The sequence below is a fragment of the Heptranchias perlo genome, chromosome 4 (genome assembly GCF_035084215.1).
Source record: "Heptranchias perlo isolate sHepPer1 chromosome 4, sHepPer1.hap1, whole genome shotgun sequence".
Classification (NCBI taxonomy): Eukaryota; Metazoa; Chordata; class Chondrichthyes; order Hexanchiformes; family Hexanchidae; genus Heptranchias; species Heptranchias perlo.
In genome coordinates this window covers 46,789,654-46,933,832 of record NC_090328.1, presented here as the reverse complement: position 1 = coordinate 46,933,832, position 144,179 = coordinate 46,789,654, and the positions used below count along the sequence as shown (strand labels likewise).

General features: G+C 43.5%; 1 protein-coding gene across 1 annotated transcript; it reads left to right on the top strand.

Annotated features, from left to right (window-relative positions):
- Positions 1-28,598: 28,598 nt before the first annotated feature.
- Positions 28,599-105,487, top strand: pcsk1 (proprotein convertase subtilisin/kexin type 1). The gene is made up of 14 exons (XM_067982180.1): positions 28,599-28,787; positions 46,442-46,546; positions 47,502-47,624; positions 49,504-49,650; positions 59,372-59,448; positions 62,843-62,931; positions 68,648-68,820; positions 69,640-69,852; positions 72,401-72,501; positions 81,915-82,148; positions 96,939-97,096; positions 99,228-99,361; positions 101,444-101,605; positions 105,086-105,487. The coding sequence occupies exons 1-14, from the start codon at positions 28,605-28,607 to the stop codon at positions 105,455-105,457; spliced, it is 2,271 nt and encodes a 756-aa protein (XP_067838281.1). The 5' UTR covers positions 28,599-28,604; the 3' UTR covers positions 105,458-105,487.
- The last annotated feature ends 38,692 nt before the right edge of the window (positions 105,488-144,179 follow it).

Sequence of the window (144,179 nt, the reverse complement as noted above, 5' to 3'; positions counted from 1 at the left end):
CAATTGATCACCCTCTGATTGACTTCTTGATCCGTCTGCCACCATGCAACACAATGTCACAGATGCCCGTCTTCAGCCAATTCGATTTCCTCAACTCAGCTGAGTGCACTGGACCCAGCAACAGCTACAGGCCTCGACCACATGTCAGCTGTAGTGCTGATGCCCCTAGCTAAGCTGTTGCAGTACAGTTACAACACTAGCATCTACCCAACAACATGGAAAATTGCACAGGCATGTCCTATTCACAAAAAGCTGGACAAATCTCACCCGGTCAATTAATGTCCCATTAGCCTACTCCCAATCATCAGCAAAGTGATGGAAGGAGTCATAAAAAGTGCTATCAAGTGACACCAATATCCTGACCGCCAATGCTCAGTTTGTGCTACGCCAGGCCCACTTGCTCCAAACCTCATTATCGCATTATTGCCTTGGTCCAAACATGGACGTGAGCTGAATTCCATAGGTGAGGTGAAAGTGACTGCCCTTGACATCTTGGCAGCATTCGACAGCATGTGGCACCAAGGAGCCCTAGTAATACAGAAATCAATGGGGATTGGGCTGGGGGGGAGAGGGGAGGATGGGAAACGCTCCAGTAGCTGGAGTCATACCTGGCACGAAGGAAAATGGTGTGATTGTTGGAGGCCAATCATCTCAGCACCATAACATACCAGCAGGAATTCCACAGGACAGTGTCCTAGGCCCACCTATCTTTAGCTACTTCATCAATGATCTTCCCTCCATGATAAGGTCTGAAATGGAGCTATTCGCTAATGATTGCAAAGTGTTAGGCTCCATTCACAACCCCTCAGATAATGATGCAGTCCATGCCCTCATGCAGTAAGAACCGGACAACATCCAGGCTTGGGCTGATAAGTGGCAAGTAACATTTGTGCCACACAAGTGTCAGGCAATGACCATCTCCAACAAGAGAGAATCTAACCACCTCCCCTTGACATTCAATGGCATTACCATGACTGAGTGCCCCACCATCAACATCCTGGGGGGTCACCATTGATCAGCCACATAAATGCCGTGGCTACTAAAGCAGTTCATAGGTTGGGTATTCTGTGACGAGTGACTCACCTCTTGATCCCTAAAGCCTCTTCACCACCTACAAGGCACAAGTCAGGAGTATGATGGAATACTCTCCACTTGCCTTGATGGGCGCAGCTGCAACAACACTCTTGAAGTGTGACACTATCCAGGACAAAGCAGTCCACTTGATGGGCACTTCATCCAGTATCCTAAACATCCATCCTGTTCACCACCGGCATACTGTGGCTGTGGTGTGTACTATCTACAGGATGCAACCATCAGTGGGAATGCCTAGCTTCCTCTCCCTTTTTCCCCCTCATAACTGGGCATGAGACAGATAAAGAACTCAGGGTATTGAATAGTATGAGATGATACAGTAGCATAACATAGCACATATTTACCAATGCTGCAGCATTGGAGATCATTTTGGTATCTGGTCATAATCCTTGCCTTAAGGAGAAAAAAATACTTTTGTCAGCAATGACCAGAGATAAACATTTAAATAGTAAAATAAAATTCCGGCTACCAAATAACTGAAGTTAAGGACGTACCATACTCAAGGGGCTGGTAAAATACTGTCTTCAGCAGATTGCCTGCAGTAAATGAGTTTAATCTAGCAAGATCGTTATGCATGTGGCTGTCAATAAACCAGCTTAAGTGCTTAATCCTTTGAGTACTGAATGCTTTTTGCAGCTTGTTAAAATGTGCGTATTTGTTGTTGCATAACAAAAATAATTTTTTTTGTGCTAGTTTCGCAGTTAGATTTCTTCACATGAAGAGACATCTCAGCCTCTGTAACAGGGCATGACATTTAGTCAAGGCTACATAATTTCCTCCTGGCAGTGGGAGTGAAGGAATAGAGGAAGCCTAAAGACAAGTCAGTGCTGCTCACTCTTGCTCTCCTCCTTCTGACTTTCAAAGTGACAGATTTGGGAGCAATTCGCCTGCCACCAAATGGTCCATGAGGGAACCTAAGAGGGGTGAGAAATTAATTAAAAATGCTAATGGGAAAAATAACTTCATTTTTTTAAATAACACATATGCCTAAAATGTTTCTTGTAGAATCTTCAGATATAAACTTTTCTTTAACAACTCGTTATCTCAACAATTGTTTTCACTCAAATACCAATTTAAAACTAAAGCTCCATGTTATGCGTCCTGTCAAAGAAAACTTCGTATACATTGGGGGAAAAATTAGTTAAGGGTCGTTTTCGGGAGGGGGTAGCATGATGCGCTAGTACCCCACGCCTGATGAACCCTACGCAGGCAGCACGTGAACTTCGTGCTGCCTGCTAATTATCATGATATGTCCGTACAGCCAGCGCAACCCTTGCTGCTGAGAGGCTGCACGGAGAATGAGGAAGTTGGAAATGGGGCGTGCACAGCGCACGTCATCAGCAGCCTGCACCTCTTAAAGATGCAGGTGCACATTTCAAACGGCAGGTACACAGTTTACTTGGAGGAGGGAAACATGGCCACGAGGATAGCAGGACCGGCACGAGAGAGGGCTCCACGCTTCTCTGATGATGTTCTGGAGGCCCTGGTGGAAGGCGTGGTCGAAAGGAGGGCCAACATGTACCCTCAGGGTGACCGGAGACCCTCCAGACTGCAGCTCGCCGGCATTGGCAGGCTGTGGCACAGGAAGCATTGCACCACGCATGTGGGTGCCGAAAGAAGTTCAATGATTTGACACAAGTGGTCAAGGTGAGTGAATGCAAGTGTCAAGTGGCACATCCTAACAACTGCCCCACTGATCCACGCATCACAATCCCCATCACCCACCCACCAACAAACATTGCCCATCCATATGCAATGCTGCACTCGGCACATAGTACCACACTTGCAGGCCACACAACCACCACTTACAAGTCACACAAACTGGCAGCTATTTGACCACGACAGGCACATCACCAACACACCTTGCAGGACACTCACTGACACACTGTCCTCTGTCTTGCAGGAGAAGGTGGCGCATAACAGCCTACAGCAGGAAGGACCTGAGGGTGGACGGGCACATTTACACGTCCCCACCCCCCCAGAGGTGACAGTGCTTAGGATCATTGGGTGAGCCATCGCTGCAGCCGTCACAACATACTGCGCTGGAGGTCCCGATGAAGGGGGTCACTGCATATCTAATGCTCCTTCTCCTTTTCCACATCTCCCTCCTCCCATAATCTTTTCTGACTCATGTGCTGCAGATTCTGTCAGCACGCACGTCTTACTTGCTCCTCTCCCCACTCCACAACTCAACCTATTTCCCTTTGTCATTGCAGATACCCAAGAACACGTGGTGGCACCGTCCGAGGTGGAGGAGGAGGAGGAGGAGGAGGAGGAGGACTCTGAAGCCACACCGTCACTCGACCTGACACTTGCTGCCACCAGTTCAGAGACTGACACTGCGCATCCTTTAGAGGCTAGGTTAGAGGAGGGATCTGCACGTGGTGAGACACCGAGCACAAGTGCGCAGGAGCCGGCATGGGGGGAACGGATACCACAGGTGCCAGCTCGCTGGAGGACGAGGTTGCTCACTAGTTCTGCTGCAGAGGAGTCAGATGAGGACTTCGATGGGCCAGGCTACAGGAGACGGCTGATGGGCATACATCACCAAGTGTTTGGGGCACTGAAAGCCTGCCAGAAAGCCTTCGCACAATGAGAAGGGGCATGGAGGAGTCCAGCTCCAACTTGGCACAGAGCTTGGAGCCAATCATTTCCAACATGGAATGGGTGGTCACCTCCATCAGCGCACCTGTGGAACCCACCATGATGACTGATGTCACAGCATACATTGCAGCATGAACATCTGCCATCCAAGGTCTAACTGCTGCATTTGAAGCTCAGACTGCTGCTATCATGGGTCTGGGGACTACTGTGGAACTGGGCTTCCAGGGCATCACTGCACTCCAGCAATCCGTTCTCCAGCCAATCACCAGGATTCCTGAGGCGCCGCCCTGGAAGAGTGGCAGTGGCGCCATGGCAGTCGGACCTGCTGTCCTCTCTCAGGACGACAGCCTTCCTGCTCCCACCCCTGCCACTCTGCCAGTGCCCCTGTTATTGCCTATCGGCCAGCCAGGCCAGACTGCTGCAGCCCATGCTGCGATGGTGCAGTCTGAAGCCGTGCCTTCCCGGCTCAGAGCTGCTCGAGGTCGTCCTCCAAGGCCATCTGCACGCTCCTCCATTGAAGGCCAGTAGCCTCCCACCACCTATGCTCCAGCCACTGGGGAAGCACCTTGTAGGAGCACTAGGATAGGTAAAGGCATATGAACAAAAGGCACTAAGGGAATGCACAAGGGTGAATAGTTCTGTCATGTTTGCATAATTTTATTTATTCATTGATAAATGAGACGTTGATTTTGTATTTGGTGGTGGTTTTTATTTATGCAATGGGGAGAGGGACACCAATGTGTAATCAGATGAAGGGCAATTTGATTGTCTTGTGGGAGCGGAAAGGTGGGGAATGTAGGACTGATGGTGAGTTGGGGAATGTAGTACAAATTATTGATAGCGGGCACGGATGAGGTGAGCACACAGAGCCCTTGCAGACAAGGCATGTGGTTCCTGCTGCACTCTTGCGTCTTCCTCCACTTCCTCTTCCGGCTCCACCCCTGCTCCTCCTCCTCCTGAGCCTCTTCCTCCTCAGCCTCCTCCTCCTCCACCTCTGGTTCAGGGTCTTCTCCAATCATTGGTGGCAAAGGCTGGTCCCTCATGATGGCGAGGTTGTGCAGCATGCAGCATACCACCACGAATCTGCCCACCCGCTCAGGGGAGTACTGCTGGGCTCCTCCAGACCAGTCCAGGCAGCGGAAGTGTTGTTTGAGGAGGCCTATGGTGTGCTCCACGATGCTGTGTGTGGCAGCGTGGCTCTCAATATAGGCCTTCTGTGCACGTGTGCATGGGTTCCTGGCCAGTGTCGTGAGCCGCGGCGTGAGGGGATAGCCTGTGTCGCCCAGTAACCAGCCTTTGACTTGCCGACTCGGGTGAAAGATAGCTGGCACGTTGGACTGCCACATGACGAAGGCGTCGTGACTGCTCCCAGGGTAGCGGGCATTGACCTCCATGATTCGATGCATGTGGTCGCACACCAGCTGCATGTTGAGGGAGTGGAAGCCCTTTCAGTTGACGAAGACAGCCGAGTTGATGTGAGGGTGGGGGGGGCATGCAGGGCAATATGTGTGCAGTCAATGGCACCCTGCACCATGGGGAAGCCAGCAATGCGGGCGAACCCCCGTGCTCACTCGTTCTGCTTGTCTCTGTGGAGAGGAAAGGTGATGAACCTGTTCCTCATCTGGTACAGTGCATTTGTGACCTCCCTTATGCAGCAGTGCACTGCATACTGTGAGATGTTGCACATGTCGCCAGCAGAGGCCTGAAATGCTCCTGAGCCGTAGAAATTCAGCGCCACGGTGACCTTTACAACCACAGGCAATGCTGTCCTTGCCCTGCTCTGAGGCTGTAGTTGTGGCCGCACCAGTTGACAGATCTCGGTCACAGCTTCCTTGGTGAACCTCAGGCGTCGGATGCAATCCTTCTCGGTCATGTTGAGGTAAGAGAATTGGTCCCAGAAGGCCCTCATTAGGTTGGGCCTCCTGCGCCACCTTGTCCTCCATCTCCTCGCAGCTTGACCTGCTATGCGTGGCCTCTCTGCATGCTCCCAGTCATGCTCAATGCCCAGTGGGAGCCCTAGCAGACCGCCCATGGTTGGCAGGAATGTTGTTCAACCACGGTTGTAACTTTCCAACCCATAAGGCAGTACCTGCCAAACCAGTCTCAAATGTAGTCTAGGAACTCTCAGCAAGAATAGGGATGGGCAATAAATGCCGGCCTTGCCAGCGACGCCCACATCCCGTGAATGAATAAAAAAAAAACTTCCTACTCCTCCAGGAGCCAGAAGCAAAAATCCAGCAACTAACCTGCAACACCTGCATGGCCCCTTTAAATAGCGCTGGTGGGGGGTCCTTCAGGCACTGTAAGACACGTTCAGATGGTTGGGGTTAAGACTGTGTGTTGAGTTGAGCGTTAAGGTCGAAAATGGTGTCTATCACTTTAAATCAGCGTTGCACACTGATTGCATGCATTTTCTTCCTACTTTACATGCTTCTAGCGTTCGGGATTTGCGCATGCGCAAACTCCTATACCAAGATATTGTCTGGCGCCATATTGGATGTCAGAGAGGCCGTGTAGCGCCGAAACAACAGGCGCTATGCAGCCCGATTTAGGGCCGATTATCTTTACTAAACCCTTGTGCGTATATAAATCAACCCAATGTTAAAACTTGTTTAGTACACTCAGTCCCACTTGCCTCTGAGTCATGTATTCAAACATGAATATTGCCATTCCCTCTTTCCTGCCTGTGAGCTCACTGTGGGTTAGTAATATGGTCTCTATGACTACTGAGCTAAAAACAGTGCTATGCTTACATCAGCAGCAAGAACAGCATCACATTTATTATTTCAATTTCAAAGGTATGGTGCAAAATGAATTTTTAAAATGTTACACATTCTAATGTTTCTTTTTCTGTCAGTACCACATTGGATGTAGTGCAATTAAAAAGACAGGCCTTTAGAGCCCTTTTTTCTTCTGGGATTATATCCTCCCACAAACACATGTCTTTTCCCCCTCCATTCCTGCCCCCCCGAAAAAAAAAACAATTTTCTCCCATTGCTGTTCCCTATTAGACTGTGCACTTCATCTGAGAAGATTCAGCAGCAGTCTTCCCCCAGGATACCACGAATGCTGCGTCAGTCTAGCTGCCAAAACACAGGTGCTGGTGTGGTTCAATGGAGTCTCTTGATCTGATTCCCCATTTCCTCCCCGTGCAATGGCTGGCCTCCACTGAACACCTCCCTCCAGCTGCACAACTGAAGTCATAAAGATTGCAGAGTGGGAGAAATAAACCTTACCTCCCTCCACTAAGCTGCATGACGCACTCGTGCTTCGCTATGTTACACCACCATAATTCCTTGGTTTGGGAGGGGGGCGATGAGTATTTTATACCCATTGGTGATCAGCTAAAGAATTATAGGTTTTTTTATTCTGTGACAATGCCATACACGAACAGGTCATTCTTACACTGCTTGGATATGTAGTGAAGCTGCCTCTATTCTGCCTCTGAAATCAGCAATACGGAGCTCAATTTTAAAATCAAATTGCGGGTGCGTTGGGGGTGGGGGGAGGGGGGCTGCGAAAATGGCGAAAATCCCGAGCTGTTTTGGAAGCCGGCTCCAACCTGCTATCTTCCGGGTTCCCCACAGACGCGTCTGTGTGCACGCACGCTTCCCGAATGTGGAAGTCCCGCTGGCAATTAAAGCCAGTGGGATGATAGTTAAAGAACCAAATGTACCTCACTGAGGTACTTAAGGTACTTTATTTCTGATGTGGTAGATAGTTGAAACGATTTTAAACTTACCTGGGCGGCTTTCCCACAGCTTCCGATTCACGCCTGGTGAAACCAGGTGCGAAAGGCCGGATCAGGCAAAAAGAAACAAAATAAATTAAATAAAAAACCATTGCACAAAGTTAAAAAACAAAATATAAACCTACCTTTCCACCCTGCTCCGATGTCCAATGTCTCCCTCTCCGAGGTCCCTCTCTCCCCCCCGATGTCTCCCTCTCCGAGGTCCCTCCCAGCCTCCGATGTCTCCCTCTGCGATGTCCCTCTCCTCCCCCACAATGTCCCTCTCCGTTCTCCCCCTCTCCCCACCGATTTCCCTCTCTCCCCCCCGACCTCCCCTTTTCCCCCCGATCTTCCCCTCTCCCCCGATCTCCCCCTCTCTCCCCAATCTCCACCTCTCCCCCCAATCTTTCCCTCTCCCCCGATCTCCCCCCCAATCTTTCCCTCTCCCCTCGATCTCCCCCTCACCCCCCAATCTTCCCCTCTCCCCCTGATCTTCCACTCTCCCCTCCGATCTCCCCCTCTCCCCCCAATCTTCCCCTCTCCTCCTGATCTTCCACTCTCCCCTCCGATCTTCCCCTCTCCCCCTGATCTTCCACTCTCCCCTCCAATCTTCCCCTCTCCCCCGGATCTTCCCCTCTCCCCCCAATCTTCCCTTCTCCCCCTGATCTTCCACTCTCCCCTCCGATCTCCCCCTCTCCCCCCAATCTTCCCCTCTCCCCCTGATCTTCCACTCTCCCCTCCGATCTTCCCCTCTCCCCCTGATCTTCCCCTCTCCCCCCAATCTTCCCCTCTCCCCTCGATCTCCCCCGCTCCCCCCGATCTTTCCCTCACCCCCAATCTTCCCCTCTCCCCCCGATCTTCCCCTCGCACCCCTCGATCTTCCCCTCTCCCCCCAAACTCCCCCTCTCCCCCCCAATCTTCCCCTCTCCCCCTCGATCTTCCACTCTCGTCCCCCCCAACCCCGATCTTCAATCAGGTTGGCTGCCGGGCTCGAAACCCAGAAACAATTTTAATCTCCATCAATTACATCGTGATTGCGTAGGAAAAGTTATGTTTTTTTTATTCGAGTTTGCCACGAGCACCTTCCCCCCACCCCCACCCCCTGCTGCCAACCCGTCACCATTTCAAAATTGAGCCCATGATGTGGAATTGTGCCTACTGACAATCGACTGAGGTTGTCCGAACACATTTCATTTTAAGACCTTTACAGCTGGCAGTCACATAAGACTGTCATCCTTCCAGTCTGAAATAGACAGATCTCTAATACAAAATGACAGATCCTATGTTTTCTAAAATACATAGGCTCCAAAATTATGCTGCTTGATGCTATCCTATCATCTGAAATTCCTCTCTCTCCTGCCTCAGCAGTAATGTTAACCCATTCATTTTAAAAGACTTAACACTTCTGCTAAGATACCGGAGGGAGGAATTTAAGATGAAGACATAAAGTGGTTGTGCACTACTGTGATTTAAGAGTTGTTGTAAATAAATTTATTTTCCAAGTACTAGAAGGCTAGTAAACAACAGGCTTTTTCAATTAATAAAATAAATTGCTGCAAGGTTTCCCATTCCTTTGACAGAGACCTTCATAAATCAAATTCAATATGCCAAAGATGCAATTCATCTGGAGCAGGAAAGATACACAAATATTGATTACAAAAATAAACATTTAATGCTGATTTCTACCACAAACTATAGCTAGAGGGTTAATGAATACAATATTTTAGTGTAGTTACACCCGTGCTAAAGACACCTAAAAGTATACCTCATCAATTTCACCTCCACTTATCAAGAGAGGAAATGTAATATGGATTCGGCCACTGCGAGATGAAGCAGCCCGAGCCCGCATGCAGCAAGACCTGGACAACATCCAGGCCTGGGCTCATAAGTGGTAAGTAACATTCGCGCCAGATAAGTGCTAGGCAATGACCATCTCCAACTCCAGAGAGAGTCTAACCACCTCCCCTTGACATTCAACGGCATTACCATCGCCGAATCCCCCACCATCAACATCCTAGGGGTCACCATTGACCAGAAACTTAACTAGACCAGCCAGATAAATACTGTGGCTACAAGAGAGGTCAGAGGCTGGGTACTCTGCGGCGAGTGACTCACCTCCTGACTCCCCAAAGCCTTTCCACCATCTACAAGGCACAAGTCAGGAGTGTGATGGAATACTCTCCACTTGCCTGGATGAGTGCAGCTCCAACAACACTCAAGAAGCTCGACACCATCCAGAACAAAGCAGCCCGCTTGATTGGCACCCCATCCACCACTCTAAACATTCACTCCCTTCACCACCGGCGCACTGTGGCTGCAGTGTGTACCATCCACAGGATGCACTGCAGCAACTCGCCAAGGCTTCTTCGACAGCACCTCCCAAACCCACGACCTCTACCACCTAGAAGGACAAGAGCAGCAGGTACATGGGAACAACACCACCTGCACATTCCCCTCCAAGTCACACACCATCCCGACTTGGAAATATATCGCCGTTCCTTCATTGTCGCTGAGTCAAAATCCTGGAACTCCCTTCCTAACAGCACTGTGGGAGAACCTTCAACACATGGACTGCAGCGGTTCAAGAAGGCGGCTCACCACCACCTTCTCAAGGGCAATTAGGGATGGGCAATATATGCCGGCCTCGCCAGCAACGCCCACATCCCATGAACGAATTAAAAATAATAATAATTCTGGATTGAAAATATGATCCAAATTCACCGACACCTGGTGGGATTTGATCTCACACTGCTCTTTTAAGCTGGCAATTTGTGAGCTGGCATCAGAAAAATGACCATGTAAAAACCCAAGGGACACTGACACCCCAACCCGATCTGGCCTGGTGCTCTCAGGACCAATATTTATCCCTCAACTAACATGACTAAAACAGATTATCTGGTCATTTATCTCATTGCTGTTTGTGGGACCATGTAATGTTCACATTGGCTGCTGTATTTCTCTACATTACAACAGGGAGTAAACTTCAAAAGCATTTTATCGGCTGTAAAATGCTTTTGGACATCCTGATGGGATGACAGGCACTATATAATTGCAAATTCTTTCTTCTTAGCTTGTCTGGCTCAAAGGTACCAACTTTACTTCTAGGACATTGGTTAGCTGGTTTTAATGGAGAATTTAACCAACCAATTGAACATAAACACACTGAGATCAACAATAAAAAGTAAAGGTGGATCAGAACTGGGAATTAACTCTAAATTATATGGATGATTCTAATGTTATTGCTGGCATTGAGAATTGGAAACTGTCATTGGAAAGGAAACAACATAAATGATGGTGTTGAGAGTCTGAAGTCAAGCTACCAGTCGATGAAATTTTAAAATGTAAATAATTTATGGATCCAGAAATCATGGCTCCATATCAGATGAACATTGTACTGTCTGGACAGAAATTTCAATAATGATTAATGACATTTGTAATATAGAAATGAATTGGAAATGGCTATTCTGAATGGCTGAATAAAGGAAGAAGGTTATCCATAGAGAACATTATGTAGGTAAAAGAATCCTGAACTGAAACTAAAGGGGGAATCATAATTCAAATTTTATTTATCCTCTGGAGTGAGGAATGTGGTATAAAAATGTAGTGTAGAATCTACAGACAGCTGAATAGCCCATTGATAGCATACCAGGTTCTAATGATTCAGAGGAACTTACTGGGGCCGATTTTCAGATGGCCGAGCGGGTGCATTGGGGGTGGGGGGTCTCCTAAAATGACGGAATCCCGGAGCGGGTTCGGAGCCCGGCTCCAACCTGCTGACTTCCGGGTTCCCCGGTGACACGTTAGGGTGTGCGCGCAGCTCCCGCATGCGGAACTCCCACCGGCAATTAAAGCCGGCGGGATGCTACTTCACATTGTTATTTAGATACTTGAGGTACTTGACAGACCTCATTGAGTGGAGATTTTGGCAGGGGTGCAATTTTGAAGGATCCTCAGTATGTTTCCCATGCTGTGGGAACCACTCCCTTTGGAGCAAACGTGTTTCAGCCAGCAGCCAGTGGGAGATGCAAAGGATTATTTGACAGGTGGGGGGCATACCTCATTTATTGCAGCAGGGCACTCTGTCACTTCAGACAAAGTTTTGGCTGCAAAACTTTTGTCTTTTCACTCAAAATTCTTAATTTATGCCCAAAACTCTGCAGTGCAAACGCATTTACCTACTTTGTGAACCCCCTCAAACTCACACCGTCAGGATGGGGGGGTGCCATGGCTGCATTCATCACTTCATCCAAGGACGAGCAACATCACCAGTCTCGCCAGGCATGCCATCCACCTCCACCACGTGGAGCTCCGCAACACAGTGCTGCGTCACAGGCACCTGCACAAAACAGTCATGCAACTATACATACATCCATGATAGAGTGACCCAATGGGTGGCATCAAGTGTGGGTGTTCATGGTGAACCTCATGAAAGGGACATATTACACAAGCCAGTCAAGAATGGCCAAGACGTGGCAGTAGTGGTGACAATAATAATATTTAATGTGTCATTAACAAAAATCAAATATAAATAAATAACATGAAAAACCGTCAAGCACACTGGTGCATCCCCTTAGTGCTCACAAAACCTTTGCCTTACGCTTACGAGCACTCCTATGTGGTGCTTCCCCTGTGGCTGCAACAGAGGTAGTGGCAGGTTGCTTTTGTTCATGCCCTGACTGATTAGATGCTTTGGGCCTACGCCCTCTGGGTTTCGGTGCCCATGAGGGCCCCTCCAAAGACTGCTTCACCTGCACCTGTGCAGGGGCAGACTCGGCCACTTGGAGTGGAGGCAGCATTGCGGGTACTGGTTTAGAGGGGGGCAATGGGTGAGACATGGGAGCGCTTTGAGTGGCGTCCCCACTCCCATGTCCCCTTTCGCCATTATCCCTCTCCTGGGCCGGGTCCACATCACTCCTACCACCCTGCTGGACGACAGTTTGGAGGACATGTGTGAAGCCTTGTAAGGCCAGTGCCAGATTATCTGCCTGCCTGTTTAAGGCGGCAGAACGTTGCTCACCCTGAGTCCGAGGGGCCACTGTCAGGGCCTCAATGGACTCATTGGTGAACCGTGCTTGAAAATCCATGGAGTCTAGCCTTCCCTCCATCGCAGACATTCCCGCACTTACCCGCGACACTATCTCAGAGATGCCCTCATGTCCATGTGACAGTATCTTAGAGATTCCCTCCTGTACCTGTGCCACCATTCCACTCATGCAGGAGTTGGATTCCTCCATCCTCTGCGCGATTGTGGAGAGTGCGTGTGGCACCTGTTCCAGCACCTCGCAAATGTGCTGCTGCCCCTCGATCATTCTCCTTTTAAAGGATGGCCCCCAGGGTTCAGCATCTGTGTCCAGCTGAGTAGAGCCTGGAGAAGAGTGCTTCCACTGACCCGGACTCTCCACAACTGCCACTGCCACCAGTGTCTGCTCGTGCTCACATGTGCGTGGTAACTCACCATGTGTGACTCCAACTAAGTGAGGACGGGGACCCACCGAGGTGTGTGTATCTGCGCTGGTGGATGGCTCGCTCAGATGTGATGGTGCCCCCTCAGAGGCTGGCTGGTCCTCTGAGGAATCGCCCTCCGCCGTCATGGCGGTCGCTGAAGGCCTTGTAGGAGAACAGAAGGCAATATTAAGCATGATGACAGATGTTGAGGTGCTGAAGATGGCAAGGCATGCTAACATCATTTGATATTATGAGCGCTGAATGTTAAAGTTCTGTCACCAGCCGTTTGTCGGGTGGCAGTCTTGGCGTCTCCGACGGATAGGCACTCGAGGGTGCAGCTTAGTTCAAGAGCCTCCTGCTCCATGTCCGTGAGGATGACCTGATGTTGCCGGTCTTCGCCCTCTCCCGTGCATTCTGGGCTCTCTTCTCCTATAAGGGGAGAAAGTAGAGAGGCGTGAGTGAGGGATGGTGACATGGCCAACTGCTGAATGCATTGGTTTGGGTGAGGCTGACCGTGAAAGAGATGCATCAGTAGGTGAGTATGAGACAGAGCCATGACATTGTATGAGGATTGGGTTGAGTGGTAGTGGTGGGATGAGTACTGGGGAGGTGAGTAAGTGCAGGTAAGTTGAGGATGAGGTTTGAGTGGGTGTGGGGAGTGATGTGATAGAGTAGTGTTGTCAGCGTAGAAGGAGTTGTGGTCGGGGGCGGTGATGTGGAAGACGGAGTGTAAGAGAATGAGTAAGTGTACTCACTTTGGCTGACCTAGTTAGGTCACTGAAGCGCTTCCTGCACTGGATCCATGTGCGGGAGACGTTGCTGCTGCTGGTGACCTCCTCTGCCGCCTCGAACCAGGCCTTCTTGGTGGCAGAGGCAGGCCACTTCCTCCCGTCGGCTGGGTAGAAAGTATCCCTCCTCCTCCTCACCCCATCCAGTAGGACCTGGAATGAGGCATTGGTAAATCTGGGAGCAGCCTTTCCCCTGGTCTGCTCCATTCTGTACTTTTGGTTGTTTGCTGCAGGAGCAGCATTGGAGGACTGCCCCTTTAAATAGGGCTCCTCCAGCTGACAGCCTGTGATGCGGGTGCGCAGACCGCCCGCTGCGCAGGTTGACGACGGGAAACCCGGAAGCCACGGTAAGTGCCTTCAATTTACCCGTGATTGCGTGGGGAACGAACGGATTTTACTGGGCAGTTTACCCATGTGCCCAGTCGCCCCCCTGCTGCCATCCTGCCTCCCAGGTAATATCAGGACTCCTAAGTCTTAATATTTAAATCACTTGCATAGTACATTTTTACCTAAATATAGATCTCAACTACAACACTAATCTATGTAAAGTATTGCCTTATACACTAATACATAATTTATCTTCACAATCTTCTTCTAATCTAACTATATTAATTGTTTCAAAAAATAGGAAACTTAATTATCATAGAGTTTCACAGTTGATAATCACACTCCATACAGATTATACTGGAATATCTGGTACATACACATCACATAACATGAACACCCTGCCATTGTGATGAAGAAGGAAAATCTACCACCATTTCTGAACATTGCCTCAGGATAAAACAGCTGCTGAATGAGATGTCAATCACCCAACAAGAGGAGGCATCAGGACTGGGATCCTCCATAGGGTAAACTTAATGTAAACATACAACTTGCAACTAGGAAGAAACTTTACAAAAAAGCTCTGCCACAGTAGGCAGCATTTAAACCTACATTTTCTAAATATTTACTGAAGTTGCGAGATCCAGGAAGCTTGCAGGACAAAGTTGCCATAGAACGGTGAGTTGATATTTCGACTGGGATAGCAAACATTCAGTGATCTAGCAATTCTCCCCTTTTCCAGATGAATACCACCCTGTTATAATTGCATCTCAGTGTCCAAAGCAGCTTGAGGCTGGTGACTAAGCAGGTTGGCTCACTAGTCAACTGATGGCTCAACTCATCTCAAATGTAAGCGATGTTGGTTGTTAGATTTCCAATGAAACTTGATAATCTAGTTGCATGGAATGCAGAAGCAGTCCCAAACATCTATTCAGCTGAAATACCCCAAGTCTGAGGCAGACCTTGTACATATTCCCAGTTCTGATCTGCCTTTATTTTTCATTATAGTTTTTCAGGGTATTTGTAAGGATTTCTCTATTTGATGGGAATTCTGATTTCATTCAAGAGACCCTAGTACTGTGATATGATTTTTAGTATGTTTAGAATCTTCATACTGAAGTAAATTAGTGATTACTAATTATAGGTTTGCTTTGCTGAATGGGTACAAGGTATATTTTCTATAGCACGGATTTTGCAGTTTGGTGGAATGTTTTTGGACTAAATTCTCACTCATTGTTCTGTCTGCAGCTGCGTCTTGGCCTGGATCAATAGATTAATAAAATTATTTATTCTCCATGCTTAAACACACTCCCTGCTCTTGAAAATCAACTATTATTCCACAAAATCTGCACAGGTCTTTTGATTAAATTGTATCAGCTTAAAAGTATATTCTGTTATGGTAGATATAGTGTATTTAGACTTCCAGAAGGCATTCGACAAGGTGCCACGTAAAAGATTATTGCTTAAGATAAAGAATCACTGGATTGGGGGTAATATTCTGGCATGGGTGGAGGATTGGTTATCTAACAGGAAGCAGAGAGTTGGGATAAATGGTTCATTCTCGGACTGGCAACCAGTAGCCAGTGGTGTTCCGCAGGGGTCGGTGCTGGGTCCCCAACTCTTTACAATCTATATTAACGATTTGGAGGAGGGGACCGAGTGTAACATATCAAAGTTTGCAGATGATACAAAGATGGGAGGGAAAGTAGAGAGTGAGGAGGACATAAAAAACCTACAAGGGGATATAGACAGGCTGGGTGAGTGGGCGGAGATTTGGCAGATGCAATACAATATTGGAAAATGTGAGGTTATGCGCTTTGGCAGGAAAAATCAGAGAGCAAGTTATTATCTTAATGGCGAGAAACTGGAAAGTACTGCAGTACAAAGGGATCTGGGGGTCCTAGTGCAAGAAAATCAAAAAGTTAGTATGCAGGTGCAGCAGGTGATCAAGAAGGCCAACGGAATGTTGGCTTTTATTGCTAGGGGGATAGAATATAAAAACAGGGAGGTATTGCTGCAGTTATATAAGGTATTGGTGAGACCGCACCTGGAATACTGCATACAGTTTTGGTGTCCATACTTAAGAAAAGACATACTTGCTCTCGAGGCAGTACAAAGAAGGTTCACTCGGTTAATCCCGGGGATGAGGGGGTGGACATATGAGGAGAGGTTGAGTAGATTGGGACTCTACTCATTGGAGTTCAGAAGAATGAGAGGCGATCTTATTGAAACATATAAGATTGTGGAGGGGCTTGATCGGGTGGATGCGGTAAGGATGTTCCCAAGGATGGGTGAAACTAGAACTAGGGGGCATAATCTTAGAATAAGGGGCTGCTCTTTCAAAACTGAGATGAGGAGAAACTTCTTCACTCAGAGGGTAGTAGGTCTGTGGAATTTGCTACCCCAGGAAGCTGTGGAAGCTACATCATTAAATAAATGTAAAACAGAAATAGACAGTTTCCTAGAAGTAAAGGGAATTAGGGGTTACGGGGAGTGGGCAGGAAATTGGACATGAATTTAGATTTGAGGTTAGGATCAGATCAGCCATGATCTTATTGAATGGCGGAGCAGGCTCAAGGGGCCGATTGGCCTACTCCTGCTCCTATTTCTTATGTTCTCATATACACCTGGTCATAATTCGCCCATGCAGAGTTGATAGAATTCCTTAAGATAGTCATCACTATTATCCTGCAACACAAACCAAACCTGAAGTCTTTGAGTTGTATCTGTAGAGGCCGTGTATCTGATGAGGGTTTATATCTGAGGAGGGTTTGTATCTGTAGAGGCCGTGTATCTGAGGAGGGTTTGTATCTGTGGAGGTCAAGTATCTGAGGAGGGTTTGTATCTGAGGAGGGTTTGTATCTGTAGAGGCCGTGTATCTGAGGAGGGTTTGTATCTGTGGAGGTCGTTTATCTGAGGAGGGTTTGTATCTGAGGAGGGTTTGTAGAACCATAGAACCATAGAACCATAGAAAAGATATAGCACAGAAGGGGGCCATTCGGCCCATCGTGTCCGCGCCAGCTCAAAGAACAACCAGGTGCCCATTCTAATCCCACCTTCCAGCATCGGTCAGTAACCCTGCAGCTTACAGCACTTTAGGTGCAGGTCCAGGTACTTTTTAAAAGAGTTGAGGGTCCTTGCCTCTACCCCAATTCAGGCAGCGAATTCCATACACCCACCACCCTCTGGGTAAAAAGGTTTTTCCTCATGTCCCCTCTACTCCTTCCGCCAATCAGCTTAAATCTATGTCCTTTAGTTCTTGAACTCTCCGCTAGGGGAAACGGGTACTTCCTGTCTACTCTATCTGGGCCCCTCATAGTTTTGTACATCTCAATCAAGTCACCCCTCAGCCTCCTCTGCTTCAAGGAAAACAACCCCAGCTTATCCAATCTCTCCTCTTGGCTGCAATTTTCAAGCCCTGGCAATATTCTTATAAATCTTCTCTGCACTCTCTCTCGTGCAATTACGTCCTTCCTGTAATGTGGTGACCAGAACTACGCACAATACTCCAGCTGTGGCCTTACCAGAGTTTTATACAGTTCCATCATTACATCCTTGCTTTTGTATTCTATACCTCGGCTAATAACGGAGAGCATTCCGTATGCCTTCTTCACAATCTTATCTACCTGTACTGTCACCTTCAGGGACCTGTGCACATGCACTCCAAGGTCTCTCACTTCCTCTACCCCTCTCAATATATTCCTGTTTACTGCGTATTCCCTTTTACTGTTTTTACTCCATAAGTGCATTACCTCACACTCCTCCGGGTTGAACTCCATTTGCCACTTTTCCGCCCACTCCATCAACCCATTGATATCTTCTTGGAGTCTACAGCTATCCTCTTCACTATCAACTATGCAGCCAGTTTTTGTGTAGTCTGCAAATTTGCTAATCATGCCCCCTACGTTTCAGTCCAAATCATTAATACATACCACAAACAGCAAGGGACCACTGAGCCCTGTGGCACACCGCTGGAAATGGATTTCCATTCGCAAAGACATCCATCGACTTTTACCCTTTGTTTCTTGTTACTGAGCCAATTTTGGATTCAATTCGCCACATTTCCCTGTATCCCATGGACTTTTACCTTTCTGACCAGTCTGCCATGTGGGACCTTGTCAAATACCTTACTAAAATCCATGTAGACAACATCCACTGCACTACCCTCATCAATCCTTCTTGTCACTTCCTCAAAGAATTTAATCAGATTTATAAGGCATGACCTTCCCTGAAAAAATTCATGCTGACTATCCCTGATTAAACCATGCCTTTCCAAGTGACAGTTTATCCTATCTCTCAGTATTGATTCTAATAGTTTTCCCACCACTGAGGTAAGACTGACCGGCCTATAGTTGTTCGGCCTTTCCCTCGTACCCTTTGTATCTGAGGAGGTTGTTTATCTGAGGATGCCGTGTTTCTGAGGAAGGTTTGTATCTGAGGAGGGTTTGTATCTGAGGAAGGTTTGTATCTGAGGAGGGTTTGTATCTGAGGAGGGTTTGTATCTGAGGAGGGTTTGTATCAGGAGGGTTTGTATCTGAGGATGCTGTGTTTCTGAGGAGGGTTTGTATCTGAGGAGGGTTTGTATCTGAGGATGCTGTGTTTCTGAGGAGGGTTTGTATCTGAGGATGCTGTGTATCTGAGGAGGGTTTGTATCTGAGGAGGGTTTGTATCTGAGGAGGGTTTGTATCTGAGGATGCCGTGTATCTGAGGAGGGTTTGTATCTGAGGAGGGTTTGTATCTGAGGAAGGTTTGTATCTGAGGAGGGTTTGTATCTGAGGAGGGTTTGTATCTGAGGATGCTGTGTTTCTGAGGAGGGTTTGTATCTGAGGAGGGTTTGTATCTGAGGATGCTGTGTTTCTGAGGAGGGTTTGTATCTGAGGAGGGTTTGTATCTGAGGAGGGTTTGTATCTGAGGAGGGTTTGTATCTGAGGAGGGTTTGTATCTGAGGATGCCGTGTATCTGAGGAGGGTTTGTATCTGAGGAGGGTTTGAATCTGAGGAGGGTTTGTATCTGAGGAGGGTTTGTATCTGAGGATGCTGTGTATCTGAGGAGGGTTTGTATCTGAGGAGGGTTTGAATCTGAGGATACTGTGTATCTGAGGAGGGTTTGTATCTGAGGAGGGTTTGTATCTGAGGATACTGTGTATCTGAGGAGGGTTTGTATCAGAGAATGCCGTGTTTCTGAGGAGGGTTTGTATCTGAGGATGCTGTGTATCTGAGGAGTCCATATATCTGAGGAGGGTTTGTATCTGAGGAGGGTTTGAATCTGAGGATACTGTGTATCTGAGGAGGGTTTGTATCTGAGGATACTGTGTATCTGAGGAGGGTTTGTATCTGAGGATGCTGTGTATCTGAGGAGTCCATATATCTGAGGAGGGTTTGTATCTGAGGAGGGTTTGTATCTGAGGAGGGTTTGTATCTGAGGAGGGTTTGTATCTGAGGAGGGTTTGTATCTGAGGAGGATTTATATTTATCTCAACCTGTTTTGGAAATGGGAAATTTGACCCTGGAAAACTTAAAGACGTTTTTTGACTATATTTATATCATGCATTACTCAGATATTCATCAAATGAAATCCTTTTCTATTTAAATATGTAATAGCAAGTGCAAAGACACATTATGTCATTTTGTTTGTAATCAATCACATCTAGTTCAGTTGTGGCATAAAAGTGTTGCTGAGTTTCCAGCTGCTCAATTCTATGAAATGTTATGTAAAGATGTGCCCAACTGACCAGTACAGGTGTGAATTACTCTATGTAATTTGACAAGTTGACTAACTGATTCATAATACATTGATTGGAGGGACTAAGTAGTATGGAGGTTGTTGTTAACGCAATTGAAATTACAAAAAAGAAATTTCGACTTGCTGCCCATTTCCTGTCATCTGTCAATCAGAGCTTAAATGGCTGCATCTATTTACACCACTGTAGTGCAAATACCTCATTTACTTATTCTCACTGAGAGGAAGTGGGAGGACAATACTCACCCAACACTTTGTCTGGAATAATTAATTTGATCCAGTCTGCTGTAGAGTCATTCAAGTTCTCTGCAATATGCAACTTGATCCAGTCATTGTCAGGCAGGCTACAGAGTTCAGACAAGGCACAGTGCTAACACTACTGATTTCAGAGAATAGACAGTGCTAATTCAGAGGACGTAAAGTCAGAGAGTGAACCTCTAACGGAGTGAAGTGCTAACAGAGTGAGGACTTTTAACTGAGAATTTGGTGAGTGTGGGAATTAGGTGCTAAGTGATTTAAACCAAAGATCTATAGACCAAGACTGAGCGAAGTATAAAAGGAGCCGGACGAGGAATCAAGAAAAAATAAAAAATGACGTCACAAGACAAGGAAGAGCACCGAGGTGTTAGTAAGTATTTAGTTAATTGGTTAATGTCTTTAGTGATTATTGTTCTTAGTGATTAGTGTGTTCAGTGGTTGGTTATTGTTTTTTAGTGATTAGTGTTTTAGTGTCAGATAAACAGTAAAGTGCCTTAAAACTAAACAAACAGTTTAAATTACTGTTAGCGAACATGGCAGGATAGCTGGGGCCTGTCACATGCACATCCTGTGCCATGCAGGAACTCCAGAACACTGTGTGTCCTGGAAAACCATGTGTGCAGGAAGTGCGACTAACTGCTTGAGCTCGAGCTCAGAGTTTCTGAGCTTGAGGGGCAGCTGGCATCACTACTGTGCACATGGGTAGCTGAGAGTTTCGTGGATAGCACGTTTCAGGAGATGGTCACCCTGCAGTGATAGAGAGTTCAGGCGGAGAGGGAGTGGGTGGCCATCAGACAGACGAAAAGAACAGGCAGGCAGTGCAGGAGTCCCCTGGGAGAGTGGCACTCACAAACCTGTATTCAGTATTGAATACCAGTGAGAGTGTTGACACGTTGGGGGAGTGCAGTCAAGAGCAAATGCACAGTACCATGGGAGACTTGGCTGCACAAGGGGGCAAAGGATATGCAGTTGTTATAGGGGATTCAATAGTCAGAGAACAGCGTCCACGACACCACACAACCCTGCCACGGCAACCTCTGCAAGACATGCCAGATCATCGACACAGATACCACCATCACACGAGAGGACACCACCCACCAGGTACATGGTTCATACTCCTGTGACTCGGCCAATGCTGTCTACCTCATACGTTGCAGGAAAGGATGTCCCGGAGCATGGTACATTGGCGAGACCATGCAGACACTGCGACAACGGATGAATGGACACCGCGCAACAATCGCCAGACAGGAGGGTTCCCTCCCAGTCGGGGAACACTTCAGCAGTCAAGGACATTCAGCCACCGATCTTCGGGTAAGCGTTCTCCAAGGCGGCCTTCGAGACACACAACAACGCAAAATCGTCGAGCAGAAATTGATAGCCAAGTTCCGCACCCATGAGGACGGCCTTAACCAGGATCTTGGGTTCATGTCACGCTACACGTAACCCCACCAGCGAAAAAAGAGTTATCTGATTTTAATACAACTGGTCATTCTCTCTCTTTTCCTTTCGGATGTTTCTCTCTCTCTCTCTCTCTCTCTCTGTCTTTGGGTTCAGACCGTTTGTATATTCAGTAGTCCTGTATGTAATGTCTCTCTGTCTGATTGCCTTGACAATGGGCAGTTGGAAAGATTATCTGTAATCACCAGGCATTGTTCTCTGACTATATATGCGGTAACCTTCATGGAATCCCACACTCACCTGACGAAGGAGAAAACGTCCGAAAGCTTGTGATTTTCAAATAAAATTGTTGGACTATAACCTGGTGTTGTAAGATTCCTTACATTTGTCCACCCCAGTCCATCACCGGCATCTCCACATCATGGTTCTTATGAATGACAGCGAAGAGGGACCAGCGCGATGCGCATGCTCCATTAATGAGAGATGGGTTTAGACCAAGTTCAAACAGGGCTTAACACTGCAGGAGTATAAATATGCTCATGGAAACACAACCTGTAATGGATAAAGTTCCAACTATTCTGCTGGACAGCAGAAGCAACTGCATGAGAACATGATAAACTTGGGTAGTAAGCATCCAATGAAATTTACAGTGAGGCAATATCTCGTTTGAATTTGCTGTGAATAGTGACAGGGAATGAGAACTTCCTGAAGTGCATCCGCGGGACTCCGATCTTGCCTTGCATGCGCATCGGTGGCACCATCTCATTAGAGTTTTAATAGATTCATAAGCGTGGTGTCAGTATGAATTGCTGCTGGTATATATTGCACAGTAGAAAGTGTCCACTGGCATAATTATTGGAAAATGTCAATGAACATGTTATTGTTGTTGATGACACCAGCAATTTGCTAATAGCCACTGGAAAATGCAGCCAAAGTGTTAAATATACATCCTGAACTGAGCTTTCATCTTGCCTCATGAAAGGAAATTTAATTGCTGTATTTTCAAAGAGCAGTAGAAGATTTGTTTTCCTGCCTAATCCCACTTCAAAATCGTCAATATTACTTATTCACTGAATCCTGTGATTCTCTTCTTTATAGTTGGTGAACAATATTTTTGAACATTTCGGTGCTGGTAGAAACAATGGGATGAACAACGATTTGCCGTTCTTATTGTGTTCAAAAAATTAAAGTTAAAAGATGAAAATATGCTGTCCTCCAAAGGCTCAATTACTTTGTCCAGTAATACAGCTGAGGAAACAAATGAGGAAGGACCCAGTTTCAATTCCTCATGTGTGCTGAGTTAGGTGAGCTCAGTCAGGGTGGCACTTGGGAGTCTGACAATTAGCTTTAGTGCCCTGGGTTAGAAAGAGTTCAGGGTCCTAGTCCTCATGTATATTCAATAAAATTGGATGAAAATCTACATGTGTGAACTTCTGGGTCTGTTGTAGATTAATTGATAGAAATTAATTTCTATGATTAGTCAACAACTCCATTATCATTGTATCATGCGACTACCAGGATGGTAGAAGGCAAACTAGATGGATTTTGGTCTTTTATCATCTAGCAATTCGTATATTCCTAGGACAGAATTGGGTTGGTGATAGATTCTGTTGTTGAATAATGTTGACAAATGTGCAAAAGAAACTCCCAAAAATTGTTGCAATTTGTTTTCAATCATCTGATCATTTTTTCCAACAACACAGTCAAGCCATCAGTGTTTTCAACTGTGGCAGGAACTTTGCTGTTTTCACAAACAATTCTCAAATGAAAGAATAATGCAACCATCCACACCTCACCACCTAAACAAAATATTTTCCATTTGGATAGGATGTGTGAGCTCCAAATATCCAACCTGATAAGTACCTAGAATGGCTTGAGCTGGAAAGTATAATTTCATAATTGTTAGAATTAGTTTCAACATATGAACCTACTTATATTTGCAGAGACTTACAATACACTGAACTGGTACATATATTAGAAAATAAACACAGTCCCAGTTTAAATAATTTCAGAAAAATAATGGAATTAATATGGTTCCTTTGATCGACCTTTTATCCATTTAAATTCCAATTGAGCATTTCCTAAACTAATCAACATCCGCATTGTTCACCAATAATACTGTTGGAATACTGTGTCCAATTTTGGTCTCCTCACATGATGGGTGATATTGAGGCTTTGGAAAGGGTGCAGAGGAGGACCACAAATTTAATTCCTAGTTTAAAGCATCTTTGTTACCAAGATAGGTTCAAACAGCTGGGAGTCTACACTTTAGAGAAGTGTAGACTTAGGGGAGGTTTAATGAAGGTTTACAAGATGATGAAGTTACTAGATTGTGTTTGTGTAGGCATTTGGTTTCAATTAATTATGTTAGGGATGACCAGGGGCCACAATCTTAAATTCTGTAAAGGCAGAGCTAGGTCAAATGTTAGGAGGTGCTTCTGTTCCCAGAGAACAGTGGACCTGTGGACTAGATTGCCGGCTGATTCACTGAATTCCTTCCAGTGAGAGCTGGACCTGTTTCTGGCTTGGGTGGCGATCTCCTCGTATAAAAGTTAGGTACTGTATGACATTAATCAGGGCTAGAGTGGTCTTAGCACTAGTTTCGATTGCCTAAGTTGGGGGGGGAGGGGCGGAGAGGAATTTTCCAGATTTTTTTCTCCTAATTGGCCTGGGTTTATATCTGGTTTTTCACCTCTTCCAGGAGATTACATGGCTTTCAGGTGGGGTGGGGAATGTATGTATTGTGAAGCACGTGCCATCGCAGTTGTGTGGGACAGGCTGGACGGACCAATGGGTCTTTTCCTGTCCATCATTGTTTGTATATTCACACATTCATAATCTGGATTTAGCTCCATTGATGTTTCCATATAGTGCCTCAGCTAGGTAATACCATTTTAGGAAGGTGTTGTCTGATAGGCTATAGGTGCTTTGTAGGATCAGAATTTTTGATTAAAAAAATTAGTAATTTTGCTGTAAAATATTGAAATACATTAGATTAATATTTTACACAACCATTGACAGCTATCACACTAAATAAAATTAATGAGATGAGGCTTTTCATAGAATCATAGAATGGTTACAACACAGTAGAAGGCCATTCGGCCCATCGAGCCCGTGCTGGCTTTTTGTAAGCGCTATCCAGTTAGTCCCATTCCCCTGCTCTTTCCCCGTAGCCCGATAATTTTTTTCCCTTCAAGTATTTATCCAATTCCTTTTTGAAAGCCATGATTGAATCTTCTTCCACCACCCTTTCAGGCAACGCATTCCATATCATAACTACTCGCTGCATAAAAAAGATTTTCCTCATGTCGCCTTTGGTTCTTTTGCCGATCACCTTAAATTTGTGTCCTTTGGTTCTCGACTCTTCCGCCAATGGGAACAGTTTCTCTTTATTTTCTATAAATCAGATAGACATTTGGTTCAGATTGCCTTAAAATATTTCTAACTATATATGGTAATGTTCAATTAAATGTTTTCATAAGATAAAAATAACAGTGGAAATACAATTCTGCTCAAAAAGGATAGTTTCAATAAGAAATGCTGAAAGTACTTTTAATCTGTACATTCACATTGGCTAAAATGTGCCCCGTTTTTTAAACAAATCACGTCATTATATTTTAAATATGAGGTTAGATGTGCTTCATTGGTAAATGATTTCATCATTTGCCTTCTACATACCATTTAGGTACTTGCTATATATAGTTTCAAATGAACAAAATTTCTGTTTATAACAAAAATTTCTGTTTAAAACCTAGTTTTGGATTTAGTTTTAGGAAATGAAGCTGGGCAGGTGGAAAGAGTATCATTGGGAGAGCATTTTGGTGGTAGTGATCATAACTCAGTTAGATTTAGCGTAGTTATGGAAAAGACAAAGATAGAACAGGAGTAAATGTTCTCAAGCTAAGAAGTGATTTAGCAAAAATGGACTTGAAACAGCTACCTGAAGGTAAATCAATGTCAGAGCAATAGGAGGCATACAAGGGGGAGATTCTAGGGGTTCAGAGTAAACATGTTCCTACAAGGAAAAAGAGTGGGATTGCCAAATTTAGAGCTCCCTGGATGCCAAGGAGCATATAGGGTAAGATAAGGCAAAAAAGGAAAACTTATGTCAGACACCGAGAGCTCACTACTACAGAAAGCCTAGAGGAGTATGGAAAGTGCAGGGGTGAAATTAAAAAGGAAATTAGGAAAGCAAAAAGATATTGGCAATTAAAATAAAGGAAAACCCAAAGATGTTTTATAAATACATTAAGAACAAGAGGACACAAAGGAAAGAGTAGGGCCTATTAGAGACCAAAAAGGTAACCTATGCGTGGAGGCAGAAGATGTTGGTATGGTTCTTAATGAAAACATTGCGTCTGTCTTCACAAAAGAGAGGGAAGATACAGATATTGTAGTTGAGGAAGAATGTGAAATATTGGATGCGATAAACATAGTGAGAGAGGAAGTATTAAGGGGATTAGCATCTTTGAAAGTAGATAAATCACCAGGCCCAGATGAAATGTATCTCAGGCTGTTAAAAGAAGCTAAGGAGGAGATAGTGGAGGCTCTGACCATCATTTTCAATTCTCCCTGGATACAGGCGTGGTGCCGGAGGATTGGAGGACTGCTAACGTTGTACCGCTGTTTAAAAAGGGAGAGAGGGATAGACCGAGTAATTACAGGCCAGTCAGGCCAGACAAATTATTAGAATCAATTCTGAGGGACAGGATAAACCGTCATTTAGAAAGACACAGATTAATCAAGGACAGTCAGCATGGATTGTTTAAGGGAAGGTTGTGTCTGACTAACTTGATTGATTTTTTTGAGGAGGTAACAAGGAGGTCGATGACGGTAGTGCATTGATGTAGTCTACATGGATTTTAGCAAGGCTTTTGACAAGGTCCCACACGGCAGACTGGTCAAAAAAGTACAAGCCCATGGGATCCAAGGGAAAGTGGCAAGTTGCATCCAAAATTGACTCAGTGGCAGGGAGCAAAGGGTAATGGTGTTTTTGTGACAGGAAGGCTGTTTCCAATGGGGTTCCGCAGGGCTTGCTTTTTGTGATTATATATCAATGATTTGGACTTAAATGTAGGGGGCATGATTAAGAAGTTTGCAAATGATACTAAAATTGGCCATGTGGTTGATAGCGAGGAGGAAAGCTGTAGACTGCTGGAAGATATGAATGGACTGGTCAGGTGGGCAGAAAAGTGACAAATGGAATTCAATCCAGAGAAGTGTGAGGTAATGCATTTGGGGAGGGCAAACAAGGCAAGGGAATACATAATAAATGGGACGATACTGAGAGGTGTAGAGGAATTTAGGGACCTTGGAGTGCATATCCACAGATCTCCGAAGGTAGCAGGACAAGTAGATAAGGTGGTTAAGAAGGGATAGAGATACTCTCCTTTATTAGCCGAGGCATAGAATATAAGAGCAGGGAGGTTATGCTGGAACTGTATAAAATACTAGTTAGGCCACAGCTTGAGTACTGCGCACAGTTCTGGTCACCACATTACAGGAAAGATGTGATTGCACTAGAGAGGGCACAGAGGAGATTTACGAGGATGTTGCCAGGACTGAAGAACTTTAGCTATGAGGAAAGATTGGATAGGCTGGGGTTGTTTTCTTTGGAACAGAGGAGGCTGAGGGGTGGCTTAATTGAGGAGTAGAAAATTCTGAGGGGCCTAGATAGAGTGGATAGGGAGGATCTATTTCCCTCAGCAGGGAGGTCAATAGCCAGGGGGCATAGAATTAAAGTGTTTGGTAGAAAGGTGAGAGGGCAGCTGAGGAAAAATGTTTTCACCCAAAAGGGTGGTGGGCATCTAGAACTCACTGCCTGAAACAGTGATAGAGGCAGAAACCCTCATCATATTTAAAAAGTTCTTGGATATGCACCTAAAATGCCTTAACCTTCAAGGCTATGGACCAAGTGTTGGGAAGTGGGATTAGGCTAGGTGGCTCATTTTCGGCCGGCACGGACAGAATGTGTCGAATGGCCACTTTCTGTGCCATAAATTTTCTATGATTCTATGATTCCAGTGTGCCCTGGTAGAGTTTTGATTGTGTTTTTTTCACATTATATGGGAAGAAGAATGATGTGACAGTGAGTGGTATCACATACGTCTGAAGTCTAGGTTACAACCTTGAAGATAAGCTTTTGAAGAATGTAACAAAAATATTTAAATTTTATCTGTTCATTGTACTCAATTTTCTGCCGAATTTCTCTCTCTTGCACAAACACACACAAAGACGAATCCGATTCACGAAACATGCGCACAGCTGCAGATGTTCTTAAATCCCTGGTATTGTTCGTGATTTTGATATTGTTGAGAGTGAGAATTGATTATCCAAATTCAGCCCCAGGATAGGATTCACTGTGCAAAGTTGCTTACTGTTGCATTTCCCCATAACATGTGAAACTATTCCAACCCCAGGAATAGACTCACTTGACTCTGTAGTTTACAGTCAGGTACTAATGTTTCTATCGTTTTTCTGCTGTCTAATTTGTATCCATTAGCGGCTCATCTTGGGGGCAGTGAAATCCGATTTGTTCCAAGGCCGGAGCTTTTGCAATTTCGATCTTTATCTAACACTCCATCTCCCTATCTAATCGGATGAAGAGCTGCAATATGTTGCTTGCTGTCAGAAAACTACAAAAACTAACCGCAGATACTGCTTTCTGGAAAACAATCTCTCTCCTCTAAATGGTGATGAAAAGTCAGTTCTTACGGTATTTTATTTGCCAACTAAACCTGCTCTGAGTATCACATCTTCCCCGAACATCGATGGGAACTAGATTTCTACAAACTGGTGCTAAATGTCATTTTATTGGCGGTGTTTGTGTAGCTAAATGCAGTGTTAGGGTGTGCTGATTCTAAATGGCTGTCGAGCTATGTGGGTTTCAGCAATGGACAGCTCCCGTTAGAGATGTGTCACAGCTTTTGCACAATGAATTCCTCAGATTGGCTTTTAACAATTCCCCCATGGGAGCATTAGATCGATATTGCAGAAGGTACACTGGATTTGACGTCAATGCGATGCTTTACGTAGCATTTGGTGCGTAAACACTGTTTTCCATTCAAGCTCAGAGGTTACCACTTTCATTTCGTCTGATAGCTTCCATCTCATTAGAAGCGCAGTTTGCTGCCTTCCCACTTATTACAGCAGCAACCCGAGTCCAGGCAGTGTTTGCGGCCATTCTGCGGCTTTTATTTCTCTAAACCTCTTCCATCAAAATAATAATGAAACAGAAATGTTGCCTTTCGCTGCGATTTGTAGCTCTAGCGGTGTTTACAATTTCCTCTACTCTGGATATTTCCAATGCAGACAAACAGTACGTTAATGAATGGGCAGTGGAAGTGGTTGGAGGACCCGAGGTGGCGAGAGGTATTGCCGAAGAACTGGAATACGATTTTGTGGGCCAGGTAAATATTCATTCTTTTGAACCTATACCAACGTATGTATCGGGAAACCCAATTCCTTAAATAAGGAGAGTCACAGGTGAGGTTGGTTTACAAGACGATCACTCGGTAAGTCTGCTAACCGATAGTACTTGTGTTCAAAATTCACCAGTAGAGATGACTGATGTTATGGCATCATATGCACCTACAGTGTATGTGGAGCGGAAGACAGTGAGAGATGCTATTCTAAATTGCTTTCTTAGACATTTACTGTCACGTTTTACTATAGAAACAGCAAGCGACCAGCTCATATTTAATTCCCTATTTCCTTCTGAGTTACGGGGCATCATTCACACCAGCCGTTCGGTATCTTTGTAGCTCAGGGACCGACAATGTTGTACAGGAGATGCTCACATCAGATTAATCTAAGAACTTTAAAAGGCAGCAATTCTGGATAACAAGGGTGATCGCTTTATGCACTTGATCAATAGTAGGATTGAATGGTTTTATAGCCGTGTAGTTACGCAAATCATATATCTTAGTGTATCATATATGCACGTGTATATTTATGTGGACGCATCCATATCTTATGTATGTTCCCCTTCATCTAAAACGGGATTTTCTATGTGCTACTCAATCCGTTCGTGAGTTTATGTTCGTAACTATTCTTGTAATCTGGTTCTAGTACTTGATATGACAATTTCAGTAACATAGCCCACGGTAGTCCAAATATGTGTTTATGAGATATATGTGAATATGAATAAATAAACCAACTAGAGTGTCGATGAAACGCGGATAGGACGCAGTCTATGATAGTAAAGGGGAAAAAAACAGTAAAGGGAAAGAGGCTAAAGGAAAAGACAGTTGAATATCGCCATTATTCTATAAAAGGTGCTTTTAGAAGTATATTGAAGAGATTTTTATAATTTTTCGTCTCTTATGTTCAGTTATTATCTCAGTTATATAGAACGATGGAGCCCAGCTAAATTCATATATAGGATAGATAGAACGGACGAAGGTAGATACATACTGATTAGTTTTTTTATAGCATAAAGAGATTACAAGGTTCCAGATCTAATTTGGGACTTGGAATCAATAAATAACAACGCTTCAAGTTGAACGGCAGATGCAGAGGAGACTTTAATTGAAGATATATGATAGGAAATACCAAGCGAAGCCTACATGGCATATAATGTATAATTTTCCAAAGTGTGATCATTCTCCACGGGAATTCAATCGCTTTAATGAATGCGAGTTAGAATTTATTTTTATATATTTAGATAACGGTGACTTGAATGTGATGATTCTCAGCACATGTGTGTATGAAATGTCACCCACTGATCTAACATGTGAGATGAATTTTAGAAATGTCCAACGTTAAGCAATTAGAAAGAGGAATAAAAAATTACTGGGAATGTACAGCCGGTTAGTCAGCATCTGAAAGAGAAAAGACAGATGATGGAGGTTTCGGATATGTACCCTTCGTCAGAAAGAGGAATCGTTATATTAAACCAAATAAAGTAGGAGTTCAATATATACTCTGTGTAAGTATTCTTTCTTTAAATTGTCGATGGGAAGCAGCGTAACTGGCGCATCAAATGTAAGAAATGTTACCAAATGTGCATACAGTTGGTCGGGACCAAAACGATTCCAAGTCCCAAATTAGATCTGGAACCTTATAATCTCTTTATGCTATAAAAAAACTAATCAATAAATAACAACGCTTCAAGTTGAACGGCAAACTGATTTTTTAATTGACTTTAGAAAATAACTCTATAACATAGTGCTCTGGCATTTGGATTCCTGAGCTATCCAATCAGATCGCTGGATGTTTAGTTCTGACTCTATTGGCCGGATATTAAAACATAAACCTAATTTGGTTATTGGATGTCTCACCTTTCTACTATTACGTTACTGTGTAGGTAGAAACTTGACTATCTGTAAACCTGTCCCCTCTCTCAGTACCCCAGTAGAGGAATGGTGTGGGGTACAAGAAATTCAAAGGAAAGGAGATTTTTTAAAAAGTGACACCAAAATGTTTTGTGTGTGTGTGTAAAGTTAGACCGGCTAAAAGGGATCATTCGGTTCTTCATTTACTTGTTAAGCTTTACTTGTTGAGCTTTATCGTAATAGTTCATTGATGCCATTAAATACTCTCTGTACTAAGTTTTAAAAGTTTTTTGGATTCTTTACATGAATCGTTCTTTACTTACTGGGACCAAAAGATGCAGTGGTACAATAACAATCTTTAGGGACTTTCAAATGCCAACTTTGTACTGATAGCTATATCTGTTCATCAAAATTATGAAGTGTGAGCCATCTAAGCACAGGTGTTAAAATGTGTTACAACACCTATTAAAAAAGGTACGTTGACCAGAAGTGAGCACAAAGCTCTAGTGTGCTCTGACCAGTCTATTATAGAGTACCAGCATAAGGACTTTGCACTACTGTTCTAACCATAAATCGCAATATGCCATTTGATTTTTTAAAACTGCTTTCCTATGTTGTCCAGAGTACCATCAATCTCAGATCCCTTTCTAAGCCTTTCTTTCAATTCAAACCCATTCATTGTATACTTACGATGCACATTTTGTTGATCAATGTGCAATACTTCACATATATCAGTCTGAAAATATGACAAGCTTACATGTGATTTTGATATCAGGTCGTTAATGTAAATTAATTACTTGCATATCAAAACCATGAAATATCTGACATTGACATGATGTGGGATAAACCAATACCGCAAATCAAAACCCAGGTATACAACTTTAACAAGGCATCTTCAAGGGACTGAGCTTAAAAAATTTGATGAATGGGGGTGGGGAAGGAATAGGGATAGAACTCAAGAAAAGCTCAGCTGAGGAAAAATTAAATACTTTATAGAAATCTCAAGAGCTAGTACGTGGAGACTAAACAAACATGACCCTAAATGGACTAACAGAAAAACACCCACTTGAAATTAGTATGAAAAGCAAACTGGACAAAGCTTGTAGGGAAATCATTGGGAAGAATTCAGGAACCTTCACAAACATGTAAAAATGACAAAAAGGGATCTATAAGTAAGAACAGGTGTAGAAGCAAAGAGTAAGAAATTCATACAGTATTTTAACAATAGGACTGTTAGTAATGAAGATCTGAGATACTTTAAAGATACAACTGAGAATGGATTCAATATAGTTTACATTCTGTTCTCAGGGTGTGGGTAATACTGTTAAGGCTGCATTTATAGCTCTACTACTGAGTGACTTGCTATGCCACCTCACAGGGCATTAAGAGTCAACTGGATGGGGGTGGAACTCAAGAAATCTTCAGTCACATATAGGGCAGACCAGATTCCCTTCCTTGAAGGATACTAGAGACCCAGTTGGACTTTTACAATAATTCAATAGCTTTTATGGCCATTTATTTGGTGTTAAGCCACAAATTGCCAGATTTATGCCAGGAAGTATTCACTAAAGAAACCAATAGTAGCTTGGCACCCAACATAGAAGGTTCTACATCTAAACTTAAGTTACTTTGACATTGTTTAGATGGGCATCTTAGACAGACTCAAAGGGCTCAAAACTAATATATTCCCAGAGACGGATAGTATATACCTGAAATTAGAGACAAAATCTATGAAGCGCTAATGCTGATGAGGAGGGAGTCAGGAATAAAATGAAGGTTTTACTGGATTTGAAACAAACCAACATAGTACTTATTTTCAAAAAAGCGGACAAAAGAAACCTAGGTTACTGTAGACCCATTCGTTTTACATCGATAATTGGCAACATAATAGAATTCATCAATAGGAACAAGTAAACTACACCGAAAATGGATTCAGAAGGGGGGATCCTGCTTCCCAATCTCCTTGGTTTTTTTGAGAAAGTGATGTCCCAAATGAACATTAGAAAGTCCTCCAATGTAGTGTACTTAGATTTCCAGAAAGTATTTGCTAAAAATCAACATGAAAGACTGCTATACAAGTTGAATGCAATGGGTATCCCAAGTTAAATTTGGAAGAGAATAAAGATTTGGCTGAAAGTGAGGGAAGCAGCATGTACCAGCTGGAAGGTGATGTTGGGGCAAGCGGGTGGGGGTAAACTGAATGGAACGTTCCAGGGATTGGTGCTGAATACTTTAGTATTTCTAATAAGATGACGGACCTGAATTTAGAAACACAATCCCAGCTGGTCTAATTTACAGATGAAACTAAACTGCAGAAGGAGAGGGGGAGGAAACTTAGAACATAAGAACATAAAAAATAGGAGCAGGAGTAGCCCATCCGTCCCCTCGAGCCTGCTCCGTTATTCAATCAGATCATGGCTGATTGACCTCAACTCCACTTTCCTGCCCAATCCCCATATCCCTTGATTCCCATAGAGTCCAAAAATTTATCTATCTCAGCCTTGAATATACTCAACGACTCAGCATCCACAGCCCTCTGGGGTAGAGAATTCCAAAGATTCACAACCCTCTGAGTGAAGAAATGCCTCCTCATCTCAGTCTTAAATGACTGACCCCTTATCCTGCAATTATGCCCTCTAGTTCTAGACTCTCCAGCCAGGGGAAACAACTTCTCAGCCTCCACCCTGTCAAGCCCCCTAGAATGTTATATGTTTCAATGAGATCCCCTCTCATTCTTCTAAACACCAGAGAGTATAGGCCCATTCTACTCAACCTCTCCTCATAGGACAACCCTCTCATCCCAAGAATTAATCTAGTGAACCTTCGTTGCACCGCCTCTAAGGCAAGCATATCCTTCCTTAGATAAGGAGACCAAAACTGTATGCTGTACTCCAGGTGAGGTCTCACCAAAGCCCTATATAATTGTAGTAAGACTTCCTTACTCTTGTACACCAACCCCCTTGCAGTAAAGACCAACATGCCATTTGCTTTCCTAACTGCTTGCTGTATCTGCATGCTAACTTTTTGTGTTTCTTGTACCAGGACACCCAAGTTGCTCTGGACACCAACATTTAATAGTTTCTCACCATTTAAAAAATATTCTGTTTTCCTATTTTCCTATCAAATTGAATAACCTCACATTCCCCACTTTATACTCCATCTGCCACCTTCTTGCCCACTCACTTAACCTGTCTATATCCCTTTGCAGAATCTTTGTGTCCTCCTCACAGCTTGCTTTCCCACCTAGCTTTGTATCATCAACAAACTTGGATACACTACAAGTCATTAATATAGATTGTAAATAGCTGAGGCCCAAGCACCGATCCTTGCGATACCCCACTAGTTACAGCCTGCCAACCTGAAAATGACTCCTTTATCCCTACTCTCTTTTCTGTCCATTAACCAATCCTCTATCCATGCTAATATACTACCCCCAACCTCATGAGCCCTTATCTTGCATAATAACTTTTTATGTGGCACCTTATCGAATGCCTTTTGAAAATCCAAATATACTACATCCACTGGTTCCCCTTTATTTATCCTGCTAGTTGTATCCTCAAAAAACTCTAATAAATTTGTCAAACATGATTTCCTTTTCATAAAACCATGTTGACTCTACCTAATCATATTATGATGTTCTAAGTGTTCAGTTACCACTTCCTTAATAATGGATTCCAGTGTTTTCCTGATGGCTAATGTCAGGCTAACTGGCCTGTAGTTCCCTGATTTCTCTCTCCTTCCTTTCTTGGATAGGAGGATTACATTTGCTACCGTCCAATCCACTGGGACCGTTTTAGAATCTAGGGAATTTTGGAAGATCATAACCAATGCATCCACTATCTCTGCAGTCACCTCTTTTAGAACCCTCGGATGTAGGCCATCAGGTCCAGGGGATTTATTGGCTTTTAGTCCCATTAGTTTCTCAAGTACTTTTTCTCTACTGATAATAATTACTTTAAGTTCCTCAGAAAGGGTTATCACTCCATCAACGCTCAGCTTGTTTGTGACCACTGCAAAAGATTTCTGCACGTGTGTGCGAGATTCTCTGGCAGCTGCCATGATTCATTCATTCTGAGGGTATCTAACTTCCTGGACCTCTTCCACACACCAAACAGCCTCAAGGGCTGGCTCCTCGGGGACAAGGGATACTCCCTGCACATGTGGCTGATGACACTCTAAGGAATCCCTTCAGCGAGCAACAGCGTCGATACAATGACAGCCACATCGCCACCAGGTCTGCAATTGAACATGCGATAGGATTGCTGAAGATGTGATTTCGGTGCCTCGATCGTTCTGGGGGAGCACTTCAGTATGCACTAGCGAGAGTGGGTTGCATTATAGTAGTGTGTTGTGTCCTGCACAACATGGCGCAACAGAGAGGGGTACCGTTTGATGAGGCCCCATGCCCTCATCCAGCATCCACATCTGCAATGAACATTGAGGAGGAGCAGCAGCAGGAGGAGGAGGAGGATGATGAACCCATGAGCAGAGCAGTGGCACACCTGGCTGCTCATGAGGCCAGGGAGTCACTCATATGTGAACGGTTCTCATAAGATCACAAAGTGAGAATAGTCCACTCCTCACACAACCTGGAAAAACCAACGCCAACACCAGCCACCACCGCCCCCCTCATCTGCACAAAACAGTCCCGCAACTACACATACACCCACTGTAAAGTCACCCACTGGATGGCATAAGTGTTGCCTTTCATGATGAGGCACATGAAAAGGCACTATCACAAAAGCCAGTCAAGAATGGGCAAAAAGTGGCAATAGTGGTGAGAATGATAACATTTAATGTGACTTTAACAAAAAACAAATATAAATGAAAAACATGACAGTCTTTCAGACAAACTTGTGCATTCTATTCATGATCACAAATCCTTAGAATCATAGAAATCATAGAATCGTAGAAAATTTACGGCACAGAAGAGGCCATTCGGCCCATCATGTCTGCGCCAGCCAAAAATAAGCCACTCAGCCTAATCCCACTTTCCAGCACTTGGTCCGTAGCCTTGTAGGTTACGGCACTTCAGGTGCACATTCAGGTACTTTTTAAATGAGTTGAGGGTTTCTGCCTCTATCACCCTTTCAGGCAGTGAGTTCCAGACCCCACCACCCTCTGGGTGAAAAAAATTTCTTCAACTCTCCTCTAATCCTTCTACCAATCACTTTAAATCTATGCCCCCTGGTTATTGACCTCTCCGCTAAGGGAAATAGTTCCTTCCTATCCACTCTATCTAGGCCCCTCAGAATTTTATACACCTCAATTAAATCTCCCCTCAGTCTCCTCTGTTCCAAAGGGAACAACTCCAGCCTATCCAATCTTTCCTCAGCTAAAATTCTCCAGTCCTGGCAAAATCCTCGTAAATCTCCTCTGTACCCTCTCTAGTACAATTACATCCTTCCTGTAATGTGGTGACCAGAACTGTACATAGTACTCAAGCTGTGGCCTAACCAATGTTTTATACAGTTCCAGCATAACCTCCCTGCTCTTATATTCTATGCCTCGGCTAATGAACTACCTTTGTCAATTTGATTTGCCCAGTCTATACGAAGATTAAAGTCCCCCATAATTATCTTTGTTTCAAGCTCCTATTATTTCATGATTAATACTCTGTCCAACAGTATAGCTATTATTAGGGGGCCTATAAACTACTCCCACCAGTGTTTTCTGCCCCTTGTTAGTTCTTATTTCCATCCATACTGATTCTACTTCCTGATCTTCCGAGCCAGTTGAGTCTGATGAGGCATCCAAGGAATTACAATAGAACCTGGATAAAATTTAAAAGTGATTGGAACTATGGTAGGTGAAATTCAATACAGATAAGTGCAAAGTATTGCATACTGGAAAAACATAGGAAGCATATTTACTCGATGAATTGTGTTGGACTAGCTCAGGGAGATGCTAAATGAAACCTGGGACTGATAGTAGGCTCAACATAGGAACATAGAAACAGGAGTAGGCCATTCAGACCCGCGAGCCTGCTCTGCCATTCAAATATGTCATGGCTGATCTGTATCTCAACTCCATTTATCTGCCTTTGCTCCATAACCCTCCAAACATCTATCGATCTTGATCTTGCGAGTTGCTGGAATGCATCTTGTGGATAGTACACACTGCAGCCAGGGTAGCCTGTGGTGGATGTTTAGACCAGTGGATGAAGTGCCGTTCAAGCGGACTGCTTTGTCCTGAATGATGTCGAGCTTCTTGAGTGTTGTTGCAACTGCACCCATCTAGGCAAGTGGTTAATCGGAACTCTAGTGTAAAATGAAGGATAATACTGTCTGATTAGATAGAACACATCAGTAACCTTGGCTGGTATGAGTGATGTAGAGAATACAGTTATTTACCTTCAGTGGCATGAACCTTGAATAAGTTGATTTCTGCTCTGACTGGGTTCTGTGGTGTGGCCAATCATATTTTGATGGTTATTTTCATGGCTAAATAAGAACTGTAGGTGGCAGAGAGAATGCACTTAGGTTCATACTGTTAATCATTTCCTCAATGCAGAACTCAATTGCAGCAGAAACCCATTCTTATTTCTGATTAGAATCTATAATTATAACCACAACACATAATAATAAAAATCAGTCATAGCTGTGACTCAGAATCTAGCTTCTGGGGTGAGATCCTAGAAATACTTACTCACATTTGTCTCTAGTTATTTTGTAACTGTGTTTCATGCTATCACATTGTAAAACATTTCTGTTGTTAGTGTTGAGATTTTTCTGACAGCCTCTTTATTATTCATTATAGATGATGATGTCATGGGTCCAGATAGCCAGAAGCAAGATTTCCAGATTAGTTATTAGAGTTTGGATCAGTATATTTCAGTGAACAGTCCAGGAATCTAACATAAATAGCATAGTCGTGAGAATGCAGAAGAGAGTTGGAAAGCCCAGGCCAGTGAAGGAAAGAAATGAATACATACATGTCAGTAGATAAATAGTGCAGCTTACTACTGAAGTCATACATTCGGACACCGATGAAGAAATGCATGTTTTTGCCCATAATTCCCAATACAGCTCTTAAACTAATCTGGTTGTGGAGACACTGAACCATGGTAAATTAAATCCTGAAGAGAGACAAGAGTGAATCAACCAGCAATACCATTGCATTCCTCCTGGAAGCTGGTTCAAGAATGGCTTTAACAGAGGTCTGAGAACAGGTCAACTGTGCAGACTCTCAGCATGACATAGAGGTGGGGAAAAAAGAAACTTACAAAATGGAGAGAAAGTATATATTTTAAAATAATCCATTGGTACTGTGCTCCTATGTTTTTACACATAAAATAAATAGGACACAAACTTTACACATTTCATCACACGTTCATCATTTTAAGATCACATATGTGATCCAAACTCTGCACTCATTACTGCTTTCTTCACCAACTGTTAGATGGCATTATGTGCTTGGCTGCCATGAATCTGCTTTGCAGTCAAGTTTAAGATGCTCCAGACACAGCACCCATCCCCTACCAACTGCTGTTATCCACTGGGTTTCTGATCCATTGCTGCCTTCTCAGCTTTATTTTGTTGCTGTATCAGGTTCTGCGCTTCATTGTGTTCCTTTTCTCCTGGGCTGAAATTTCATTTCTCCGCTGGCTTCTGGACTACAGTGTGAGCTCCATTTTGCTGTTGCTTTCTGCTCACACCACATTCTCTCCTGGAATCCTTTTTTTTTATTCGTTCACGGGATGTGGGCGTCGCTGGCAAGGCCGGCATTTATTGCCCATCCCTAATTGCCCTCGAGAAGGTGGTGGTGAGCCGCCTTCTTGAACTGCTGCAGTCTGTGTGGTGACGGTTCTCCCACAGTGCTGTTAGGAAGGGAGTTCCAGGATTTTGACCCAGCGACAATGAAGGAACGGCAATATATTTCCCAGTCGGGATGGTGTGTGACTTGGAGGGGAACGTGCAGGTGGTGTTGTTCCCATGCGCCTGCTGCCCTTGTCCTTCTAGGTGGTAGAGGTCGCGGGTTTGGGAGGTGCTGTCGAAGAAGTCTTGGCGAGTTGCTGCAGTGCATCCTGTGGATGGTGCACACTGCAGCCACAGTGCGCCGGTGGTGAAGGGAGTGAATGTTTAGGGTGGTGGATGGGGTGCCAATCAAGCGGGCTGCTTTATCTTGGATGGTGTCGAGCTTCTTGAGTGTTGTTGGAGCTGCACTCATCCAGGCAAGTGGAGAGTATTCCATCACACTCCTGACTTGTCCTTTGTAGATGGTGGAAAGGCTTTGGGGAGTCAGGAGGTGAGTCACTCGCCGCAGAATACCCAGCCTCTGACCTGCTTTCGTAGCCACAGTATTTATATGGCTGGTCCAGTTAAGTTTCTGGTCAATGGTGACCCCCAGGATGTTGATGGTGGGGGATTCGGCGATGGTAATGCCGTTGAATGTCAAGGGGAGGTGGTTAGACTCTCTCTTGTTGGAGATGGTCATTGCCTGGCACTTATCTGGCGTGAATGTTACTTGCCACTTATCAACCCAAGCCTGGATGTTGTCCAGGTCTTGCTGCATGCAGGCTCGGACTGCTTCATTATCTGAGGGGTTGCGAATGGAACTGAACACTGTGCAGTCATCAGCGAACATCCCCATTTCTGACCTTATGATGGAGGGAAGGTCATTGATGAAGCAGCTGAAGATGGTTGGGCCTAGGACACTGCCCTGAGGAACTCCTGCAGCAATGCCCTGGGGCTGAGATGATTGGCCTCCAACAACCACTACCATCTTCCTTTGTGCTAGGTATGACTCCAGCCACTGGAGAGTTTTCCCCCTGATTCCCATTGACTTCAATTTTACTAGGGCTCCTTGGTGCCACACTCGGTCAAATGCTGCCTTGATGTCAAGGGCAGTCACTCTCACCTCACCTCTGGAATTCAGCTCTTTTGTCCATGTTTGGACCAAGGCTGTAATGAGGTCTGGAGCCGAGTGGTCCTGGCGGAACCCAAACTGAGCATCGGTGAGCAGGTTATTGGTGAGTAAGTGTCGCTTGATAGCACTGTCGACGACACCTTCCATCACTTTGCTGATGATTGAGAGTAGACTGATTGGGCGGTAATTGGCCGGATTGGATTTGTCCTGCTTTTTGTGGACAGGACATACCTGGGCAATTTTCCACATTGTCGGGTGGATGCCAGTGTTGTAGCTGTACTGGAACAGCTTGGCTAGAGGCGTAGCTAGTTCTGGAGCACAAGTCTTCATCACTACAGCTGGGATGTTGTCAGGGCCCATATCCTTTGCTGTATCCAGTGCACTCAGCCGTTTCTTGATATCACGTGGAGTGAATCGAATTGGCCGAAGACTGGCTTCCGTGATGGTGGGGATATCGGGAGGAGGCCGAGATGGATTATCCACTCGGCACTTCTGGCTGAAGATGGTTGCAAACGCTTCAGCCTTGTCTTTTGCACTCACGTGCTGGACTCCGCCATCATTGAGAATGGGGATGTTTGCAGAGCCTCCTCCTCCCGTTAGTTGTTTAATTGTCCACCACCATTCACGACTGGATGTGGCAGGACTGCAGAGCTTTGATCTGATCCGTTGGTTGTGGAATCGCTTAGCTCTGTCTATAGCATGTTGCTTCCGCTGTTTAGCATGCATGTAGTCCTGAGTTGTAGCTTCACCAGGTTGGCACCTCATTTTTAGGTACGCCTGGTGCTGCTCCTGGCATGCTCTTCTACACTCCTCATTGAACCAGGGTTGATCCCCTGGCTTGTTGGTAATGGTAGAGTGAGGAATATGCCGGGCCATGAGGTTACAGATTGTGCTGGAATACAATTCTGCTGCTGCTGATGGCCCACAGCGCCTCATGGATGCCCAGTTTTGAGCTGCTAGATCTGTTCTGAATCTATCCCATTTAGCACGGTGGTAGTGCCACACAACACGTTGGATGGTGTCCTCAGTGCGAAGACGGGATTTCATCTCCACGAGGACTGTGCGGTGGTCACTCCTACCAATACTGTCATGGACAGATGCATTTGCGACAGGTAGATTGGTGAGGATGAGGTCAAGTAAGTTTTTCCCTCGTGTTGGTTCGCTCACCACCTGCCGCAGGCCCAGTCTAGCAGCTATGTCCTTCAGGACTCGGCCAGCTCGGTCAGTAGTGGTGCTACCGAGCCACTCTTGGTGATGGACATTGAAGTCCCCCACCCAGAGTACATTTTGTGCCCTTGCTACCCTCAGTGCTTCCTCCAAGTGGTGTTCAACATGGAGGAGGACTGATTCATCAGCTGAGGGAGGACGGTAGGTGGTAATCTGCAGGAGGTTTCCTTGCCCATGTTTGACCTGATGCCATGAGATTTCATGGGGTCCAGAGTCAATGTTGAGGACTCCCAGGGCCACTCCCTCCTGACTGTATATCACTGTACCGCCACCTCTGGTGGGTCTGTCCTGCCGGTGGGACAGGACATACCCAGGGATGGTGATGGAAGAGTCTGGGACGTTGGCTGCAAGATATGATTCTGTGAGTATGGCTATGTCAGGCTGTTGCTTGACTAGTCTGTGGGACAGCTCTCCCAATTTTGGCACAAGTCCCCAGATGTTAGTAAGGAGGACCTTGCAGGGTCGACTGGGCTTGGTGTTTTGCCGTTGTCGTGTCCGGTGCCTCGTGGTCCGATGCCGGGTGGTCCGTCCGGTTTTATTCTTATTATGACTTTTCGTAGCGAGATTTTACAACTGAGTGGCTTGCTGGGCCATTTCAGAGGGCAATTAAGAATCAACCACATTGCTGTGGGTCTGGAGTCACATGTAGGCCAGACCGGGTAAGGGCGGCAGGCTTCCTTCCCTGAAGGACATTAGTGAACCAGATGGGTTTTTACGACAATCCGGTAGTTTCATGGCCATCATTACTGATACTAGTATTTTAATTCCAGATTTTTTTTTATTTAATTAATTGAATTTAAATTCGCCAGCTGCCATGGCGGGATTTGAACTCATAACTCTAGATTTTAGTCCAGGCCTCTGGATTACTAGCCCAGTAACATAACCACCATGCTACTGTACCCATTCTATTCCATTACCTGGTCTGCTTGGAAATAAAAATCGGGAGAGAAGCAAACCGGGCTGCTAATTCGCTATTGGCCATTTTACACTATTGTACATGGTCAAAATCTACCCCATGGATTCTAGAGAGCAGACTTTGCAATCTTGTTGAAATTAAACTGGGAATGGCTAGCTGCTCGCATAAAGCAGCCCAACACAGCACCAAGCTGACTGTCTCCAATTTTCTAGGGTCAGCTCTTTTGAATAATTAGATTTTTTTTCATTCATGGGATGTGGGCGTCGCTGGCGAGGCCAGCATTTATTGCCCATCCCTAATTGCCCTTGAGAAGGTGGTGGTGAGCTGCCTTCTTGAACCGCTGCAGTCTGTGTGGTGAAGGTTCTCCCACAGTGCTGTCAGGTAGGGAGTTCCAGGATTTTGACCCAACGACGAAGAAGGAATGGCGAAATATTTCCAAGTCGGGATGGTGTGTGACTTGGAGGGGAACGTGCAGGTGGTGTTGTTCCCATGTGCCTGCTAGGTGGTAAGGGTCGTGGGTTTGGGAGGTGCTGTCGAAGAAGCCTTGGCATCCCATGGATGGTACACACTGCAGCCACTGTGCGCCGGAGGTGGAGGGAGTGAATGTTTAGGGTGGTGGATGGGGTGCCAATCAAGCGGGCTGCTTTGTCCTGGATCGTGTCAAGCTTCTTGAGTGTTGTTGGAACTGCACTCATCCAGGCAAGTGGAGAATATTCCATCACATTCCTGACTTGTGCCTTGTAGATGGTGGAAAGGCTTTGGGGAGTCAGGAGGTGAGTCACTCGCCGCAGAACACCCAGCCTCTGACCTGCTCTTGTAGCCACAGTATTTATGTGGCTGGTCCAGTTAAGTTTCTGGTCAATGGTGACCCCCAGGATGTTGACGGTGCGGGATTTGGCTATGGTAATGCCATTGAATGTCAAGTGGAGGTGGTTAGATTCTCTCTTGTTGGAGGTGGTCATTGCCTGGCACTTGTCTGGCACGAATGTTACTTGCCACTGATCAGCCCAAGCCTGGGTGTTGTCCAGGTCTTTCTGCATGCGGGCACAGACTGCTTCATTATCTGAGAGATTGTGAATGGAACTGAACACTGTGCAATCATCAGCGAACATCCCCATATCTGACCTTATGATGGAGGGAAGGTCATTGATGAAGCAGTTAAAGATGGTTGGCCCCAGGACACTGCCCTGAGGAACATCTGCGGCAATGACCTGGGGCTGAGATGATTGGCCTCCAACAACCACTACCATCTTCCTTTGTGCCAGGTATGACTCCAGCCACTGGAGAGTTTTCCCCTTGATTCCCGTTGACTTCAATTTTACTCGGGCTCCTTGGTGCTACACTCGGTCAAATGCTGCCTTGAAGTCAAGGGCAGTCACTCTCACCTCACCTCTGGAATTCAGCTCCTTTGTCGATGTTTGGACTAAGGCTGTAATGAGGTCTGAAGCTGAGTGGTCCTGGCGGAATCCAAACTGAGCATCGGTGAGCAGGTTATTGGTGAGTAAGTGCCGCTTGATAGCACTGTCACCGACACCCTCCATCACCTTGCTGAAGTGATAGCTTCTAACATAGCTTGGATGTGTACCATCTGCTAGCCTAAGCAGGCATGTGGAAATTTGGTGAGCTGTTTGCATTTAAAGGGATATGCCCACTTAAATTTAAGTGGCTGCATAATGGGGCAATATTGTTTCAGCCCTTATAAATGGATTTTGAATATTTGTCAGCCTTTGCCAAGGTTGGTCGAGAGAGAAGAAGCGCCATGCAAAAATAAAGAGAAAGAAAACCCAATGTGGAGGCTGTAGGCAAGTGACGGACACATTTTTGCTGCTGATCAACTGGATGAGCTGTTGAATGAGGTGAACGTGAGGATGTGCAGCTTATTTGACACTCCAGCACACGCCGCTCAGGAGAGAGGAGCACACTGTGCCTGTCAGGAGGTGGTGGCCAAACTCACCAGCTTACACAATATATGGGTGTCACCTGTGATGCTCTGAACTCTTGGGAACCCTGTCACCCAGGAAAAGTTCTTTGTTCTGTCGAGCTGATCCCTCCTTTCCACAGATTGCATAGAATTACATAGAACGTACAGCACAGAAACAGGCCATTCGGCCCAACAGGTCTATGCCAGTGTTTCTGCTCCACATGAGCCTCCTCCTGCCCCTCTTCATCTAACCCTATCAGCATACCCTTCTATTCCTTTCTCCCTCATGTGCTTATCTAGCTTCCCCTTAAATGCATCTTTGCTATTTGTATCAACTACTCCTTGTGGTAGTGAGTTTCATATTCTAATTACTCTCTGAGTAAAGAAATATCTCTTGAATTCACTATTGGATTTATTAGTGACTGTCTTATATTTATGGCCCTAGTTTTGATCTCCCCCATAAGTGGAAACATCTTCTCTACTTTGAACCTATCAAACCCTTTCATAACCTTAAATACCTCTATCAGGTCACCTCTTAGCCTTCTCTTTTCTAGAGAAAAGAGACCCAGCGTGCTCAATTTTTCCTGATAGGTATAATCTCTTTCTGGTATCATCCTAGTAAATCTTTTTTGCACCTTTTCCAGTGCCTCTATATCCTTTTTATAATATGGAGACCAGAACTGTGCACAGTACTCCAAGTGTGCTCTAACCAAGGTTCTATACAAGTTTAACATAACTTCCCTGCTTTTTAATTCTATCCCTCTAGAAATGAACCCTCTTGCTTTATTTCCTTTTTTTATGGCCTTATTAACCTGTGTTGCTACTTTTAGTGATTTGTGTATCTGTACCCCTAGATCCCTTTGCTGCTCCACCCCATTTAGATTCTTATTTTCCAAGGAATATGTGCCCCCTTTATTCTTCCTACCAAAATGCACTACCTCACATTTATCTATATTGAAATTCATTTGCCAATTACACACCCATTCTGCAATTTTATTAATGTCTTCTTGCTGTTTGTGGGATCTTGCTGTGCGTAATTTGGCTGCCACATTTCCTACATTACAACAGTGACTACTCTTCAAAAAGTATTTAATTGGCTGTATAGCACTTTGGGGTGTTCTGAGGTCATGAAAGGCGCTATATAAATGCAAGTCTTTTCTTTTTTCTTGTATTTTGTTTGATCTTATATATTGATGATTGGATTGACTGTTGCAAATGAGGTCTCTGTCACTTACTTAATGCACCTGTATACAGCCTTCCTTCTGCCACATTCCTGGGCAACAGGAGCCATGTCCTCTTAGCCAGATTTTTCATGCCTCCCTCCCCCTCTGCTATTCTGCTGTAACCATTTACACCTTCTCTGGATCCTTTTTTTTCTATATTTGACCCATTATCACCTCCTTTTGCCTTGCACCATCATCACTTTTGTCATTTAATCACTCCTAACCTTTCCCTTTTGTCCTTTCCCTACCTCCCTTTACTCTGGCTCTGTACTGGCTTAAAAATTCTTCATCTCTAATATCTTCCGGTACCGAAATGTTAACTTCTTTCTCTCTCCACAGATGCTGCCTGACCTGCTGAGTATTTCCAGCATTTTCTGTTTTTATTTCTGTTACTGAGCCAAGCTGGCACGTAACCAAATCCTTTTAAATTATAAATCTTTGTTGACATGATTAGACGCATATTAACAGTAATCAACTGTAAATGATGTTGTGAATCAGATGTAATAAGTCAAAGGAATCAACCAACCTCTCTTGCAATCAATGTGTGAAGAAAATCCTCCATATCATCATCCTTCATATCATCATCTAGACTGAGCCTTATTTTGCACAATTTTTGTGGCAAAACATTTTATGAATGATACAGTAAAGGTGATCTGCAATTTTGTAGATTTCAACATCTGTTATTCTACCTTTATTAACTGTGAAGTAAACTGTACAAACTAAAAAGCAACTGTTCAAATCTGTTTAAGAACTTAAAACTCAGTGTTTATCAAGTTATGATTCACATAAACCCTCAATTAATAAGAAACTTGCAACATTTAATAGACAATCCGTTATTAGAAATATAAAAGTACTGGCATGAATTTTCTTTTAAAAATTGTTTGTTTTCAGATGGCGTAGAGGGGGTCTAACAAGTAAAATGGGGCGGAGAAATCTTCTGCCAAAACTTCACCCCAAATAATGGTTGCACTCCCTCCTAACTTAGTGTCATCTGCAAATTTGGATATATAACTCCAACCAAGTCATTTATATATATGATGAAAAGCTGAGGCCTCAGTGCAGATCCCTGGGGAACATCACTTGTCACATCCCACTAATCAGAGTACAATCCATTTATCCCTATCCTTCGTCTCCTACCTCCCAACCAATTTCTAAATTCCGTGCACTCTCATTTTCGCTAATAATCTCTTGTGCAGAACCTTATCAAATGCCTTCTGATAGTCCATATACACAACATCCAAAGACATTGCCCTACCTAACATGCGAGTGACCACCTCAAAAAATTCAACTTGATTAGTCAGACATGACTTACCCTTCACAAATCCATGCTGACTCTCTTTGATACTTGTCCAAGTGCTCAGTCACCGTCTCTGATGATAGATTCCAGTAACTTCCCCACAACTGATGTTAAACTGACAAGCCTGTAGTTACCTGGTTTCTCCCTCTCTACCGTCTTAAAAAATGGAGTGAAATTTGCAATTTTCCAATCCATAGGCACAATTCCTGAATCTAGAGAGCTCAGCGGGTATTACAGTAAAATAAAACTTTATGAATAAAATGTCATTTTGCTGCTTTCATCTAATATGATATTTACATTCGTATTGAACATTCTCTTCAATCTTTACCTCCTTAGATTGGAGCACTTCAAAATCACTATCTACTTAGACACAAAATTCATCCAAGAAGGTCTCGAAGGAGTGCTGACCACTTTACAAAACGTTTATCTGAAGATGAACGGGTATGATTGATTTCCTAAGAATATTAAATAAGACATGATGGATGGGATATTTTAATAGTTAATTGAAATTAAGAATGATTAATACTGAGTTTGCAGGAAAAATCCATGTCTGATGTAGTATTTCCTGTTTGCAATTATTCATGTCATATATATAGAACTAGTCTTTGTATTCACTTTTTGATGACTCTGCGTAGATTTTGGTCTTCACCATTTGGGCGTAATCTGGTGAGGCGGATCATTCACTCTTATAGAACATGTCTGATTTTCACTCCATTGAAATCAGTGGAATCAGCAGCTCCTAACTAGGTAAAGGGGGAAAAATTAACTGAGGTTCTCACTCCTAATTGCTATTCAACAACTGTAATGGAAGTGCATTTGTGTAGATATCGTTTAGTAAAATATTGAGTTGAGCTATGATTGTCGCCATGGCCTGTTCTCAGCATGGAGTCTGACTAAATGGGAACATTGGTTGACGACAGGACTAGAACACTATAGGGCCGATTCTGTGACATGGTGCTCCTATCTAATGGAGCCTTCCAAAACTATCCTTATATTGTTTACATTAATGGTAGTGTTTCAGCAGTCCTGCTCCATGTAGATGAAAGGAAGATAAACAACCACTCTGTTAATCCGAGGGATTGTGTTCCAATCAATGGGCTGTATTTTACTCTGTTCCTCAACAACAAAACAATACATTTTTACAAAGTTACAGCAATGGAGGTGGAGCAGTTCTGAGGAAATTCCAGGCCCACGTGTTTCTGCCATTAGCGGGATGTGAATAACAATGAAGAAGGATACTTATCCCATGTTTTAGATGAAAAAGGAAAAGATGTCTCATTACATTCTGTTTCGCTTGTATAAATCCATGCTCACAGTGCTCATGAAAGATATAAAAAATAATAAGCTGCCATCTAGTCACTCCAATGTTATTCTTTTGTATGTTGCCTAATCATAGGTGTCTTGGGCAGAACAACAGTATGAAAAGCAAAGAAGTAAGCGTTCTCCACCAAGGGACTGTATAGACAACATGGCAGAGAAAATGTTTAGCGATCCCATGTGGAATCAACAATGGTATCTCGTAAGTGCTTTGATTAGTAGCAGTAAAACAAAGTAAATTTAAAGAATTACTGTAAGTGACAGCTGAAAGATTACAATTCCGTTGTGCCACTTCTATTGACTAATGGACGCAAAATCATGGGCTGGGAATGCAGAATTTCCCAATATGTGTTCCTGGCAGGCACCAGAAGTGGCACAATGGAATTTTTACATCTAAATGGATGGAGAGCAGATAGACTCCAGTTATTTTTTGGTGGTTCCACATACACAGTGGAAGCTGCAATATTTTTGGTGTGACCCAATTTTAACGTCTTTTCTCTTTTCAGATTTCTAACACACTTGCCTCGTATCTATTATTTTCTGCTTTTATTTCAGATTTTCAGCATTTGCAACACAACTTTTGTATTGATGCCCTGGGATTTTTCATCAGGGTGCCTGAGACACAGCTTCATGTTGTACAGTAAAATTAAAGAGCCAGTTTCCTCACCATTTGGGAAAAAAATTATAGCGGGGCACTGAGGCTACTGGTAAAACTTCACCCAGAGGAGGTATTAAAAAATTACCCCCAATGTTCCCAAACAGTAACTACCCTAATAACTTTCCTTATAACTTTCAATTAATGTACCCAATGTATGTCATCTTTCTGATCATAATCAATCTCATCACTTCTCTTTTTTTGTGTTTATTCAGGACTCTGTTATTAGTCTTTCTTCTTGTCCAATTAATTTACAGCATATATTAGCAGCACCATAAATCAAATGCTTCTAGTATTTTGCTGTTGGTCATCTATAAGATATACATTTTACTTTTATCATCAAATGGATTTTATGATTTCCTGTCCACTTCTTTTGCAATTGCTGTCCTCTGTTTAACTTCTTCATTACTTTGGCCATCTGATACTATTAGACAACCTAGGAGAACAACTTTACCTACAATCCCTATTTCAGTGGTGCCATTGAACAATGATGTCTTCCACATTGGATATTATACTCATCAGGTTTTCTCTAAAACTCAGCAGAGCACTACAGTGAATGTAGAAGCCACTGAGCAATGGGCCTGTGATTTTCTGATATGCGCTGATGGCTGGTGAGATATCTTGCCGCTGTCACATACTTGGAGAATTTACCACTCTATGCAGCTTCATCAATATACCTCAAACCTCATCCCATAAGAGCAATCTTAGTGTACCAGTGTGATATTTCCATTTCCTACAGCAGCCAATGATGTGGTTTTCCGATTGCAATTGCTAGTTTTGTGCTAATTTAAAGACAATTTGGTTGTGCTTTGGTCCTCTTTGCACTGAAAACTGTGTTGAGACTACAAACTCATCATTCGGTGTTATTGAACCACTCAGTATGAAGAAAGGTTAAAAAAATTGCGGAGGCAGGTTCACATTAGCTTTTTGCTTTGTTTGCATACCTCAGTATGTTTTACTCAACAATGGTTAACAGTTTCACATATATCAGGGTTTCAGTCAAATGCGCATCACATAACACCAATAACATGCAGTGGCCTGAATGAGTGGAGACAAAAACAGAATTGATTTCTTATTGAGAGAAAACAAAGGTCTATAATATACTCCAAAATGAGATTGGAAAGAAAAGAATCATACATTTCAAAGAATAGTCTCTATAAATCCTTCTGACAGCAGAGCAGAGATGGATGAGTCATGTTTGCCAGTAATTTCCGTGGAGGCAGGGGTACATTTGTATAAGCTATGATTCAGTAGAGCTCTCAACAGCCTCCCACATCTTTCAGTTATGTATCTATTAATTAATTGCTTGCAGCTCAAAGCTCTTAGCTTCAAAGGAAAACTCATCTTTGAGAGATGCCACTTGCTATTAAAGAAAAAAATATATTACCAAACTCTTAATACATTTTACATATTTCTCTTTCTAAAGCAAGATACAAGGACTTCGTCATCCCTCCCGAAACTGGACCTTCATGTTATCCCAGTGTGGAAAAAGGGAATAACTGGCAAAGGAATAGTGCTTACTGTGCTTGATGATGGATTGGAATGGAACCACACAGATATTCAAGCAAATTATGTAAGTAATTTTTTAGGTTTACTTGTCTTCATGATTAATGATGCTCTTCTGAAACTGAAATATGGACTCAATAACATTTTATGTAACCGCAACTATTTATGGGCAATAACAAATGGCCAGGGCTCAAGAATTACTTTCTGCAGTTTGGTTTCAAAAATTTCCCTTCTGGCTTTTCTCTGGTGAGATACTAAGAATAGATTGCATTCCATTTATTATGGAAGTTAAACCATCAACTAGGTGCTGATTCAAATATTTGGTTTAATGCTGCAAAATGAATTTTATAAATTTTAAAGTTTAATAAATACTGTCATTGTTAAGGATGAGTAAACAGGAATCCCAGTTGTGCTGAGTTGATATGGGCACCCACCTAGAGGGGATGAACATATGGATGAATTCAGATTCCAATCATCCAAAATTCAAATATTCTGAATCTGAATTCTAAATCAGCAAGGCCTGTGTGTAAACCGGGATACCCAAATAGACTGCCAGGGAATCAGACTCATTCTGCTACTACTAACTTGCCAGTGTTTTGAATACAAACCCATCGCAAAAAGATTGCAAGGGAATCTGGTGAATTCTCTTTGAGAGACGACCAAAATTATCTAGCCACTATGGATCAGTTCATAATGTCTAGAACACCAAATATTGGTTGAACACCTACCACAATATTATGATAGCTGGACACATAGACAATGGACCACCACAAAATCTGGGCACATCAACAATAACTTACATTTCTATAGTGCATATTACATACAAAGAGACATCTCAGAGCACTGATTAGGACAGTAAATATGAAGTGAACACTGAGCAAGAGGAAAGGGAATAAAAGGTAGACAGTCAGGAAAGGCAAAAGCACATAGCCAATAAAAACCATAAAAACTGACCATACAGCCAATAAACCACCACAAAAACTGAACGCGTAGACTATCCCAAAACCGGACACCCAGCCAGTAGACACCATAAAAATGGAACATATAGACAATAGACCACCACAGACCAGGAATATACAATCATTATGGCCCCGATATTAGGGGGAGGCGGGATGGAAGAGGGGGGGGGGGCGGTTTTTGAGCGGGTGGGTAACCCACCCAATAAAAAATGTCCATTTCCCAGCGATCGCGGGTCAATTGGAGCCACTTAACGTGGCTTCTGGGTTTGCCATCCAAAAGCTGCGCAGCGGGTGGACTGCACAACCGCATCACAGGCTGTCAGCTGGAGGAGCTCTACTTAAAGGGGCAGTCCTCCAATGGCTGCTCCTGGAGCAAACACCCATACACTACAATGAAGCAGCACAGGGGAAAGGCTGCTCCAAGATTTAGCGATGCCTCACTCCAGGTGCTACTGGATGGGGTGAGGAGGAGGAGGGATGTCTTCTACCCGGAAGACGGGAGGAAGTGGGCTGCCTCTGCCACCAAGAAGGCCTGGCTCGAGGTGGCAGAGGAGGTCACCAGCAGCAACAACATCTCCCACACCTGGATCCAGTGCAGGAAGTGCTGCAATGACCTAACTAGGTCAGCCAAAGTGAGTACACTTACTGATTCTCCTACAATCCGTCTTCCACATCACCGCCCCCACCCCCCAACTCATTCTGCACTGCCAACACTACTCTATCACATCACTCCTCACACCCACTTAAGGGTCATCCTCAACTTACCTGCACTTCCTCAGCACTTCCTCGCCTCCCCATTAGTCACCCCACCACTACCACTCAACCCAACCCTCATACAATGTCATGGCTCTAACTCATACTCACCCTCTGATGCATCATTTTGACGGTCAGCAGCACCCAAGCCAATGCATTCATCGGTTGGCCACTTCACCATCACTTACTCACGCATCTGTACTTTCTCCCCTTATAGGAGAAGTGTGCCCAGAATGCACGGGAGAGGGTGAGGACCGGAGGGGGGCTGCAATAAACCATCGTCCTCACAGACGCTGAGCAGGAGGCGCTGGAGCTGAGCCGCACCCTGGAGTGCCTGTCCATCAGGGACACTGTGACTGGCACCCGACAAACGTCTAGTGACAGAACTTCAACATTCATCACACACAATATGAATTGATGTTAACATGCCTTGCCATCTTCAGCACCTCAGTATGCTCATCGCAACATGACACATCTATGATGATGCTTAATATTGCCTTCTGTTCTCTTACAGGGCCTTAAGCGACTGCTGTGACGGCAGAGGGTGATTCCTCAGAGGACCTGCCAACCTCTGAGGGGACACCGTCACATCTGAGTGAGCCATCCACCAGCGCAATTACTCACACCTCGGTGGGTCCTAGTCCGCAGTTAGTTCGGGTCACACATGGTGAGTTACCACACACGTGAGCACGAGCAGACACTGGTGGCAGGGATAGCTGTGGAGAGTCCACGTCAGTGGGAGCACTCCTCTCCAGGCTCTGCTCAGCTGGACACAGATGCTGAACCCTGGGGGCTATCCTTTAAAAGGAGAATGATCAAGGGACAGCAGCACATTTGTGAGGTGCTGGAACAGGTGCCACGCGCACTCTCCACAATCACGCAGAGGATGGAGGAGTCCAACTCCTGATTGAATGGAATGGTGGCACAGGTACGGGAGGGAATCTCTGAGGTACTGTCACAGGGACATAAGGGCATCTCTGAGATAGTGTCGCGGGTAAGTGCGGGAATGTCTGCAATGGAGGGAAGGCTAGCCTCCATTGAGCTTCAAGCATGGCTCACAAATGAGTCCATTCAGGCCCTGACAACGGCTGTTTGGACTCACAGTGAACAACATTCTGCTGCCTTAAACAAGCAGGCAGATACACTGCCACTGGCCTTACAAGACTTCACACATGTCCTCCAAACTGTTGTCCAGCAGAGTGGTAGGAGTAGTGTGGGCCTAGCCCAGAGGAGGGATGATGGCGAAAGGGGACATGGAAGTGGGGACGCCACTCAAAGCGCTCCCACGTCTCACCCGTTGCCCCCCTCTCAACCAGTACCCGCAATGTTGCCTCCTCTCCAGGTGGCTGAGTCTGCCCCTGTACAGGTGCAGGTGGAGCAGTCTTTGGAGGGGCCCTCACCGGCACCAAAACCAGGAGGGGGTAGGCCCAAAGCATCTAATCGGTCAGGGCATGAACAAGAGCAACCTGCCACTACATCTGCTGCAGTCGACGTAGAAGTAGTGGGAAGCGAAAGGCAAAGGTTTTGTGAGCACGAAGGGGATGCACAAGGGTGTTTGACGGTTGGTCATATTTTTTATTTATATTTGCTTTTTCTTAAACTCACATTAAATATTATTATTGTCACCACTACTGCCACGTCTTGGCCACTCTTGACTGGCTTGTGTAATAAGGCCCTTTCATGAGGTTCACCATGAACGCCCACACTTGATGCCACCCATTGGGTCACTCTACAGTGGTGTATGTGTAGTTGCACGACTTTTTTCCGGGGGGAGGCGGGGGGAAGGGGGTGGTGGCTGGTGTGGACGCTGCTCTATCCAGGTGGTGAGGACTCGACTCTTCACACTGTCTGATGTTAGGAGAACCGTTCACATATCAGTGACTCCCTGGCCTCATAAGCAGCCAGGTGAGCCGCTGCTCTGCCCCTGGGTTGTTCCACCTCCTCCTCCTCCTCCACCTCCTCCTCCTCAATGTGGGTGGCAGATGTGGATGGGGCCTCCTCAAGCGGCACCCCTCTCTGTTGTGCCATGTTGTGCAGGGCACAACACACGATTATAATGCATCCCACTCTGTCTGGTGCATAGTGAAGCACTCCTCCAGAACGATCAAGGCACCTGAAGCGCATCTTGAGCAGCCCTATAGCATGCTCAATTGTAGACCTGGTGGCGATGTGGCTCTTGTTATATCGACACTGTTGTTCGGTGGTGGGGTTCCTCAGGGGTGTGATGAGCCACTTGTGCAGGGGCTATCCCCGAGGAGCCAGCCCTTAGGGGTGTTCAGTGCGTGGAAGAGGGGCAGGATGTTGGATTCCCGGAGGATGAAGGAATCGTGGCTGCTGCCAGGATATCTGGCGCACACGTGAAGGAATCTCTTGCGGTGGTCACAAATGAGTTGAGTGTTGATGGAGTGATACCACTTCCTGTTGATGAACAGTCCTGGCTCGTGTGGAGGTCCTCGTATTGCTATATGGGTGCAATCGATAACACTCTGCACCCGTGGGAAGCCAGCCACAGCTCCGTCTGGCTGAGGTCGTCCATGGGGAAGTTGACGTAGTGCGAGGCCCTGTGAAACAAGCCGTCGGTGACCTGCCTTATGCACTCATGTGCAGACGACTGAGAGACCCTGGCGAGGTCCCTGGTGGCACCCTGGAATGATCTGGAGGCGAAGAAGTTGAGGGCAGTGGTGAGTTTGACAGCGACAGGTAATGAGATGCTCGGGCCTTCCGGGAGCAGCTCGGCATAAAGGAGGCTGCAGATGTCCGCAACTACCTGGCGACTGACTCTGAGCCTCCGTATGCACTGCTCCTCAGAGAGGTCCAGGAAGCTGAGCCTCGGTTTGTAGACCCTGTGGCGAGGGTAGTGCCTCCTGCAATGTCTCTCTCTCTCTTGTTGCCCTCCGTGCTCTTGTGCAGGTGCCTGTGACGCAGCACTGTGTTTTGGAGCTCCGAGTGGCGGAGGTGGATGGCATGCCTGGCAAGGTTGGTGATGTTGCTCATTCTCGGATGTAGTGGTGAATGCAGCCATGACGCCCACCCCCCCCCCCCCCCCCCCCGTCTTGACGGTGTGAGTTTGAGGGGGTCCGCATAGTAGTTAAATATGTTTGAACAGCAGAGTTTTGGGTGGAAAGTAAGAATTTTGAGTGAAAACACAAAGATCTTGAAGCCAAAACTTTGTCTGAAGTGACAGAGTGCCCTGCTGCAGTAAATGACGTTTTCTTCCCACCTGTCAAATATCTCCCACTGGCTGCTGGCTGAAACCCATCTGTTGCAACAGGGAGTGTTTCCCACAGCACGGGAAACACGCTGAGGATGCTTCAAAATCCCTGCCAAAATGTCAAGTCAATCAAGTACTTCAAGTACTTCAATTATCGGACAACTGTCACCCGCCGGCCTTAATTGCCGGTGGGACTTCCATGTTCAGGAGGCGTGCGTGCACCCAGACGCATCACTGGGGAGCCCAGAAGTCTGGGGGTTGGAGCCGGGCTCTGAACCCGCTTGGGATTTCAGCAATTTTCGGAGCCCCCCCACCCTCAACGCACCCACTCCTTCACCCGAAAATCGAGCCCTCTGTAATTACTTGAATGAATAACCTGGACATAAATTGCACCACTGTATATTTCTTTCAATCTTTCTTTCAACAGATGAAAACATGATCAAAAGGTAGCACCTTAGTTCAGAGAGATAGGCAATGCCACATTTTTCCTCTGCATAAATTGCGAAACCATTTTTAATCCGAGCAACCTTGTAGGGGATCAAATTGCATATATTTGTCACTCCTTCCTCTGTGAACTTTCTCTCCTTTGCAGTATGCGCTGTCCTTTCCTGCAATACAAATTCAGCCTAGGTTACATGACAGCCTCATTCAGCTCATATGGAAATTTGGAAGGGCATCAAGTGGCTGCTTCTAGCCGTTAAGTGGCAGAAATGAGTCTGGCCCGTTTTTGGAGGCAGTGCACGCCCGAACCAAGAGGCCTGTGGATCGATAAAAATTGTTCCTCGGGTCTCATCTGAATAATTGGGGCGAGCTGCCAGCGCTGGCCACGCCTCCACAGGCAGCTCGCCCGAGGGAAGACATCAATATCAGGCCACCTGCCTTGCCATCAGTAGCCCTCAGGTTAGTCCCGGGACGGGGGAGCACTCCCACTCCTCCAGCTCCACGGGAAGTGCTTTTTAAAAAACATTCTGAAACTTATCTTTCATTGGCGGCCGTGGGAGCTGCTGAAGAATCCCAAGCGGAGCAGGCCCTCCTCCAGTCTTATCTCTTTCCTGCACCCTACGGTCCTTTGCTGTAGTCTTTTATGCATGGAATACTCTCCACTTGCTTGGATGAGTGCAGCTCCAACAACACTCAAGAAGCTCGACACCATCCAAGATAAAACAGCCCGCTTGATTGGCACCCCATCCACCACCCTAAACATTCACTCCCTTCACCACCGGCGCACTGTGGCTGCAGTGTGTACCATCCACAGGATGCACTGCAGCAACTCGCCAAGGCTTCTTCGACCGCACCTCCCAAACCCGCGACCTCTACCACCTAGAAGGACAAGGGCAGCAGGCACATGGGAACAACACTACCTGCATGTTCCCCTCCAAGTTACACACCATCCTGACTTGGAAATATATCGTCGTTCCTTCATCGTCGCTGGGTCAAAATCCTGGAAGTCCCTTCCTAACAGCACTGTGGGAGAACTGTCACCACACGGACTGCGGCGGTTCAAGAAGGCGGCTCACCACCACCTTCTCGAGGGCAATTAGGGATGGGCAATAAATGCCGTCCTCGCCAGCGACGCCCACATCCCATGAACGAATAATAAAAAAAAAATTCCCCTCCCTTCACTCGTTTGCTGTGGTACAGCCTTCAGCTGTCTCCCTGGACTGCCTCCCCAAACCTCTCCACCTTTCTTCACCCCTATCCACCTCAGTAACCCCTCTTAATTCCTCCACGATTTGGCATTTGTCTCCTAACTCTCTGTAAAATATTTTGCAACGCTTTCTGTGTTAAATGTACTAAATGTAAATTCTTGTCATTATTTAGATAGGCACCAGAGTGGATGAAGTCATAGCATATTTTTCCACTATAAGGGGTGTAGAAAATCACATAATCTATTAAACATCCATCATGTTATTCCCAAATATGGTGCATCACATATATATACCTTGACATATATCACTGGACTTGTTTTAATGTAGTAGATTATTTCTACCAAAATCATGATGAACTCACTTTTTAATAAATTTCAATTATCACAGAATTTTAAAAAATGTTAAACTATAATGAAGAGAGAATTTATTATGGACCAATGATATATAGATAGCTATAATATTAAATGATTTATATCTGTAGACGCTTAATGTTTATCATGAACAATTTAGCTATACTGATACAATTGAGGCAGTGAGTATTGCAGAATTATTTTATTATGTTATTTCGTTATCTATTTGTCACCAATGCCCTTTGTTTAGGTCTTTAAATGAAAACCAAATGACTTCCACGATCTATTCAAAACTAGAATAAATTGATGATACCTCAATTCTTTGGGGGTTATATTAGATAACCCCCGAAACCGGGCGCGGGGGTCGCAACACGCGATTAACCAGCGCCCGGTCATTGAGATGTAGGCAGCACGTAACATTTGTGCTGCCTGATGATTCACCTGATTTCTGCAAGCAGCCAGGCCTAGCTGCACTGTTTAGTGGCTGCTCACCAACAGCGAATGGCCAGCACCACTTAAAGGCAGTCTGTACCTCTTAAAGGCAGCCTGCACCATTTATTTGCAAAATATGAGGGTCCGCATGGAGTCTGAATGGAGATCAGACGTCACACATGTGAAACACAGATGTAGGTCCTATCCCTATGTTTACAAACTGTTGAGTTATTGAAACATTGAATAAAGGTTGCATACTACTAAATCCCACATCCTCCAATCTGCAATCCAGTCCTCACCAATCTGCCAATCTGAGTTTGTATCAGGCCTGTGAGAGAGCATGCACCAAGGTTCTCTGATGATGCACTAGAGGCCTTGGTGCAAGGGGTGGACAGAAGAGGGGCATCCTACATCCGCAGTGGGGCAAGAGGCCCACCAGACATATACTCCTGAGGCAGTGGGAGGCAATAGGGAGCAAAGTCAATGCCAGGCACATAGCACCACGAACATGCATGCAGTGCAGGAAGAGTTCAATGCTTTGACACAAGTGGCCAAGGTGAGTGAGGTCAACTGTCAAGTGGGATCTCCTATCAACTGCACCACTAGCCCCATCCACTGCTCCATACAATACACTCCCCATCACCCACCTACCAACATACTCTTTCAATCAGTACTCAACTCTTCCAATCAGATGCTGCCTCTCACCCTCACACATTACCACAACTCACAGGTCACACACACTGGCAGCTATTCAACCATGACAGGCACATCACCCAAACATCTTGCAGGACACTCACCGACATATGTCCTGCTTTCTTGCAGGAGAAAGTGGCACATGACAGGAGGCAGCAAGTGGCAGTGGTTCCATGGAACATGAACCTGCTGTCCTCTCCCAGGATGACAGTATTCCTGTCTCACCCCTGCCAATCTGCCAGTGCCCTTGCTGTTGCCTGTCAGCTAGCCAGCCCACTCCCTGTAGAGTATTGAAACTTTATTATCGGATCATAGGAAGATAGGAACAGGAGTAGGCCATTTAGCTCCTCAAGCCTGTTCTGCCATTCAATGAGATCATGGTTGATCTGTGACCTTACTCCATATACCCGCCTTTGCCCCATATCCCTGAATATTTTTGGTTAACAAAAATCTATCAATCTCAGATTTAAAATTAACAATTGAGCTAGCATCAACTGCCGTTTGCAGAAGAGCGTTCCAAACTTCTATCACCCTTTGCGTGTAGTAGCGTTTCCTAAGTTCACTCCTGCTAGTCCTGTCTCTAATTTTTAGGCAATGTTCCCTAGTCCTAGTATTCAAGTATAGGAGACCTCCAAAAGCAGGTACAAATGCATCAGCAGCCAGAAGCAATAATCCAGCAACTAACCTGTAAATCCTGCATGACGTTTTAAATAGCGCTGGTGGAGGGGGGTCCTCCATGCTGTTTATGACTTGTTCAGCTGTGGTGATGTTAAGACAGTGTGTCGGCTGGAGTGTTGAGTTCCAAAATCACATCTGTCCCTTTAAGTCAGCATTGCACACTGATCTACCGCATATTCTCCCTACTTTACATGTTGCCGGCTTTCGTTATCTGCGCATGTGCAAACGCCTTTACCAAGATGGGGTCCAGCGCACGTCACGCTAGAAGTGTGCGCGCTCATTCTGGACACCATTTTGGGTCCTTAGCAGGCCGCATGGTGCCTAAAAACCGAGCGCTATGCGACCCAATTGAAAGTCCTTGCTGTTTACTGATGCAATGACAATTTGTCAATATTGAAAATCTGTAGGGCTGAAAGCGAAAGTTCTATGTTGAAAATAAGGTGCCACAAGGAGAGGCTGGAGATGTACACACACTGAATACATATGGTTTTCCTTAGCATTCCTATTTTACAATGGACTGTAATAATATGGGTATATTCCCCAAACTGCAATTAAAAGACATTGGACTATCTAAGTGACTTAGTGGACAAATACACCACATGGTGCTGTACTGAATCACACCGACCAGCCTTAGTTTTGGCCACTGGTAACACTAGGTTAACTGATACTTGTACTTTGGTCAGAAATAGTTTATTAATCACAAAATTATACAATTACTTTTATTATCTACAACCAACTGAGAAATGTTCACACAGGAGACACACATTATTAAATCACCTGCTTGCAAATATCTTAAAATTCTAATTAAATGTAATGGCACCAACAGTGTCAGCTCTTGCTTTGATTATGACTTTTATCATTACATTCCAACAATAAAAAAGTACATTGGTATAAAAGCTAATCGCAATTTTTTTAATTTAAAGGAAGTCTCTTTGGCCCTGTCTGCAAATATTCCTGAGTAATATTCTACCGAAGTCAAACAAATAAAATATCAAAGTTGAAAAAAAAAATTTCTGTGATGTTTGACTACTAAAGCTTTTATTTTCCATTTTTACTTCCATAGGATCCAGAAGCAAGCTATGATTTTAATGATAACGACCCTGATCCATTTCCGAGATATGACCCAACTAATGAGAATAAGTAAGTTTGCACAAATAATAAAATAAACAACGCACTGAAACCTCTCACACAGCAGGATCTGGACCCATGTCAAGAAAGTTTTAAAAAAATGGCCAGGAAATTCCTCAGCCGCTCCTGTTCTGTCCCGCGGGGATTATCTTTTGCTTTTTGACCAATGGGATGTGGGTTGAAATCAACTCCCATGGTAAGATAAAACACTACTGTTCTTGACAATTAAAGCTATCCAATGTAAACTGAGTTTGGGTAGTTCGATCCCAGGCCCAAGTTGGTGTGAGTTCACAGCACCAAATTGTCCATAACCCGGTAATAGTTGGCACAAGGATAATTGATATAGGAAACAGCACGTCCACACTTGTACAGAAGGGGATTCTGAGGAAGGAGGGTAATAAGATACACGCACCTGGAATTTCTGCTGGGGTTCCCCTGATCTACTCCTGGAACTTCAGTGGCACCCTTGGAGAAATGACATAATTGGCTAAAAATGGCCGTTTTTCCAGGATTTCCGCTGAAGTTGCAGCAGAAGATTAGGAAAACACTGCTGAGATTCTTCCCCTTGATTGGGACAGCGTAGAAAGAGTTTTTCTGTGGTTTTGACCATGATCTAGGAGTACAGAATGCAGATACCGCGTGCAAAACGTGGAAACATATTTTGTTTCCTAGCATTGAGCACCTTGATAACTACAAAATATGCAGAAATCTTTTCGAGACTTTTTCATAAATTACTAATGTATCTTTGAATTACTAAATTGTTAACAAAGAGGGTAAAATTCCTCCTGTCAATAATTTGAGTGAAAAAAGTTAGTATCAGCAAAAATGGGACTTTCAATCTCCTGTTGACACTGACTTCTTCACTTAAATTACTGAGAGGAGAAATTTTACTCCCATTAGTTTTTGCACGGGAAATTTGCTCTACAAGTGTCTGTTATTTTTGTCTAGAGCCAAAAACACTTTTATTTCACATTTCGCATTTTGCTGTAATGCCAGTGACCATGTTCAAATTTACTATTGTGGTGAGTTAGACCCAAATAATTCAAGTCTCCTTAGAACTGTTCCTTGTTCATACCCATTGGCAATTAAATTCGCTGCAGGACTTCAGAGGATCTTCATAGAATCTCTGACCTACTGTTTACAGCATGACAATGACCAGGACTGTCCATGTCTCCCATTATTAGATACAGAGACCACAAATTTCCTTTCTGCTACAACAGCAGTAAGTCCTCATGTTGAAAAATGTTGTATGCTGTATTTGCCTCATTGGCATGGCATCATAATGCACCTGCCCATATGAGGGATTGCTGCATTGCTGAGAACTAAGAACTCCACACCACTGTGCGAATCCATGAAAGCAGTTCTCACATGTCACCTCACCACATTTACCAGATTCAGAAAATGATTGCAGATTCAGAGAATGATGGCCGATTCAAAGAATGATAGCCATTTCAGAAAATGATTGCAGATTTTGAGAATTATTGCCATTTCAGAGAATGTTTGCAGATTCAGAGAATGAGTGCCATCTCAGAGAATGACTACAGATTCAGAGAATGATTGCAGATTCAGAGAATGATTGCAGATTTAGAAAATGATTGAAATTTCAGAGAATGATTGCCATTTCAGAGAATGATTGCAGATTCAGAGAATGATTGCAGATCCAGAAAATGGTTGCAGATTCAGAAAATTATTGCCATTTCAGAATTTGATTGCAGATTCAAAGAACGATTGCAGATTCAGAGCATTATTGCCATTTCAGAGAAAGATCGAAGATTCAGAGAATGATGGCAGATTCAGAGAATGATTGCAGATTCAGAGAATGTTTGCAGATTCAGAGAATTATTGAAATTTCAAAGAATGATTGCTGATTCAAAGAATGATGACAGATTCAAAAAATGATGGCAGGTTCAGAGAATGATTGCATATTTAGAGAATGATTGCAGATTCAGAGAATTATTGCCATTTCGTGAATGATTGCAGATTCAGAGAATGTTTGCAGATTTGGAGAATGATTTCAGATTCAGAGACTTACTGCCATTTCAGAGAATGATTGCCATCTCAGAGAATGATTGCAAATTCAGAGAGTGATTGCAGATTCAGAGATTGATTGCCATTTCAGAGAATGATTGCAGATTCAGGGAATGATAGCAGATTCAGAGAATGATTGCCATTTCAGAGAATGACTGCAGATTCAGAGAATGATTGCAGATCCAGAGAATGATTGCAGATTCAGAAATTATTGCCATTTTGGGGAATGATTGCAGATTCAGAGAATGATTGCAGATTCAGAGAATGATGGCAGATTCAGAGAATGATTGCAGATTCAGAGAATGATTGCAGATTCAGAAATTATTGCCATTTTGGGGAATGATTGCAGATTCAGAGAATGATTGCAGATTCAGAGAATGATTGCAGATTCAGAAATTATTGCCATTTTGGGGAATGATTGCAGATTCAGAGAATGATTGCAGATTCAGAGAATGATGGCAGATTCAGAGAATGATTGCAGATTCAGAGAATGATTGCAGATTCAGAGAATTATTGCCATTTTGTGAATGATTGCAGATTCAGAGAATATTTGCAGATTCAGAGAATTATTGCAAATTCAGACAAATGTAAAGTGGAATCCTAATCTAGCACATAGCACTGAAAGGGGGTTGATACTAAACAGCCAATTATCTGTGGGTGCTGAAAAGCTTCTCTGGTACACCACAGCGAAATATCACAAACAGAGACTTCTCATTCCTTTTCCTTTGTGGTCTGTGGAAAGAACAGACTTTTCCTGTTCTGTGTTTTCTCAAGTTCCGGTGTACAAACATTGCTGCAATGTGAAGGTTTCAGCTGCTGGTATATATTTTCTTGGGGTGTGGACACTTCATTCAAGTTTGGTAGTTTAGTATCTATATTGTGAGCACATCAATAACTAGGAACTGCAGGCAGCAGCATTTACACATGGCAGAAATATTTATATTACCCCAACAGAGAGTTAACCTACAGTGATTTAAACCAACAATAGAAGGCATGGATATCAAAGTTTGACTGTTTGATCCAGTCTTCAGTAGGACAGCTGAAAGATAAGGAAGGTTTATTTTTGGAGGCTTTTCTGATGTGTTCTGATGTGTTCAGCAAATATTCTGGAAGTTCATACCAACTGTATGCAAGCTACAAGGTACACCATACTTTTCCCAGAATAATACTAACATTATGAGATTTGATTATGTTGGCACACAATCGAGAGTTTCACTTTAAATTTCAATGATTACCTTAATGTAAATATGTGTTAGTACAGTATTTTGCTAGAGTACATTTTGTACCATAAACTGTATATAACACAGCCTGCAAAAAGCTAGGCTACAATTTCTCTTCCAGGTTTGACAATTTTTAATCTGTCTCATTATTTTTATAGGCATGGTACCAGGTGCGCTGGGGAAATTGCAATGCAAGCCAACAACAAGAAATGTGGAGTAGGAGTGGCTTATAATTCAAAAGTTGGAGGTATAACTGAACGAGAGCATTTCCAATTCAGTACTGTGTTTGTGGGAGAGATGTGTACAACATTCTCAAATGGTAGAAGATATAGATTTGTGTTTTTCTTGTCCTCTCATCTAAAATTAACTCCTGACCTTCATTATCTCTTTACTGACCAGGCAAGCTTATTCAAAAGTATGTTGGTTTTGGAATGGATTAGTTACTGATAAAGGCTACTTTGTGATCTGCAGTAAAGTTCAGTTATCTTTCTTTATTTTGACTGGGACAAAGGATTCTACAGCCCTGCTTAAACAGCAAATTAATTAACCAAAATCACCAAAACAAATTAACTGGTCATTTCTCTCATTGCTGTTTGTGGGACCTTGCCATCTGTGCAAATTGGTTGCTGTGTTTCCCCACATGACAACAGTGACTACACTTCAAAATAATTCATTGACTGTGAAGCACTTTGAGACATCCTGGGGATGTGAAAGGTGCTTTGTAAATGCAAATTTTTTCTTTATTTATTTAATTTCCATTATGATGCTTTGTCGAGATAACCTGAACATTCATCCTCATGCCTCCTACAGCTGAACAGCTGCAGATTCCTCTGTGAGTTTGAAGGCTAATACCACTCCATCGTGGAAATTACTCTAAGTGATGTTATTGTACAACAGTTAACAAGGTCCTATTAAATTCGTGACTTTGGTATTTTAACAAGAGGTATTAACCATTTGAGTTAAGTCTTTATATAACAATATTGCTACATTCTTCCACTTTTCCAAAGAGTAAAATAGGTGTAACATCATTTTTTTTGCAAAATGTGAGATTCTGGCCTACTGGTACAGGCAGCAGTCAGGCCTCAATCCCAAATCTACTGTCACTGTTGGACACTGAGATTAGTTTGTTCTTGTCTGGGCTGCTAGATGGAGCACTTCACTAGGACAAAATAGTCCACTTGATCAGTGCCTCCATCACAGGACTAAATATCCACCCCTCCACCCCCCACCCCCCCCCCCCCCCCCCCTTCCACAACCGGCGCACTGTGGCTGCAGTATGTACTACCTACAGGATGCACTGCAGCAATTTACCAAGATTGCTTTAAGTGCACCTCCCAGCTTTGCAACTTTTACCACTGAGAAGAACAAGAGCAGCAATAACATGGGAACACATCACCTCCAATTTCCCATCTAAGTCACATAATTGGACATATATCACCGATCCTTCATGTCATTGTGTCAAAATCGTAGAATTCCCTACCTAATACTATTGTGGGAGCACCATCACCACAACGACCTTAAAAAAATGATGTGTGCGTCGCTGCCAAGGCCAGCATTTATGGCCTATTCCTAGTTGTTGATACAACTGAATGGCTTGTTGGGCCACTTCAGAGGGTAGTTAAGAGCGAACCACGTTGGTGTGGGACTGGAGTCTTATATAGAGCAAACCAGGTAAGTATGGCAGGTTTCCTTCCCTAAAGGACATTAGACAGTTTCCTAGAAGTAAAGGGAATTAGGGGTTATGGGGAGCGGGCAGGAAATTGGACATGAAGCTGAGTTCGGATCGGTCAATGCCCTGTGGGTGGCGGAGAGGGCCCAGGGGCTATGTGGCCGGGTCCTGCTCCGACTTCTTGTGTTCTTTAGATTTGTGGTTGGGATCAGATCAGCCATGATCTTATTGAATGGCGGAGCAGGCTCGAGGGGCCGATTGGCCTACTCCTGCTCCAATTTCTTATGTTCTTATGTTCTTAGTGAACCAGTTGGGCTTTTTACAACAATCTGACAGCTTCAAGGTCACTTTTACTGATATCATTTTCTGAATTTTCTACTGCAGTTTAAGGAGAAGGTCCATCAACACCTTTTTTGGGCAACTTGGGTTGGCATTAAATGCAGCCTTTGCAAACACTTACAATGAACAAATTAAAAACAAACTAGGACAGGGCAGACCATTTTGAGGAGATGGAATAGAATGACATTGTCAGTTGAGTGGTATAGGCAGGGCTGCAAGGGATGTCAACAGTTTGACTGTTCTACCCTTTGAACTGAAGGAAAGTATTTTCTGAGCCACATTATTTCTGTATTGTGGGGAATTAAAGGGCAAAAGAGGGGCTAAAACTAAAGATAACAATAAAAACAGAACAAACCCTGCTTCCTCTCTGAAATGAGATCCCCAGTTAGCATAGAATCATAGAATTTCACAGGACAGGCCATTCGGCCCATTGCACCTACACTGGCTTTCTGAAGAAGCTCTCTACTTCATTCCATTCCTTTGCCCTTTCCCCAAAAACCCTTTAAATTATTCTTTTTCAAGTATTTATCCTCTTCCTTTTTTAAAGCTAATTATGGATTCTGTTTCTGATAGGCCATCTCCTAACAATTCTCTGCATAAAAAAAATTCCTAATCTCTCCCATCATTCTTTTGGTGATGATCTTAAACTAATACCCTCTAGTTACTGGTTTCTTAACCAGTAGAAATAGTTTTCCCTTATTTACGTTATCAAGGTAAAATCCTTTTATAATTTTGAACACCTCTATCGGTTTCCTCTTAAACTTCTCTGCTTTCAACATAACTAATTCCTGGCACTGTCCTACTGCACCTCCTCTGTACCCACTCCAAAGACCAGCTAAGATTCCTATTCCTGGTTGCTATCCAGTAGGGCCTTTTGGTGAAGGGCATTGGGAGAGGACAGTTTGGGTTAATTTGTGTTGTCCCTCATAACACAGTAGCCTGGCAATATGCCTCAACATGAAGAATGGCAACTTGGGCTAAGATACCCAAGGGATTTCAGCAACCGTACACCAGCATGAATCAATACCCTCGGGAGGGACTGGAAGAAAAGGAGAGAAAATTGGAAGGAAAAGAAAAGAGATAACCAAAATGGCTACTGGACCATTGTAAACATCTTTCAGATATAGTAATAATTAAAATGTTTCTCTTCCATTTTTTTTGAAAATCTTGCTCTGGTAATGGAGCACAGTCTGCTTTCTAGGCCAGATGCAGTTGGCAATCAGATATTATTGGAATAATTGAGAAACAAACAGCAAGTTGATCCTGTCTAATCATCAAAAAGATACAGATACAAAAGAGATTAACTCAGCCTGAAGGGGATCAAATTGATCTTGCATGGATCATTTAACATAGGGAGCTACAACACCTGTTCAACAAGACTAGATGGCTGTTGTAATAGAGAAAGCAGCTCATAAGCCAATGGTGCTGCCTATGCATGAAGTGGATTTGTTTTACTCATTTTTAAATATCAGTTTGAGAGCCAGTATCTGTTTCAGAGACAGCTATCAACAGTATTATAACCTAGAGGACATAGTGGAGCAGTGCATTGCTGCTCCAATGTAATATCATGGCCATGCCTCACCACATGGCACATCAAAGTGCTTCCCAACAGGAAAAGAGGGGTGGAAAAATAAGATGAGTCATCCCAACGTGATTTTCAACACTTCTTAATGGCCAGTTCCTGTTCAGAAGCAGAATAGATAGAGCAGATTGCCTCCCTTTCTCTCAGTCTGAAATGGTATATGACACATAGAGTCCTAAAAAGAGGCAAGGCCTACCTGCAGGCCGGCAAAGCGTCTGGGACAGACGATTTTGGAAAGGCCCCGACCAACTGAATTGGGACGCCCAATCGGCATCCGGAAATCACTGGTTTTATGGAAGTAAGGCACTACGTCCAATTTGGAGCGAGCCTTGGACAAGCGTCTTCAGGGGTGCATTCCAGGTACGACATCCACCTTTCACTGGAAACCAGCACAAAACCAATTTCTCGGCCAGAGTGTCAACATTTCACTTTGTATGTTTTACTTTTTTTTGTCTAAAAAATAATTTATTCAGAAAAGGGCAACATTTATTGTACAAATACACCTTTTTAATATGAATTCAGTTAATATTGTGCAAAACATTAGGGTAAATTTTCAATGGAATGAAAATCAGGCGGATTCTACAATGGGCAGGTGATCTACTCCACCAGATTAGCGCCCACGCGGTAAAGATGAAAATTTGCCTTATTGTTTTGGAGAGCATTAAGACAATTAAATATAGAGCTTAAAGTAAAATTATGCTCTAATTGCTGGAACTTTACATCCCAGTAAGAAAGATGTAATCCACTTGTCAGATAAACCACATCACGTGGTAATGCAACAGGGTCAAGTAAATGGATAAACAAACGACGTCTTTGTTGGATTAGTATTTACAAATGTCATACAGAGTTAAATTACCTTTGCTGCTGTGGCAACTTATAGCATTTTATTTGCAATGTTTTAACACAGTGACGTAGAATTCTCGCTTAATGTGTCCAATTATATATATTTTATTTGTTGTGGCAGCAATGGAGGTTATGAAATAGGGTGTAATATATTTTCTGAAGCACAGCTCCAATATGTTACTATTGGTTGTAGCAGTGATTCATTACAAACATTTCTGTAATTAGTAGGAAAAACTAAGCAATACATGTGTCATATGTCACTTTGTACAGTAACAGTTGTTTCTGGAAAACAATGTGAATAAGGACATCAAGAGTATTGTATCACTTCTGACTAATCAGCAGTGCAATAGTTCAAATTTTAGGAAGATGCTAAGGTCTGTAAATTTGCTACCTGTAGCTTAGATCGACATGTACAACATTTTAAACAGCTCTAGTCATTCGTGGGGATTACTAACCATTAGTAGACCTGTCTATTTATTTCAAATGGGTTAACATTTTGATTTAAATAGCGGTTGTTATTTAAATAACAATAACAACAACTTGCATTTATATAGCGCCTTCAATGTAGTAAGACGTCTCAAGGCATTTTATATGATAAACGTGAAATACGTTTGTCCAATAACATCACTGAGTAATTTCCAGATTTATAAGTACTTTACTAGAAGAGAACATTCTACTTGTATTTTATTTTACACTTTCTCTACTCCCTCCTTACTTTAATTATCCCCATTTCATACACTACACCCTGATTGAAAGGCCAGACAGGTGATCTGCTCTCAGGCCTCTGCCATTAAGTTGATTGCATTGAGTCACTTGACAGTGTCCAGAGTGACTCATTCTCCAATTTTCCTCCTTCCCTGAGGGCAAACACCTACCGTCATGTGGCTGAGAACAGGAACTTGCCATGTATGGAATTCTAAGCATGAACCTACAATTATCACCCTGTGGCACAGCATGACAAGGGCAGCAGGCTCATGGGAACAACACCACCTGCACGTTCCCCTCCAAGTCACACACCATCCCGACTTGGAAATATATCGCCGTTCCTTCATCGTCGCTGCGTCAAAATCCTGGAACTCCCTTCCTAACAGCACTGTGGGAGAACCGTCACCACACGGACTGCAGCGGTTCAAGAAGGCGGCTCACCACCACCTTCTCAAGGGCAATTAGTGATGGGCAATAAATGCCGGCCTCGCCCGTGATGCCCACATCCCATGAACGAATAAAAAAAAAAAAAATGTTGGAGATTCAAAACTCTGCAGTGCCACATAACCACTTTAAGTTTAAACTTAATAAAATTTAAAAATGTGCTGGGTGGAATAAATGGTTTACCTGATGTTATTGATATAATTTGAAATTCTTATAAGTAATTATACATTTATTTCTTGAATTTTCTGCTCTCCAGTGCTTATCCTATTTGCAGCATGTGACTGGATAGATTTTCCATGTTAACCAGTGTATTTTAATCAAAGCTAAATTTCAGACTAATGCCACTAACTCACTAATTTTGCAGTCTGCACTTTCCTCCAGGCATCAGAATGCTGGATGGCATAGTAACAGATGCAATTGAAGCCACTTCAATCGGGTTCAACCCACAGCATGTGGATATTTATAGTGCAAGCTGGGGTCCGAATGATGATGGGAAAACTGTGGAAGGTCCTGGTAGACTTGCACAAAAAGCATTTGAATATGGCATTCAGAAGGTGAGTAGGTCATCTTATACCAGTATAGGAATGGTGAATGGTTTTCCGAATTTTAGCCTTTGTACAGCTCCTTAAACCTGAACGCGAATAGGAATAATAGTTAAATATTTGCTGATAAGCAACATGTGCAGATGTGATTGTCTTCAGAAGAGGTGAAAAATGTATATTCCCGTTATTAATGCAGCTAGCTTTAAATCAGCACTTTACCATGGCTTTTAAGGGCATTTACAAGCAGATAAAAAGTAAAACAATGTTTAAAGAGAGGGTAGGACCACTCATGGATGAAGGAGAGAATGTAATTGTGGAAGATGAAGGTGTTGGAGATATTAAATAGTTATAAGGAGAGACTTGAAATACTGGGACTATTTCCACTGGAGCACAGAAGGCTAAGAGAAGATTTAATAGATGTTTATGAAATTTTGAAGAGTTTTGATAGAGTGATTAGAGAAAGACTAGTTCCTCTGGTTGGGAAGTTGGTGATGAAAGGTCATTAGTTTAAAATGGCCACTAAGGGAGTGAGGAGAGAGGGTAGAAATCTATTCACACAAAAGATTGTTGAGCATGGAATGCTTTGCCAGAGGGAATGATTGTGGCAGATATCATTGCACTTCTTAAAGGAAAATTGGATAAATATTTGAAGTAGAGGAAGATATAAGGCTATAGAGAGCCAACGTAGCAGTTGGATTAGTTTTGGATTGCTCCAGCAAAGAGCCAGCACAGACATGATATGCTGAATGGCCTCCTTCAGTGCTATAAACTGCTATGGTTCTACGATATGATGTGCTAATAATATTGACTTTAAAAATTATATATTTTCAGGGTAGAGGAGGGAAAGGGTCTGTTTTTGTCTGGGCATCTGGGAATGGTGGTCGTCAAGGTGATAACTGTGACTGTGATGGGTATACAGACAGCATCTATACAGTGTCTATAAGCAGTGCATCACAGCAAGGGCTGTCTCCGTGGTATGCAGAAAAATGTTCCTCAACTCTGGCTACAGCTTACAGCAGTGGGGACTACACAGATCAAAGAATTGTAAGTATCTGCCACTGGAGGCTTGCTACTCATTCGTTTTGTTGTGATTGAACTAAATCGGTGTTTACATAAGACCAGAATCGCTCATTCGGTTCACTCTGGTACTGGTCTGAAATCTAAAGTTTACATTATGACAGATCTCAGACTACATCATTAGGCCACATAGAAACTCTCAAAAGTTAAGGTCCAGTGTTGGAACTCTAGGTTTCATCACAGGAGGTATGGAATATAAAAGCCAATAGGCAATGATAACTCTAATAAAACCGCAACAAGACCTTAGTTAGAGTACTGTAGGAAGGATATTAATGTTTTAGAGAGGGTACCATGCAGATCCACTGGGATGCTGCCTGGTAAGAGGAAATACAAATATGAAGAAGGCCTTGAAAAATTGGAAAGTTTTGTCATTACAACGACGCAGATTATGGGGTAATACAATAAAGGAGATTAAAATTATGAAAGGATGGGAAAGGGTAGCTAGAAGCAGACTGTTTCTAAAAGTTGAAGGATCTGGAATTAGGGGCCACAGAGACAAGATTAAATGTAAGAGATTTAGAACAGGGAGCAAGAGAAACTTCTTTACAAAGAGAGTTGTGAGGCTGTGGAAGTCACTTCCAGGGATATTGGTTGAGGTAGAAAGTTTGTCAACATTTAAGATTAGATTGGATAGGTGGATGATGAAAAAGGGGTTGAAAGATTATGAGAACAGGGTGGGCAAATCTAATTAGGACTGTTTGCTCACGTAGAGGGTAAATGCAGACGCGGACAAGTTGGGATGAATGGCCTGTTTCTGTATTGTAACTTCTATGTATTTCTGTGCAGTCAGAGTTCGCTCCATGTGATACAGTGGATTTATACACATGTTCTGTTACCTCTGGACCTCAGTTCAAATCCAATCCAACGCAATGGGACCAAAGCCTTTCTGTTTATAGTTGCTGAAATGAGTTTGGGCAGTCTGAAACACATTTCTAATAGCAATGTATCTGCAGAACAAAACTGTTCTTTATTTAGCATTAAATTAGCACTTTCACCCAGAAAGGACACAAAAATAGCTGGTGTAAAAAATTGCTTTTCCGAAGCAGGTCAGAGGAGCTTACTCTACATCAGGCCATGCTGTACCTGAACTGGGAGTGTTTGATGCTGCCAATGGAGGTTTGAAATGGGAAGTGTTTCATTTTCTTACATTGGCATCTTTCACCTAATAAGCCTTTTTAAAAAAATGTAGACACATAGATACCCTAATATCTTAAGATGAAGCTATTTAAGAGTGAATTGCAGTGTAATAATATCATGTAACTACATTCTTAGCCGCTGATAACATAATGGCCATTCCCATTGCACTAAGAACATAAGAACATAAGAAATAGAGCTGGAGTAGAACATACGGCCCCTCGAGCCTGTTCCGCCATTCAATCAGATCATGGCTGATCTTCAATCTCTACTCCACTTTCTCCCATATTCCTTGATTCCCCTAGAGTCCAAAAATCTATCGATCACAGCCTTGAATATATTCAACGACTCAGCATTCACAGCCCTCTGAGGTAGAGAATTCCAAAGATTAACAACTCTCTGAGTGAAGAAATTCCTCCTCATCTCAGTCTTAAATGGCTGACCCTTTATCCTGCGACTATGCCCTCAAGTTCTAAACTCTCCAGCCAGGGGAAACAACCTCTCAGCATCTAGCACTGATACACATTTGGTGCCTGTATTATCAGGCACAGAGGTCTGAGGCCTACTCCTCACCCAAGCACTTCATAAGACGTTCCTAGACTGCGCAGTTCATTAAGGGCTCAAAATTAATTTAAATGAGGCCCGTGAGGCCACAGCCCACAATGCAGCTGGAGCACCTGTGCTGCACTCTGGATTACTCACCACCCATGACAAAAAGGTGCTGGAAAGGAGCACTGGATCCCAACATTTTTAATTTTTTTATCCATTTCAGCAAAATTAAATGTACATAAATGTATTTTCACCTGATTTTATGGAAAATTCATATTTTAGAAGATGCACAATAATATCAATAAGTTTGCACCATGATTCATTAGTCTCCGTCTAATGTTTATTGGTGTAAATAAAAATATTGAATAACCAATCTGCAGTGGAGCTTCATTAACATAGAAACATAGAAAATAGCAGCAAGAGTAGGCCATTCGGCCCCTCGGGCTTACTCTGCCATTCAAAATGATCATGGTTGATCGTCTAACTCAGTGCCCTGTTCCCGCTTTTCCCCCATATCCCTTGATCCCTTTAGCATTAAGAAATATATCTATCTCCTTCTTGAATACATCTAATGACTTGGCCTCCACTGCCTTCTGTGGTAGAGAATTCCACAGGTTCACCACCCTCTGAGTGAAGAGTGAACCTTGTTACAGTCCACCTCACTGCAAATGTTTTCCCTGCAATTTACAGTCCATTGAAGTTTTCTAAATATATGAACATATCTCAGCATGTGAATATCGTGAATTTATTAAGAATGTAACATAGATTAGTAAAATGTCTCTACACAGCTGACAAGACAATCTTGACAATCTTGTGTCTTTTCATTTTTCAGACAAGTGCTGATCTTCACAATGACTGCACCGAGACTCACACTGGTACCTCAGCGTCGGCCCCTCTGGCTGCAGGGATTATTGCCCTTGCTCTAGAAGAAAAGTACGTCAGTAAATGGAATAGAATTGTTCCTTTGAAATGGAAAACTTGATTAGCTTTGACATATCTTAAAGGCTACATTTAATACTTGAATGCTGCATAACATTATTGTCCCTATGAAGGTGGAGATTTTAAGCAAGAGGAGCATGTTGTATGGCACATATATGATCCATTGTACAGATAAATGGAAAAAGTATTCAATGTTTTGAAAGTGTATACTTGGGGCATATTTTCTTACTTTTTGTGAATAAAAGGTTAACTTCCTACATTACAGATAAATTGCCACTTAACCAGTATAAATGACAAATATATTTCATTCATCCAGCAGTGCAGTATGAAAACCTTTTTAAAGTGGCACATCAAGAATTCAGAAAGCCTGTATTATGGGCTGAGACTGTGAAGTCCTGATTAACAGCCTTTTTTTTAGAAATAGAGTGAATGTTTTGGGCTGGGGATGTAACCCAAAAACTTGTCACCAAGTAGTTCATCTTGAGGATGACAGCTGCGAGGACCTAGGAAGAAGTGTCCAGAAAAAGTTTCACAATTTGAAAAAGAGAAACAGCATCAAGGTAAGGCAAGGCTATCACCTTTAATGTGGAGATGATGGATATATATGGGTGATGTATTTTACTCTCAGTTCTTAAAGGCATGAATGACTAAAGGCAATACCCACTCAGGTGGAAGAGTGAAAACTCAACCAAGTGAGGATGAAGGATATATATGTAAAATGATTTTAAGTGGGAGTTGTTAAATTTATCAATTAAATTAAGGGAGTAGTCATATGGTCAAATGATGGATGTAATGCCAGGTAGCACATCAGCCTCTCTTATTAATTTACACTGTAATTATGTTTAAAGGTCAGATTTACACTGAATGGAAGGACAAAGAATGAAATAGATGGTGGACCATCCCAGGCGACATTCTTGACAGCGCATGAGCAGTGCATTGAATGGTTAGTAGGGAGGAAGTTGTGGAAGGCACTGGTACTCAGGAGGTTAGAGAGATGCACAGACCACCTGGTACATTCCATATCAATCATATAATGTTTCCTATGTGTACACTGCATGTGTCCATACACACTGATGCATGGTTAATGGAATGAAAATACAATTCCTAAAGAGATAAGCATGCTTAGGTACTAATAATATTCCATCTGCTCTCTTCACAGAGCATGGAGAATCCAGTGGTCCTGAGGATTCAGCCACAGAGGAACATTCACCACAGCACCAACTGCCATTACCCCCACTTGAATCAACCAGTAGCCCAGATACAGATGCTTTTCATTGATTGTTTACTGATAAGGATGAGGCAGGACAGAAAGAAGCTTGCTAAGGTCAATAACCTGAGGAAAATCATGAATACTCTTTGTGATTTGCTTTGGATACAAGGGGTGATTTTGTGAAGAGCCACACTTGACAAGAGTGTAGGTTAGAGAATTGGGGTACAATGATGTAGCCCTATCTCCAACCTGTAATTCCTTCAAGCATGGCTTCCCCACTGGGATTGTGTAATCACTCCTATTGATCTAAGTGAGCTTACTTTCCATCAGTGAATATTACAATATTTGAACCATGTTAAACAGTGTAACAGAGTGAGAGAGGGATGATATGTAAGCCATAGGATGTTGAGAGCTCTGTATCCGAGATAGGGATACAAGTTTAAGAAGTTATATTAAAGGCAGTATAGCTTTAAGACATTGTTAACTTTATTGCCTTTAACGACTCCCAGTCTGTAAGAATAAAAGGCTGGGAAATGGTTCAGTTGTGGAGATGAGTGTGGAAGAAACTGAGAGGGATAGATTAGATAGATTAGATTAGAACCTAGCACTGTCGTGTTCATCGCTGCAACAAAAGACCCCATGTGGGTGACTAAACCTCACTTGCTTTAGGATCTAGTCTGTGTGTCTAATTGACCACTGCATCCTGGGTGTGTATCAGCTTGTTACATGTGGTGTCAGAAGTGGGATTTTGGTGCTCTGAGAAAGGCCAAGACTCACCATCATGGAGGAAATCATAGAATCATAGAAGCATAAAATGGTTACAGCATGGAAGGAGGTCATTCGGCCCATCGAGTCCGTGCCAGCTCTCCAAGAGCAATCCAGCTAGTCCCACTCCCCCGAAATGCTAAGAGCATTCATGCAGGCCACATTGGAACAACAGAAGTGGATTAACACGATCCTGGAACTCCAAGAAGAAATGAATCGGATCATGAGGGTGAAAGCGGAAGATGAGGCAGTAAAGCAAGCACCCGAGAAGGTGAAGGGAAAGCAGTTGGTGAACAATGTGATAGCCGCAGGGTCTGAGATGGACAATCACAAAATTGAAGAGGAAAACGTGGCTTCAGAGAAGACCAAGCAGAACAAAAAGAAACCAGAGTCTGAGACTACACAACCAAATAAAGAGGAGAAAAAGGCATCAATGGGTCAAGCAAAAAGGATTCGGATTGGCCAGCGAGCAACAATGGGGAAATTCATGCAAGAGTAAAAAAAAGTTGAGCTAAACGAGTATTGCATGGTGAAGGAGATGGAAGGAGAAAGTTGTGATGGAAGGAGAAAGTTGCAGACCAGGATCTCCCAGAGCCCGAGAAGCCTACCGAGGAAACAGCATCAAAATGTGAGGAGGAGGATTCTTCGAAGAGTTCTGTAGATACCAAGCTCTCTGACAAGGCAATGCCTGGGAAAGACCAGACAAATTCCATCAAAGGAGTGGAGGAATTTACAGACAAGGTGCCATCGAGGAGAACAAAAGCATCCCTGAGGCAACAGGCGCCGGAGAAGATTTTGGAGGAAGAAGCACCCCTGGAAGTCGAGCATGTGGAAGAGAAACCGGAGACCGAGCCCAGTGGAGTAAGATGCTTAAGGAGGTCACTGAGAATATCCAAACCCACGGTGAACGTGATGGAGAACCAGGAGAAAAAAGTGAGCAGAAGGGAAGAAGAATCAGCATCTGAGAGTCCAGATAAGAATGTAAACCAGAGAAAGGTGGAGAAAGATTTCTCTGGGGTAAGAGGAGCAAAGTGCAAGAGTAAAACCATCAGGAGGGCCAGATGGACCAAATGGAGGGGTATCCATGTCTTTAAAAAGCCTAGTTTCTCCAAGAAGAAAGAAAAAGACTTTAAGGTGAAGGAGAAGCATAAAGAGAAAAAACACAAGGAAAAAAGTTGTGTATGATCGTGAAGAATCTCCCAAACCGAAGGATTATGATGCAAACATGGTGGCCAGCCTATTGAAATAATACCTCCATGAGCTGCCTGAAAATGTTCTTACGAAGGAAATCATGATGCGGTTTGAGGATGCATGTGAAAAAGGCACGGAGGGTGAAAAAGTCCAGGAATGCCAGTGTCTACCAAAGGAACTGCCTGTATCCAATTACCTCAGCTTTTCTTGGTTTATCATCCATATGGACCATGTCATTGAAAAAGAAAGTAAAGCGTTTGCTTCAGAGACTGAAGCGTTTGCAACCATCTTCAGCCAGAAGTGCCAAGTGGATGATCCATCTTCGCCTCTTCCCGAGATCCCCACCATCACAGAAACCAGTCTTCAGCCAATTCGATTCACTCATTGTGATATCAAGAAACGGCTGAGTGCACTGGATACAGCAAAGGCTATGGGCCCCGACAACATCCTGGCTGTAGTGCTGAAGACCTGTGCTCCAGAACTAGCCACGCCTCTAGCCAAGCTGTTCCAGTACAGCTACAACACTGGCATCTACCCGACAAAGGGGAAAATTGCCCGGGTATGTCCTGTCCACAAAGAGCAGGACAAATCCAATCTGGCCAATTACCACCCCATCAGTCTATTCTCAGCCATCAGCAAAGTGATGGAAGGAGTCGTCGACAGTGCTATCAAGTGGCACTTACTCACCAATAACCACCGATGCTCAGTTTCGTTTCCGCCAGGACCATTTGGCTCCAGACCTCATTACAGCCTTAGTCCAAACATGGACAAAAGAGCTGTATTCCAGAGATGAAGTGAGAGTAACTGTCCTTGACATCAAGGCTGCATTTGACTGAGTGTGGCACCAAGGAGCCCTAGTAAAATTGAAGTCAATGGAATCAGGGGGAAAACTCTCCAGTGGCTGGAGTCATACCTAGCACAAAGGAAGATGATAGTGGTTGTTCGAGGCTAATCATCTCAGCCCCAGGACATCGCTGCAGGAGTTCCTCAGGGCGGTGTCCTAGGCCCAACCATCTTCAGCTGCTTCATCAATGACCTTCCCTCCATCATAAGGTCAGAAGTGGGGATGTTCACTGATGATTGCACAGTGGTCAGTTCCATTTGCAACCCCTCAGATAATGAAGCATCCCGCATGCAGCAAGACCTGGACAACATCCAGGTTTGGGCTGATAAGTAACAAGTAACATTTGTGCCAGACAAGTGCCAGGCAATGACCATCTCCAACAAGAGAGAGTCTAACCACCTCCCCTTGACATTCAATGGCATTACCATCACTGAATCGCGCACCATCAACATCCTGGGGGTCACCATTGACCAGAAACTTAACTGGACCAGCCACATAAATACTGTGGCTACAAAAGCAGGTCAGAGGTTGGGTATTCTGCAGCGAGTGACTCATCTCCTGACTACCCAAAGCCTTTTCACCATCTACAAGGCACAAGTCAGGAGTGTGATGGAATATTCTCCACTTGCCTGGATGAGTGCAGCTCTCACAACACTCAAGAAGCTTGACACCATCCAGGACAAAGCAGTCCACTTGATTGGCACCCCATCCACCACCTTAAACATTCACTCCCTCCACTAGTGGTGCACAGTGGCTGCAGTGTGTAGCATCCACAAGATGCACTACAGCAACTCGCCAAGGCTTCTTCGACAGCACCTCCCAAACCCACGACCTTTACCACCTAGAAGGACAAGGGCAGCAGGCACATGGGACACCACCACCTGCACGTTCCCCTCCAAGTCACACACCATCCTGACTTGGAAATATATTGCAGTTCCTTCATCGTCACTGGGTCAAAATCCTGGAACTCCCTACCTAACAGCACTGTGGGAGAACCTTCACCGCACAGACTGCAGCAATTCAAGAAGGTAGCTCATCACCACCACCTCAAGGGCAATTAGGGAGGGGCAATAAATGCTGGTGTTGCCAGTGACACCCACATTCCATGAATGAATGAAAAAAGAAAATGAATATCCAGAATATTTCCATGGTTCTTAGTTGTGCTGTTCAGATCAGTAATCATGTACTGTACCTGTTTTTCACTCGTAGCAAAGAGCTGTTTAGGAAAATTTGGGGAAATCGAGCTGAAGCCAGTAATGAAACAACTTCGCTGGTCTAATGTAGCAACAATGCTAGCCTTGCCTGAGACACAAGAGCATCAAGGAAGAAATTCGGTAGCAGGAATTTCTGTTGCATTGCTTGCACACAGACCTACAAGCTGGCATGAAGGACTTATCCAAAGAGGAGAGGTTGTGGAATGTGCAGTGAATTTTAGGAGCACTAATGCATAACCTACGTGAAACAAAAAGGCAGGAATGTGAAACAAACCTTGCCCAGGCTGTTATTGATAGTGTGAGTGCCTTAGGAGGAACTTACCAAAACTATGGCCTTGTAAGCACCCCACAGCTGCATTATATGGTCTGCTGTTGGAATACCAAGGAGCAGTATGGGACTGCAACAGTTGAAGGAGATTACCAGAAACTTACTCGGACTTTTATTGCCCTGAGTATGCAGGCACCTTACCATCCAGAAGAAATAAGACAACTGAAGGTGGATGGGGTAAATGGTATTGGTGCACTAAAGTTTCAGGAATTGGAGCCTTAACTTGAAGAAGCTGCTGTTAAAGGTGTGTAATGAGGGTACAAGTCGCAAACTCAACTGCCCCTGTGGAGCAGAGTTTGTAAAGATTCAGCAGAAGCCACCTTGAGGCTTAGACATGAAGGCAATTGAACGCAGTGGCTCATTTGATGATGATGCAGACAGAACTGTAAACTATTATATCGACGAAGCCGGATGCTTCCCCCCTCTGGAGGGAGAGAAAATCGCAAACTTATGACATTTCTAAAGGTGCTTCTTGCCAAGGCAGGTTTGGACTTGCAGATAGACTGCCTATGCAAATGGAAGCTCAACAAGATACAACAATTGAACATGGAGCTGAGTCGGCACATGGGAATGCAGATGCCCTCTCTCAAATGTCATGCATTACAACAGGAATCACTCGAGCCGCTGGCTCTTTACTGACCTGGGTTGGGGGGGGGAGTTGTGGGAATATGTAACACAGTGAGAGAGGGATGATATGTGAGCCATTCAATGTTTACAGCTCTGTATTTGAGATAGGGATACAACTTCAAGATATATAATAGGTGGTATAGCTTTAAGAAATTGCTGACCTTAATTGCCTTTAACGACTCCCAGCCTGTAAGACTAAAAGGCTGGGAAATGGTTCGGGGGGAGGCAATAGTCAATAATCATGTTCATCGCCGCAACTAAAGACCCCACTTAGGTGAATAAACCTCACTTGTTTTAGGATCTAGTCTGCGAATCTAATTGACCACTGGGTCCTGGGTCTGCATCAGCTTGTTACAACAGGCTCCATACCCATAGCTGTTCAAGGGATAGATGAACAGTTGTCAGCACTGACATTGAACATGGAGCAACTGCAGTCATGCTGGCCCTAGGCACAGCAGTCGGAGCGCTTTTCATGAATGCTCGCACTGTTGCTATGGTTGCTTTGCGGTCCTAAATTCTCGCAACAGTGAAGGGCAGGTTTGACTTGCTTGGAAAATGCTTGCATATAATTATCATGGAGGAATTTAAAGATTTCATAGGAGCCCACTTTTCCATGCTCTGTAAGATCATTAGGCCTTGTGCGAATATGACTTTCAGTAGTGACATGTATGTCAGCGGCCACTCTGAGCCACTATATTTGGGTATCATTTGGTGAAGTGTGGTCCATCCGGGGTCCCGTTCTGGGTTGTGGTCTGGACCACAGAAGATTTAAAAAATTTTATAGTCCCCTTGCTAAGTTGGCCAATGGGCCACATAAGACATCTTTCTGGGGAGGGGGGGCATTATTTCCACCCCCCAAGCCCCCGCCCCCAGCACAGGCACCGTGCACTTTATTTTCCAGCCTTTCCCCTCTGGTGGCCACTTGACGTGCAGGCCTAGTGGCGCAGGCACTCGCCTCCCCCTAACCACGCATACTTTGGTAGGGTCAGTGCCAGAGGTCACTGGTGGGCTCATCCCAACACTTACACTAGGGTGGGTGGCCTGTGCATTTTCGGCCCTGAGATCTTTAAATTCTTCAATGATTCAGTATTGCCCGAGCAAGTTAAAGGCACCCTCCATTATAATGTTGCAGTTTGTCATTTTATTATGCAGAAAAGGAAATGTCATTTTTTCCCAAAATTAGACAAACGTACTCAGTTCTTGGCCAAAGCTGAAGAGATAAGGCAACTAGCAGTTCCCTGACTGTAAGCATGTCTAAAGCTATAGTGGTTAATTGTGGGACTCACCGGAAGCTCTAGGTGGTGAGACCTTCACCTGTCTTCCTGGCAGCAGTGGATGGTCTACTGCTGGTGGTTCCTGTGCACCATTATTCTCCTGGTTTTCAAGGCCAGCTGCTGTCCCTCATCCAAGTTGACTGGCAAAATCATAAATGCGTTCCTTTTTGCACATCTTTTCAATTTTGCTATCATTAGAGAACAGCTGGAATTTTTCTCATAGAAGAAAAGTAAAATGAGATGCCTTTTGTAAAATATTCGAAACTCGTGCTGCATCAAAATGATCTGAAAAAATATGGAGACACCGAGTTCCATGGTTGATCAAGAATTTCATTTTTAGATCAAATATAAAGTTCCTTTTGAAAAAAATCCAGAAAACTGAAGGAAACATCCCTTCAATTTATTCCAGATGTAGGCCATTTCTCTGTGAAACCACAGTCAAAGTACATTTAACCACCTCCCAGCAATGCACTGAAATCCACATGATTGTGGATATATATGCTGGGATCAAGCATTGAGAAGAAATATGTTTGAGCACCAATCCAAAATCATTGTGATTCGCAGTATATTGGTGGCAGAATAAAACATATAAAATCGCCCCCTTCGTTAGAATCATGGTACATAAAACTAATATTTTGTCACTTTACATTATAACTAATTTGATGTTTGCCCATTTTATCTGGACTTAGTGTTAGCATTTAACAATCCTTGCTTTCCAATTGTAGTAAGGTGAAATAGGTTAGAGGTGATACCTTACATTACACTGAATTTTACTGCAGGCTGGGTGAAAGTAGGAAATCCTTAGCCTTTAGTCTGCTTGTAGTTTTCACATGTCTGCTAAACCATTTTAACAGGTTAACATCAGAGTTTTACTAATTTGTGTCTGATGTTAATAATAACATACCATCTATTCTAATAAACAAAACACCAAGATAAAAGACTTGAACTTTTGTTTCCAAACTGTAGATTGTATAGCACTGCAACTTAGTTGTGCATTTAAGCATAGTTAAGGTGTTACAATTTTTTCATTTTGAAGTATTGATATAGATTGAATTATAATCACAAAGCTCCTGCTGAAAATTGAGACTGAATATAGATTCAAAAAAAATCACTATATTTTTTTCTACAGTACATGGCCTTAATGTACCCAAATACTAAATGTTTGGTACTTTTGGTAAATTTTTAAAATACCGTATCTCAAAAAATAACATGTATTCTTACATTCATCACTGCATCTGTACAGCAGCCATATTGTACATTATAGAGCCACAATGCTAAGCTGCAGATTCCATCCACACTGCTGTAGGGAGGTGCTGAGCAGAGGCCCAGCTCTTCCCCTCAGGGAACAGGTAATATTGGAGGGCAGCTGTTATGGAACCTTTCTAGAATCTCCTGGCAGCCTACACTTTCCATCTTTTTCTCTGTCCCTCTTAAACGCTAATTCTCCAACTACTCTGAAAAGCATGAAACTTCCTAGCTCTGCCTGTCAAGAAAAAGAGAAAGTCATGAAACAGGACTAGAGAAAGGTCTATTGTAGCCGCCCTTGGTTTGTGAGATCGGTCTATCTCTGTGGAGACAATGCAACAGTTTCACAAAGCAGGGGTGCTGAGATAACCCATGTGGTATTCCCCAACTCATTCTCTTACGGAGAGAGGATAAGTGAGAAAGCTATCAGCTACAAACTTTTGGGGGCAGTAGACTAGGGGCAGCATCGGAATAGATATGGGTAGGGCCAGAGCAATAAGAGCATGAGGGTCAGAGAAAGAAGACTGGAGCAGGGGGTATATTTTGGAAACTGGAAGGGGGATCTGAATCAGCAGTAACACATATAAAATTGAATAGCAGGGCAAAACTTAATCAGTTATAACAATAAAAATGTTTTTTTTCAACTGTCTTACTACTACAGATTATTAAATACATAATTTAGCAATTTATGTTATCGATTTTTCAACAGCCCAAATCTTACTTGGAGGGATTTGCAACATTTAATTGTCTGGACCTCTGAATATGATCCACTGGCCAACAACCTAGGCTGGAAAAAGAATGGAGCGGGTCTGATGGTGAACAGCAGATTTGGGTTTGGGTTGCTGAATGCCAAGGCACTGGTTGATTTGGCAGACCCTAAAACCTGGAAGGGAGTGCCAGAGAAGAAACAATGCATTGTTAAAGATAATACTTTCGAATCCAGGTTAGTAATTACATTTTTTCTTACTTCCTTTATTTTTAGTGTTACAAAATATAAATATATATTCAAATATTACCATAACTAATTCTTAACCTCAATGTTCAGTGATTCTAATACTACAGAGTTCAGATTATACAACCATAGTATATAAACCAAATGTTAGGAGAAAGTGCAAGGAGGTGGGCTTGACAACATAATGATCCAGATAACCCATTCAAAATCATTTTAACCAGAGATACATATTTTGGCTCAAACTGTTCTGACTTTGTTTAGAGAAAGGAAAGCAACAAACTCATTAATTAGGCATACCCCATATCAATGTTCTTCATATTGTTGTTCCAGATATAATTATACCCTAGAAGAAATGTTTTTATTTTATTGATACTTGTTAATGGCCACCAAAAGACCAGGTTCACGTATATAATCATCTACCCAACCTTAAAAATGATCAGCAATAGGAAAATGTGACAGTGCATTGGGGCCCATTCATCTCTCAGACATCTATTTCAATCCAACTAAGACTAATGACGTTGAAGGTCTCTCTTTGCTGGTTGTTTGGATCTTAAATTAAATTAATTTGAATTGTGTCAAGCCAGTTCCTGGTGAATGCAGTTCCCGGTGAATGCAAGTCCACAGCACCAAAAGCTGCTCATAATTGATACTAAATTATTAATCTCAATCAGAAATGGAAAAATATACAGCGAGAATAATTTTTAAGATGGCAATTTTTTGAATAAAAAATAAGCAATATAACTGAATTGCTTTGCTCTAATGCTTGTACTTAATAATGGAGGATATATTTGGTTGAGAATCAATGGGCGGCAATGACTTCAATGGAAATGAAAATTGGGCAGAGTGTTTACGCCCCCGCCAAAGTTCTGCTCACTATTTCCTCACGTTACTGTTTCACAATGAAGCTTCTTAGGGGAAGAATGAGAAACCAGTTATCTTAACGATGACTGACTGGTCCATTGGAGAGAATGCTTTAAAAGTCAGGGAGGTGTTCCATGTGAGTGTGGTAAATGACTTTGCATTTTGACGATGCTGCTTAAGAAATCATAAGACAATACTAGAGCAGCATTACAGCTTTAATTGCAACGGGGAATGGATGGTAACTGGAGTATTGGAGCTATGTAATATAAGATGCAGCAATATTCATCTTATCATTCTAAAACTGTGAGAGGCGGCAGCTAATAGATAATGCTGTCATAAATGCAGCTTGTTTATTGCTCTTGCTTTTTTTGCATACATGCTTTTATCGGGTCCTATTCCTAGGAAATCTGTAGATTTATTTTGCAATTATTATGCAGTTTGTTTATTATTACTCCTTCCCCATCTGTCAGGTACTTTATGGGTATAATTTCTAGAGCAACAAGCAGCTATGATTTGAATTAAGTTTATTACGATCCAAACTGGCCTATGAATCTGATAGTGCTATCAGGTATCATCACTGATAAGTTGTGGGCATTCTGTGACATGGCTGTACGCTTCTCTCAGTGAAACTTGTTAGGGGTAAGGAAAAATTGTGATCATAGAGGCTTTCACCATGACATTCCTGTGTCTAGAACTGTGCTTGGCCTACGTGATGACATCTAAGTGATAGGGCTTTAGTGAGACCTCACCTGGAGTACTGCGTACAGTTTTGGTCTCCTTATCTAAGGAAGGATATACTCGCCTTGGAGGCAGTGCAATGAAGGTTCACTAGATTAATTCCTGGGATGAGAGGGTTCCTATGAAGAGAGGTTGTGTAGAATGGGCCTATACTCTCTGGAGCTAAGAAGAATGAGAGTTGGTCTCATTGAAACATATAAGATTATTAGGGGGCTTGATAGGGAAATAGAGTCATAGAGTTATACAGCACGGATAGAGGCCCTTCGGCCCATCGTGTCCGCGCCGGCCATCAAGCCCAGTCTAATCTAATCCCATATTCCAGCATTTGGTCCGTAGCCTTGGATGCTATGGCATTTCAAGTGCTCATCCAAATGCTTCTTGAATGTTGTGAGGGTTCCTGCCTCCACAACCCTCTCAGGCAGTGAGTTCCAGACTCCAACCACCCTCTGGGTGAAAAAGTTCTTTCTCAAATCCCCTCTAAACCTCCCGCCTTTTACCTTGAATCTATGCCCCCTTGTTATAGAACCCTCAACGAAGGGAAAAAGCTCCTTAGTATCCATCCTATCTATGCCCCTCATAATTTTGTACACCTCAATCATATCCCCCCTCAGCCTCCTCTGCTCCAAGGAAAACAAACCCAATCTTCCCAGTCTCTCATCATAGCTGAAGCGCTCCAGCCCTGGTAACATCCTGGTGAATCTCCTCTGCACCCTCTCCAAAGCGATCGCATCCTTCCTGTAGTGCGGCGACCAGAACTGCACACAGTACTCCAGCTGTGGCCTAACCAGTGTTTTATACAGCTCCATCATAACCTCCTTGCTCTTATATTCTATGCCTCGGCTAATAAAGGCAAGTATCCCATATGCCTTCTTTACGACCTTATCTACCTGTTCCGCTGCCTTCAGGGATCTGTGAACTTGCACACCAAGATCCCTCTGACCCTCTGTCTTGCCTAGGGTCCTCCCATTCATTGTGTATTCCCTTGCCTTGTTAGTCCCTCCAAAGTGCATCACCTTGCACTTTTCCGGGTTAAATTCCATTTGCCACTGTTCCGCCCATCTGACCAACCCATCTATATCGTCCTGCAGACTGAGGCTATCCTCCTCGCTATTTACCACCCTACCAATTTTTGTATCATCAGCGAACTTACTGATCATACCTTTTACATTCATATCCAAGTCGTTAATGTAGACCACAAACAGCAAGGGCCCCAGCACAGATCCCTGTGGTACCCCACTGGCCACAGGCTTCCAGTCACAAAAACAACCTTCGACCATCACCCTCTGCCTTCTGCCACGAAGCCAGTTTTGTATCCAAAGTGCCAAGGCACCCTGGACTCCATGGGCTCGTACCTTCTTGACCAGTCTCCTGTGCGGGACTTTATCGAAGGCCTTACTGAAATCCATGTATACCACATCCACTGCGTTACCCTCATCCACACGCCTAGTCACCCCCTCAAAAAATTCAATCAAATTAGTCAGACATGATCTTCCCTTGACAAAGCCATGTTGACTATCCCTGATTAATCCTTGCTTCTCCAAGTGGAGACTAATTTTGTCCTTCAGAATTTTTTCCAACAATTTTCCTACCACTGATGTTAGGCTCACTGGCCTGTAGTTCCCCGGTTTTTCCCTACTCCCCTTCTTGAATAATGGTACTACATTAGCGGTTCTCCAGTCCTCTGGCACATCCCCTGTTGCCAGAGAGGTTCTGAATATATGTGTTAGAGCCCCCGCAATCTCCTCCTTTGCCTCACACAGTAGCCTGGAATACATTTCGTCCGGGCCTGGGGATTTATCCATTTTTAGGCCTGCTAAAACCGCCAATACCTCCTCCCGCTCGATGTTAATATGTTCGAGTATATCACAGTCCCCCTGTCGTATTTCTCTGTCTACGTCGTCCTTCTCCATAGTGAAAACAGATGCAAAAAATTCATTTAGAACCCCTCCTACATCTTCCGGCTCCACACACAGATTGCCATTTTTGTCCCTAATGGGCCCTATTTTTTCCCGAGTTATCCTCTTACCCTTAATATACTTATAAAACATCTTAGGATTTTCCTTTATTTTGCTCGCCAGAGTTTTTTCATGGCCCCTCCTTGATCTCCTAATTTCCTTTTTAACTATCCCCCTGCACTTTTTGTACTCCTCTAGGGCTTCCTCCGTCCTTAGCCTTTTGTATCTGCCAAAAGCCCTCCTTTTTTTCCTAATCCATTCTCGTATATCCCCTGACATCCAAGGTTCCCTGGAGTTCTTGGAACCACCCTTGACCTTTACGGGAACATGTTGCCATTGTATGGTCTCAATCTCCCTTCTGAAAGACTCCCATTGCTCCGATGCGGATTTTCCTACAAGCAGCTGATCCCAGTCCATTTTGGCCAGATCCTGCCTTATCCTATTAAAATCGGCCTTCCCCCAATTTAGAACCTTTATTTCCGGCCCCTCCCTGTCCTTTTCCATGACCACCTTAAATCTCACTGAATTATGGTCACTGTCACCAAAGTGCTCACCTACTAGCACTTCTTCCACTTGGCCGGCCACATTCCCTAGAATTAGGTCCAGTACCGCCCCCTCTCTTGTAGGACTTTCTACATGCTGGCTCAAAAAGCTCTCCTGGATGCACGTTAAGAATTTTGTACCCTCTAAGCCTTTTACACTCTGAGTATCCCAGTTAATATTGGGGAAGTTGAAATCCCCCACTATTATTACCCTATTATTTGCACAATTTTCTGAGATTTGCCTACATATCTGTTCCTCTATCTCCCCCTGACTGTTTGGGGGCCTATAGTACACTCCCATCAAAGTGCTTGCCCCCTTTTTGTTTTTAAGCTCCACCCATATGGCCTCGTTTGAGGAACCTGCTAATATATCATCCCTCCTTATGGCAGTAATTGATTCTTTAATTAATATTGCGACCCCCCCTCCTCTTATACCTCCCCCTCTGTCTCACCTGAAGATTCTGTACCCCGGAATATTGAGCTGCCAGTCTTGCCCCTCCCTCAACCATGTCTCTGTGACAGCAACAATATCATACTCCCATGTGTTTATCAACACCTTCAGTTCATCCACCTTATTTGCAAGACTCCTTGCATTAAAATAGATGCCATCCAGCCTTGCTCTTACATATTTGCCCTGTCTTCCAAGCTGACTTGTTTTTTCTCAATATTTGGCTGCACATCACCCCCTATTGTAGCTCCACTCTGTATCCCATCCCCCTGCCAAGTTAGTTTAAACCCCCCCCAACAGTGCTAGCAAACCTCCCCGCAAGGATATTTGTCCCGCTCTGGTTCAGATGCAACCCGTCCGACTTGTACAAGTCCCACCTTCCCCAGAAGCAGGCCCAGTGATCCAGGAAACTGAAACCCTCCCTCCTGCACCAACTCTTTAGCCACGCATTCATCTGTTCTATCCTCCTATTTCTATACTCACTAGCCCGTGGCACTGGGAGTAATCCAGAGATTACAACCTTTGAGGTCCTGCTCTTTAATCTGCTACCTAGCTCCCTAAATTCTTGATGCAGGACCTCATCTCCCTTCCTACCTATGTCGTTGGCCCCAATGTGGACCACGACCTCTGCCTGCTCACCCTCCCCCTTGAGAATGCCCTGAAGCCGCTCAGTGACATCCATGACCCTGGCACCAGGGAGGCAACAAACCATCCTGGAGTCACGTTTACGGCCACAGAAACGCCTGTCTGTTCCCCTTACGATAGAATCCCCTACTCTCTTTTTCCTCCCAGCCTGTGCAGCAGAGCTACCCCTGGTGTCAGGAAGTTGGCTGCTGCTGCCTTCCCCTGATAAGTCATCCCCCTCAACAATATCCAAAGCGGTATATTTGTTTGAGAGGGGGACGGCCACAGGGGACCCCTGCACTGCCTGCCTGCTCCTCTTACTCTGCCTGGTGGTCACCCAATTACTTCCTGCCTGTACAACCTTTACCTGCGGTGTGACCATCTCACTAAACGTGCTGTCCACGACGTTTTCAGCATCGCGAATGCTCCATAATGAATCCATCCGCAGCTCCAGTGCCGCAATGCGGTTTGTCAGTAGCTGCAGCTGGATACATTTCCCGCACACATGGTCGTCAGGGACACCGGAAGGGTCCCTGATTTCCCACATAGAGCAGGAAGAGCATAACACGAGGCTGGGCTGTCCTGACATGACTTACCCTTTAACTAATTAATTCAAATTAAATGAATCCCACCAATTTCACTTCAATTAAAAGGTATACTCAAGGGCCCTTGCTGAACAGCAGTCCCCCACTACACAACAGAGACCCTAGAATCCACAAACTCTAACCTTAGACAAATTCAGCAGGAAAATACTCACCAACCAATCACTTACCTCTTCCTTGGTGACGTCCCACTTTGGATTACTTTTTGCTTCTTATTTATCTTAGGTCCAGGAGTTAAGTCCCTGAAAACAAAATATAAAAACGAACCTACCCTTTAAATTCCCTCTACCTCCCAAAAGGTTCGAGGAGGTGGGAGGGTGGGAGTCACTACTAGTGTAGTGTCTCGGGTTTAGCAACCGCTCCACCTATATACGGGTACCAATGAATTGGCCCCGCCCCCTGCCTTTGAAAAAGCCGCGAAGCTCCCTCCCCGCTGGGGAAAAAGACTCACGTAGGTCTCTCCTAGGTCCGCTCCCGCCTGTAGCTCCGCTCCGAGTGCGGGTAGGCCCTCGAGCCTGGGCCTTTAGTAGTCTCCGAGTCCCGCGCTCACTCCTAGGTCCGCTCCCGCCTGTAGCTCCGCTCCGAGTGCGGGTAGGTCCTCGAGCCTGGGCCTTTAGTAGTCTCCGAGTCCCGCGCTCTCTCCTAGGTCCGCTCCCGCCTGTAGCTCCGCTCCGAGTGCGGGTAGGCCCTCGAGCCTGGGCCTTTAGTAGTCTCCGAGTCCCGCGCTCTCTCCTAGGTCCGCTCCGAGTGCGGGTAGGCCCTCGAGCCTGGGCCTTTAGTAGTCTCCGAGTCCCGCGCTCTCTCCCAGGTCCGCTCCCGCCTGTAGCTCCGCTCCGAGTGCGGGTAGGCCCTCGAGCCTGGGCCTTTAGTAGTCTCCGAGTCCCGCGCTCTCTCCTAGGTCTGCTCCCGCCTGTAGCTCCGCTCCGAGTGCGGGTAGGCCCTCGAGCCTGGGCCTTTAGTAGTCTCCGAGTCCCGCGCTCTCTCCTAGGTCCGCTCCCGCCTGTAGCTCTGCTCCGAGTGCGGGTAGGCCCTCGAGCCTGGGCCTTTAGTAGTCTCCGAGTCCCGCGCTCTCTCCTAGGTCCGCTCCGGCCTGTAGCTCCTCTCCGAGTGCGGGTAGGCCCTCGAGCCTGGGCCTTTAGTAGTCTCCGAGTCCCGCGCTCTCTCCTAGGTCCGCTCCCGCCTGTAGCTCCGCTCCGAGTGCGGGTAGGCCCTCGAGCCTGGGCCTTTAGTAGTCTCCGAGTCCCGCGCTCTCTCCTAGGTCCGTTCCCGCCTGTAGCTCCGCTCCGAGTGCGGGTAGGCCCTCGAGCCTGGGCCTTTAGTAGTCTCCGAGTCCCGCGCTCTCTCCTAGGTCCGCTCCGAGTGCGGGTAGGCCCTCGAGCCTGGGCCTTTAGTAGTCTCCGAGTCCCGCGCTCTCTCCCAGGTCCGCTCCCGCCTGTAGCTCCGCTCCGAGTGCGGGTAGGCCCTCGAGCCTGGGCCTTTAGTAGTCTCCGAGTCCCGCGCTCTCTCCTAGGTCCGCTCCCGCCTGTAGCTCCGCTCCGAGTGCGGGTAGGCCCTCGAGCCTGGGCCTTTAGTAGTCTCCGAGTCCCGCGCTCTCTCCTAGGTTCGCTCCCGCCTGTAGCTCCGCTCCGAGATGCTGAGAGATTGTTTCCCCTGGCTAGAGAGTCTAGAACTAGGGGGCATAGTCGCAGGATAAGGGGTCAGCCATTCAAGACTGAGATGAAGGGAAATTTCTTCACTCAGAGGGTTGTGAATCTTTGGAATTCTCTACCCCAGAGGGCTGTGAATGCTGAGTCATTGAGTATATTCAAGGCTGAGATAGATAGATTGTTGGACTCGAGGGGAATCAAGGGATATGGGGATCGGGTGGGAAAGTGGAGTTGAGGATCAGCCATGATCTGATTGAATGGTGGAGCAGGCTCGAGGGGCCATATGACCTACTCCTGCTCCTATTTCTTATGTTCTTATGTAATGAAGCAGAGCAGAGATTCACTCCTATCTTGCCCCTTCTGATCAGATAGTTGAACTTTTTATGGCATTGAAGCCTTGTCCTTCTCACTCTTGATGCCATGTTGAAGATCTTGGCCATCTCTTGCCAAGCCCTCTGTTTTATTTAACTTCCTCCCAGACAATGGATATAGGACCTCTGTCCTCCTTTCAACCACTTGCAGAAGTGACTCCAGATTCGTGGCATTGAAGGGACCTGAATACAAAAGGTAAATTTTAACTGGCACAGTCAAAAAACTCACCACAGACATCTAAAAGCCAAAAATTCCTTCAAAGCTCCAACAAAACACACAAACAAGCTACCTCACAGCCGACATTTAAGACTTGGCATTGCCTCCTTATTTCCCATGACTCTGCACTCAAATGGAAGGCCTAGTTTGCAAAGCCGCAACACTCCTCTTCCTGGCCCCACAAAAATAATTTTTACACTTGTAAGTGTACACCTATAAAGGCCTTCTCTTCTTGCCTGCCAGGTTTTATTGAATGGAGCCCCCATGACGGATGCTCCATCCAGTCGGCTCTTAAAATAGCTTTGGGGTCCTATGTACCTCAATTGCCCAAGAAAACAGCAGCGTTAAAATGGGGTGGTTTACCACTGGGTGGTAAAAGAGCATTAAGTGTACCACGTGGACTTTGATTTCTGTTCTGCCTGGTTCCTGCCATGGCAACAACACCACCTGCACGTTCCCCTCCAAGTCACACACCATCCCAACTTGGAAATATATTGCTGTTCCTTCATCGTCGCTGGGTCAAAATCCTGGAACTCCCTTCCTAACAGCACTGTGGGAGAACCTTCACCACACGGACTGTAGCGGTTCAAGAAGGCGGCTCACCACCAACTTCTCAAGTGCAATTAGGGATGGGCAATAAATGCCGGCCTCGCCAGCGACGCCCACATCCCATGAACGAATAATAAAAAAATACCATTGATTGTAAGCTTTCGTATTGTGCACAGGGGATAAGTTGCATGACCTAATTTATGGTCAGTGGAGTTTTCAGTGAACCTGTCTCTCTTTATCAGTAACTAGTTATGTTCTGATTGAATAACGGTATTACTTGGAGTGGGGGAGAGGGGGGAGGGGAGGAGAAGTAGTGTGACTGGCTGCTTTAATTTAAAAATATTCACTTCATTTACTGGACCGTTTTTTATTTCACCATTGCTGGGAATATGAATATCACATCCATATGACATTTTATTTCTGGAATGTGTTATGTGAAAGATCAGCATTTAGATTTATTGGCTTTTGACTTTAGACTTGGCTTCAGATGGAACACAGAAATCAAGGCTGTGCATTATTAATAACAAATGTGTTAGTATCATGGTATGAAATTCCTCTGCCTGCTATTTTAATGAAAGTGTTAACCCAATGGTTATTTCTATAACCATGAGTAGAAATTGATGGAATTGCCTGCAGATCATTTACTGCTCCCAGGACAGGAAAAATATCACCAAATATTGTCTGTTATAAATGAAGGGATACATCAGGGTAGATTTTCCTGTTGTTGTATCTGAGTGTATTGGATCACTTGAGCGCAGTGCATAGAAGAAAATCAGATGTTGATAATAGAGGTTACCTCATTTTCCGTACATTTGAATTATTGGACAGAAAATTGGGCTGGCTCCTTTATAGGCATGCAAACCTCGCTGCCCCCATGCGCCCCATTCAGTCGATCCTCTATGTCTTGTAGGGTATTCCTTATTTCCTGTGATTCTTGGAACTGGACGAATAGTCCAGTGAAGAAAGTCACCCTCACTCACAGTAGTTTCGTTAATTAAAAGTAATTATTTAACATAATTCATACCAGCATTCATGATGCAAAATCAAACCATACATATGACTTTCCTCTATAAAATTCCATTATACATTTAATAATTTGCAATGTTATTATGTAATGACTTAATAATTCATACACATATTAGGCAAATCATTAATACATATACAACCTTTAAACCAAGGATTTTGTTCAAGGCCTGAAAGTGATTAGCTCTTCAGTCCATGAGGTCCTCTTCTTCTTGCATGGTGTTCGACTGCAGTGTGCGTGGTGGTTTCTTGTGACTGCCATGTGATGAAGAGACTGCTCTTCTCTCAAGGTCTTCTTTTTATGTTGTTTTTACCAATTGGAGGTAGGATTAGGGAGTGTCATTCTTTTTGTCCAATTGCTTCCTGTTGTTATACCTCAATCATTAACATCGCCAATGAATGACTGTTGATCATGATTGATCATGTGACTGGAAACCCTTGATGTAGAAAACACCATGTGCTTCAACCATGGAATGTAAAAGGCCCCTTTACCACCTTTGTTTATGGTCTTTCATGTAGAGATAGCCCCCTTACATTTCTATGCACAGACATTCTTATTGGTCCTGTTGTCTCCAATTTTGATTGCTTTTTTTTTATTCATTCAGGGGATGTGGGCATCGTTGGGAAGGCCAGCATTTATTGCACATCCCTAATTGCCCTTGAGAATGTGGTGGTGAGCCGCCTTTTTGAACCACTGCAGTCCGTGTGGTGACGGTTCTCCCACGGTGCTGTTAGGAAGGGAGTTCCAGGATTTTGACCCAGCGACGATGAAGGAACAGCGATATATTTCCAAGTCGGGTTGGTGTGTGACTTAGAGGGGAACGTGCAGATGGTGTTGTTCCCATGTGCCTGCTGCCCTTGTCCTTCTAGGTGGTAGAGGTCACGGGTTTGGGAGGTGCTGTCGAAGAAGTCTTGGCGAGTTGCTGCAGTGCATTCTGTAGATGGTACACACTGCAGCCACGGTACGCTGCTTTGTCCTGGATGGTGTCAATCTTCTTGAGTTGGAGCTGCATTCATCCAGGCAAGTGGAGAGTGTTCCATCACACTCCTGACTTGTGCCTAGTAGATGGTGGAAAGGCTTTGGGGAGTCAGGAGGTGAGTCACTCACCGCAGAATACCCAGCCTCTGACCTGCTCTTGTAGCCACAGAATTTATGTGGCTGGTCCAGTTAAGTTTCTGGTCAATGGTGACTCCCAGGATGTTGATGGTGGGGGATTCGGCAATGGCAATGCCATTGAATGTTAAGTGGAGGTGGTTAGACTCTCTCTTATTGGAGATTGCCATTGCCTGGCACTTGTCTGACGCGAATGTTACTTGCCACTTATGAGCCCAAGCCTGGATGTTGTCCAGGTCTTGCTGCATGTGGGCATGGACTACTTCATTATCTGAGGGATTGCAAATGGAACTGATCACCGTGCAATCATCAGCGAACATCCCCATTTCTGACCTTACGATGGAGGGAAGGTCATTGATGAAGCAGCTGAAGATGGTTGGGCCTAGGACACTGCCCTGAGGAACTCCTGCAGCGATGTCCTGGGGCTGAGATGATTGGCCTCCAACAACCATTACCATCTTCCTTTGTGGTAGGTATGACTCCAGCCACTAGAGAGTTTTCCCCCTGATTCCCATTGACTTCAATTTTACTAGGGCTCCTTGGTGCCGCGCTCGGTCAAATGCTGCCTTGATGTCAAGGGCAGTCACTCTCACCTCACCTCTGGAATTCAGCTTTTTTGTCCATGTTTGGACCAAGGCTGTAATGAGGTCTGGAGCCGAGTGGTACTGGTGGAACCCAAACTGAGCATCGTTGGGAAAACAGTGTACTTTAATAATGAAATATTTTTGTCAGGCAGCACTGAAGTCGAAATGGTTTCAGACCATGCATCTGGCACTCTCAGGCTATCTTACATTATATTTGGATACTGTTGCTCTCAACAAATGAGTGCAGAAACCTTCTTATGGTTGGAGGAAGCCAGATAGATGAATCAACCATATCTAGAATTTAGAAAGAAAAGTTTGAGGAATTTGTTTAAATTTACACTTAGTGAAATGCATATGCTAGGGGAAGGTTCACACGTTTGACCTTTCCTGGAGCATCCCTTTTTTAAAATTTGTTCATGGGATGTGGGCATCGCTGGCGAGGCCGGCATTTATTGCCCATCCATTTAGGGTTATAGCAGATTATTGGTGAGTTAGTCTCGCTTGATAGCACTGTCGATGACACCTTCCATCACTTTGCTGATGATTGAGAGTAGACTGATGGGGCGGTAATTGGCCGGATTGAATTTGTCCTGCTTTTTGTGGACAGGACATACCTGGACAATTTTCAACAGTGTCGGGTAGATGCCAGTGTTGTAGCTGTACTGGAACAGTTTGGCTAGAGGCGTGGCTAGTTCTGGAGCACAAGTCTTCAGCACTACAGCCGGGATGTTGTTGGGGCCCATAGCCTTTGTTGCATCCAGTGCACTCAGCCATTTCTTGATATCAAGTGGAGTGAATCAAATTGGCTGAAGACTGGCTTTTGTGATGGTGGGGATCCAGGGAGGAAGCCTGGATGGATCATCCACTCGGCACTTCTGGCTGAAGATGGTTGCAAACGCTTCAGCCTTGTCTTTTGCACTCACGTGCTGGACTCCGCCATCGTTGAGGATGGGGATGTTTACAGAGCTTCCTCCTCCCGTTAGTTATTTAATTGTCTACCACCATTTACGACTGGATGTGGCAGGACTGCAGAGCTTTGATCTGATCCGTTGGTTGTGGAATAGCTTAGCTCTGTCTATAGCATGCTGCTTCTGCTGTTTAGCATGCATGTAGTCCTGTGTTGTAGCTTCACCAGGTTGGCACCTCATTTTTAGGTACGCCTGGTGCTGTTCCTGGCATGCACTTCTACACTTCTCATTGAACCAGGGTTGATCCCCTGGCTGGTTGGTAATGGTAGAGTGAGGAATATGCCGGGCCATGAGGTTACAGATTGTGCTGGAATACAATTCTGCTGCTGTTGATGGCCCACAGCACCTCATGGATGCCCAGTTTTGAGCTGCTGGATCTGTTCTGAATCTATCCTATTTAGCATGGTGGTAGTGCCACACAACACGTTGGATGGTGTCCTCAGTGTGAAGACGAAACTTCGACTCCACGAAGACTGTGCAGTGGTCACTCCTACCAATGTGGTCATGGACAGATGCATCTGCGACAGGTAGATTGGTGAGGACGAGGTTAGGTACGTTTCTCCCTTGTGTTGGTTCGCTCATCACCTGCCGCAGGCCCAGTCTAGCACCTATTTCCTTCAGGACTCGGCCAGCTCAGTCAGTAGTGGTGCTGTCAAGCCACTCTTGGTGATGGACATTAAAGTCCCCCACCCAGAGTACATTCTGTGCCCTTGCTACCCTCAGTGCTTCCTCCAAGTGGTGCTCAACATGGAGGAGGACTGATTCATCAGCTGAGGGAGGACGGTAGGTGGTAATCAGCAGGAGGTTTCCTTGCCCATGTTTGACCTGTTGCCATGAGATTTCATGGGGTCCGGAGTCAATGTTGAGGACTCCCTCCTGACTGTATATCACTGTACTGCTACCTCTTGTGGGTCTGTCTTGCCAGTGGGACAGGACATACCCAGGGATGGTGATGGAAGAGCCTGGGAGGTTGACTGAAAGGTATGATTCTGTGAGTATGGCTATATCAGGCTGTTGCTTGACTAGTCTGTGGGACAGCGTTCCCAATTATAGCACAAGTCCCCAGATGTTAGTGAGGTGCCTAGTGGTCCGATGCCGGGTGGTCCGTCAGGTTTTATTTTTATTATGACTTTTTGTAGCAACTAAGAATCAACCACATTGCTGTGGGTCTAGGAGTCACATATAGGCCAGACCCACAGAACCAGATGGGTTTTTACGACAACCTGGTCGTTTCATGGCCACCATTACTGATACTAGTATTTTTTTAAATTCCAGACATTATTTAATTAACTGAATTTAAATTCCCCAGGTGGTGGGATTTGAATTCATGACTCCGGATTATTAGTCCAGGCCTCTGGATTACTAGTCCAGTAACTATGCTACCATGCTCTCTTCAATGGTTTCAAATCCATTCCTTATACCATTTGACTATATGTTGGATGCAACATTATTTGACGTTTTACAAATCCCAGTTCTTTGAACAGATTACCAGATAGGAATGAGAGGCCCATGTCTTTTCACACCTATCATTGCTTTCCCATTCCGAAGCCTTTGATGTGTGCCCCTGTTGCCTTCTCTTACATTACCCCCTGCTGTGTTGAAAAGCTTCTGTTTCCAAAAGCCTATGTGTTTTGAAAGCCTGACAACCCTTTAAGCTCAATATTATCCACCTTGTTTATTTATTTAATAATCTACATAACTTTTGCAGTACAGTGTCTTCGAACCTGAAACTCATACTTCTCCAATGCCATCAGTATCATTGAGAGAAAAGAGATTTGTGAGAACACAGTTTACTACATTAATGTGTTTGCAGGTTTTCAAATGTTTAAAAGGGGCACAGTTAACCCTTTTTTCAAATGTCTTTTGTTAAAGGGGTTTTGAATCCCACAGTTTCCAAGATCAATTACAGGAACATTTTCCCCCATATTCATGAGAAAAAGAGGAAAAAATGCTCCTCTATTTTGTTTATTAAATTTGCCATAAATACCTGGGCCTCTGGTAGATTTTACAAGAGTAATATTTTAGTCAGTTCATGAACTAACAATATTGGTTGAAATATCTTATTAAAATATAGTGGTTCTGAGTGTTTTCACAGCATTAAAACCATGAAATATCCCTTTTTGTGTTTGTAAAGGCCCAGTTTTAATTATACAAATTGCTTGAAATCACTTAAAAATAAAAATGTGTGGCGATTATGCCACTGGATATCTAACAAACAGGTTGATAATCCTTTAACTTCCTGCTAGCACTTTAAAAGATCAAATAATGGTAGTGTTGGTTCAGCAGCTGAAAAAATGAAATATTATGTGCACAGATCCTGAGTGAGGGAAAATGGCATTTTATTTTAAAAATTGCTACGCAGAAACCATGTTTACTTATTCATTAACTTACCGCACATAATAAATTGTACCAAAGACTTGCTCCCAAATCCAGTTTTAGAAAATGCTTCAGAGCAAATAACTGACTGGCATGCACTGTGAATTATGGATCACATTTGTTGATAGCTGTCTTATGCCAATCATTTAATACATTTTTGCAGGGCTTTGAAAGCTGGCAGAGAAATTACTATTGAAATACCCACCAAAGCCTGTGAAGGGCAGGACAATAATATTAAAGCTTTGGAGCATGTCCAGCTGGAGGCAACCATTGAATACCCCCGGAGAGGAGACCTTCACATCACCCTCACATCTCCTGCAGGTAAGTCAGCTCTGCATTCTGCACAGAGGGTGTAATCTGAAGCTGATGTTAAGCCAAATTGTGGGTGGCTCAGTAGAGGGAGATTTTCTCTGCATCTGGTTGTGAGCTGGGTGTGCTCAATGTTGACAAAACATGTCACGTGCTACATCTCTCAGCACTGCCATCTCTCACCTTGATCAGCACAAAAGTTCACCAAAAAAAGACACTATATATATACAATTAATTCAAAATATGGATTATTGGGAATGGATTTGATGCAAGTATGGGGTCTCTTTCTCTGGAGCCTCAATGCTCACCATTTGTTTTTCCTCATTTCATAAACATGTTGATGCAGTGTTAAGTTCCAATGTGTTTACAGACATTGGAATATGAGGGCTATCATTATGAACATTCTTTGTATCGTGCAGTAATATTGCTATAAACCATTCCGCTTATTGTTTACATTGTGAGGAAGGTGGGGGCTAATTTTCACTTGTTGCGGGTGGTTGCGGATTGGCCACTCATTATATGCCCCGTCCGACTTTCTTTTCCATTGACTTCAACCACCAGTTTACTGCCTGTGCCAAAAGTGAAAATCAGTCTCTTGATGTAAAGCAAGACGCTGTTTTACCCGAAAACGCTGGAAACACTCAGTAGGTCAGGCAGCATCTGTCAAGAGAACACGTGTCAACATTTTGGATGTTCAACCATTCCTCAGAACTGGAAGACATTATAGATGAACGGCATTTTAAAAATAACAAAACAAGGGAAAGGAGGAACAAGTTGAAGTAATTCAGCCCACTTGGTTCACCTTGTCATTTAGGTCTATATTTGGGACTCAAAACAAGTCATTAAATACACACCACTACCTAATGTAGTTGAGCAGAAAACAAAGATAATTTCATACATTGTTTGTAAAGCATCTCAGCAGGGACAAATGTTCACCTGGGTTACAATCTCAGTTAGTCCATTACAGATTTTCAATATCATCACAACTAAATATGCACTAAAAATGAACAGTATTAATAACATTAACTGCTTAAAGGTCATTTATGAGTGTTTCTGTAGAATTTGAGATATTAAGATGGCAACCCAACACTAGCACAGATTTGATCATTCTTGTAGAAAACAGCAGGAAATATTCATAGAATCATAGAATCTTGCAGCACGGAAGGAGGCCATTCTGCCCATCGTGCCTGTGCCAACTCTTTGAAACAGCTATACAATTAGTCCCACTCTCCCGCTCTTTCTCTATAACCCTGCAATTTTTTCCTTTTCAAGTATATATCCAATTCCCGTTAGAAAGTTACTACTGAATCTGCTTCTACCACCCTATCAGGCAGTGCATTCCAGATCATAACAACTCATTGTATAAAAAGTGTCTCCTCATCTATGTTCTGTTTAGTACCATTTTTCTATCCATTTTGCTACCTGGCCCCCTGACCCACACATCCTGACCTTTGTCATCAGTCTCTTGTGTCGCACCTCATCGAAAGCCTTCTGAAAGTCCATGTATACCACATCCATTGCATTGCCCTTGTCTACTCTTTTACTACTTCAAAGAATTCAATAAGGTTGTTAAACACGACCTTTATTTTAGAAATCCATGCTGACTTTTTTATTATATTCTCCATCTCTAGATGTTTTGGTATCTGATCTTTCAGCAAAGATTCTATTATCTTTTCTACCACTGACATTAAGCTAACTGATCTATAGTTTCCTACGTTCGTTCTATCTTCCTTTTTGAAGATAGGAATTGTATTTGCTGTCATCTAGTCCTCCAGCACTATTCCTTTTTCTATTGAATTTTAATATATGAATACTGACACATCTGCTTTCTCCTCCCTAGTTTCTTTGAGTATCCATGGGTACAATTCATCTGGACCCGGGGTCTTGTCTGCCTTAAATTTGGCTAGTTTGTCTAGTATCTCCTTTCTTTCTATCTTAACTGTTGTATATCCTTCTTGATTTCTTCTAGTGTGGTAATTTTCTCTTTGTTAGCTCTTCAGTGAAAACTGAGACAAAGTATCTATTCAGTATCACTGCTGTTTCAGTATCGTCTCCTGTGAGTTTTTCTTTCTCATCCCTTGGTAGTCCTATCCCTGTAACAGAGAGTCTGTAACTCTGCTTTTATTCTTTTTGTTGAATGCAGGAACCAAAACTGTCCTCTTGGCAGAACGTGAAAGGGACTCCTCACCCAATGGCTTTAAAAACTGGACCTTTATGTCAGTGCATACGTGGGGAGAGGATCCAGTGGGCACATGGGTTCTGAGCATTACTGATGTGGTAGGTATAGTCATTTTTTGTTGTGATTAGTTATTTAGAGCACTGAACACCTCAATATATCTTGATAATAGTTTAGTGAACTCAGAGGGAATGGAGGTGAAGAACATAAGAACATAAGAAATAGGAGGAGGAGTAGGCCAATCGGCCCCTCGAGCCTGCTCCGCCATTCAATAAGATCATGGCTGATCTGATCCTAACCTCAAATCTAAATTCATGTCCAATTTCCTGCCCGCTCCCCGTAGCCCCTAATTCCCTTTACTTCTAGAAATATTTTTTAAAAACATAAGTACATGACCCACTATTGAAGCTCCATCATTGTCACTACTGTGTTGCTTTCATAAGTTGTTTAATCAATAACGGATAGAAAAAATAAGACAGTTTTAGACCTTTTGTGTGTTAATGCTTTAAATAACGCAATGCCCAATAATATACATTGCATTTGAAATTTCCCTGTAATCTACTGCAAATTATTTTCTGATAACCCTATAGTAATGATGTTACAAAGGGGTATAGTATCCTCCTGTGAATATCGTTTGCACATAAACTCCACCAAATGGCAAGAAATCCTAGACTTAAATATATTACTAAATAACAGATATCAAAAGGGTCATTTTATGACGTCATGATCCTGACTGGAAGGCTTGTCCACTTGGAGTGTATATCAGAAACTTGGGAGCACACTGCACACAATTTTTCAAATGGTTTGGGAATCATGTACAGCGGCACCTGAATTTCCAGCACGTACTCTCAGCAGTTGAGGCTCCCAACTGGGAGAGAAAAGTTGGAAAAGTACACTTTATAGGTTAAATGCTGTAACCCAGCCTTAAGAGGCCACGTAATGTTTATAAACTGCTCTTATTTCGTTGTCAAAGCTTGTAACATTATCTCAACCATGTTCCCCCTCCCCTTGCCCCATTTGTGCCATTTTTTCAGGATTTCTGCAGCTCTTCCGTCGAAGTTATAAAGGAAACAAGTAGAAGAACTCCCATGGCAATTCATCCCCAATAAACAGACTGTACTATACCTTATTTTCAAATGGCAAATGGGAACTGAATCTGCAATTTACAAAAATAACATTGAAATAATGAACCCCCAATTTTGTTTGTCATTCTTGTTATTTAAAATTTTCTGAGTGCAGAACTCCTGCTAAGATAAGTGCAATGCTCCATAAGCAAATTTGAAGCAGCATGTTTTTAGCCCAGTTACCCTTCAGGTGATTTCATTAGTTTATATGTTACTCATCTTTGTAGGATTGTAAACAATTTTACAACACCAAGTTATAGTCCAGCAATTTTATTTTAAATTCACAAGCTTTCGGAGGCTTCCTCCTTCGTCAGGTGAACGATGTGAAAAAATTTGAAAACCATTTGAAAAATTGAGTGCAGTGTGCTCCCAAGTTTCTGATATACATCTTTGTAGGAGACATGAGAGTAGTTGTTAATGGTCCCGATAATTTCCCCTCCTCTCTGGGATGGTGCCTGGCCTCTGCAGGATATATCCTACAGAAGTCTGGCTGAGACTGAGTAAAACAATCCGCATAGCTACAGTTGTATACTGTACCTTCAATTTTGATGAGTGATACTTTACAATGGTTGAAGATCTTCTTGTGAGCTGGATCATGACAGGTGTTCCAATGTTTTCAATCTTCACCACTGAGAAAGAAGAACTATAACAACTTGCATTTATGTACTGCCTTTAACATAGTAAGGTGTTTCACAGCAGGATAATTAGACAAAAATTGGCACAGCCCAAAGAGAAAAATGGTCTGTGCTAAAGATTTCCTGCAAATTTCCGCAGTTACAGGGTGCTGTGACCAGGAAGCAACAATCGATTTCAAGTGAAATGTCACATCACTAATTTGAGAATGTTACAAATATGAACTATAGCAGGAAACAAACTTGTTGGATTGAACAGGACCTTCATCCTTCAATCTACAGGCCTATCAATGATATCTTAATGTTGACAAATGGACCTTTACATTTCATGAATTGATGTACCAGTGTACATTCAAGTCTTTTTTGATTATTACATTCAAAATGTAATATTTATTATTAAAAGTTGTCTCCATTTTTACCCCCCAAGTCTGGAAGAATGAAAAACAATGGGGAAATCATCGACTGGAAACTGATTTTACATGGTACCTCTACCAAACCCGAACACATGCGGAAACCTAGGGTCTACATTCCTTACAATGCTGTGCTGAATGACAGGAGCGATGTGGAGACAATGGAAGAGTTTATACAGGTAAATAATAGCTTTTACCGAGAATTAGAGCAGTCTTTTAATCAAGTGCTGTGTAACCTTGTTGGCTAAAATATATTTGCAAGGAATAACTTTTTTATGTAAGAAAAGATCTGGCACAAAAGTATGATGTGTTAATATCATGGCAACGGCATGTATTTCACAGTTGAATCATAGTATCATAGTAGGTACAGAACAGGAGGAGGGCCACTCGGCCCATCGTACCTGTGCCGGCTCTTTGAAAGAGCTATCTAATTAGTCCCAATCTCCTGCTCCTTCCCCTTAGCTCTGTAAATGTTTTCCCTTCAAGTATTTATCTAATTCCCTTTTGAAAATTACATTGAATCTGCTTCCACTACCCTTTCAGGCAGTGCATTCCAGATCATTACAACTCGATGCATAAAATAATGTTTCCTCATGTCGTATCTGGCTCTTTTGCCGATCACCTTAAATCTGCGTATTCTGGTTACCGACCCTTCTGCCACTGGAAACAGTTTCTCCTTATTTACTCTATCAAAACCATTCATGATCTTGAATACCTCTATCAAATCTCCCCTTAACCTTCTCTGATCTAAGGAGAACAACCCCAGCTTCTCAAGTCTCTCCACATAACTGAAATCCCTCATCCCTGGTTCCATTCTAGTAAATCTCTTCTACACTCTCTTTAAGGCCTTGACATCCTTCCTAAAGTGTGGTGCCCAGAATTGAACACAATACTCCAGCTGAGGCCTAACTAGTGTTTTATAAAGGTTTAGCATAACTGCCTTGTTTTTGTACTCTATGCCTCTATGAATAAAGCCAAGGATCCCATATGCTTTTTCAAACAGCCTTCTCAACTTGTCCTGCCACCTTCAAAGATTTGTGTATGTTCACTCCCAGGTCTCTCTGCTTCTGCACTCCCTTTAAAATTATACCATTTAGTTTATATTGCCTCTTCTCATTCTTCCTACCAAAATGCATCACTTCACACTTCTCTGTGTTAAATTTCATCTGCCATGTGTCTGCCCATTTCAAGAGTCTGTCTATGTCCTCCTGAAATCTGTTACTATCCTCCACGTTATTTACTACATTTCTGAGTTTTGTATCATCTGCAAACTTTGAAATTATACCATCTATACTCAAGTCCAAGTCATTAATATATATCAAAAAGAGCAGTGGTCCTAATACTGACCCTTGGGAACACCACTGTATACTTCCCTCAGTCTGAAAAACAACCGTTCACCACTACTCTCTGCTTTCTGACCCTTAGCCAATTTTGTATCCAAGCTGCCACTGTCCCTTTAATCCCATGGGCTTTAATTTTGCTAACAAGTCTATTATGTGGTACTTTATCAAATGCCTTTTGAATCATAGAATCATAGAAAGTTACTGCACAGAAGGAGGCCATTCGGCCCATCATGCCCATGCCGTCCAAAAAAGAGCTATCCAGCTTAATCCCACTTTCCAGCACTTGGTCCGTAGCCTGTAGGTTATGGCACTTCAAGTGCACATCCAAATACTTTTTAAATGAGTTGAGGATTTCTGCCTCTACCACACTGTCAGGCAGTGAGTTCCAGACCCCCACCACCCTCTGGGTGAAAAAAATTCTCCTCAGCTCCCCTCTAACCCTTCTACCAATCACTTTAAACCTATGCCCCCTGGTCACTGACCCCTCTGCTAAGGGAAATAGGTCCTTCCTAACCATTCTATCTAGGCCCCTCAATTTTATACACCTCAATTAAATCACCCCTCAGCATCATCTGTTCCAATGAAAACAACCTCAGACTATCCAATCTTTCCTCATAGCTAAAATTCTCCAGTCCTGGCAACATCCTCATAAATCTCCTCTGTACCCTCTCTAGTGCAATCACATCTTTCCTGTAATGTGACCAGAACTGTACGTAGTACTCAAGTTGTGGCCTAACTAGTGTTTTATGCAGTTCTAGCATAACCTCCCTGCTCTTATATTCTATGCCTCGGCTAATAAAGGAAAGTATCCTGTATGCCTTTTTAACCACCTTATCTACCTGTCCTGCTACCTTCAGGGATCTGTGGACATGCACTCCAAGGTTCCTCTCTTCCTCTACATCTCTCAGTATCCTCCCATTTATTGTGTACTCCCTTGCCTTGTTTACCCTCCCCAAATGCATTACCTCACACTTCTCCGGATTGAATTCAATTTGTCACTTTTCTGCCCACCTGACCAGTCCATTGATATGTTCCTGCAGTCCACAGCTTTCCTCCTCGCTATCAACCACGTGGCCAATTTTTGTATCATCTGCAAACTTCTTAATCATGCCCTTTACATTTAAGTCATTAATATATACCACAAAAAGCAAGGGACCTAGTACTGAACCCTGTGGAACCCTGTTGATAGTTCATATACACATCAACTGCACTACCCTCATCAACCCTCTCCGTTACTTCATCAAAGAACTTAATCAAGTTAGTCAAACATAATTTTCCTCTAAGAAATCCATGCTGACTTTCATTTATTAGCCCATACTTTTCCAAGTGCCAATTAATTTTGTCCCGGATTATTGTCTTTAAAAGTTTCCCCACCACCGATGTTAGGGCTGACTGGCCTGTAATTGCTGGGTTTATCCCTCTCCTCTTTTTTGATCAGGGGTGTAACATTTGCAATCCTCCAGTCCTCTGCCACCGTCCCTGTATCAAAGGAGAATTGGAAGATTGTGGCCAGAGCCTCCACAATTTCCACTCTTACATCCCTCATTAACCTTGGATGCATCCCATCTGCACCAGATGACTTTTCTACTTTGAGCACTACCAATCTTTTACGTACCTTCTCTTTATCTATTTTTATCCTATCCAATATTGTTACTACCTCCTCCTTTATTGCTACAATGGCAGCATCCTGTTCTCTAGTGAAGATGGATGCAAAGTATTCATTTATTACCTCAGCCATGCCCACTGCTTCCACAAGAAGATCTCCTTTTTTGTCTCTAATCCGTCCCAGGCTTCCTTTAACTACCCCTTTACTATTTATATGTTTATAAAAGACTTTAGGGTTCCATTTTATGTTAGCCACTAATCTATTCTCATACTCTCTCTTTGCCCCTCTAATTCCCTTTTTTAGATTTCCTCTGTACTTTCAGTATTCAGCCTGGTTCTCAGGAATTTGTGCATGCATACCCCATGATGTTCCATCTAATAATTTATAAAATTATCTCTTGTATGAATAGCTTGCAGTTATATATCAGTTTAGCTCAGTAAGTAGAAGTCTCACCTGTGAATTAGATCTGGGCTCAAGTTCCATGCCAAGACTTGAAGGTGTAAATTACGTTATCACTCCTGTGCAAGACTGAGGGGGTGCTAAATGGAGGCTCCACTTGCCAGTTCAGGTGAATGTTAAAGGTCCCTTAGCACTATTTGGAGAATATATTAATGCAAGCTTTATTTGTCATGTACTAAACAAATGTTTCTGTCTAGCTGATCTAAGGAAACTAGAGAAATTGTTTTGCATTGTCCATTTTGCTGTTGCAGGATGACAATTCCAAGAAAAATGGGCCTGCAAATCTATACACGAAGGAGAATACCAGCAAAGAAGATGTGAACATGGAAGACACTCGAGAAGAAGTAGCCTTACTCCCTGCTCAAAAAACATTCGGCCAGCAAACTCAAGATAATAACGCTCTGCGCTTTTTTCATAACAGTAGATCCCATGAGGATATGAAAGTACCTATTCAAAGCTTGTATCAAGCCATTAGAAAATTAAACAAACAGTCCCAGTTGAAAGACTTGGAGGACAGCCTATACAGTGAATACAGTGCCCAGCTTTATGACACCAAACCTTATAACCATAGAGATGATAGATTGCTTCAAGCTTTATTAGAGATGCTGGCAGAAAGCCAATAATTATTAGAATGTGGGCTGGTTTTGTGTTAAGTAGAGTATTTAATTGTTTTGTCTTAGTATCTCTGTGATTCTGTGCAAATAAGTAAATTAATTTGAGAAGAAATAATCTTGACAAAGAATTTAAATTATATTTTCATTTATTTATTTATAGTTGGTCTATTATTTTCACAATATCCATCAAGTACCACATGATTATGTACAGTAGGTTTTGTTTCATGACGCTAACAAGCAGGCTGTGGGCCTGAACACAAACACTAAGACCGCATACAGAGATTTGAAGTATGATACCATTAAAATGTAATCTAGCAGAAACTAATCTGTTATTGGGAAGTTATCAGTTAATAGTTTATAATCAAATTATTAATATTAAAAGGTAAATACTGTAGAATTTTTGATAATGAAGGATTTATTTTGCTAATGAGAAGTAGATAATTTAGCACTAGTTTCACAAAATTGCAATGGTTGCTTGATTTATTAATCGTTTGATGTGGAAAGCTTGACAATCCAACACAATTTTACACAAAATATTTTATCATAAAAATAAGCTTAATTTGTCTCTACCCTGAAGTTTATTCTTTACACCATTGGCTTCCCAACCAGATGGCAGATCTCATCTACTGTTACAATTGGGATAAATTTCAATGCCACTCAGCTAGTTCACTAAACAAAGTGTGCCTCATGATCATGAAGTATTCTACCTCAATGGAGGGAAAATCCTTATCCATTTTGCTGCATTACATCTCCCATTAGCTGAATGCAGAGCAACACTGGTTAAGTCTGATAACTGATCACAGCTTGGTTGACCCTTACTATTCCATCTGATGTAGGCCACAAAGAGCCTTTTGGGAGGAGATGGAAACTGAGGAATAATTCACTGAATAAAAAAAATTAATGGAGCCAGCAGTCTTATTCACTTTTTTTAAAAAAAGGCGTGAACACGTAATATAACAGTTGGAGAACCACACATATTGATGATTAAGATGTGACTTTTTAACAATCCTATAATCACAAGAATTGGAATCATAATTTGAGTTACCAAACCATTTACCAAGTCATTTTTACCTACTAATGTGTAGAATTCTGTTTATTTAACAAGTTTTGTTTATTAAAACTAACATCCATTGGGGACTGGGTGTCTCAATAAATTGGTACATCTCTGGAACTTGGGGTCAAATCCAGCCCAGCCCAATGGGGTGAAAGTTTTCTTTTTCCCTCTCTCATTTCTCTAGAAGGTCCTACATGAAATGGATTTGGCCAGACATAAATTACTGGGTTTGAGAACCAGCAGCAATTTCCCTGTTATGTGGCATTAACTGATATTATTCAAGTAATCTAACTTAAAGCAGTCACAAAATGTAATGGTGTTTCACTGTAGCAGTAGGTGGAAGAGGGGTGTTTGAAGTTGAGATTCAGGCACATTTTGGACCTAATTAGAAGGTTGACTCTATTCCCACTGCTGCAGTACCTGGTCTGTGAACGATTCGTACTGGCTCTGGTGACCAAAAGTGGAAAAGTGTTTCAAATTTTAACGCCAACAACCATTGCCTTAATGAGCACAAAATTCAGTTTATATTATTTTTATTGAGCATCTTGAATGTCACGTTTGACCAGGCTGTGCGATATGAGAGAAAATAATGAGGCCACTGATTGAGGGATGGTTTCACTCATTTTCCTGATGAAGATTTTCAACAAATGTTACTTTGCAAAGAAATGTAGAAAATAAAAACTAATCAAGCTACTAAAATATCATTGCACTTATCAGATTATTTCAGTCCAGAAAGGTCCCTGTTTCCAATCAGTTTCTATATTTTTAAAAGTTTATTTTTAGATACAGGAGTTTCCCTCTCAGTGTCCAAAGTTCCTTTTTCCATTGTGAAAAAGCAGCATATTGCACAAGGCATGCAGTATTTTTAATACTGTAACAAGCTGGAAGAGAATGTGGTGAGATGTTATGATTAGTGATTGTGGTCATTTGAAATAGTTTTGATAAAAAATGGCAAATGAAAAGCACAAGCAAAAAAAACTATGTTATTAGCATGGATGAGCAAGGTCATTTTGTCCATGTCTCAGGACATTTCTTTCCTACACAGAAGAAAAAAATAATTAAGAAAAGAAAAGTAGGAACTCCCCTAGTGGCTCAGTTACTAGCAAACACCCCAGCATGACTGGCTATGGTCAGGAAAAGTAATATTTGTGGATATGTGTACATATTTGCCAAAGTAAATCCCTTGTAGTAATGTTCAAAACCATTGCTGTGTCAATTTTAACTGGATCACAAGATCATACAGATTTATGTAAAAGGGAATGTCTACCTATTTGTCTAATCAAAAGAGGGAGAAAGAATGAGATGAAGAGTCAGAAAGATGCAGAGACAAAAGGGTCGATTTTAACTTCCCCCGCCTGGCGGAAACCAGGCAGGAGGGGCAGTAAAAATGGAGTGGGGGACTTACCCAATCCCCTCCCTGATCTGGCCAACTGCAATTTTAAAATGCAGGTGGCAAGGACACCTGCCCCAAGCCATCAGGTCCTCTTTAAATATGCAGATTGGGCTCTGATGATGTCATCGGGTCCAATCTGCTGTTTTAACCTGAGTCCTGAGTGGGGAAGCAGTGATGGCGAGAACGTGAGCCAGGGCTAGAAGAAAATATTTAGTTTCCTTGTGGGTAATGAGGAGCAGTAGTGCTCCTCCAGGCACACAAGAAACCTTGAACTTATGCTGCCTCAGGGTTTCCCCCCAACCGGGATTCCCCTCCTGGCACATTTATCTTGTGCCGGGAATGATTCCCATGGGTTATCGGCGGCAGCCTCCTGCTGCCCGATTTTAATGGCCGGGCAGCTACTTCCCATCAACTTCCCGGCCCTCTTTGTTGGAAAGTGGGCAAGCGGCATGTTAATGAGGCTCAGCCATTAAAATCTGCAGAGACTGCCCGCTGCTGCTCCCAGATGGACAGGCAGCTAGTTTTGCCATGTTCCCACCTGGGAGTTAAAATCAAGCCCTTTATGCGTGATAGCCAGACAGAGCAAGGTAAAAAGAATGAAATTCTGAAAAACAGAGAGGAAGATATAAAAAAATATAGCTTTGGAGGAAAGCAAAGATGGTGACAGGAAGAGATAGACACCGATTTTTTAAGTTTTGTCTGTGAGGACCACCTTGGGAGATCTATGTAAAACAAATAACATAAAAAATAGGATCACTGGGACCGTAACATTTTTGATCTGACAATATTCAGCACAGTCAGGTATTGAAATGTATATCTTAAAAAAGCAAATATTATACAACAGATCATATTTTGGTACACATTCTACTATATATATGTAATAATATCCTATACACTTGAAGTATTAGTTCAAGCAGGACCTACAATGATAGGACCACAAGGTCCCCGGCATAGACTACCATGATGATTTTTGTTAACAGAAATTTTATTAATCTGGATGCATTACTTTTTAAATAAGAGTAATGATGATCTAAAATAGAAATTATTATTTACGATACAAATATCACAAAATATGATTCTGTTCAGCAGCATGTAGTGAGGCTATACAGAAACCTTGAAGAACCTTCAAGGGATCCTGGGCTTTATAAATAGAGGCATAGAGTAAAAAAGTAAGGAAGTTATGTTGAACCTTTATAAAATATTGGTTTGGCCACAACTGGAGTATTTGTGACCAGTTCTGGGCACCGCTCTTTAGGAAAGATGTGAAGATCTTAGCGAGGGTGCAAAAGAGATTTACTGGAATGATTCCAGGGATGAGGACTTTAGTTACGTGGATAGACTGGAGAAGCTGGGGTTGTTCTCGTTGGAACAGAGACGGTTGCGAGGAGATTTGATAGAGGTATTCAAAATCATGAAGGGTCTAGACAGAGTAGATAGAGAGAAACTGTTCCCATTGGCGGAAGGGTCAAGAACCAGAGGGCATAGATTTAAGGTGATTGGCAAAACGAAAGGTGACATGAGGAAAAACTTTTTTATGCAGCGAGTGGTTAGCATCTGGAATGCACTGCCAAAGGGGGTGGTAGAGGCAGATTCAATCATGGCTTTCAAAAGGGAACTGGATAAGCACTTGAAAGGAAAAAAATTGCAGGGCTATGGGGATAGGGCGGGGGAGCGGGACTAGCTGGATTGCTTTTCCATAGAGCCGGCATGGACTCGATGGGCCGAACGGCCTCCTTCCATGCAGTAACTGTTCTGTGATTCTAACTTTAAAATTTAAAAAAAAAATTAATTTGTTGTTTTCCACATGGAATCACTTTTATATGAATTTGTAATCAATATATAGGATTTAATATATAATGTGATTAGTTGAATTTGTGATCCCAATTTTAAATATATTATTTGAGAGGGAATAATCTCATAATAATTACTCCGATATCTTATTCAGCACATCACAGATTAGGATAACTCTGTGCCTAACTCTTTCAGCAAATTTAAAATTAACCCTTTCAAATTAAATTTAAAACTAGTTCAATCTAAATGTGTATGTGTGGTATAGACAGAAAATGTGATTGAAAACAGTGGAGGGTCTCTTGTAGGCTGTGATGTCTTCCTTATGCATTGAATAAAATATGCATCCCATTGCTCCCTATTTGCTCTGTTTATCTAATAGGATTGCCCATTGGGATTTAATAAACCATTGAAAGTATAACTGAGAACCAGCACTTTGAACACCTTAGGATATGGCATTCTTATGGCAAGGCCAATCAATCTAACATCTTGCATTTTGTTGCTGCCCTCTGACATTCTTCATAGAATGCTCAAACTATATTCAAAGAGGCACAGTTATGATCCAGGTGCAATCAATTTTTACTGCTTTGTCCAAGCAAAACAATTCCCTTTTCTGTTTGTGGGCCCATTTCTGGCATTAAATTTACAAACATATTGGCCCATTTCTAGCATTAAGTTTACAAAAATATTGGAGGCCAGGAACCTTAATGATTATACAATCATTTGACAATAGCACAAATATATTTTTACTATTAGTATGCCGGGTTTTGCAGTATTTTTCAGCGGGTCATTTTCTTACCTTAGATGTGATAGGGCAGAATGATAAAGCTTCTGCGGATAGCAATTTAATGATAAAGCATTCTCGTTTAATTTAATTTGTGAGCTTTGTCACATAATACTCTGAGTGACTGTTGCCTTCAGTAGTACAGTGGAGACCATTTAATGTCACTTTTGCTTCAGCCAAAATACATAAAAAAATACATTCAATAGGATTGGAAAATAACAGGATTTCACTCTAATTTGATATCTTTTTCCGAAGAGAATCAATGAAACCACTATGCAATAAAAAGGGAAAATAAAGTGACGTCTTGCAGTTTCGTGATTTTGATTTTGTTGTCAATTTAAAGAGTGCAGACAGTGCCCGTGCCTGAAGTTAACCTGCGGTACAGCGGAACAGCAAAAGACATGCAGGCTTGGATCAGGATACCCAAGTTCTATGAACTGAATTTTGTACTTTCAGGGTAGCCATGCTATTCTAATTGTGTGGTCTGTATGCAATTACTTTTCCTTTGTAATTGTGTGGTTTTCACATTAGTTTTGTGCGGTCTTCAAACAATGGCTGAATGTGATTATCTCTAAATAGCTCAGTTCAAACCTCTTTCATGTTGCTTGTCGTTGACCTGAAGTATCAAAAATGAATAAAGTTTGTCTGTGCATGAAACTTGTGCGTAAAAAGTGATGCTAGGTAAAAATTTAAAATAAATGGCGGCATTAGCAGATCAAACATTAAAATGAATGAGTAAATTCAGAGAGGAGTGACAATCAAAGAGATGGCAATGAGTGGCTCCATTGTATTACTGCACTTGACCGCCTGCTGCCTGCTTTTTCCTTGGTTAATTTTGTTGCTTTTTTTTTCTGGATAGATATACATTTAAGAAAATGTTTATAGAGAATTATTCACAAACCCATGTACATACTAATTCAGTGTAAATATTGCCCTCTGATATACCCATATATGATACATTTCACTGATGGTTAATAAACCAGAAGCAAGTATTTTAAATTATAATGTTTCTTATATTCTTGGCTGGACATTATTAATAATAATGTATAATGACATGGTTATTACTGAGGTGGATACAATACTACCTTAGTGGTATTGGCTAGACATGATGTACAATTCACAGACATTGATTATAAACAGGAGTTGAAGTTTAGAATAGCCCATTGGTCCACACTACCAAATACGTGTCTGACTACTAATTTCAATTATTAGGAAGCCTGATTGGCTCTTTGTCGTTTATTGTCTAGAGGCTGTCATTCATACTGATTTTTTTTTAAATTGCAAAATCTTCCTAATTGCACCGATTGTAGGTTATTACTTACTTTAGAAATATAATAGTCTTGAAGGCAGAAGGACTGAATTTGCTCACATATGGGGGCCGATAATACAGTGCTTGGTGCTCGTAACACTGATGCACATTGGATTCACGTGACTCATATCATCAAAACACCATACTTTGAGGCTTTGGAAAAGAACATTTGAGGAATAACCCTGTAGAGTTGCAAGCCTTTTCAAAGTTGACCCCCAAGTACACTGATCAGCCATTTGTTTTCCTCTAAACATCTCATTATTGTAGCATATTACCCGAACAAAAGTTCACAAGCTTTCAGCATATTAGGAGAAGAATGATGTCAAACATAATTCACCTCACACACTGAATTTTTTTTTAGATAATCCACCAATAATAGATAATAGATAATTATCTATTTTTTTAGATAATACAAACCTTAACTCCTTCAACCCATTCAAGCCTCCGTGCGCACAACTGCCAAACCCTTCTGCAGAACAATGTAAACCATCACCGACTTCATTTGAGTTGCTAATATGATTAAAATTTCTTATGTTCGTAACTAAATACTTTCAGATTAATAACTTTCCATTGGCATTTTCCCTTCTTCTAAACTCTGAAAAGTGAATGTTCTGGGATATTTCCAAGTTATTTGTAGATATGATCTCTGGCTGTGAAACCCCATTAGAATATTGCTTTTTGGATACTTATCACAAGCAATTAGAATTAATTTGTTCTTCATGATGCTTCATAGAACTGTAAAATAGCACTTATTATCAACAGTATTGGATGGTCCTCATCCCTGTTATCTACCCATAAACATGATCAAAGAAAGAACTTTCATTTATATAGTGCCTTTCACTTTCTCAGGACGTCCCTAAGCACAGCACAGCTAATGAAGTACTTTTGAAGTGTAATCAGTGTTGTAATGTAGGGAACGTGGCAGACAATTTGCATAGAGCAAGATCCCACCAACAGAAATATTAACACTTCTGACGTATTTGTATATTTGTTAGATTTAATGTAAGATGTTTGACCTTAATGAACAATGGAATGACCAGTCAATCTGTTTTTGGTGATATTGGTTGAGGGATAAATGTTGGCTAGAGCACCAGGAGAACTCCCCTACACTTCTTCAAATAGAGCCACAGGATCTTTTGCGCCCACCTGAGAAGGCTGATGGGGCCTGGGTTTATCATCCCATTTCATCTCACAATGCAGCACTCCCTCAGTATTGCCTGAAATGCCAGCTAACATCAGCCTAGATTATGCACTCAAGTCTCTGGACTGAGTCTTGAACTCACAACCTTCCAACTCAGAGGTGACAATGCTATTAGCTGAGCTGAGACAACAAACTTCATTGCCATAGACTGCCAGTCTAGAAACACCATTCTTTTTAACTTATTATACAAATAGCTGCAAGGCTCTCATCAATCCTTACCTTCCCCGTGAGAGGTTTTCATCCCAGGACTATCTTCCTGAATTAGATGGACACTGGACACCCATAACATCTGATAATATTGACTGAGGCAGTACTAGTCCATTGTGATGACTTCATGGAGAATTTTGAATCCTACATTGCCAGAAGTTAAGGAAACATCTCTCCCTGGAAGAGGTACAGAGAAGAGCTATGAGGCTAATCGCTAGTGACAGAGGACTTGAGTTATGAGGAAAGGTTAGAAAAACTCAGACTCTTCATCCTTGAAAGGACACGAATGAAAGGGGACCTTATAGAAGTAGATAAAATACTGAGCAGAATAGAGAAGGTTAATTTAGAGCACCACTTCAAATTAAACCACGACTGCAGGATAAAAAGACACAGGTAAAAACTGGTAAAAGGTAAGTTCATGACTGATGTCAGGAAGTATTCTTTACACAAAGAATGATTAATACCTGGAATTGTCTTCTATGTAGGGTAGTGAAGGCAAAATCTGTGGAGTTATTCAAGAGGCATTTAGACAGTACAGGGGTACTTTTGGGTCAGGCGCCAAATGGGCATGATATCAATGGTGTACCCTCAGTGCCCACCTAAATTGGCAATCGGGAGGGCTGATCCACTTTCAGGTTCAGGCTCATTAACATGTTCTTGGTGGGCTGCAGGCACCATATGGGCATCCCACTGCAGTTCGCCAATCTAGTGAGGAGGAAAATTGGCCGACTACTGCATGCAACTGGTGGACAGGTACGGGGTGGGGGGGGGGGCGGAAGGGAGGAAGGGGATGCCAGGTGAGGGCAAGAATGGGTTGACAGCAGGCTGGAAAACTTTTGTGTGGCCATACAAAAACCCTAACCAAAAAAACCTTTTGGGAGAGGCTTTCAGCGGTCCCTTTAAGGGCAGTTGGTTAGGCTTCTCAATGCCTGGAGAAAGTTTCACCCATTTCTCCTTGAAAGCAATCAGGGATTCTACAATTGGCGTCGGAACCCGATTTGCACATTTAAACAGCTTCTTGCCTGTTTTGGGCAGGAGTGCTGGGCGCGCACTTAAAGGCCTGCCTGAAAGTTGATTCAGGTGGGCAAATGGATGCACATGGTCCCCACCAGATGTTCAGCTGCTGGTTCCCCATTTTTCAGACGAGAAATGGATGGCCAGCAGTTGAATGTCTTCCCCTACGATAGTGGAAATGTAGATATCTATGAAAGAATGTGTTGGATGTGCCAGATGGTCTCCCTCATTAGCACGAATACTGTGGAGGACGAATTCCTGGAATGTATACGAGATGGTTTTCTAGATCAGTATGTTGAGGAACCAACTTGGGAATGGGCTATTTTAGATCTAGTATCGTGCAAAGAGGAAGGGTTAATTAATAATCTTATTGTAAAGGACCATAATATGATAGAATTCTTCATTACGTTTGAAAGTGATGTAGTTCAATCCGAAACTAGGGTCTTAAATCTAAACAAAGGAAACTACGAAGATATGAGGCGCAAGTTGGCTGCGGTTGATTGGGGAACTATATTAAAAGGTATGACAGTAGACAGGCAATGGCTAGCATTTAAAGAATTAATACATAATTTGCAACAAATATATATTCCTTTAAGGTACAAAAACCCAACAGGAAAAGTGGTCCAACCGTGGCTAACAAGAGAAATTAAAGATAGTATTAAATCAAAGAAAGAGGCATATAAAGTTGCCAGAAAAAGCAGTAAGTCTGAGGATTGGGGGCATTTTAGAATTCAGCAAAGGAGGACCAAGAAATTGATAAAGAAAGGAAAAATAGAATATGAGAGAAAACTAGCGAGATACATAAAAATGGATTGTAAAAACTTCTATAGGTATGTAAAAAGGAAAAGGCAAATATGGGTCCCTTACAGACAGAGACGGGAGAATTTATAATGAGGAATAAGGAGATTGCAAAGAAATTAAACAAATACTTTATGTCTGTCTTCATGGAAGAAGACACAAAAAACCTCTCAGAAATATTAGAGAACCAAGGGTCTGGCGAGAATGCGGAACTGAAGGAAATTAGTATTAGTGAAAAAATAGCACTAGAGAAATTAATGGGACTGAAAGTTGATAAATCCCAAGGACCTGATGATCTGCATCCCAGGGTTTTGAAAGAGGTGGCTATAGAGATAATGGATACATTGGTTGTCATCTTCCAAAATTCTATAGATTCTGGAACGGTTCTTGCAGATTGGAGGGTAGCAAATGTAACCCCACTATTTAAGAAAGGAGGGAAGAGAGAAAACAGGGAACTACAGACCTGTTAGCCTGACATCAGTAGTATGGAAAATGCTAGAATCTATTATAAAGGTTTCAGGTTGGCAGACTGTGGACTAGTGGGGTACCGCAGGGATTGGTGCTTGGGCCCCAGCTATTCACAATCTATTTCAATTATTTGGATGAGGGGACCAAATGTAATATTTCCAAGTTTGCAAAACTGGGTGGGAATGTGAGTTGTGAGGAGGATGCAAAGAGGCTTCAAGGGGATATAGACAGGCTAAGTGAGTGGGCAAGAACATGGCAGATGAAATATAATGTGGAAAAATGTGAAGTTATCCACTTTGGTAGGAAAAACAAAAATGCAGAGTATTTTTTAAATGGTAAGAGATTGGGAAATGTTGATGTTCAAAAGGACCTGGGTGTCCTTCTACATGGTATACAGGCAGGAAGTGAATGGGTGACCACCAGGAAGAGTAAGAGATGCAGGCAGGTAGTGCAGGGGTCCCCTGTGTCCATCCCCCTCTCAAACAGATATGCCACTTTGGATGCTGTTGGGGGGGATGACTTATCAGGGGAAGGCAGCAGCAGCCAACTTCCTGGCACCACGGGTAGCTCTGCTGCACAGGCTGGGAGGAAAAAGAGTGGCAGAGCTATAGTGATAGGGGACTCAATTGTAAGGGGAATAGACAGGCGTTTCTGCGGCCGCAACCGAGACTCCAGGATGGTGTGTTGCCTCCCTGGTGCAAGGATCAAGGATGTCTCGGAGCGGCTACAGAACATTTTGGAGGGGGAGGGCGAACAGCCAGCTGTCGTGGTGCACATAGGCACCAACGATATAGGTAAAAAAGGGGATGAGGTCCTAAAAGCAGAATATAGGGAGTTAGGAGGTAAATTAAAAAATAGGACCTCAAAGGTAGTAATCTCAGGATTGCTGCCAGTGCCACGTGCTAGTCAGAGTAGAAATAGGAGGATATTTCAAATGAATACGTGGCTAGAGGAATGGTGCAAGGGGGAGGGATTCAAATTCCTGGGACACTGGAAACGGTTCTGGGGGAGGTGGGACCAGTACAAACCGGACGGTCTGCACCTGGGCAGGGCCGGGACCGCTGTCCTAGGAGGAGTGTTTGCTAGTGCTGTTGGGGAGGGTTTAAACTAAAGTGGCAGGGGGTTGGGAACCTGAGCAGGGAGAGAGAGGAAAGCGTAACAGGAAGGGACAGAAGGTATGGAGTAATAGGTAAAGTGTTAAAAAAGGAAAAAGCAGGAACTAAGCGTCACAAAACAGATTTGAAAGTTCTTTATCTGAATGCACGTAGCATTCGTAATAAAATGGACGAGTTAACGGCACAAATAACTACGTATGGGTATGATCTTGTGGCCATTACAGAAACATGGCTGCAGGGTGACAACGACTGGGAATTAAATATGCCAGGGTATTTAACAATCAGGAAGGACAGGCAGGAAGGAAGGGGAGGTGGGGTGGCTATGTTAATAAAGGAAGGAATCACTGTAATACAGAGAAATGATATTGGGACAAAGCATCAAGATAATGAAACAGTTTGGGTGGAGATAAGGAATAATAAGGGGAAAAAAACATTAGTGGGCGTAGTATATAGGCCTCCTAATAGTTGCAACTCTGCTGGAAGAAGTATTAATCAGGAGATAGTCGGGGCATGTAATAAGGGAACAGCCATAATTATGGGGGATTTTAATTATCATATTAACTGGACAAATCAAATTGGGCAGAGCAGCCTTGAGGACGAGTTCATTGAGTGCATCAGGGATGGATTTCTTGAGCAGTATGTAACTGATCCTACAAGGGGGCAGGCAACCTTGGACCTGGTCCTGTGTAATGAGTCAGGATTAATTAATAATGTCCTAGTTAAGGATCCCCTTGGAACGAGCGACCACAACATGGTTGAATTCCATATCCAATTAGAGGGTGAGAAGGTTGATTCTCAAACAAGCGTACTGAGCTTGAATAAAGGAGACTATGATGGTATGAGAGCGGAATTGATTAAAGTGGACTGGGAAAATAGATTAAAGGGTAAGACGGTACATGAGCAGTGGTGTTCATTTAGGGAGTTATTTTACAACTTTCAAAATAAATATATTCCACTGAGGAAAAAAGGGTGTAAAAGAAATGACAGCCACCCGTGGCTAAGTAAAGAAATCAAGGATAGTATCCGACTAAAAACAAGGACATATAAGGTAGCCAAACTTAGTGGGAGGATAGAAGATTGGGAATTCTTCAAAAGACAGCAAAAAGTAACTAAAGGATTGATTAAGAAAGGGAAGTTAGATTATGAAAAGAAATTAGCAAAAAATATAAAAACAGATAGCAAGAGTTTCTATAGTTATATAAAAAGAAAAAGGGTGGCTAAGGCAAACATAGGTCCCTTAGAGGATGAGACCGGGAAATTAATGGTGGGAAACATGGAGATGGCAAAAATGCTGAACAAATATTTTGTTTCAGTCTTTACAGTAGAGGACACTAAGAATATCCCAACACTGGACAAACAGGGGACTCTCGGGGGGGAGGAGCTAAATACGATTAAAATCACTCAAGAGATGGTACTCAGTAAAATAATGGGACTCAAGGCGGATAAATCCCCTGGACCTGATGGCTTCCATCCTAGGGTCTTGAGGGAAGTGGCAGTAGGGATTGTGGATGCTTTGGTGATAGTTTTCCAAAATTCCCTGGACTCAGGAGAGGTCCCGGCAGATTGGAAAACTGCTAATGTAACACCGTTATTTAAAAAGGGTAGTAGGCAGAAGGCTGGAAATTATAGGCCAGTTAGCTTAACATCTGTGGTGGGTAAAATTTTGGAGTCTATTATTAAGGAGACAGTAACGGAACATTTAGATAAGCATAATTTAATAGGACAAAGTCAGCATGGCTTTATGAAGGGGAAGTCATGTCTGACAAATTTGCTTGAGTTCTTCGAGGATATAACGTATAGGGTGGATAAAGGGGAACCAGTGGACGTAGTGTATTTAGACTTCCAGAAGGCATTCGACAAGGTGCCACATAAAAGATTATTACTTAAGATAAAAAATCACGGGATTGGGGGTAATATTCTGGCATGGGTGGAGGATTGGTTATCAAACAGGAAGCAGAGAGTTGGGATAAATGGTTCATTTTCGGACTGGCAACCAGTAACCAGTGGTGTTCCACAGGGGTCGGTGCTGGGTCCCCAACTCTTTACAATCTATATTAACGATTTGGAGGAGGGGACCGAGTGCAACATATCAAAATTTGCAGATGATACAAAGATGGGAGGGAAAGTAGAGAGTGAGGAGGACATAAAAAACCTGCAAGGGGATATAGACAGGCTGGGTGAGTGGGCGGAGATTTGGCAGATGCAATATAATATTGGAAAATGTGAGGTTATGCACTTTGGCAGGAAAAATCAGAGAGCAAGTTATTTTCTTAATGGCGAGAGACTGGAAAGTACTGCAGTACAAAGGGATCTGGGGGTCCTAGTGCAAGAAAATCAAAAAGTTGGTATGCAGGTGCAGCAGGTGATCAAGAAAGCCAACGGAATGTTGGCTTTTATTGCTAGGGGGATAGAATATAAAAACAAGGAGGTATTGCTGCAGTTATATAAGGTATTGGTGAGACCGCACCTGGAATACTGCATACAGTTTTGGTCTCCATACTTAAGAAAAGACATACTTGCTCTCGAGACAGTACAAAGAAGGTTCACTCGGTTAATCCCGGGGATGAGGTGGCGGACATATGAGGAGAGGTTGAGTAGATTGGGACTCTACTCATTGGAGTTCAGAAGAATGAGAGGCGATCTTATTGAAACATATAAGATTGTGAAGGGTCTTGATCGGGTGGATGCAGTAAGGATGTTCCCAAAGATGGGTGAAACTAGAACTAGGGGGCATAATCTTAGAATAAGGGGCTGCTCTTTCAAAACTGAGATGAGGAGAAACTTCTTCACTCAGAGGGTGGTAGGTCTGTGGAATTTGCTGCCCCAGGAAGCTGTGGAAGCTACATCATTAGATAAATTTAAAACAGAAATAGACAGTTTCCTAGAAGTAAAGGGAATTAGGGGTTATGGGGAGCGGGCAGGAAATTGGACATGAAGCTGAGTTCGGATCGGTCAATGCCCTGTGGGTGGCGGAGAGGGCCCAGGGGCTATGTGGCCGGGTCCTGCTCCGACTTCTTGTGTTCTTTAGATTTGTGGTTGGGATCAGATCAGCCATGATCTTATTGAATGGCGGAGCAGGCTCGAGGGGCCGATTGGCCTACTCCTGCTCCAATTTCTTATGTTCTTATGTTCTTATGAGTCACTGAAAACTACTATGCAGGTGCAGCAAGCAATTAGGAAGGCAAATGGTATGTTGGCCTTTGTTACAAGAGGATTTGAGTACAGGAGTAAAGATGTCTTACTGCAATTATATAGGGCTTTGGTGAGACCACACCTGGAGTATTGTGTACAATTTTGGTCTCCTTACCTGAGAGGAAGGAGGAAGCCTCCGAAAGCTTGTAGATTTCAAATAAAAATCGTTGGACTATAACTTGGTGTTGTAAAATTGTTTACAATTACCTAAGAAAGGATATACTTGCCATAGAGGGAGTGCAACAAAGGTTCACCAGACTGATTCCTGGGATGGCGGGATTGTCATAAGAGGAGAGATTGAGTAGACTAGGCCTGTATTCTCTAGAGTTTAGAGGAATGAGAGGCGATCTCATTGAAACATACAAAATTCTTACAGGGCACGACAGGGTAGATGCAAGGAGGATGTTTCCCCTGGCTGGGGAATCTAGAACCAGGAGTCACAGTCTCAGAATAAAGGGTAGGCCATTTAGGACTGAGATGAGGAGAAATTTCTTCACTCAGAGGGTGGTGAATCTTTGGAATTCTCTACCCCAGAGGGCTGTGGAGGCTCAGTCATTGAGTACATTCAGAACTGAGGTTGATAGATTTCTAAATATTAAAGGCGTCAAGGGATATGGGGATTGTGCAGGAAAGTGGCGTTGAGGTAGAAGATCAGCCATGATCTTGTTGAATGGCAGAGCAGGCTCAAGGGGCCAGATGACCTATTCCTGTTCCTATTTCTTATGTTCTTATGTACTTATCTTTGTGAAGTCTTTTACAGGTAGTGGCCATATCAATTTGACTTTATTTTGTCTCTGGATCATTTTTGATGCTTCTGTGGAATGTTGCTGCAGCCAAACTACATCGATGTTGGGCTGTAGATCTCAGATTCACAACATGACTTTTAATATTTCATTTCTGCACCACTAAAAGTCTGCAAACATTTGTAAGAGCATTTAGCAATTAGCAATATTATGATATTTCTCGTTTTCTGCAACATAACCTATCTTTATCTGCAATTTGTGAAAATTTGCTAAATATTACAGAATATAATTTCAGCACAGTTTATGTTGGTGCCAGTAATGATTCCTGGTTCCATGGTACTGAAAACACTTTGGGGACGATAATCCTCAGCCAGCCTGGTGCATTCTCTCTGCAACTTGGCAAGAGTGTGGCAGAGGGGCTGTGAAGTGGGCCCAGGATATACCAGATCCTGACTTTGCCCAGGAGTTCCCTATGGCCTTTACTGGGGGTGGAACCTCTGCCCACACCCTCCTCCCCACACAAAGTCATGGACACAGAGGCGATGGGGCAGAGGTCGGGGCCAGGCTGGGGTAGTCAACTCCCAAGGTCAGGAGTTCCGGCATTCCTGGCTTGCAAGATGCTGGTTGAGGGATCATTGGTTGGTACACCCAGAAGAAGGAAACGTACTAACCTCAGGACTAGTTGCTTTGGGGACTACATGGGGACCCTGATCTAAGATGTTGCCTGGACTCCACAATTTTTTTTCAATCGAATGATTATTTCAGCCCCCTTACAAAGGAGACCACTGGGCATCTGAAACTTATCCTAAAGCTGTTTGACTTTAGCCAGGATGCCCAGCCTCCAGGGACAGGAAGATTACCTACATGCACCCCTCATGGTGTGGGCTTCTACCAGGGAAAGTAAGAAGTAAGGGATTTCCCCTGACCCTCTGACTTTAGACAGGGTCAACGATGGAGGTGACCAGCAGGCAAGACCCAAACATAACTACCGGGATAGCTGCTGGCGCATTTTCAGGGCCTTTCTGTTCTGAATGCCACATGGAATTATGCGCTGTTGGATGTATGAGGGAGAAAGGGATTTAACCTGTGTTTTCCCTTTCCCAATTTTATCCCTTTGCATCCATGACAGATTTGTCGATTACACTAACTGGAATTTGGGAACAACAACTTGCATTCGTAGTACACCTTTCATGTAGGAAATGTTCCTAAATGCTTCAAACAGGAGAAATGGATGCTGATCAACATAAAACTTAGGAGAGACAATTGAAAACATGGTTGAAAAGATAGATTTTGAGAGGTAAAAAGTGGAGGAGTTTAGGGAAGAGGTTCTAGAAAATAGGCTCAATGACTGAATGACTTACCACTAATCGAGGAAAGGAGGGAGAAGGATGCACAGGATGCCAGAGTCAGAGGACTGAAGGGTATAGGTAGGGATGTAGTGTTAGAGGCAGCAGCAGAGGAAGGGTGTGGCAAAGCAGTGAAGTGACTTGTGCATGCTGACAAAAAGCTTTGAATTCAATGTGTTGGGTGTTCAGGATTGCATGTGGGGGGCAGGGTTTTTATTATGTTGGAGTTTATGTAGGGCAGAACTCATAATGTTACTCAGGAGGGGATTGGAGAAGTTGAGGAAGAAATTGGTCAGTGCCCGATTATGTGTGTGAAACGGGCGGCGCAACAGCGAACGCCGCTCGAAGAGGTCGGCCCGACAATCTCTCGAAATCGGTCCTCAGGCCTCAATACCATGAAACTGGTGTGCTGCAGGTGCCAATCTGCCGTCCCGAAGCAACTCCAAGCTGGCCCAGAGCAAGATCGGCCAGCTCAGATGCCAGCAGCAGCCCCCAGATAGATCCTGCTTTGGGTAAAGGGGAGTGGGGGAAAGTGTGGGCTTTCAGGAAAGTGAAAGCAAGTGAAACCAACTGGATATGGGAGTATACTGGTTATGTTACTGGGCTAGTAATCCAAAGGCCTGGCCTAATAACCCCACCATGGCAGTTTGAGACTTTGAATTCAGTTAAAAAATCTGGAAATAAAAAAATCTGGTATCAGTAAAAGTGACCAGGATGCCGTCGGATCGATGTAAAAATCCAACTGTTTCACTAATGACCTTTAGGGAAGGAAACCTACTGTCCTTACTCAGTCTGGCCTATATGAGGCTCCAGTCCAACACCAATCTGGTTGACTGTTAACTGCCCTCAAATGTGACTATCAAGCTACTCAGTCGTATCGAACTGCTACAATCAGGGCAACTAAAGATTGGTAATAATTGCCGGCCTTGCATGCAAAGCCTTCATCCTGAGAATTAATATAAAAATAGTTTATTTACCTTGCCTTTGGTGGCCTTCAGCACTCAGAGAAGGAGCAGTCAATGCATTCGTTCCCAACAATGTGTTGGTGAATTAGAATGAACAAGGTTAATAAGAAAGTGAATAATCCAACAGCAGAGGAAATAACTAATGTGTTCACATTGAACTTTAATAAATACAAGAAATCAAGTCATAGTGAAGAAGAGGAATGTTTTTAACATCCTGTGATCTTTGCACTAGCAGCAGTTAAAATGACTTATTACTTCTACTGCTTTTAATGTTCATTTGCACAGTTATGTGCTGAAGACATGATGGGCTTTTACCAATCAAAAGAATATTAATGTTTACTGTTTGAGTAAATTGATGGTTTATTCATTAAAAGCAACTGAAAATCTATAGTTGATTGTTATTGTAATCTCTGGGAAATTATCGAGGCTGATAAAATTTAGTCACACTTTTATGTTTTCAAAGTTGAATAAGATCAAAGACACTACCAGTTATTTCAATAAAGAATTAATATTGTCAATGGGACATGTCGTTGCTAGCACAGATGCTTAAATGAGCTTCTGGGACAGCAGGATATGAGAAATGTTTACCAGGGGAAGCAGCTTTTCAGTCAGAGGTGAAAATATTGCAATAAGATAAAGGGGACAAAACTCCATGGCCCTTTCAGAGCAATCCCATCCTAATGATGCAGTGGTGCAGTGGAAGAGCCATGACTTAGGTTGGGACCTGAGTTCTGGTCTTTCCCATCAATTTTCACAGGATGCTATTGGGGCCGAGTGTGCACCCAATCCAAACAAGTTGTGATATAGAAAGAGGTGTGGCCAGGGGAAGGGTGGTCCTAGGTCAGGAGTTTCCTCTGCCCTGACATGGTGGAAGAGTGGCAGGCTGGTACACCAAGAGAGACCAGGCATACCAGCCTGTCAATGTAGTACCCACCTTCCAAGTCCAGACCAGTGATGTGTCCTGAACCTGAAAGATAGAAAATTTGGAGACTTTACAGTGTTGATACTGAGGGGGGGGGCGGGGGGATGAGGGCCTGTCACCTCCTAGACTCAGGAACCTAGCCTGCAATTTCCAGCCTCCTTTGGCAAGTAGGCACCCAAGATGTGCCCCCAGTGGCATGGTGACTGGTGCCCCCACATAATGTGGATGATGTTCAGGCACGAGGTATACCTACGATTAGTATCTCACCCATTAGCGGCATTGGGGCAGGAAATGATGTGCTGCTACCGCAGCTTAAAGGGGCATTCTATATATTTCTGGTCAAAAGGGGAGAAGAACTACAGGAGCTTTGCTGATAATTTTTCCAGTAGTCAAGAGAGAGGCAAGGTGACTTACTCAACATTACTCAAACAAGTCCAGCTGAGTAGAGCTATCGGCCCCGATATTTATGGGGAGGCAGGGAGGGAGTGTGGGGACGGACATGTAGTGGCCGGGAAACCCGGAAGTATGGGGAACGCAGGGGTCCTGCCGAATTTAACAGCGGGGCCTCATTTGAATTATTTTTCTCCGTTTCCCGGCGGGCAGCCGGCCAAATTGAGAGGCTGGTTGGCTGTCGGACGGGAAGGCCTGTGGTACAAGGCCGCAGGCAGGGATTGAAGAGGAGGGAGGGATCGCTGGACGGGGTGGGGGGAGGAGATCGCGGTGGAAGGGAAGAGATTGCGGGGGGAGATCACACGGGGTGGAAGAGATCGGGGTCGTCCTGGAGATTGCAGCGGTGGGGGGGGAGGAGGGCATCGGATTGTGGGGAGGGCAGCTGATCGTGACAGGTTAGCTTGAGGGGCCGGGGGGAAGCACCCCTGCTCCTCTTGGCCCATAAGCAGCGCTGGAAAAGCACTTACCTGCTGGATCCGGCCATTCTCACCTCCCTTCGGCTGCCAGGTTTTCCATTAAATCTAAATAGGCTGCTAAAATCTGAGGCATGCAGCCTAATTAACATATTTAAATTACTGACCTGCCTCTCGAGAGCAGGTTACTCGCCCCGGTAAAACCAAGTTCGCGACGAGTTGGAGTTGAGTATCACATTTTTAAGAATTTAAACCTCCCCTTACCCTCTCCCGGCCATCCTCGCGGGTTAAAACTGCCCCCATCATCTTCCTTAGGTACGGTTGCCATGTCCTACAGAGAGGTGGTAAAAATGCTGGCCAGAGGTAGCCACCCATGTCAATACCAGTAGCATCGTTCCAAGGATCTCGCTGCAGGCCACAAAACCCTCAATAGCGTGCCAAGATAGGAAACAGCACTCATTTTTAAAAAATATTTGTTCTCAGGATGTGGGCGACACAGGCAAGATCGCATTTATTGCTCAACCCTGTTGCCCTGAGGAACTGGTGGTGGGCCTTCTTTTTTAACTGCTGCAGTCCTTGTAGTGATGGTGCTCTCACAATGGTGTTAGGTCAGAAATTCCAGAATATTGACCCAGTGATGAGGAAGGGATAGAATTATATATTCAAGTCAGGATGGTGCGTGATTTGGTTGACGGCTTGCAGGTTGTGCTTTTCCCTTGAAACAGCTGCACTTGTTCTTCTTGGTGACCGAGATTGCGGGGCTGGGAAGTTTTGTCAAAATAAGCTTGGTGAGTTGCTGCAGTGCCTCCTGTAGATCATATAAACTGCAGTCACAGTGTGCTGGTGTGTAGGGGATTTGAAAACCAACAGGAACACTGGGAGTGGGACTAAAAAAACAGGAACACTGGGAGTGGGACTAAAAAAACAAAAACACTGGGAGTGGGACTAAAAAAACAGAAACACTGGGGGTTCAATTTTAAACTTAAATCGCGGGTGTGTTGGGGGCTGCGAAAACTGCAGAAATGCAGAGCGGGTTCGGAAGCCAGCTCCAACCCGCCAACTTCCGAATTTCCCACAGATGCACCTGTGTGCGCATGGGCTCCCGAATCCGGAAGTCCTGCTGGCAATTAAAGCCTGCGGAATGAGAGTTAAAGAACCAAATGCATCTCACTGAGGCACTTAAGGCACTTTACTTGTGACATATTAGGTAGTTAGAACGATTTTTAACTTACCTGGGCGGCTTTCCCACGGCTTCTGATTCACGCCTGGTGAAACCAAACATGAAGGGCCGGATCAGGCAAAAAGAAACTAAATAAATAACAAACTATTGAACAAAGTTAAAACAAAAAATCAACCTACCATACCACCCTGCTCCGATGTCTGATGTCTCCCTCTCTGATCTCCCCTTCTTCCCCCCGATGTCGCCCTCTCCGATCTCCTCCTCTTCACCGCCCCCTGATGTCCTCCCGATCTCCCCCTCTCCCCCACTCTGTCCTCCCTATCTTCCCCTCTCCCCCCGATCTTCCACTGTCCCCCTGATCTCCCACTCTCTCCCCCCACCAATCTTCCGTTCTAACGCCGGATGACGTCCCGCTCCCTCTCTTTCTCTCCACTCCCCACCACCCCCCCCGCCCTGGCGTTGCAGCTCCTGTCAGCAGCCAGTCCGTCAATCAGGCTGGGTGCCGGGCGCGAAACCTGGAAAGAACTTTAATCACCATCAATTACATTGCGATCGCGTCGGAAATGGTAAGTTTTTTTATTAAGGTTTGCCACGCGCATCTTCACCCCTCCCCCCAAACCCGCTGCCAACCCGCCACCCTTTTAAAATTGAGCCCTGGGAGTGAGACTAAAAAAAAGAAAGATTGCAGTGAAGAAACATCAAGCCAAAGCCAGCTGATGCCTGAAGACAAATTTTAACTCTGACAGTTAGGAACCTGTGGATGAGGCCAGCTGAAGACAAAAAAAAAAATTCTAAGCATCGTTCCTAGTGGGCAAAGTCAGCTGAGTGCCAAATAATAATTTTAAATAGGATTCCCAGTTAACAATTGGGAACCTGTGGACAAGGCCAGCTGAAGGCAAAATAATGATTTTTTATTCGTTCATGGGATGTGGGTGTCGCTGGCAAGGACAGCATTTATTGCCCATCCCTAATTGCCATTGAGAAGGTGGTGGTGAGCCGCCTTCTTGAACCGCAGCAGTCCGAGTGGTGAGGATTCTCCCACAATACTGTTGGGTAGGGAGTTCCTACGATGAAGGAACGGCGATATATTTCCAAGTCGGGACGGTGTGCGACTTGGAGGGGAACATGCAGGTGGTGTTGTTCCCATGTGCCTGTTGCCGTTGTCCTTCTAGGTGGTAGAGATCGCGGGTTTGGGAGGTGCTGTCGAAGAAGCCTTGGCGAGTTGCTGCAGTGCATCCTGTGGATGGTACACACTGCAGCCACTGTGCGCCGGTGGTGAAGGGAGTGAATGTTTAGGGTGGTGGATGGGGTGCCAATCAAGCAAGCTGCTTTGTCCTGGATGGTGTCGAGCTTCTTGAGTGTTGTTGGAGCTGCACACATCCAGGCAAGTGGAGAGTATTCTATCACACTCCTGACTTGATGTGGAGATGCCGGTGATGGACTGGGGTTAACAATTGTAAACAAATTTACAACACCAAGTTATAGTCCAACGATTTTATTTTTAATTTTTAATACTGTTTCCACACCGCCTGAGGAAGGGGAAAGCCCCCGAAAGCTTGTGGGATTAAAAATAAAATCGTTGGACTATAACTTGGTGTTGTAAATTTGTTTACAACTCCTGACTTGTGCCTTGTAGATGGTGGAAAGGCTTTGGGGAGTCAGGAGGTGAGTCACTTGCCGCAGAATACCCAGCCTCTGACCTGCTCTTGTAGCCACAGTATTCCCTACTCCCAGCTCCCCTATGTAAGCCTCTTTCATCTCTGCTGGCCAGTTTACAATTCAATGGGATTTCAGAATAAACTACATTTCAACAGGCAATGTCATTTTTATAAGCTTTCAGAGGGCCTGATTTTATAGCTTCTCACATGGTCTTCCCTCATCCCCCAAATTCCTTTGCTTCCTGCTCAGTGTTCACCTTTCCCCATTGTAATGTACTCTGAGAAAAAATCATGGGGAGCATTGTATGAATGCAAGTTCTTGTTGATTTCTGCTATTTTATTTGACATGTTTAACAGAAAGGATTGAATATCCTGGGAAGACTGGCATGAGTAGCACAGCCGGTTGTGTAAGCTATGATGCTGATGGTTTAAAAATTGTACCCTTTTAAGACAGAACAGTGGAGATAAATCTCTTTCATTAATCTGAACAATGAACTAGTCAAAGATACAATTAATTTTACCTGTAATTGCACTCGTCAAGAGAAATAAACACAAATATGCATTTTCCTGCACAATACTGCACTTGCCCCGACCAAGAGGTGAAGGCCATTGATGAGGTAAAAAGAGCAGACAAAACCTTTTATAGCAACTGAAGAGCTACTACAAATGTTCAACCTCCCACAAGGAATTTTTAAATGTCAATCAATAAGCAAACAGGAGACATGCAATGACTCATAATTCGGAACACAAGTGGTGTGCTTTTGTATTGGAAGGTCAAACATATCCTAGTTTTTTTTAATCCTTATTTTGTTGCTTTATTAAAAGTGACTGCAGTGCTGGAAAACAGAATGACAATTCAATTTATTCTGAATTCACTGTGAGTACTTTTTTTTCTCCCCTGCCCACCTCAGGGTATTACCTGCTTTCCTGTTGTACAGATCCACAGTGGTTGTCACTCTCGGGTGCCTTGCAATGTTGTTTTAGTCCTAGAAATAATTGTAATTTTAGTCCTGTCTCTTTGGTCATGATTTTAGCCTGGAGCCGGGAAGGGGGCAGTGGGGGAGGGACGGGGTGGAATTTCTGACTGGAAACCCGGAAGTACGGGTTCCCCAGACGTCCTTACGATTTTGACGTAAGGACATTGTGTTTTTTTACCAGTTCCCCCCCCCTGCCCCCGACAGGCCAGCCTGATTGACAGGCTGGCTCTCAGTCGGACGGGAGAAGAGCCAGGTAGAGGACGTGATCAGGTAAGTATTAGATGGGGGCAAGGGTCAGTCATCGGGGGGGGGGAATCAGTCATCGGGGGGCTGTCAGTCATCGGTGGGGTTATCATGGGAGGTCGGTCATTGGGGGGGTCAGTGATGGGAGGGTCAGTCATCGGGGGCTGTCAGTCATTGGGGAACCAGACATGGGGGGGTCAGTCATGGGGTGGGGATCAGTCATCGGGGATCAGTCATAGGGAGCGCCAGTCGTCGGGGCGGGATCAGTCATGGGGGGGGTCAGTCATGAGGGGGGCCAGTCACGGGGGGGGGGGGGGGGGTCAATCACAGGGGGATCAGTCATCGGGGAGGTCAGTCATCAGGAGGCTGTCAGCCATCGGGAGGGTCAGTCACTGGGGGGCTGTCAGTCATCGGGGGGCTGTCAGTCATCGGGGATCATTGCGGGGTGGGAGATCGTGGGGGTGTCAGAGATCATGGGGGGGATCGGAGATCGTGGGGGGAGTCGGAGATTGTAGGGGGGGGTCGGAGATCAAGCTTGTTGAGCCTGGGGGAAGCACTCCTGCTCCTCTGGGCCTACAAGCTGTGATATAAAGGCACTTAGCTGCGGTTTGGAGCCTTCTCGCCTCCTCTCATGTGGCGTTAAGTAGAAGGCCCGGGAATCCCGGCCCCCAGGTGCTAAAATCAAAAAATCTTTGAAAATCAAGGCCTGCAGCCTCCTTAAAAGCATTTAATGCCCAATCCGCCTCCTAAGAGCGAGTTGGTTGCCCACCCCTCATCCCATCCCATGAAAACCCGAATTGGGCGATTTGGAGGCAGGATTAGATTTATGAAATTGTTACTGCCCCGCCCCCAACCCGCCCATCTTTCGAGGCTGAAATTATGCCTTTTATCTTAGATTTAGTCTTATCTTAATTATAGTCTTCATTAGAAATGTAATCCTACTGTCAATGACAATATTGCAATTTTCACCCTCATTTTAGTCAACGAAAACAGCAGTGGTAACTTCCCTGCAAATGACACATGGAATGGAACTTTTATGATGGAAATTGAAAAGTTATAATAAAGGGCCTTGACATTCAGCTGCAAGACCTGTATGTATATAATAGAAAGATGTATATAATAGAAAGATGTAAGGGTTACTTGAACACTGTGAAGTGAATGCAAGCATAGCTGTAGCTTCATCGTCATAATTCCCATGCTCCTGAGCTATCAGTACAGAGATCAGCAGCGCTATGTTCGTGTAGTTATTGGGATATATCTGGAGCTGTTTTTACCTTGTTAATGAAATGTAAGTGAAAACATGTAACCATTGTTAAAGGGATATTTTAATCAGATTAATTTAAATAAAGTATTCATCATTTTAAATACTTCCGGCTTGCGCTCCTGACGCCAACGGAGAAGCCCGATCCAATATGGCAGGAGGTGCACTTCTGGCTCGTAATGAGAGGCGCTTCCTGCCCCCCATATTGGAGGCTTAGGCACCCATTTTGCGCCTGTAGAATGGGTGCGGCACCATTGAATTTCTAGGTCATTATCTGGCCATTGCTGTTTGTGGGACCTTGCTGTTCGTAATTTGGCTACTGCGTTTCCTAAATTACAACATTTCCTACATTACCTGTACTCCTGTTCTGGTGGATGTAAAAGATCCTATGGCACTATTCAAAGAAGAACAGGAGAAGCGCCCTGGTCAACCTTTATCCCTTGTGTTTGCCTGTATAACAACAGTCCGTACACTTCAAAAGTAGTCCATTGGCTGTGAAGTGCTTTGGGACGTCCCGAAGACATGATAGGCTCTATATAATAGCACGTCATTCTTTCTTAATTCAAAGTCTTTTTCGCTCTCTCAGGACACTTTCGTTTGATCTGCCCCTTTAAGTTTGCTGCTGCCTTTGAGGCATAGCCAGTGCCCAGATTTCTCCAGTAGAGAACCCCTCCATGCTCCCGGACAGGACCGAGAGAGGAATATCTCGGTCCTGTCCGGGAAGTCTTACAAGAAAATTATTCACAATTTCTTATCAGAATACTCTTATCTTGTAGAAAGGGTAAAATCTACAAGACCCTGTGTTGCCAGCATTACCTTGCACACAGCCAGCACATATCGGAAAATCATTGCAGTGTGCCTATGATTTTCCATTATGTGCTGACTCCATTTGAGATTGCACTCAGAGCATGGGCCCTTGAAAAAATTTACTTGATATTATGGTAATGACATCATTTTGTTCCGGCATTATGTTGTTTACAAGTCCTAAGGGATTCATTACTATTCCACTGTCAAGCTAGTAATGACACCTCAGTGCCAATAATGAGCATAATGCCTTTCCCTACAAAAAATGATGTTATTTCTGTAAAAAGTAACTCAAGTTTAAGGATGCCTGTTAGTAGCACTAAATGTAGTTCTCTTTCAACCTAGTCAATATACTACAGCTCTGAAAAGCTCACTCATATTATTAGCTCATTATGGACCAGAAATCTCTGATGGCTTTAATTTGTAACAAAGGCAATTCAATACTTAATGAGAGGCTATATGGTGCATACAGTAACAGAACAGTGTTACATTAATCAATGCTTGCAGAACTGCGTAGGTAGCATTTTTACTTAGTTTGGAACTAGTGCTGGGCCTATATAGATTTGTAATAGTAAACAGTAATGGTATTTTCACCCTGGATGATATTATTAAATTAGTATGAAACATTGATGTGCAGCTTTTGATCTATTTCAGCACCATTTTATCTGTTGCATAAAACTCAGAGTAAGACACAAATGCTATGCTAGTTGAGTGTGCCTTCCAATTTTTGGCCTAAGTTTTTAATGTTGGTATTTGGGTGGCACAATGATTCTGAGGCACAAAGAAAGAACAGGTGCAACACATTGGTATTACGACACACTTACCTGTGGTATAGTAGAATGGGGTCCATGCCTACAACTCTCATGTGGACTCTTTCAGATCTCAGCTTCACCATTGACAGAAATGATAAACAGATGCAGATGGGAGGGAGAAGAAATTGGAGGGGTGGTCACCCTTGGCAACATTGCTGTGGGTAGTTACAAAGCATCATTTGCAGAGAGAGCTTCGGAGCAGGTATCCAGGCTGTCCTCCTCTCAGCTCGGGAAATGTTTTTATTTAGGAAGTCAATTTGGAACTCTTCCCTGCTAAAAACCATGAAAAAGAGTGGGAGAAATTTTAGAAAACCTTGAAACATTGTATTATTCAGTGCTTTTCTAGTCAGCTGGAAAGTTCTGACTCATACTCCTTAGTTAGAAGTCATGATGCTTTCAGAGAAGCACATTATTTCACCTGCAGCATAGGGATAGAAAAATGACTCATTTCCTGCATTGTTCATTTTAATAATGAATGGTTTTCTAATTACAATTCTAACCTCATTAGTATAACTAATAATTTACTGATTCAGTCACTCTTTCACTGCTGCTGGCATCTGTTACATTTCATGGAGAGTCTGTGGATACTGCTAAACCCCAAATGATAGTGTGAATATTTGCTTTTGTGATTATCATGTTTGCCATTGCAGCAGCAGCCGAGAATCCAGTCGGCTTCAGGCAGGTAATTATATTGGTTTTTGACAAGCACAAGCATCATTCTCAGTATTTCTCAGCTTTTCAGCTTGTCTTATGTTATAAGGAAAAGAACTATACGGGGATTAATTTTATATACACTATCAGTCCTGCCTCTCATTGTTCATTTTTATGTTTGAAAGCAAACTTGTACTACATGTTGATTAGAGACGCTATTTCAATACTTAAATATAAGCCCCGATTTTAACTCGGGATGGGCGGTTCGAGGAGCGGGTGGGAAAACCCCCTCCCCCCCACCATGGAGAGTTGAGTGTGAGGTCCGAGCCATTTTAACTCCTGGGCTTCATTAGAATATCATGGGCAGGCTGCCCTCCTGATTGCCTACAGAATCAGGCAGCCCATCCCCCGCAATTTCCTGCACGAATCCCGACTACTTAAATCAGGCTGCACCTCTTAAAGCAAGGTTGCATTCCCCACTTTCATTTTCTGTGTTCAACTGCTTTTAAACTGGTAGAAATGGTTGGAAAACATTTCTTGACAGCCAGGAGCAGCAGAAAGGCTGCCCCACAATTCGCTGATGCCTCCTTGAAGGTTTTAATTGAGGAAGTGAGGGGAAGGAGAGAGCAGCTCTTCCCCACAAACCGCAAGGGAGTAGCAGGAGTGCACAGTGGTGGTTGAAAGGGTCAGTGCCTCGAGCATCACCCACAGGACCTGGCTTCAGTGTAGGGAAACCTCACAAGAACAGCAAGGGTGAGGACACCTCTTAATTCCTCCACTTCTCTCACAACACTTTATTCAGCCCCTCCCTAACCACACTCAACAATACCCTCCTGTCAATCACAAAGGCACATCACAGCATCTCTTTTCTCATTACAGGCACATTCACCTCTTCCTTTCCTCTCTTCACACAATGATGTGGAGATGCCGGTGATGGACTGGGGTTAACAATTGTAAACAATTTTACAACACCAAGTTATAGTCCAACGATTTTATTTTTAATCCCACAATTCCACACCGCCTGAGGAAGGGGAAAGCCCCCGAAAGCTTGTGGGATTAAAAATAAAATCGTTGGACTATAACTTGGTGTTGTAAAATTGTTTACAATCTCTTCACACAACACACTGACACCATTCTCTTTTCACATACTACCACTTGCACAATTACCAACTCCTCCCACTTCTCCTTCCTCACTTTACATTCCACACACTTGGCTTTACATTCAGCACCTCCCCCTGCTCATTCCATCCACTATATACACAAGCCCCACGCATCTCCATTTACCTTTACAACAACCACTCACTAACTCTCATACTCTCTTTCTGCAAGACAAGACAGCACACAATGTAAAGGAGAGAATCAAGACCAGGAGAGAAGTACCTAACATCAATGCCTCACCCAAGCGGAGCATTAGTGGCCAAGGCAGAGCCGGCACCATCGCAGAAGGTGAGGCTGGTGACATACCAGAGCAGGGTGTCTGCATATTACTCACAACCCATCCTTCACCTCAGCAAAGATGTAGCAAGCTGCCCAACTTCAAGCTATTTTCTCAAGACCTGCAAATGTCCAACTTCTATTTCCCATCTTAACTCTTGTCCCTTTTCTCTTTCCTCCAGGTCCTTCTCAGAAGCAAGAGCCTTCTGCGCATGAAAACACCTTGGAGGAGGACAGTGGATACACCATGAAGTACTGCATCCCTCCCAGGCAACAGCTCAGAAATTGGCATTCCGCATGGGTTAGATAGCGAGTTCAAAGGGTCTACACATAGTAAGTCACAGAGCACCAGTGAGCAGAGCAGATCAGTGCTTGGGCCCCAGCTATTCACAATATATATCAATGATTTGGATGAGGGAATAGAATGTAACATTTCCAAGTTTGCAGACGACACAAAGCTGGGGTGGAATGTGAGCTGTGAGGAGGATGCAAAGAGGCTCCAATGTGATATAGACAAGTTGGGTGAGTGGGCAAGAACATGGCAGATGCAGTATAACATGGATAAATGTGAGGTTATCCACTTTGTTTGTAAAAACAGAAAGGCAGATTATTATCTGATCGTGATAGATTGGGAAAAGGGGAGGTGCAACAAGACCTGGGTGTCCTTGTACACCTGTCGCTGAAAGCGAGCATTCAGGTGCAGCAAGCAGTTAGGAAGGCAAATGGTATGTTGGCGTTCATTGCAAGAGGATTTGAGTACAGGAACAGGGATGTCTTACTGCAGTTGTACAGGGCCTTGGTGAGACCACATCTGGAGTATTGTGTGCAGTTTTGGTCTCCTTATCTGAGGAAGGATGTCCTTGCCATGGAGGGAGTGCAACAAAAGTTTACCAGACTGATTCCTGGGATGGCAGGACGGAAGTATGAGGAGAGATTGGGTTGACTAGGCCTATATTCACTAGAGTTTAGAAGAATGAGAGGTGATCTCATCGAAACATATAAAATTCTAACAGGACTAGACAGACTAGATGCAGGGAGGATGTTCCCGATGGCTGGGGAATCCATAACCAGGGGTCACAGTCTCAGGATACGGGGTATGCCATTTAGAACCAAGATGAGGAGAAATTTCTTCACTCAGAGAGTGGTGAACCCGTGGAATTCTCTACCACAGAAGGCAGTGGAGGCCAAGTCATTTGATGTATTCAAGAAGGAGATAGATATATTTCTTAATGCTAAAGGGATAGAGGGAAAAAGCAGGAACAGGGTACTGAGTTAGACGATCAGTCATGATCATCTTGAATGGCGGAGCAGGCCCGAAGGGCCGAATGGCCTACTCTTGCTCCTATTTTCTATGTTTCTATGTACTGGTAGCAAGAACAGCCCAGGAGACAGCTCACTGGAGGGCAAGGTCCCCTCCCAGCTCTGCTCAGGAGTTCACAAATGACAATTACAGACTCCCAGCCATGAAATGAAAACTGCTGACATCACACAATCAGCTGTATGTGGTATTGGAAGGCCTGTCAAGCAGCTTCACTACTATGGCTGACAATATGGAGGAGTCCGCTTCCAGCCTGTGTGGTGTCACCTTGCATGGCATCAGCACTCTGCAGTCTCTAAGGAAATATAGGTTTATTAGGTATTTAGAGAAACCAGGCTCGAAAGGGTTAATTAGTGAATGCTTTAGCTGAAACTACTGTACCATAACATAGACCGCTTTTAAATTAACTTATTGCAGCTATAGGCACTAATGGCCATGAGAATCTTGTTATTGCAAACTAAGGGAGGGACATAACGGTACCCCCACTCTTTCAGACATACTGGAATGCTGAAGCTAGCTAGTACTCTCACTACCTTCAAGGCCTGTTGGGCGATTCTTTAATCGCAGGGTCAGGGAAACATTGTGCTAACAATCTTGTTACTGAGAATAAGGAGAGATAAGGGGGCCACAAGGCACCGTCTCATCTGGACAAGTACATGTTGTACATGTGGTCCATATGTTTGGGTAAATTAAGGGGAGCATTTGGGGTTATACCTGATTGGATGTATTTTGCCGCTGTTCTGTTTTTTGTGGTATAACTGACGGGATCTGAAATTGTTTGTGTAGAGGATAGAAAAGAAAGTTCCAGGCGGGTAAATGAGAATAAGAGTACGCGAATGAAGGAATGGGGAACGAGGTCATGGCTTCTACCAAAGGACAACGGGGTAATATAATTCACAATTGTGCTTTCTAAATTACTGCTTAAATACTGTAATGTAATGATTCTTGCTTGTGCTAAATAAAGTCATATGGCTATTAACCATTATGGTGTCAGTCTTGAACAATTGAACAGAGAATCAAATTGACTACAAGTCTACTCTGGACAGTGTGGCTACCTCCAGGGATGCTGCAGCAGGACCCTCACAACAGGAATACATGTTTGCATTCTTTGCAGCATTGGTGGAAGCTCAAACAGCTGCCATGCAGACTCTGGGCTCCTGCACGAGAGACAGGTGTCCACCATGGACAGAATGATACTGAATAGACAGGGATTTAGAAAGAGCCCCTCATCTTCTTCAGTCAGCTCTCCCGCAGATCAAAGGAAGTGGAGCCCCAGCCCCATGGGAGTGGCAGGTCGCGGTGGGAGCGACATGTGTTGCCCTCTCCTAGGTTGTCAGTATGTCTTTCCCATTTCCACAACCAATACCTGTCATGGTGCCAACAAGTCTGCTGAGTCAGCACACTGCCCCAGCAGCAGCCAAGGAGCAGCCTGATGCTGCTCCGCTGTCTCCTCCAAAGGCAGGCCTCTCTGTGAGGCAAAGTCATGAAGTATGCAGCTGTGTGGGAGACTCTTCCTGGGGCATATTGTAGGAACCTTGCAGACCTGTCGCAATACCTAAACCTCATTTTCAACATCCCTATAGGGAGCAGAGTTATAATTCTGGTGGTCTCATGGCTTCAGTTATGTCGGTGTTGTTCAGGAGTGGTGCGGTTGTGGAGGGGTGACGTGAGCCAGGTCTGTAGGGGGTAACCCTCGTCCTCCAGTTCCTGGGAGGTTCAAATACTTGAGAAATCCAGTTGACATGAGAAATTAAGCAAAAACAGAGAGAGAGCAAGAAAAATACAGCATAAATTCACCTGTAAGTACAACCTACATGACCAAATATGAGGTCAGTGTTTGATTCCTCGTGTCACTGCTTCTTTACTATACTAAAACATGCCTGTAAGCATTTACACTGGACTGATTAAAGTTGTTTCTGGGTTTCGCTCCCAGTAGCCAGAATGATTGACAGGCTGGCTGCTGACAGGAGCTGCAACGCGAGGGTGGGGGAGGGGGGGGAGAGAAAGAGAGAGAGCGAGACGTCATCCGGCACTGTATCAGAGAGTGGAGGGCGCTGAAGATCGGGTGGCGGAGAGGGGAAGATCGGGGTGGGGGGAGAGGGAGACATCGGGGGGGAAGGGGAAGATCAGGGGGAAGAGGGGAGGATCAGGGGGGGAGAGGAGGAGATTGGGAGGGGTGAGGGGAAGATCGGGGGGAGAGGGGAAGATTGGGGAGGAGAGGGGAAGATCGGGGGAAGGGGAGATCGGGGGGGAGAGGGGAAGATTGGGTGGGAGGGGGGAGATCGGAGAGGGAGACATCGAGGGTTGAGAGAGACATCGGAGAGGGAGACATCGGAGGGAGAGGGGGACATCGGAGAAGGGGATATCGAACATCGGAGCAGAGGGGTGCAGGTTACATCGGTGGAAAGGTAGGTTTATATTTTGTTTTTTAACTTTGTGCAATGGTTTGTTATTTAATTTATTTTGTTTCTTTTTGCCTGATCCGGCCCTTCATGTTTGGTTTCACCAGGATTGAATGGGAAACCGTGGGAAAGCCGCCCAGGTAAGTTTAAAATCGGTTTAACTATCTACTACATCAGAAATAAAGTACCTTAAGTACCTCTAAGGTACATTTAGTTCTTCAACTATCATCCTGCCAGCTTTAATTGCCAGCGGGACTTCTGCATTCGGGAAGCGTGCGAGCACACAGGCGCGTCTGTAGGAAACCCGGAAGTCGGCGGGTTGGGGCCGGCTTCCTCACCCGCTCGGGATTTTCGCAGCCCCCCCCCACCCCGCCTCCAATGCATCCACAATTTCATTTGAAAATCGGGGCCATAGAGTACAAAAGTAAGGAAGTTATGTTGAACCTTTATAAAACACTGATTCGGCCACAACTGGAGTATTGTGTCCAGTTCTGGGCACCGCACTTTAGGAAAGATGTGAAGGCCTTAGCGAGGGTGCAGAAGAGATTTACTAGAATGATTCCAGGAATGAGGGATTTAGTTATGTGGATAGACTGGAGAAGCTGGGGTTGATCTCTTTGGAACAGAGAAGGTTGTGAGGAGATTTGATAGAGGTATTCAAAATCATGAAGGGGCTAGACAGAGTAGATAGAGAGAAACTGTTCCCATTGGCGGAAGAGTCAAGAACCAGAGGACATAGATTTAAGGTGATTGGCAAAAGAACCAAAGGTGACATGAGGAAAACTTTTTTACACAGCGAGTGGTTATGATCTGGAATGCACTGCCTGAGGGGGTGGTGGAGGCAGATTCAATCATAGCCTTCAAAAGGGAACTGGATAAGTACTTGAAAGGAAAAAATTTGCAGGGCTACGGGGATAGGGCAGGGGAGTGGGGCTAGCTGGATTGCTTTTGCATAGAGCCGGCGTGGACTTGATGGGCTGAATGGCCTCCTTCCGAGTTGTAACCTTTCTATGATTCTAATATAGACTGGGATAGTAATAGTGTAAAGGGCAATGAGGGGGAGGAATTTCTGAAGTGTGTTCAGGAGAACTTTCTTGATCAGTATGTTTCTGGTCCAACGAGGAAGGAGGCATTGCTGGATCTGGTTCTGGGGAATGAAGTGGGTCAAGTGGAGCAAGAGTCAGTTTGGGGAACATTTAGGGAACAGTGATCATAGTATCATAAGGTTTAGATCAGTTATGGAAAATCACAAGGAGCAATCGAGAGTAAAAATATTTAATTGGAGGAGAGCCAATTTCAGTGGGCTGAGAATGCATCTGGCCTGGGCAAATTGGAATCAAAGATTGGCAGGTAAAACTGTAATCGAACAATGGGTGGCCTTTAAAGAGGAGAAGAGTTCGGTACAGTCTAGGTACATTCCCATGAGAGGGAAAGGTAGGGCAACCAAAGCCAGAGCTCCTTGGATGACAAAAGAAATAGAGAGTAAGATGAAGCAGCAAAAGGGGGGGCGTATGACAGGTGTCAGGTTGATAATACAAGTGAGAACCAGGCTGAATATAGAATATAGAAAGTACAGAGGAGAAGTGGAAAAGGAAATAAGAAGGGTAAAGAGAGAATATGAGAATAGACTGGCAGCTAACAAAAGGGCATATAAATAGTAAACGGGCAGTAAGAGGAGTGATGGGGCCGATTAGGGACCAAAAAGGAGATCTACACATGGAGGCAGAGGGCATGGCTGAGGTACTAAATGAGTACTTTGCATCTGTCTTTACCAAGGAAGAAGATGCTGCCAAAGTCACAGTAAAAGAGGAGGTAGTTGAGATACTGGATGGGATAAAAATTGATAAAGAGGAGGTACTAGAAAGGCTGGCTGTACATAAAGTAGGTAAGTCACCCAGTCCAGATGGGATGCATCTTAGATTGCTGAGGGAAGTCAGGGTGGAAATTGCAGAGATGCTGGCCATAATCTTCCAATCCTCCATAGATACGGGGGTGGTACCAGAGGACTGGAGAATTGCAAATGTTACACCTTTGTTCAAAACAGGGTGTAAGGATAAACCCAGCAACTACGGGCCAGTCAGTTTAACCTTGGTGGTGGGGAAGCTTTTAGAAACGATAATCTGGGACAAAATTAATAGTCACTTGGACAAGTGTGGATTAACAAAGGAAAGCCAACACGGATTTTTTAAAATTGTGTTTAACTAACTTGATTGAGTTTTTTGATGAGGTAACGGAAAGGGTTGATGAGGGCAATGCAGTTGATGTTGTTTATACGGACTTTCTAAAGGCATTTAATAAAGTGCCACATAATAGGCTTGTCAGCAAAACTGAAGCCCATGGAATAAAAGGGGCAGTGGTAGTATGGATATGAAAGTGACTAAGTATGAGGAAACAGAAAGTAGTGGTGAACGATTGTTTTTCAGACTGGAGGAAGGTATACAGTGATGTTCCGCAGGGGCCGGTACTAGGACCACTACTTTTTTTGATACATATTAATGACCTGGACTTGGGTGTACAGGGCACAATTTCAAAATTTGCAGATGACATGAAACTTGGAAGTCTAGTAAACAATGAGGAGGATAGTAATAGACTTCAAGAGGACATAGACAGGCTGGTGGAATGGGTGGACATATGGCAGATGAAATTTAATGTAGAGAAGTGCGAAGTGATACATTTTGGGAGAAAGAACGAGGAGAGGCAATCTAAACTAAATGGTACAATTCTAAAAGGGGTACAGAAACAGAGAGACCTGGGGGTATAAGTGCACAAATATTTGAAAGTGGCAGGACAGGTTGAGAAAGCGGTTAAAAAAGCATACTGGATCCTGGGCTTTATAAATAGAGGCATAAAGTACAAAAGCAAGGAAGTTATGTTGAACCTTTATAAAACATTAGTTCGGTCTCAACTGGAGTATTGTGTCCAATTCTAGGCACCTCACTTTAGAAAGCATGTGAAGGCCTTAGAGAGGGTGCAGAAAAGATTTACTAGAATGGTTCTAGGGATGAGGGACTTCAGTCACGTGGATAGACTGGAGAAGCTGGGGTTGTTCTCCTTAGAGCTGAGAAGGTTAAGAGGAGATTTGATAGAAATGTTCAAAATTATGAAGGCTTTGGATAAAGTAAATAAAGAGAAACTGTTCCCATTGGCGGAAGGGTCGAGAACCAGAGGACATAGGTTTAAGGTGATTGGCAAAAGGACCAAAGGCGACATAATGAAAAACTTTTTTACGCAGGGTGTAGTTATGATCTGGATTGCACTGCCTGAAAGGGTGGTGGAAGCAGATTCAATCGTGGCTTTCAAAAAGGAATTGGATAAATCAAGGGAAAAAAATTTCAGGGCTATGGGGAAAGAGCGGGGGAATGGGACTAACTGGCTTGATGGCCGAATGGCCTCCTTCTGTGCTGTCACTATTCCATGATTCTATGAACAGATGCAAATAATTTGCAGATCGAAGTACCTTGAGAACACAATAGGCACACATAATTTGAAAAATCAACTACTATCAGCTAACTTAAAGCTGAGCAATGCAAACAATTTCACTAAACATTAAAGGTGCATTAAGCAGTGCTGGCTAGCACAATGAGTTAGCACGCTGGCCTTTCACCTCTGGAACCTTTATCTGAATCCTGCTCAAATTGTTGGTAATTTTGACTTTGTGCTATAGTATAAAATGGGTGATAGTGAACTGCAGCCCCTTTTACATCTCTCGATTTTTATTTCCATTGAGTGCAGCCTCTCTCAGAGCTGATTTTACAGAGTTCTATCTTCCTTTCTCAACAAAATAAGTCTATTTTATGTTTTTCTGCCCATACCCTTTTTTATTCTTCTTCTTTAAGCAATTATCCAATATCTTTTTAAATGCTGTAATCGATTTAGCATCACCACTCATGGTCTCTTGTCTTCAATTTACCTACGAATGGAAATAATCTATCTATGTTTACTTTGCCTATTCCTTTTATCATTTTGGACACCCCTATCAAATCCTCCTCAATCTTCTCAGTTTGAGAGAATACAGCCTATGTTTCTCTAGTCTTCCTTCATAACTCAGACTTCTCATCCCTGATATCATCCTGGCAAATCTGTGTTGCACTTTCTTCAAAGTTATTAAATTCCTCTTGTAGTCAGGATCACAAAGTATTCCCGATATAATCTGTACATCATTTTGTACAGATCTCTCTGCTTTTGTATTCAATCCCTATTGATATAAACCCCAAAATACCCTATGCCTTTTTTATAGTTTTTATTATCTGTCGACCTACTTCTAAGGATTTGTGTGTCTGCACATCTAGAGCTTTTTGCTCCTGCAATATATTAAGAAATTTATCAATTCCGGTATATTTCCATTCTTTAATCTTGTTTCAAAATACCTTAAGTTTGTCTGAAATTAAACTGCATTTACCACTTTTCTACCCGTTCTGCTAGCCTGTTTATGTCATCCTGTACTTTGTCGGCACTGTATCTCTGAATATTTAGTGGTAGAATTTCCATTGGAGTTCCGTAGTCTCCCACCATAATTTCAGTGGAAGATCGGTGGAAACACTACAGAAACAAAATAAACGGCTGTTTGTGCCATCGGATATCTGTCAAAGTTACAGCGGAAGATCAGGAGAAGTCCCAAGGAAATTCCAGTTGCTAAATTCAACTTATCTGGAATGAGTTAGCACACTGACTGTGGACTACATTCAGATGACTCAACACCACCAAATGAAGAACGGTTAATGTCAGAACTGATTTGTTGCCGTGCATGACAACTTAGAGGATCCACATATTCAATGTACTTCATATGAGTCCACAGAAGGATTGTACATTAAATAAAATATATTTATTTATTCTTGGGATATGGGCGTCACTGGCATTTACTGCCCATCCCTAGTTGCCCTGAAAAGGTGATGGTGGGCCTTTTTCTTGAATCACTGAAGTGATTTGATGCAACTGAATGGCATGCTGGGCCACCTCAGAAGGCAGTTGAGTCAACCACATTGGACAACAGTTTTCCTTCCCTAAAGGACATTAGTAAACCGAAAAGGTTTTTATGACAATCCAAAAGCTTCATGGTCACATTCCCAGATTTCTTTTTTAAACTGAATTTAAATTCTTTAACTGCCATGGTGGGATTTGAACTCACATTTATGGATTATTAGTTCAGATCTCTAAATTACTGGCCCAGTAACAGAACCACTACGCTACCGTACCCCATTAAAATCAGAAGTATCAGTCATTTCCTTACAGTTTTGGACTTATAAACATAACAGGATTTTATCCCAATTTTACTGGTGGTGGGGAGGAGGAATGGAAGGAGGGAGTTAGATCTTTGAGAAGGATAAATTCTCTGACTTGAATTATTTTGTGTATACAAGGATTTACATGGGTGTGCATAAAAATTCAGAGTTGAATACAGTTAAATCCTGTTTATAATATGGTAGCACAAATACCTCAGTTATACAAAGGTGGACCTATTTCAGATTTCCAGCATCTGCAGTATTTTGCTTTTGTTCTAGTTTACACTGGCTCCAGTTTGACACTCAAAATTTAAATGGGCAAACTACAGCAAATTTTGGAGCCAATCTGATTTTGGATGTTCAGTATAAGCACGATACAAGGCCCTATTAACTGTGCCAATGGGCATCAGATGCAATACAGTTTGTATTCACGTCTGATGTCTTTGCTCCTGCCAGTTTGGAAAACTGCCCATTTAGACTAATATTAAACACTGATGTCTGGAAATTATTGTTGGCTTTCCAAAGAATGCCTGCACTATTTGCGAGTTACAGAGCAGTAATATCGGTAGAGCAATGTAGCAGCCAATTGCCACTCATTTATCGCAGGCTGACAAGTTGCTATTTGTAGCAAGCAGCTTGTGGGTGCTGCTACACTGAAGATGTGTGTTCAGTTAGTTAAACTCATTATTGATGCCATAATAGGCAGTTCAGTTGAAAGCACACCATATTCTAAGGCTCATTTGTAGCATGTATGGTGCATCGCTAGCTCGTTAAAATAAATCAACATTGCTGCAGAGGAGGACCAGCAAGAGCGTGAAAGGCAGAAAAGTGGCAGAGAAATTTAATGCTGATAAACTGTTACAGGATTAGATTCTTGCCTTAGATATTCTATTAGGTACAGCGGTGCTAGTTACTTCTGAAAGCTGTCTGAGCATCTTATGTGTCAGTGTGTGCCTGTTCTGCCCAATATCTAACTATACAATAGTGTAATCCAGGGCTGTAATAATAGTACCTCTGTATAATTTCAGCTGGACATATGTGTCTTTTGTATGCACCCCCACATGTCTCTCCAATCTTTTTGAAGGTGGACCAAAAAAAACTTGATAAGATGAGGCCGATATGAATCGTTCAATTGATTTATTTCACAACAAGTCAACATACAGAGCAAAAGTTATGATCAGACTGACTTAATTTACTGGTATCAACTTGTATTCATGTAATAATACAAAATAATGAGCAAGCAGCACTCTGTACATCATGGGGTTGTCTTCCTTAACTTAAACAAAATAACTTCCAACTGTCCTCCTGCATTCTAATCTCCTCAGTCAGACAAAAGCTTGCCCTCACAGACTTCTCTTTAAAAACCTGACTGACTGTATCTCTGTCTACGTTTATCTCCCTGTGTTCACAACTCAAAGGGAGGGCTTGTGGCAGACAACCACTGCCAAGTGCTCCAATAACAGGTCATCTTAAAGCAATAGGTGTGAGGTGTTTATCAATTACCAAGGCAAGATAACAACTGCTCTTGTAATGCCTGTACTCTTTTGTTCTTTTATAGAACCCTGTTTCTGATGTTGACAAGTATTGGGGAAAATTGGCCACTGCCTTCC

Excerpts from the sequence above, each read along its gene's own strand:
- pcsk1 (XM_067982180.1), top strand. The coding sequence starts at position 28,605 with ATGAAACAGAAATGTTGCCTTTCGCTGCGATTTGTAGCTCTAGCGGTG. Across the intron at positions 68,821-69,639 it reads TTGAATATGGCATTCAGAAG|GGTAGAGGAGGGAAAGGGTC; the intron begins GTGAGTAGGTCA and ends ATATATTTTCAG. Across the intron at positions 97,097-99,227 it reads CACCCTCACATCTCCTGCAG|GAACCAAAACTGTCCTCTTG; the intron begins GTAAGTCAGCTC and ends TGTTGAATGCAG.